Source organism: Somniosus microcephalus, chromosome 31 (assembly GCF_052327205.1).
Source record: "Somniosus microcephalus isolate GS21.2 chromosome 31, FLI_Smic_1.0, whole genome shotgun sequence".
Taxonomy (NCBI): Eukaryota; Metazoa; Chordata; class Chondrichthyes; order Squaliformes; family Somniosidae; genus Somniosus; species Somniosus microcephalus.
In genome coordinates this window covers 21,019,278-21,163,456 of record NC_141017.1, presented here as the reverse complement: position 1 = coordinate 21,163,456, position 144,179 = coordinate 21,019,278, and the positions used below count along the sequence as shown (strand labels likewise).

Sequence of the window (144,179 nt, the reverse complement as noted above, 5' to 3'; positions counted from 1 at the left end):
GGATGAGATCAAATGGGCTAAAGGGGCTTCTTCAGCCAAAGCTTCATCATGTCCTATGCCATACTCTCAGACAGTGTTGTAGGCAAGAGTTCTAGAAACATAGAAGATAGGAGCAGGAGTAGGCCATTCGGCCTCTCGAGCCTGTTCCGCCATTTCTTCTTCTTAGGCAGTCCCTCGGAACCGAGGATGACTTGCTTCCACATTAAGAATGAGTTCTCAGGTGACTGATGAGTTCAATGCGGGACCTACAGTCTCTGTCACAGGTGGGGCAGACGGTGGTTGAAGGGGTGGGTGGGTGGGGTGCTTGGGTTGACATGTGCTCCTTGCGCTTCCTGCGCTTGGCTTCTGCTTGCTCCCGGCGAAGAGACTCGAGGTGTTCGGCGCCTTCCCGGATGCTTCTCCTCCACTTTGTGCGGTCTTGGGCCAGGGATTCCCAGGTGTCGACGGGGATGTTACACTTTTTCAAGGAGGCTTTGAGGGTGTCCTTGAAGCATTTTCTCTGCCCACCTGGGGCTCTCTTGCCATGCCGGAGCTCTGAGTAGAGCGCTTGTTTTGGGAGTCTCGTATCGGGCATACGGACAATGTGACCCATCCATCGGAGCTGATTGAGCATGGTCAAAGCTTCGATGCTGGGGATGTTGGCCTGAGCAAGAACACTAACGTTGGTGCGCCTATCCTGCCAATGGATTTGCAGGATCTTGCGGAGGCAGCGTTGGTGGTACCTCTCCAGTGCTTTGTGATGCCTGCTGTACATGGTCCATGTCTCTGAGGCATACAGCAGGGCGGGTATCACTGCTGCTCTGTAGACCATGAGCTTAGTGCTGTGTTTGAGGTCCTGGTCTTCAAACACTCTCTTCCTCAGGCAACCGAAGGCTGCACTGGCACACTGAAGGCAGTGTTGGACTTCGTCGTCGACATCTGCCCTTGTTGACAGTAGGCTCCCGAGGTATGGAAAGTGGTCCACGTTACTTTCCGCCATTTAATGAGATCATGGCTGATCAGCCAAATTCAGTACCCTGTCCCTGCTTTCTCCCCATATCCCTTGATCCCTTTAGCTTTAAGAAATATATCTAACTCCTTCTTGAATATATTTAATGAGTTCTGTTATCTGAATGTGCAGACTTCCTCTTCTTTACATCTTACATCTCAGTGTAGATTTTCATCTTCACTAAACTCAATGGAACAGAAATCAGCCTGGTTTCCTAAAGGGTGTATGGTCCATCCCACCAGATTACTGTCCAGGTGGGAAAGGTGACCCCTCTTATCTTCAGACAGTACACAAAGACCTCAGAACATTTTTATTATTGGTTATGTTCACAATGTTTTCCTCTTCTGAAGGTGCCGACTCTTATTGGGGATGAAATTCCACGGGCTCTGGTCACCCCCCTGGTGCCTTGGCCAAGTGTCTGAGAGCCTGGACTGTGAGTGTTGGCAGGCTATCCGAGGGGGGCATCACTACTAAGCCTGATCCTCTCCTCCTCCCGATATCCTCAGATTTGCAATTCTCAAAGGAGTCACTGGAGAGCTGATTTTTTTCACCCCTGCCTAGCCCAGCGGCACTGAGGCCAATGAACTCACCCAAGCTGGATTTATAGAGGATATTGTCATACACCCTTCACCTCTAATACACGTTTGGGGACTAGGAAACACTGAAAGGTCTGGCTGATACTCTTTATTAAATCGAGTCGATGAGATAATAAATCGCGACCCCCTTACATGCAGTGTATATGAGAAACAGGCACTGATTGCACTCACATGCCAGGGACTCCTCAGAAGTTCACAAGCCCGTCATCTTGAATGCTTACGCTAGCTTCAGCAAGACTAGATTGAAGTTACGCATGAAACTCCAACATGTTGTATCTTTCATAGGTTTAATGATATAGGACAAACGTGGGTACAATATGACATCACGTTCCGTGTGTATGCTGTTGATATGCGAGCTCATTTAGCAGTGAGGGTAGCTGCTACCATTTGTTGCATAGACCCATTAACGTTGTTTATTATACTTTGGACACCCGTGCTCGTTATTACCATTCGAAGTCTCGTATAGCCATTGCAGAATGAGTACTAATGTGTCGATATTATATTTTAAAAGCTTACTGTGGCAATTCTACCTGGTACACCTATACTTACATCATCTGACCCAGCAAAGACCAGGGGTTAAGCCAAGAGCCTCCCTCGTTTGAGATTAATGACAATTATCTTGAAAATGCTTTGGTTTAAAAACATTTTTCTTTTGTTTTCATTGTTGCGATATACTAGGAAACAATCAATTTTAATTAAATAATTTTTAACATGTTACCAGGGATGAGGGACTTCAGTTATGCGGAGAACTGGAGAAACTGGAATTGTTCTCCTTTAGAGCAGAGAAGGTTAAGGGGAGATTTAATGGAGGTGTTGAAAATTATGAAGGGTTTTGATAGAGTAGATAGGGAGAAACTGTCTCCAGTGGTGGGTGGGTCAGTAACCAGAGGACCCAGATTTAAGGTAATTGGCAAAAGAACCAGAGGGGAAATGAGAAGAATTTTTTTTACGCAGCGGAGTTGTTGTGATCTGGAATGCGCTGCCTGAAAGGGCGGTGGAAGCAGATTCAATAGTAACTTTCAAAAGGGAGTTGGATAAATACTTAAAAAGGAAAAATTTGCAGGGCGAAAGAACAGGGGAGTGGGACTAATTGGAGAGTTCTTTCAAAGAGCCGGCACAGACACGATGGGCCAAATGGCCTCCTTCTGTGCTGTCTGATTCTTTGATTCTGTAATTATATGTGTAATATATTTCTAGAATAAGCAGTGAACAACATAGGCCCTGAAATTAGAAAACATCTCAATTTTAAAATTCTCATCCTTGTTTTCAAATCCTTCCATGTCCTCGTGCCTCCCTATCTCGGAAACCTCCTCCAGCACTTCAACCCTCCGAGATCCCTGCGCTCCTCCAATTCTGGCCTCTTGTGCATCCCTGATTTTCATCGTTCCACCACTGGTGGCCATGCCTTCAGCTGCCTGGGCCCTAAACTCTGGAATCCTTCCCTGAACCTCTCCGCCTCGCTTTCCTCCTTTAAGACGCTCCTTAAAACCTACCACTTTGACCAAGCTTTTGGTCACCTGCCCGAATATCTCCTTCTGTGGCGCAGTGTCAAATTTTGTTTGATAATCGCTCCTGTGAAGCACCTTGGGACGTTTTACTACCTGTTTGTGGGAGCTTGTTGTGCGCAAATTGGCTGCCGCGTTTCCCACATTACAACAGTAACTCCACTTCAGAAAAGTACTCCATTGGCTGTAAAGTGCTTTGAGACTTCTGGTGGTCATGAAAGGCACTATATAAATGCAAGTCTTTCTTTCTTAAAGGCGCTATATAAGTGCAAGTTATTGTTTTAGTGTCCGAATGCTGAGTGAAGGCCTCCATTAGACTAGTCAGGAGAAGGCTTTCACACAAACATGTTAAGTGCTTCACGAACTACTGTCCCATGTAGTAGGATGGAGTAGTTTCAAAGCCACACATACGTCCGACAAACTTGCCTGAATAAATACCTGCTGTGATGCATTCAGAAGGTGGGGGAAACAGCATTCGATGATGGACTGGTCCTTCAAGAGGTCAGACAGACATTTTAAATACGGACCTGCGAAAGGGACGATGGCAAATTAGAAGCGTGTGCACCTCGACCGTGACAAAATATTTACAACAATATTAAAAAGCGTTTGTGTGAGCTATAAATGATTATATAATGAAATATCAAAATAATATGTGGGTTTTTATGCTACAATATCTTGAGGTACAGAGGCTGAAGTTTTATGATTTGACATTCCTCGATTTCAGCCCAGGAACTTGTTGCTGCCCCGCCCCCAGCCCCCCTCCCCTGCTGAGATCTGGGAGTTTCCTGGTTTGCACGGCTCGGCCCGTCCCTGCCTAAACTAGCTGGGCTGTTGAGGAACTTCCCTCCCTGTCCCGGTTCATGCTTCCTAAAATATGAAGGGAATTGACAACAGTGATCCTGTGGCAAAGGTTTCAAATAGCAAACGGTAGAAGCTAAGAACAAGGAAGTTAGGGTTCAGGGGCCTAGAAATTTGAGCGCGCCCAACTTTGGGAGCAAAGGGGGACCTGTGGAGGGTGGGGGGGTGGGGTAGCGCCGGTGATCGGGGGGGGTGGGGGGGTGGGTGCGGGGGGCAGCAGGCAGAGGGAGCAGTGACCGTAGAGGTCCATGTTTCGTGACTCTGGGCTCGAGAGGATCACTCCGACTCCTCCTGATCCAATGTAAGCAATGTTCCCTGTAAGTTATTTTTCGGGTGTGCGGCCATCTTCACAATTTTGCACATGTGTGAACTTTAACATTGCAAAAAAATCGGTCCCGGGCTGCGCGGCCACCCAACTTATAGGGAACGTTGCCAGCAAGAATCTTTTAAACACTGTTATGCTGAACCTTTATAAAGCGCTGGTTAGGCCACAACTGCAGTATTGCCTCCAGTTCTGGTCACCACACTTTAGGAAGGATGTGAAGGCCCTTGAGGGGGTGCAGAGGAGATTTACCAGAATGGTTCCGGGGATGGAGGATCTTAGCTACAAGGACAGGTTGGAGAAGCTGGATTTGTTTTCATTAGAGCAAAGGAGGTTGAGGGGTGATTTGATAGAGGTGTACAAGATTATGATGGGTTTGGATAGGCTAGACGGGGAAAGGCTGTTCCCACTAGTTGATGGTACAAGGACTAGGGGACACAGATTTAAGGTTTTGGGCAAGAGATATAGGGGGGGCGTGAGGAAAAACATTTTTACGCAGCGAATGGTGATGACCTGAAATTCGCTGCCGACAGAAGTGGTGGAAGTGGAGACACTCAATGTTTTCAAGGGGAGACTGGAGAGGCACTTGAGGGAAATAAACTTGCAGGGCTACGGGGAGAGAGCGGGGGAATGGGACTGACTGGCTTGCTCCACAGAGAGCCGGCACGGACATGATGGGCTGAATGGCCTCCTTCTGTGCCGTTATGACTCTATGACTTTGTTGCGGCCTGCAGTGGTCCCTTTAAGGACAGCCTGTTAGGCTGCATGCAGACCTGGTTTTCCTGAGTGCAGCCGACTCCGGCTGCCACAGGGGAAAATGATTTTGCAGTGGGGGGCCTCAAACAGGCATTCGGCCTCTTATTTGCATATGCAAAGGACCCAACGCCTGTTACAGGTGTGAGCACCGCACGCTGACTTTTTGACCTTTACCAATATGGCGGACGGCTTTCCTCCAGCTCGTAATGAGCAAGCGCTTCCTGCCCGTCATTTTGGGGGCTTGTAACACCCGAAAATCGAGTGATACTCGGATGAATTTCCAGGCCAGGAACTGAAATCACAAGAGCTTTTTCACCCAAAGAAATTGAGGAATAAGTTACCAGGAAATGACATTGAAGAGGACAGTAGAAATATGCTTGAGACCATTGGGTGTTTTTTTTGGGGAGAGGAGGAGTTGAGGATATAATGAGAAGGTGGATTGATCGATGAAAATGGATGGTTCTGGTGACCAATTCCTGCCTTGTGAAATTTCTTCTAATCTAATCTCATGCAAATTGGCGTTAATCCTGGTTACATTTTCCATCAAGTAATATTGAATGATGTGAATCATTGGATTTTCTTACTCGGAGTACAAATGAAGCTCCCATTTAGGTTGTGGCAAACAGTGTGAGGACCGCAGGGGGCTTGGCGACACTCATCAATATCTGCAATAGAAAAAAGAATACCATTACTACACGGACTGGATTATGTTGCAGGTCTCAGAGTACAGTATGTTATAGTTAATTCTTCCATGGCCACTGAGGAGGTAGAAGTGGTCAAGACACTGTAATCGTCGCCAAGCTTATTCGTTGCATAGAATTGATCAGACTTTTACAACACAGAAACAACAACTACAGCTTGCATTTATATAGCGCCTTTAACATAGTAAAACCTCCCAAGGCGCTTCACAGGAGCGATTATCAAACAAAAGTTGACATCGAGCCACATAAGGAGCTATTAGTGCAGAGGACCAAAAGCTTGGTCAAAGAGGTAGGTTTGATGGAACGTCTTAAAGGAGGAGAGGGAGGTAGCGAAGTGGAGAGGTTTATGGAGGGAATTCTAGAGCTTAGCCCTGGGCAATCAGGGATGCTCAAGTGGCCAGAACTGGCGGAGCACAGACATCTCAGAGGGTTGTAGGGCTGGAGGAGATTACAGAGCTAGGGAGGGGGGCGAGGCCGTGGAGGGATTTGAACACAAGGATGGGAATTTTAAAATCGAGGCATTGCTGGACTGGAAGCCAATGTAGATCAGTGAGCAGAGGGGGGGGGGGTGATGGGTGAACGGGACTTGGTGCGAGTTAGGGCACGGGCTACAGTTTGATGAGTCCTTGTGTTCAGGACTCATCAAACCTTTCAACTTTGCAGAAATCACCTAGCTGTTGGTTCGGAGGATCCAACAGCCAGTCTGTGAAATCTACAATGAAGATGTCGGGACTCCGGATCCACAGCGGCTGAAGGCTGTCGGCAGAAACAAAGGTAAGTGAACCTTTTATAACACTTAACATTCACCTTACATACTTACCACTCCACACTTGCACCCATCACTCACCTCTACATCGCACTTTCAGACCCCTCCGATCCCCGCAGACCGCCTTCTCATCTCCTACACCCTGGCGGGGTTCTCCGAGGTCAGGAAGCCTGCACTTCGGAGCTAAAAATAGGGATAATCCTATTTTCTACCTGTTAACAGGCAGTTAATAGGCTTTAATCCCTTTCCCACCTCGAGGAGATGGGACAAGGGGCAGGATGGCTTCCTGCCTCCTGGCAAGAAGACATGGAGGCGGGTTGGTGGCGGGTTTGCCAGCCGCCCCCAAATCCTACAACTTTACCGGCAGTCCCGCCTCCATACCCGCCTCCTCGGGGCTGAGAAAATCCAGCCCATATACACTCGCTCATAGGAACAGGAGGAGGCCATTCAGCCCCTCGAGCCATTCAATTAGATCCTGGCTGATCTGTATCTTATCCACCGTGTTCCATATCCCTTAATACCCTTGACTAACAAAAATCTCTCAAACTCAGTTTTGTAATTTTCAATTGACCCCCAGCCTCAACAGCTTTTGTGGGCAGAGAGTTCCAGATTTCCACCACCCTTTGTGTGAAGAAGTGCTTCCTGACATCACCCCTGAACGGCCTGGCTCTAATTTTAAGGTTCTGCCCCCCTTGTTCTGGACTCCCCCCCCCACCAGAGGAAATAGTTTCTCTCGATCTACCCTATTGAATCCTTTAATCATCTTAAACACCTCAATGAGATCAGCCCTTAATCTTCTATACTCGAGGGAATACAAGCCTAGTCTGTACAACCTGTCCTCATAATTTAACCCTTTTAGCCCCGGTATCACTCTGGTGAATTTGCACTGCACCCCCTCCAAAAGCTTCCCACTGACAAAATCCAGCCCTGTGTGTGGATGTCAGATCAGGTCAGATTGGGGCTTTTATGCCGTGGCTTCCACCGCTGAGTATCCTTTTGCTCCTTGCCATCCAGGCTCACACAAAGAACAGAAAAAGAACTTGAATTTACATGATGTCTTTCACTCCCTCAGGATGTCCCATAGCCCGGCACCGCTGGTTAAGCACTTTGTGAAATGCAGCCACTGCTTTTATACTGCAGCCAATTTGCGCACAGCAAAGTCCCTCAAGCAGCAATGAGCTAAATGACCAGATCATCATCAGCCGAGGGATAAATATTGATCAGGACGCCAGGGAGCGCTCCACTGCTCTTCCTCGGAATAGTGCCGCGGGATCTTTCTATGCCCACCTGAGAGGGCAGACAGGGCCTCGGTCTAAAGTCTCAGCTGAAAGACGGCACCTTCGACACTGCAGCGCTGAAGTGCCCGCCAAGCTTACACGATCAAAGTCTTCTGGGATGCGGTTTAGAACTGGGACTCAAGAGCAGCCGCAGTGAGTGCTACTAAAATGAACCCCTTGTGTGAGGTAGCTGAGGGTCTCTCAGACCCCCAGAGCCTGCGCAAGAGAAGTGAAGGAAACTGGAGCAGGATCCGACTACAATTCCTTACCTTTACATCCAGCCCCGTAACCAGTAAAATTAGCCTTGCCAGATTTCCGAGCAAATCCATTGTTGCACAGGCAGTAGAACCCTCCCATTGCATTGTGACAGCTCGCGTCATTGCCACATACTGTTGGGGTGGTGACACACTCGTCATAATCTGTAACAGAATATAGGAATGCATCAACACAGGTTCGGCTTTCCAAGCTCAGTTGCTTGAAGGACATCAGCGCTGGGCATAAGAATATAAGAAGTAGAACCAGGAGTAGGCCTTTCGGCCCCTTGAGCCTGCTCCGCCATTCAATAAGATCAGGGCTGATCTTCTACCTCAACTCCACTTTCCTGCACTATCCCCATATCCCTTGATTCCCCAAGAGTCCAAAAACCTATCGATCTCTGTCGGAGGGCGGTGCTCTACCCGGCAAGTGGCAGAAGGCCCTTGTGGGCCATGTGGAGGAAGGTAGCCCAGCAGGTCTCGGGCAGCACTGTGATCCCCAGGACCTACACACAGTGCAGGAAGAAATTTAACCACCTCACTCGGGTGGTCAGGGTGAGTCAATGCTTCAACAAATGCTGCATACCACCATCTGAACCATGGTTTACACACACTGCCCAAAGCACCACACCCCCAGCACTCACCCACCAACAATCTCTACCTACCAAAACTCACACCCACATCTCTCACCTTGCACACACTGACAGCTATTCAACTATGACAGGCACATCACCCAAACACATTGCTCCACACTCACTCACACACTTTCCTTTCTCTTGCAGGCCAAGGTGGCTCACAAAGGAGGGAGCACGAGTGCACAGACGGGGGACAAGCCGACACCCAACCACTGTCTGCGCTGGAGAATCGAGTGCTGGAGATTATTGGGCGCCAGGCGGTGGGCGTCGTGGCCACCGGTGACATTGACCCCCTTGGGGACAACAACGGTATGTTCATCCCTACTCCTTCTCACATCTCACTTCCCCCTCACCCCACAAGCATTTAGCACTTTCCAGCTAATTATTCTGTATGCATTAATTTCTCCTTCCTGCCCCCTCCCCTCACCTTAACCCAAATCTTGTGCCTTTATACTTTCAGGTAATAGGCAAGCACCTGAGCAGCCTGTCCCTGAGGGCACTGTAGAGAGCGATGCGGGAGAAGAGGAGGAGGAAGAACACACCGCGTCACTGCATGTCTCACCCGCAGGCACCAGCTCAGATACTGGCACTACGCGTTCTTTAGAGGCTAGTATAGTAGCAGGATCTGCACAGGGTGAGGCTCCGGGGATGAGTGGGCTGCAGCAATGGAAAGGGTAGCTTGGGGATTAGCAACCCCGGAGGGCGAGTTCTGCTGCGCAGGACTCAGATGAGGAGGCCTTTAGAAGAAGGGTGATGGGCATGCATACGGAGATGATAGGTGCAATGGCAAGGGTGCCCGAGAGCCTCTCGGCAATGATAAGGAGCGTGGAGGAGTTCGCCTCCAACATTGCACAGAGCTCTGCGCACACCATGGAGCCCATCATTTCCAATCTGCAAAGGCTGGTGGACTCCCAGAGAGACTGTGGCGACCCAGACCTGATGCCACGTGTGATGGGCGATCTGGCAGCTTCCATTGCAGCACAGGTGGAAGTGACGCAACATCTTAGTGCTGTCATGCATTCTATACTTGGTGGCATCCAATCTCAGACTGCTCTCATGCAGTCTCAGCTTGATGCCATGCAAGCTCTGACAGCTGCCATCGTGGCTGGGTCTACCACCATCGACCGGGGCTTTCACGGTGTCGCAGCAGGCCAGCAATCTGTGCTCCAGCAGAGTGCTGGAGATGTTGAGGTGCTGCCCCGGGGGAGTGGCAGTGGGTCAGTGGAGCAGGAAGCTGCTGTCCTCTCTCAGTATGACAGCATTCCTGCTCCCACCACTGCCACTCCGCCATTGCCCTTGTCACTGCCTGTCATCCAGCCAGCCCAGGCCACTGCCGCCCATGCTGAGGTGGTGCAGTCTACAGCCGGGCCTTCGAGACCCAGAGCTGGTCGAGGGTGTCCTGCAAGGCCATCTGAAGTCTCCCGTACGGACACTCAGCAGCCTTCCACCCGCCGTGCTGCAGCCATTGGGCCAACACTTCATAGGAGCACTAGAGTAGGCAAAAGCACCGTAATGAGAGGCACTAGGGATTGCACAAGGGTGAATAGTTAATATTGTTGTTGTAAAGATGTATTCACTGATTTTTGATAAATGTATTAATTCACTTACCATTCTTTTGTGGTGCATCGCATTTTGCGGTGTGAAACAGCCTGTGAGAGCGATGGAATGATGGGGATGTGGTGAGCAAAGGGGATGTGGTCCTTAAGTCATCCTGGTGTGAGGCTGGAGGTCTGGTTGGAGGAGGTGGCAGAGGTATGTGACTACCTCCTTGGTGAAGTGGAGCCATCTAATACATTGCTCCTCACTTCATTGAAGGTAGAAGTGCTTTTGGAATCCTCTCGGAGGGTAATGCCCCCTGGTGAGAGCCCTGATGTCCCTCCTCATCTCTCTGCGCACACGTTTCCATCATTCTCGCTGCCTACGCTCCCTCCGTCGTAGCTCCTGGAGGGCGAGGTGGCCAGTACAGCCCCCATTAGTGTTACCAACTGTAGCAGTTTGGTAGCTACTTTTTAGTTGCTGCAACGCTCCTGATACAAAGTAATCTTGAAAGTACTGAATGAAACTGTTGGACTATGTGAAACTGACAAGAAACCATTGAAACTGCACTAAGCTGACAGCTGAGTCATTACAGATGATCCCTTTAAATAGCATCCATGGAGCCGGCTTCCTGGTGCTTCACACCAGCTCTCCCTGTCGCTGTTTACTCCAGGCGCTAAGGTAGGTGGCGGCAATCAATTTTGCAGATTGGGCAGTCAGTGAGTGTTACTGACGTCATGATCCACCTGGCATTGAGGCTCCCAGCGATAACTGTTGCCGGCGGCGCTGTGGGGGGGGGGGCGGGTGGGATTTGGCATGCGGCGCTGGATTCGCCTCGCCCCGGCGATAATGCGTTAGCACCATCTGCTACCGCTAACGGGAGGCGCTAAGGTACCGAAATGTTCCCCCTTTATGTTCTAACCGAGGACAAATCAGTCAGGGTTTCCCACTCCTCAATGCCGCTAGAAAGCTCATGCGTGGACATTGGGTGATGACAGGATTGTGTTTGGATGTCCCTCACACAGTCGAATAGCAGGCTGATGGTCACTGACTAGGCTCAAACATAAAGATCGGGAGAGGGGTGGGGGATAATATACAGGAGGGCTGCTGGTAATGTTGGAACTGAAAAAAGTCAGTGAGGAAGAGCGTCGAACGTGTATGTTTACCTTGACAGGAGGACTCTGCAATACCAGCAAACTGTTGATCTCCAGACACTGAGTAAAATCCAGTCTTACAGGTACAGAAGAAGCTCCCAGGAGCACTATAACAGACCGCATTGGGCCCGCAGGGTTTATTTAGACACTCATCCACATCTGCAACAGACAGAAACAATCATCAGTACATCCTGCGGCCATGCCTGTAGACACTTCCAGCGCCTCCTGTGGATAAGAGGGTAAACGCATCACTCCGTGGGGCATGAAGCAACGCAGTGTGTCCTGTCTACAGGATACTCACCAAGGCTTGTTCGACAGCACCACCCAAACCCGTGACCCCCACCAGCTAGAAGGTCAAGGGCAGCAGGCATGTGAGAACACCATCACCTCCACGTTGTACACACCACCCCAACTTGGACATACATCGACGATAGCAAAATACTGCGGATGCTGGAAATCCGAAATAACAACAGAAAATGCTGGAAAAGCTCAGCAGGCCAGGCAACATCCGTGGAGAGAGAAATAGAGTCAACGTTTCGGGTCGAAACCCTTCATCAGGACTGAAAAAACACAGGAAATGAAACAGATTAAAAGGCCTGTTTGGGGGCTGGGAAATGGGGATGAAAGGACAAAAGAGAAGTGAAGAGACATTAAGAGGTATTCAAAACGAGACGAGGTGGTGATAGGACTAGTAAAGAGACAAAAGACAGCTCTAGATGAGGTGTGAAATGCACTGGCAGAATGGGAGACAGCTACATCAGCTGTTCCTTCATCGTCGCTGGGTCAAAATCCTTTAACTCGCTGCCGAACAGCACTGTGGGAGCACTTTCACCACACGGACTGCAGAGGTTCAAGAAGCAGGTCTACCACCACCTTCTTAAGGGCAACTAGGGATGGGTAATAAATGCCGGCCTTGTTAGCCATGCCCACATCCCAAGAATGAATAAATAAAAAGATCTGGAAAGTGCCAGGTTTTATCCCTGCTCTCAGCTGAGGTCGGTAAAGGGATGGGACAGAATAGATAGAAACAGACTGTTTCCAATGATTGAGGGATCTAGAATGAGTGGGGCATAGATACAAGATTATATTTAGGATCAAAACATTTTTTACACAGGGGGTTGTGAGGCAGTGGAATGCACTACTGGAGTTAGTGATAGAAACAGAGAGCGTGTCAATATTTAAGAATAGGTGGATTAAAGAAAGGGGAGCAAAGAAATATGGGAACAGGACAGGCAGATGAGATCAGCACCACGGCTTACATGGAGGGTCAGCACTAACACGGACTGGTTGGGCTGAACGGCCTGTGCCCTGTTGTAATTATTATGGGAAAATCATAGATATTTATCATGGATGGATGGGCAAACAAAGGGATGAACAGCTTAATAGCTGAATCAGTTGATGGGTGAATGGAAAGATAAACAGGTGGGTGGATGGATCAGTGGATGGATGGGCAGGTAGATGAATGGATCAGTGGATGGGTGGGCAGGTAGATGAATGGATCAGTGGATGGGTGGGCAGGTAGATGAATGGATTAGTGGATGGATGGGCAGGTAGATGAATGGATCAGTGGATGGATGGACAGGTAGATGAATGGATCAGTGGATGGATGGGCAGGTAGATGAATGGATCAGTGGATGGATGGACAGGTAGATGAATGGATCAGTGGATGGATGGACAGGTAGATGAATGGATCAGTGGATGGATGGGCAGGTAGATGAATGGATCAGTGGATGGATGGACAGGTAGATGAATGGATCAGTGGATGGATGGACAGGTAGATGAATGGATCAGTGGATGGATGGGCAGGTAGATGAATGGATCAAGGATAGATGGGCAGGTAGATGAATGGATCAGTGGATAGATGGACAGGTAGATGAATGGATCAAGGATAGATGGACAGGTAGATGAATGGATCAGTGGATAGATGGACAGGTAGATGAATGGATCAGTGGATGGATGGACAGATAGATGAATGGATCAGTGGATGGATGGGCAGGTAGATGAATGGATCAGTGGATGGATGGGCAGGTAGATGAATGGATCAGTAGATGGATGGGCAGGTAGATGAATGGATCAAGGATAGATGGACAGGTAGATGAATGGATCAGTGGATGGATGGGCAGGTAGATGAATGGATCAAGGATAGATGGGCAGGTAGATGAATGGATGACACCATTTCTTCAATCCAGGTTCTGGGTTGTCCAGTTATTCGGCTTAATGAACGTGATCAAAACCCTCACTCTATTTACAAGTAGCTTCTTGAAAAGACGGTGCTAAGTAGTTTATTGTAATATTTGCACAAACTCTGACCATTTTCTTGCAGGTATTCAAGTTCTTACACTGTTTAAACTGTAAAATCTACAAACATTCTTTTAAAAAATATTTTAAACTTACCAGCACATGTTGTACCTGGAGAGCATTCGTGGCCCCAGGTACTGGAGAAATAAATCACTGGGGTGGAAGAATGAGATAAAACAGTCACATTAAATGTTGCAATATTAAACGAATTCACTGATAATGTTAGCAGATGAATACAGTGTATCAGCATTGCTCCCCCTGGTGAATAGCAGGCATTATTAGGACTAGATCGCACAAAGAAAACAGTTGCCCCTGATTGATACTCAGTCTGATAGATGCTAATACTTGGCTGGGGCATGGCTTCATGGATACCTGGGGCTGGATTTTACCAGCCCTGAGGAGGCGGGTCTGGAGGCAGGACTGCTGGGGAAAATAAAATGGTAGCGGATTCCGAACCCGCCTCCAACCAATCTTCCCGGGAGTCGGGTCCCCAATTTGCTCTGGGACCCGACTCCTAGTGGCAGGAAGAGGATTATAGCCACTTAACTGCCTGTTAACAGGTAGTTAACAGGCAGTTAAGAGGCTTTTCCCCCATTTTGAGACTTCTGCTGCGGACTTCCTGACACCGGGGAACTCCGCCAGGGTAAGTGAGGTGTGATGTGGGTCTGTTGTATTGTTTGTGTATAGATGACAGCTGCAGAAGTGGTGTGAAGGATGCAATGGGACACTGGTGAGTATCAGAGGTAAGGAAATGTTGGGAAAGTCATTTTTAATGTGTTTAGAGTTTTCTGTAGGTGACAAGCTTTGAAGTGTTTGTGTGACCGCACCTCATTGGGAAAAGTGACAGATCGCTTCTGTACCCTCACCTGCAGCTACCATCTGTTTTATCCTAAGGAGAGAGTAATTGGAGAGCCTGGGTGCAAGGGCTCACCTTTGTACAGTGATTGTCGGTGTTTGACAGCACCTCAATGCTGTCAAACACTGACAGATCATCTGTCAAAAATAAAAGGTTCATGTCACTTTAAGAAAGCTGGCAGATGAAACCTGACATCATCTGACACCGGCTTTCCCTTAATTGGCCGGCAAGCCCACAGGGCGGGCTTAACAAAGCCAATCAGGGGAAAATAGCGTCTGTGCATTGGATGTCGCTGGGGGCGGGACTAAAACCCGGAAGGCAGCAGTCCTGCCCCCAACTCGTCTCGGTTGGTAAAATCCAGCCCCTGGTGTTAGCCATGGCTCACTTGGTAGCGACATCTCGCCTCTGAGTCAGAAGGTCGTGAGTTCAAATCCCACTCCAGAGACTTGACCAGATAATCTAGGCTAACACTCCAGTGCAGTGCTGAGGGAGCGCTGCACTGTCAGAGGTGCCGTCTTTTGGATGAGACGTTAAACCGAGGCCCCGTCTGCTCTATCAGGTGGACATAAAAGATCCAATAGCACTATTTTGAAGAAGAGCAGGGGAGTCCTCCCCGGTGTCCGGCACAATATTTATCCCTCAATCAACATCATTAAAAAAAAAACAGATTATCAGGTCATTATCATGTTTTCTGTTTGTGGGAGCTTGCTGTGCGCAAGTTATCTGCCGCATTTCTTACAGTACAACAGTGACCCCACTTCAAAAGTACTTCATTGGCTGTAAAGTGCTTTGGGACGTCCTGAGGTCATGAAAGGCGCGATATAAATCCAAGCCTTTCTTTCTTTTGGCGTCCGCTGGCACCTCACCCAGGCGACCGTTCTTCATGGGGGAGCCTCGGCAGTGATTGTGAACAGTCTATTGAACCATGGGGGGAAGCATGCCTATCAAGCCCAATCCCACTATTTCCCCAATGTCCACATAATAGGCACATTCCAGCAAGGGGGTTGGGGTGGGGGCACTCGATAGGGTTCAGAAGTGGGAAATGCGGCTGATTTTCCAGGCGTAATGAGGTCAACTCTAGCAATATTATTGCCGCTGTCAATACGGACCAGGGACTGGACCTGGGGCCGTCCAGCCTAGTCATCCCGAGCACTGCACAAGGCAGTGCATTCACCTACAAAGTATATCTGGGATTTAACTTGCGGACCTTACTCGTTCTAGTCTAAAAGTCTGCAGTCATGTTACAAAATATTCGCAGCACAGTAACTGGCCGTTCGGCCCAACTGGCCCATGTCGGTGTTTATGCTCCACACGAGTCTCCTCCCACCCTATCAACATATGTTACTCATCCGACTATGTATTCTGCATATTATGTTATGTTTTAGATATTATTACAACAGTCCCAGGAGAGGAGAAACACCGGACTTCCGGATATTTATAAAGGAAGTTAAGAGCAGCTGCACACACTATCAGCGAACTTTGTGGCTTCTTATTAATGCTCTGACCCTGTGACCGTACTACTTATACACAAACTTTGGGAAGGGCTGAACTAGGAGTCAACTTTGACCCCACAATTCACCTCCATGCCGACATGGACACAGTGCGCATGTGAGACACTCGGGTGAGGAGAACCTTTTTCACCCAGAGGGTGGTGGGGGTCTGGGACTCACTGCCTGAAAGGGTGGTAGTGGCAGAAACCCTCACCACATTTAAAAAGTACTTGGATATGCACTTGAAGTGCCGTAACCTGCAGGGCTACGGACCAAGTGCTGGAAAGTGGGATTAGGGTGGATAGCTCTTGGTCAGCTGGCACGGACAAGATGGGTCGAATGGCCTCCTTCTGTATTGTAAATTTCTATGATTCTATGATTCATCCACAGACACATAAACAGACACACACACAGATAGACAGACACACACACACACAGACACACACACAGACAGACAGACACACAGACACACACACACACAGACACACATTCACACAGACAGACACACACCTACAGTGGCCACGAGTTTAACTCTAATTAATACGAGGGTAGTCATTTATCCACTCTGATCCTTCCTGCCCTGTCCTGAGATCTCTGCGCTCCTCCAATTCCGGCCTCTTGCGCATCCCCGATATTCATTGCCCCACCATTGGTGGTTGTGCCTTCAGCTGCCATGGCCCCAAGCTCTGGAATTCCCTCCCTAAACCTCTCCGCCTCTCTCCTCCTCCTTTAAGATGCTCCTTAAAACCTACCTCTTTGACCAAGCCTTAGGTCACCTGTCCTAATATCTCCTTATGAGGCTCGGCATCACATTTTGTATGATAATCGCTCCTGTGAAGCGCCTTGGGATGTTTTACTATGTTAAAGGCGCAATGCGTAGTAAAACGTCCCAAGGCGCTATATGAATACAAGTTGTTGCTGATGTTGACCGTGAGTTTCTTTAAAGATTGGGCCTCCTTCCCACTGATCGCCTTGCCTTGTCCACCCCACCCCCCCCACTCCCACTGCCTGCTGGGAGACCGTTCCCATTGTTCCCGCGGCTGCGCTCTCCTGACGCCGAATTCCCCCTCCCGCCCGCCGGCGAGGCAGCAGATCTGATCGGGTGTTGGGCGGGTCAGCGAGAAGCTTTACGGTAACGAGGCCCGACCATTAAGATCTGGCCAGGCCATCCACATCCCCGGGTTCACCGCCCGCTTCAGGGGCCTCGCTCGCACTGTACCCGCCCCACTTTAAAATCGGAGCCACAGACACACTTATAAAGAGATCCCACTGGAGTATTCATGCATTTGTGTATGACTGAAACAACTGAGAGGCGGAAGGTGAAGATATAACAAGTGGTTGACGATGATCTATTTGGAGCATTTTAATTTCCAGAAAGTATAAACACCAGTATCGACCAGTTGGGCTGAAAGGCCTGTTTCTGTGTTGTAAATTCTATGTAAATTCATGCAGTCAGCTTAGACGCAATGGCCCAGAAATTCGGGTCTCCACGGGTGAGTATGCATGGGGTACTCACCCATAAGCCCAATGGAAGTGCCGGTTTCGTGCATGCATTGCGCATGCGTGGGAAGCCGGCACTTCCGTTCCCCTGAAAGAAGGGGTTGACAGGTGGAACGCGTGCACTGGAGAGGCAGCGCGTGCGCATCGAACTTACGTTTTTTTTCCAGGTTTTTCCGGGAGGGTAAGTCTCCAGCAGTTACACTTTTAAAAAGCAGGCGCAAGGCCTGCTTTTAACAAGGTAAGTGGTGAATTAATTAAAATTAAAACATTTTTTCCACAGGTTTATTATTTTTAAATACTTTAAAGAAAGGTAAGTTTATTTTTAGCCCCGTTAGAAAATGTAATTAATTTTTTCAAAAATTTAAATTATTGTTTAAAATAGTTATTTCATGTAATTTATAGATATTTTAAAAATGTGATGTTTTAAAAAAAATGTATTTGAAGTTTTCGTGATGTTTTGGGGCTTATAGTATTTATAGGTTTGACAGCTCTTCCTGTCAAACTTATGAATGAAGCATTCCCTGCTCCCATTGGCTCTCCATGGCCCACGTGATCCCAGGGGATGCATCGAACTAACTGCGCCCCTGGGATACGCAAGCACTGCGCGCCGGCAGTTGGAGCAGGCCCAGGATCGGAATCCCACGCGGGCCCACAGCTCAACGGCCGGCGCGCTAGGTAAGTGCAGGTCGGTGGCTTGCACCCGCGGGAAGCCCCCGACCCGAATTTCTGGGCCATTAGCACTAACCTCTCTTCACTTACTGCCATCCACCTGCTTTCACAAAGAACCAGGGAGAATTTCCCCATCAAGTACCTTGTTTATTTCCTGGAGAACACGCCCAACTCTGAACCACCTCTCTCTCCGCTGCACCCATTCTTGTCTAACTCTCTATTTCACCGGTCTCTTTTGAACTTTGCTCTCTTGTTCCTCCCAAGGTGCACGTACACCACCAGGTTCTGTTCCCTGCACCTCCCCCCCCCCCCACCCCCAACCACACTGCGTTCTAGCGACACCCATCGCCTCATCTTCTGCTTTATCTGATTGTTTCTCACGACTTCAGGCTGTGAAAGTTCACCTGCAAATCTAAAGGCTTTTAAAGCCTGTGTTTACCACTTGCATTTATGTAGCGCCTTTAACGTGGTAACACATCCCAAGGCTCTTCACAGGAGCGATTATCAAACTAAATTTGACAACCGAGCCCCATAGGGAGATATTAGGGCAGGTGGCCAGAAGCTTTTCAAAGAGGCAGGTTTTTAAGGAGCGTCTTAAAGGAGGAGAGAGAGGCGGAGAGGTTTAGGGAGGGAATTCCAGAGCTTAGGGCCCAGGCAGCTGAAGGCACGGCCGCCGATGGCGGGGGCGAAGGAAATCGGGGATGTGCAAGAGGCCAGAACTGGGGGAGCGCAGAGATCGCGGAGGGTCGTAGGGCTGGAGGAGGTTACAGGGATAGGGAGGGTGTTTAGTATCACCTACTCACCACTTCCTGATTTACCTCATCATCCCGCATATTCCTTTCAACCCCGGTGATGTCCAACACTGTAGCGGGGTAATTCCGCACTCTCGGCAGAGGATCCGGACTGAGCGTGGCTCGGTGATAAGGCTACGAAAGAGTAGCCTCAGGTGTCGCGAATGCATTGTGCCATGACCCCTAATAAGCCTTGGCTCCTCACTTATATTTCTCAATTAGCAAAAAAAAAATTCAAATTTCGAGAGCTGCAGAGAAAACACCACCGGTTTCTTTCCCAGCCACATCCGTCACCCAAATCACATCACATTGCAAAAAGACAAAGGACATCTTTGAAAGCACATCTACTTGCATCCTGAATACAGTCCAACAGTCAAACGCATGTATTGGTTGTTAACTTACTGAGAATCGCCAAGCGACAGCTGTTTTTCATCTCTCCGAAGCTCTTTTCTCCGCCAGTATGGCTTGCCGAGTCACTGAGGACTGCAGCTATTAGCAAAGAATTGCATAAGTATTTTCATAACACTGTTGTAGGTATTAAGCCACACCGAAGACAAAACGAGCCCAGCCTTACTATTCTAAACCTATTATGCTTTTTACGGTGCCCGCCACTGTTAGCCTGATTATTCCCCCCAAAAAGCCTGAAAAAATAAATTACCCTTATGTAAAAACCTCCAGAATATGTTACAATAGTAAAAATCTAAAGGCTAAAGGATAAGTGAACATTAAATAACTTTAAACTTTCCTTTAGCAATTCCATGCGTGACTTATTCAGCAAATGATCTTAAATCTTGCTTTAAGACTATCACTTTAAAGGAGTAACTATAGACAATTCACTCTCTAACTTGTGCACTTAATACTTTTGTTGAAGTTACAATAGGATGTGACCCACCTCTGCACGTGTTTGTGGTTAACTTAATCCTTGGCTCCGAGGTCAAGCCGAACAAACGTTTATGACCATGCTGAAACCTGTCCCGGCTATCCCACATTGACCGCCTGCCTCCGTTCAACAAGGAAAGACCGGCACTTGTTTAAAGCGTTATCTGTCTCCCCAAAATGCTTCACATCCAACGAGAGGCTTTGAAGTGCAGTCACGGGCATGACGTGGATGAATGGGAGGTCTGCGCGTCTTGTTGTTTACTGAGCTTCGGTAACTTGTTTAACCACATCCATTCTCAACACTTAACCATCCGGCTGCCTCGCCAAATCGACGGTTTACCACACCGGCAAAATTTGGTCGCGCCCATGCTAGAAGTGGAGAGGTCCTGAGGCAAGACACCACCGCCCCCTCCTCTTTGTTAGAGTCTTAGAGGGAGAAATTTGGTATCGCCCCATTTGGGGCGCAATTATCGGCCGGGTGCAAAGGTTAGCGCCTGGTGCTAATTATCGCCTCCGACAGCAAACTTGGCTTTTATTGCCCCTGGAGGTGAATGGAGCGCTAAATCAGGCGTTACACAACTGTCTTAAGGCGCTAAGGCCGAGGAGCGAGGCGTTACCTCAGAGGGCGGGCGCAGCGCAGGTGCTGTCAGTTAGCGATTGAACACAGACACACTGGCAGTTCTTAAAGGGGAGGGTCGGTCTTGCTCTGCAGCCACACCCTGCTCAGTGGAGCCTTGAATCTCGGCCTGGGCAGACCTGTGGCTAAATCTAGCAGCCAGACACTATGGAGAGGGCCAGGGAGCGAGCACAGTGCTTCTGCGAGCGGGCTTTGGAGGCTCTGGTTCGCGGTGTGGAGCGCAGAAGATCCATTCTGTACCCAGAGAGTGGCAGGAGGCCTTTGCCAAGCGAGTACAGGAAAGTGTGGAGGGAGGTGGCTCAGAGAGTGTCCTCAAGCAGCATGGTACCTAGGACCCATGTGCAATGTCGGAAAAAGTTCAACGACCTCACTCATGTCGTCAGGGTGAGTGTCTTTTTTTCAAAACCTCTCCATCCCTCCATCTCCACCTCACTTTATGGCCAGAGGGTCTTGAAAGCCCCAATGCCCAACACTCATCCAACACCTATGGCCCTTTCATGAAACGCACACGCACATTCCACACTTTGCATACAGTAAGGGCTATTCAACCATGGGAGGCATTTCAGGCAAGATCATGGCTGCATACAGTAAGGGCTATTCAACCATGGGAGGCATTTCAGGCAAGATCATGGCTGAATATTTACTCAGACGCAGTCCTTTTTCTTGCAGGCCAAGCTGTCTCATAATAGGAGACAGCAGCAACGGACCGGTGGAGGGCGGCCTCACCTTCAAGCCCTCAGCGATCTTGAGCAGCGCATCCACAGGATTGTGGCAAGCCGGGTGATTGGTCCTGTCGCCATTGGAGATGCCGACCCCGTTCTGGACAGCAATGGTAAGGTAAGACCTTCTTGTCCTCTCCCCTTCCACTTGTTCCTCACAACAGCAGCCTTTGACACTTTCAATCTAAATCATTAAATCGCTGCACTCATGCCTCCCTTGCTGCCACCCTGTCCTCATGCTAAAGCCACTCTTGTACCTCCCTGCTTTCAGATGGTGATTCACCAGGTGAGGAGACGGGCCCTCAAGCTGCCAGTGAGAGTGAAGCTGAAGGCGAGGAGGAAGAGGAAGCCGGACCATCAGCGCACCCTCTATCGAGGCAGCCCATGCCCATACTGGGGACACACCTTCCCTGGAGGGGAGCAGGGGGGAAGGGTCTGATGAGGGTGAAGCTCCAGGACCCAGCGGGCTGCAGCAACACGAGGGGGTTAGGGAAGCTTGGGGGCCTTCTCCCCGGACGGAGAGTCTGGCCTCGAGTCCTGCTGCACTGGACGCAGACGAGGAGCGGGTCCTCGCTGAAATGAGCGCCCAGGCAGAGCAAAGGCACACTGAGCTCATGGCTGCAGTGGCAAGGATGCCCGAGTCCATTGAATCACTGGCAAGGAGTGTTGAGCACTTCGTTGTAGCACAGGTGGCTGCCACGCTAATGCTAAGTGCTGCAATGCAGTCAGTGGCTGGTCTCATGCAGGCGCAGATTGAGGCCACGTGAGCACTGACTGCTGCCACCCTCGCTGGATCAGGCAGATTTCCCCGGGGCTCTCACTGCCCTGTGTATTAGCGCCCTGTGTATTAGCGCCCTGTGTATTTCGAGCCCAGTGCATTTCGAGCCCAGTGCATCTCGAGCCCAGTGCATCTCGAGCCCAGTGCATCTCGAGCCCAGTGCCTCTCGAGCCCAGTGCCTCTCGAGCCCTGTGCCTCTCGAGCCCAGTGCATCTCGAGCCCTGTGCCTCTCGAGCCCAGTGCATCCCGAGCCCAGTGCCTCTCGAGCCCAGTGCCTCTCGAGCCCAGTGCCTCTCGAGCCCTGTGCCTCTCGAGCCCTGTGCCTCTCGAGCCCTGTGCCTCTCGAGCCCTGTGCCTCTCAAGCCCTGTGCCTCTCGAGCCCTGTGTTTTTCGAGCCCTGTGTTTTTCGAGCCCTGTGTTTTTCGAGCCCTGTGTTTTTCGAGCCCTGTGTTGGGAACATCAGGAGCTGTTCCTAGCGGGGGGGGGTCCTGTGAGGGTGCCAGTCAGTTCCTTCTGTAGCCCCTAGATGGCACCTTCACTTGTTTGGATCTAGCCCTTTGTTAATTGCTCCTAGCCTCCTGTGTTAATTCTTAACGGCCTGTTAGCTGTTCATGGGTTTCACCTGGTTTTCTTGGTATATAAGTTCTGTGGTTGCTTCTCTCCTTGCTCAGTCCTAACCGGGGATCCGGGGACTAGCCTTCGCTCTGTGGCTCCTGGCTTTGACTAGCTGGTTGCCATGGTTCTCTCGAGCTCTGTATTTAAGATGTAACTAAGTCTGTGTTCTTGTTGTTCTTAGTCTTGATAAGGTGCTGGGCTGGACTAGCGTGTTGCCATGCTGGCGCTTGTCTTGAGCTTTGTATTGATAAGCCTGTTACCCCTGCGGCAGCCCCTCGTGATAGCTTGTCTCGAGTCTCGTCTCGGCAAGCTGGTTGCACTTGTGGTAAGCTTATCCCAGCTCAGTATGGACAAGTAGGTTGCCTCATGGAAGCTGTCCTGAGTTCCTATTCTTGACTAGCCGTTTTGCAACTTGTCTCGAGTTCTATGTATATTGTTCTTGTCTCGAGTTCTATGTAAGCTGTGGTGTTCCTGTCTCGAGTTCTTACGTATGCTGTTGTGTGTTCCTTGTATGAATCTAGTTATGTGTGAATCTAGTTAAGTAATGAATAAAGTACTGTTCCTTAGGATTGTATACCTGCCTCTAGCCTGGTTTCTGCACTTGGGTCCAGAACCTACCTTGCCCGGAGAGCACGGCCCCGTATCTACACGGCCCCGTGGCTCCCCAACCCTGACAGGAATTGGATACAGGATCAGCCCTGACCATCATGAATTGACGAGACTACGAGCGGCTATTCTCACACATACCCTTGAAAGAGACATCCATTGTCTTGAAGACGTATACGGGGCAAAAAGTATACCCCAGAGGGAAAATAAGGGTGCCTGTCGAATACAACGGCAAGGAAATACAGAAATTGTATCTGTACATACTGCAAGATGGTGGACCACCGTTATTGGGACGTGAATGGATCAGAAAGATAAGTTTAGACTGGCACTCCATTCAGGCACTGACGGTGGCTGGTAAAAAGGATGACGACGTCACACCTTGATGATTGTCAAAAATCTTAGCTAACGCCAAAGAGGTATTTCAACAAGAACTGGGAACTCTTAAAGGCGTAACCGCCTCGATAAAAATAGAAGAGAATGCAATTCCCAAGTTTTTCAAAGCAAGACCGGTACCATATGCAATTCGCCCAGCCGTCGAGGCAGAGCTGGAGAATCTGGAGAATGCAGGTGTGTTATCTAAGGTAGACTGGAGCGAGTGGGCGACACCCATCGTTCCTGTCATGAAGAAAACGTTAAACAATAAGTCTGAGGAGCCAAGGAAGGTTCGCATCTGTGGGGACTTCAAGGTGATGGTGAACCCAGTCCTTCACACAGTACAATATCCTCTCCCGGGGAGAGATGATATTTTCACCTCACTATCTGGAGGGAAGCGTTTTACAAAAATTGACCTAGCACAAGCATATTTGCAGATGGAGGTTGAAGAATCCTCTAGGAAGTATCTCACGATAAACACTCACAAAGGTCTTTACCAGTATAATCGACTGGTATTCGGAGTAGCATCAGCTCCGGCGATATGGCAAAGAGCGATGGAACAAGTCCTGCAAGGGATTCCGGGGACTCAGTGTTACTTGGACGACATCCTAGTGACAGGTGAAGATGACAGTGAACACCTTGCCAACCTAGAGCAGATGCTCACTAGACTAAGAGAACATGGGCTACGAGCCAATCGCCCCAAGTGCGAGTTTTTTAAGAAACGTGATTGATGAAGATGGGTTACATAAGTCCCCTGACAAAATTGAAGTGGTAGTTAAGGCTCCAGCGCCTGAAAATGTGTCGCAACTGAGGTCATTCCTTGGATTGATGAATTACTACCACAAGTTTTTGCCAAATTTGTCCACAATTCTGCACCCACTGAACGCCCTACTACAAACTGAAGTAGCATGGAAATGGGGCGATGAATGTAAGCGGGCCTTTCAGAAGAGTAAAGACCTAATCACTTCAAGAGAAGTATTGGCTCACTACAACCCATCACTACCGATAAGACTGGTGTGTGATGCATCTCCGTACGGCATTGGAGCGGTACTGTCACATAAATTCCTTGATGGTTCAGAGAGGCCGATAGCTTTTGCGTCACGCTCGTTAACTTCAGCCGAGCGTAACTACGCCCAGATTGACAGAGAGGCCCTCAGCCTGGTGTGGGGGGTGAAGAAGTTCAATCACTACCTGCACGGTCAGAAATTTACTCTACTAACTGATCATCAACCTTTTGTCTCCATTTTCAACCCTCAGAAGGGCGTTCCGATAATGACAGCACAACGGCTACAGAGGTGGTCCCTTTTCCTAGGGGCACACCAATATGACATCAAGTACAAAGGAACTAAACAGCATGGGAATGCTGATGGATTGTCGTGCCTACCGTTGCCGATGGTGGAAGAAGCACCTGCAGTGGATCCAGTGGAGATATTCCACTCGGCCATAGTCGAATGTCTCCCTGTGACGAATGCAAACATAGAAAAGGAAACACGAAATGACCCGACACTCTCCTGGGTCTATGATTTAACGGTGAAGGGATGGCCAGCACATGGCGAACCACTGTTGCCAGCATTCTCGCCGAGAAGAGAACAGCTGTCAGTGTGCCGAGGAAACTTGATGTGTGGATCCAGAGTAGTAATTCCACCCAAATTGAAGGATAGATTGCTCCATGAGCTTCATGAGGGTCATCTGGGAGGGGTAAAAATGAAGAACTTAGCCAGAGCGTTTGTGTGGTGGCCGGGAATCGATAGAGAAATCGAAGAGATGACCAAGAGCTGTACAGGATGCCAGGAGGTCCAAAACGCCCCACCACAAGCCCCTCTACATCCATGGGAGTGGCCTTCATCTCCATGGCAAAGGGTGCACATTGATTTTGCTGGTCCATTTATGGACTTGATGTTTTTAATTGCGGTGGATGCACATTCAAAGTGGCCAGAGGTAATAAAAATGTCCTCAACCACCACAGAAAAAACTATCACAGTCTTACGAACCATATTTGCCAGAAATGGGCTGCCTGAACAGATTTGCTCTGACAAAAGACCACAGTTTGTGTCTGAAGAGTTCCGAAGGTTCTTAAAGAACAATGGTGTTAAGCATTACACATCCGCCCCATATCATCCAGCCACCAATGGATTGGCTGAGAGGTTCGTTCAAACATTCAAGAAGGCTATCAAGGCAATGTGTAATGAAGACATACCCCTACAACACAAGGTGGATAACTTCTTGTTTGCCTACTGGAATGCGACACATGCGGTTACCAACCAAACTCCAGCCATGATGTTCTTCAATCGAAGACTACGATGCCGCTTGGATTTGGTTAAGCCAAACATCAGAAGAGATGTGGAGAACAGACAGTTTCAGAATATGAATGAAAGGCCGACCAGGAGTTTTAACTGGTCAACCAGTTTTGGCCCGGGACTACCGCACAGAGAAATGGCAACCAGGAATGATCTGTACACGGCAAGGACCTCTAATGTATACCGTGGACGTTGGAGAGAGCATTGTAAGACGCCTTGCTGACCAGATTCTAGAGTCACTGGAAAACATCAATTCCACACCACGATCCGATACACCTGGTGATTAAACCAAAGTACCAATTGCATCTACCTCAGAATCGGTGATATTGGAAGCAGACGAACCAAACAACGACGTTGATCCCGAATCAACTTTGCCAGAAGAACCTGATACCCCAAAGAGGCGTTACCCAGACAGAATCAGGAAGCCTCCTCAAAGACTGAACTTACAATTGCTTAACTTCAGCTAATGTATCTAGCAACTGTAATTGTAAATATGTTATTTAATTATTAATCGAATGTTATGTACTGTTTAGCTAAAAGGGGAGGAATTGTACTGTATGTACTTTGCAGAAGGAACTATATTCTGCAGCCCCTGTATACTGCAGTACCAGTAGTGACCACCCCTGTATATAAGCCTGTGTAGTAACTTTTGCATAGTAGTTCCAGTTTGTCTCCACTCAGTAAAGACCTGTTATAACCAATTCCTGCAGTCCGTGTCTCAATTACACACGGACATAGTACCTTCCACTTTGTGCATCCCTCCTGCCTTGGTGCTGCTGATGATCATCCTCCTCATCTTCCTCCTCCTCCTCCTCCTCCTCCTCCGCTGGTGCTCCAATGTCTGCTGGCATTGGCTGGGTCCTGAGGATTGCCAGGTTATGCAGCATGCAGCACACAATAACGAAGTGGGAGACTCACTCAGGCGCGTACTGCAGGGCTCCTCCAGAATGGTCCAGACAGCGGAACCGTTGCTTGAGCATGCCGATTGTGTGCTCAACGAAGTTCCTGGTAGCTTGATGGCTATCGTATCGTAGCTCAGCAGTGGTGCTGGGCGAATGGAGCGGTGTCATCAGCCAGGTGCACAGAGAATATCCCTTGTCCCCGAGAAGCCAACCTCCTGGGTGATGCAGTGCCTGGAAAAGGTCTGCTACAGAAGTCTGGCGCAGGATGAAGGCATCGTGGCTGCTGCCTGGAAAGTGGGCATTGACAGCAAGTATCAGCTGTCTGTGGTCACAGACCAACTGGACGTTTAAGGAATGGAAGCCCTTCTGGTTGCGGAAATCCTTGCCATTCTCTTGCGGCACCCGCAAAGCCACATGCGTGCAGTCAATTGCGCCCTGCACCATGGGGAAGCCCGCTATCCTAGCAAAGCCCATTGCGCGTTCTTGCTGCTTGTCCGTGGTCATGGGGAAAGAGATGTACTCTCGTCTCCTTTTAAAGAGGGCATTTGTTACCTGACGGATGCAGCAATGCACCACGAACTGGGAGATATTGGCGATGTCCCCAGTAGCTGATTGAAATGAGCTGGTGGCATAAAAGTTGAGAGCCACTGTTATCTTCACTGCCACCGACAGAGACATCCTGCAGTTGAGGCTGCAGATCTGGCTGAAGCAGGTGGCACAGCTCAGTGACCACCTCCTTGCTGAATTGCAAACACTGCTCCTCAGACATATTAATGTAGGAGAACTGTTGGCGAAAAACCCTGGGAGGGTAAGGTCTCCTGTACCGAGGCCTGTTAACCCTCCTCCGTCTGGCCATGATTGCCACTCTCTCTCTGCGTCTCTGTGCCCTCCGAATGTGATGGAGAAGGATGACGTTCCCATTCATTGCAGCCCCCATAGTATCTGGCCAATCAAAGTTATGAAGGTCAAAAAACAAAGTACCTGCAAAGTTATGGTCAGAAGCCAAAACTACCTCAGACAGCGTTGACTCGATGCAGAAGTCCCTCCTTCTCTCTTTTGTCTCTCTGCAAATCTCTCTCTCTCTCTCAGAACGAGTGGTGCAAAAATGGCTACCACACAAAAGCCAGGAAGAGGCCCCCTTTAAATAGTGCCCCCCCCCAGCCCCACAGCGACTGGGAAGCGTTCCAGTCAACCTGTCGTTGGTAGCGCCAGGCGGAAAGGAGGGGGGCGCCACTGAATTTCTGGTCCGGGGCGCCCCAAGGGCGTTGCACTCTCGAATGAAGTCAAGATCTGCGTGCGCAGGAGATCGGGCGGTATTGTTTAGCGCCGCCGCAAAATGTCCGGTCAATTTCGCGAGAGGCGCAGATATCGCCGCGCCCGGGCGCTAGTTGCTTTGCACCCCACTTAGCGCCCTCTTAAGGCGCTAACGGGTGGCGCTACCAACTGAATTTTTCCCCCATAGAGTCATAGAGTTATACAGCACAGAAAGAGGCCCTTCGGCCCATCGTGTCAGCCCCGGCCATCAAGTTTATTCTAATCCCATTTTCCAGCACTTGGTCTGTAGCCTGGTATGCTATGGCATTTCAAGTGCTCATCTAAATGCTTCTTGAATGTTGTGAGGGTTCCTGCCTCTACCACCCTTTCAGGCAGTGAGTTCCAGATTCCAACCACCCTCTGGGTGAAAAAGTTTTTCCTCAAATCCCCTCTAAACCTCCTGCCCCTTACCTCGAAACTATGCCCCCTGGTTATTGACCCCTCTACTAAGGGGAAAAGTTCCTTTCTATCTACCCTATCTATGCCCCTCATAATTTTGTACACCTCAATCAGGTCCCACCTCAGACTTCTCTGCTCTAAGGAAAACTACCCCAGCCTGTCCAGTCTCTCTTCATAGCTGAAGGTGGATGTTAAAGATCCCATGGCACTATTTCGGAGAAGAGCAGGGGGAGTTCTCCCCGGTGTCCTAGCCAATATTTATCCCTCAATCAGCGTCACTAAAACAGATTATTTGGTCATTATCACATTGCTGTTTGTGGGATCCTGCTGTGTGCAAAATAGCTACCACGTTTCCTATATTACAACAGTGACTACACTTCAAAATTACTTCACTAGCCTGCTCCGTCCTTCAATCACATCATGGCTGATCTTCTACCTCAACTCCATTTACCCGCCTTAGCTCCACTTCACGTGATATCTAACAAAATGCTAGCAAACTCCGTCTTGAAAGCTCCAATTGAACCCCACCATCCACAACCTATGGGGGAGAGAGTTACAGATTTCTACTATCCTTAACCAGTGAGATTAAAGGATTGAGAAAGAGGTTGATTTAGAGTGGGTGAGCTCAATGTCAAATCAGGTACAGAAAGAGAAACAGAGGAAAAGAACAATTGGATTAAGAGAGAGACAAGAGACGGAAAGGAAAAGTAAGAACTTTTTTTTTTAACTTAATCATTTTTAAAATCTCCTAAAACAATTCACAACTTGACAGAATGAGACTCCACACTTATAATTGTTCACTTTCTGGGCAAGAGAGGTTGATTGGCAGTCATTAACAATTATTACATCATAAAAGGGTAATGAAAGACTTGCATTTCTATATAGCGCCTTTCACAACCACTGGACATCTCAAAGTGTTTACAGCCAATGAAGTCACTGTTGTAATGTGGGAAATATGGCAGCCAATTTGCACACAGCAAGCTCCCACAAACTGCAATGTGATAATGACCAGATAATCTGTTATTGTTATGTTGGTTGAGGGATAAATATTGGCCAGGACACTGGGGGTAACTTCCCTGCTCTTCTTCGAAATAGTGGCATGGGATCTTTTACGTCCACCTGAGAGAGCAGATGGGGTCTCAGTTTAACGTCTCATCCGAAAGACGGCACCTCCAACAGTGCAGCACTCCACTGGATTGTCAGCCTAGCTTCATGTGCTCATGTCCCTGGAGTGGGACTTGAACCTACAACCTTCTGACTCAGAGGCGAGTGTGCTACCAACTGAGCCACAGCTGACACTTACGGTATTAATTATTAGACTTAACTTTCAGTGACGAGTTTAATGGGCAAGTGCAGCAACTTCTTGAAAATCACGGCGCGGTTGTTGGCGAGCTGTCGTTTTCGCAAAGCTAACTTTCTCCAGATTCGCAATCGGTCAGTACTTATCCAGCCCTATGACCCCTCGCTTTTGACAAATCATCCAGCAATTGGTGTCAATTCACGGGGTAGCTCTTCCTCGCCACAAGTTGTTGGCCGATTTGTACATTAATAACAGCTGGAGTCATTCACACGCCATTATTTATTTCAGCAAATTCGGCTCCTCTACCCCCTCATTCTTGACTCCCCGTCTGAGGAAATAGTTTCTCTCTATCTACCCTTTGTTGTAACTCTGCGGACCAGGAGGAATGGAAGATTGCCAACGGGCAAGGGGGCAGAAGTATCCCTTTGATGCTGAACTTTTAAAAATTCATTCCTGGGATCTAGGCGTCGCTGGCGAGGCCAGCATTTATTGCCCATCCCTAATTGAACCGCTGTTCTTTGTAGCGGTTTGGTACAACTGAGTGGTTTGCTAGGCCATTTCAGAGGGCAGTTAAGAGTCAACCACATTGCTGTGGGTCTAGGAGTCACATATAGGCCAGACCGGGTAAGGACAGCAGACTTCCTTCTCTGAAGGACATTAGTGAATCAGATGGGTTTTTACAACAATCCAATAGTTGGAGTATCCTTAGACTGTGACCCCTGGTTGGAATAAACGGGTCTTTTTCCGAGTGGCAGGCAGTGACTAGTGGGATACCGCAGGGATTGGTGCTAGGACTCCAGCTATTCACAATATATATTAATGATCTAGGCAAGGGAACTAGATGTAATATCTCCAAGTTTGCAGATGACACAAAGCTGGGTGCGAGTGTGTGCTGTGAGGAGGATGCTGAGAAACTCCAGGATGATTTGGACAGGTTTGGTGATTGGGCAGAAGCATGGTAGATGCAATATAACATGGATAAATGCGAGGTTATCCACTTTGGTGTCAAAAACAGGAAGGCAGATTATTATCTGAATGGCAATAGATTGGGAGAAATGGAAGTGCAACGAGACCTGTGTGTCCTTGTGCACCAGTCGCTGAAGGTAAGCATGCAGGTGCAGCAGGCGGTTAAGAAGGCAAATGATATGTTGGCCTTCGTAGCGAGAGGGTTTGAGTACAGGAACAAGGATGTCTTGCTGCAGTTGTACAGGGCCTTGGTGAGACCACATCTTGAGTATTGTGTGCAGTTTTGGTCGCCTTATCTGAGGAAGGATGTTCTTGCCATGGAAGGAGTTCAGCGAAGATTCACCAGGCTGATACCTGGGATGGCAGGAATGATGTATGAGGAGAGATTGGGTTGATTGGGCTTATGCTTGCTGGAGTTTAGAAGAATGAGAGGGGATCTCATTGAAACTTATAAAATTCTGACAGGACTGGGCAGACTAGATGCAGGAAGGATGTTCCCGATGGTCGGGGAGTCCACAGCCAGGGGTCACAGTCTAAGGATAAGGGGTAAGTCATTTAGGACAGAGATGAGGAGGAATTTCTTCACCCAGAGAGTGGTGAACCTGTGGAATTCTCTACCACAGAAGGCAGTAGAGGCCAATTCATTAAATATATTCAAGAAGGAGTTGGTTATATTTCTTAAGGCTAAAGGGATCAAGGGATATGGGGAGAAAGTAGGGACAGGGTACTGAGTTTGGATGATCAGCCATGATCGCATTGAATGGCAGAGCAGGCTCGAGGGGCCGAATGGCCTACTCCTACTCCTATCTTCTATGTTTCTATGTTTCTATGATAGTTTCATGATTACTATTACTGATACTAGCTTTTTAAGTCCAGATTTATTTAATTAACTGAATTTAAATTCCCCAGATGCCATGGGTGGGATTCTGACCTCACGTCTCTTGGCCATTAGTCCAGGCCAATGGATTACTAATACAAAAGCAAAATACTGCAGATGCTGGAAATCTGAAATAAAAACAGAAAAGGCTGGAAATACTCAGCAGGTCAGGCAGCAGCTGTGGAGAAAGAAACAGAGTTAATGTTTCAGATCGATGACCCTTCGTCAGAACTGGAAAAAGCTGGAGATGGAACAGGTTTTTAAGCAAGTGTAGGGGCAGGGAAAGGGGGGAGGGGAGGAAAGAACAATAGGGAAGGTCTGTGATAGGGTGGAAGGCAGGAGAGATTAAATGACAAAAGGGATGATGGTGCGAGGCAAAAGGAGATGGTAATGGGACAAGTTAAGAAACATAAGATGGCTGTAGATGAAGTGTAAATGGCACTGGCAGAATGAAAGACAGCTGCCATGTAGGAGAGAGAAAAAATAAATAAATAGAAAAAAAAGGATAGGGGCAGAGGTTATGGTCTGAAATTTGCAGAATTCGCAAAATTGAACATTGTCCTATAAGGGTCTATTGGCAGAAAAGGCCTTAACTTTTAAAGACTGTTATAAAAGATGCCCAGAAAAAGGGACACACAAAATGGCCACCAGACCCTGTGACCAGCTTTTGGGACACTTTAAAATGGTTCCTGCAGTTCCCCAGACAGCTTTTGTGGATTCAGCCCACAGTAGGTTCTGGAAGGCAGTTTCAGGGAAAACAAAACCAGACAGAGCCCCATACATATAGATTGGATGCAGATCCGATCAGATCAGCCTGTAGACAAAGGCCATCTACATGTTTACCCAGACAAAGGGAAACAGTTTCATATTCATAGGGGGAACATCAAGAACTGTTTAAAACATCAGAAGGACATTAAAAACATTACCAGGTCATTCCAGACCAGAGATGGTGGTTACCGGCCATCCAGAAGGTAATTCTTACACAAAGACTACCCCGCTGTGATACAAGCCCGCCAAGAATTAAACAAAGACTAAGATTGATTTGGCGGGAGATAAGGGCCTCTTTGAGAAGTATAACTGGAGTCCCGGGGTAGCCATCAGTAGCTTTTGCAGCTTTTTGGAACGTAGCGGGAGGATAGCGTAGCATGGCACAGCTTGGCTTAGCTAGCTTGCCTTTTCAAGAGCCATGGAGGAACGTCGATCCGGAGACCAGTCAAGAAGGTGATTTGAGTCTGCGTCCAGCCCCGGGGTAACCATCGGGAGATCATCGACAAACCCCGGGCCGTTGACGAGACAAAGGACAGTAGCCCTCCAGAAGAAACCTACATGAAAATGGTAAAACAGCTGGGCTCTGCGGAGAAACCTATATGACAATGGTCAAACAGTTGGTCTCCATCCACGTTGACGTCCAGGCCTGCTAGCATCCAGCCTGTCTGTGACCTTCACCTTGAGGAAGAAGAGGGAGTGCCGCAGCCCGCAGCGTTGACCACGTGGAGACAGGACGCCTGAGAGGATCAAAATGCAGACCTTTCAAAATCTTATACTCTCAAATTGGATTGGTGAGCATGTTTCTGGCCCCTCATAATCTGATCTAGCTAGGTTTAGGGGGTGGGCATTTTGGGTATAATTAATTGTGAGTTGTTGTCCCTCGATGTTCCGTGTGTTTCCCCATTTCGAGATGACTTTTGTAAAGTATAACATGCCTGTATATATGTTGGTTAGTACTGTATTATGATTTGTTTTTCCCTCCCATGTACCTTATTGGCTTACATTCAATTTGTTCCTTTATGCAATAAAATTTCATTTCGTTTTCATTAAATCTGATCTATAGAGTATTCTCTACATTGTAGTTCCTGCCTCAAAGTCCAGTGTATAGAACCTAAGGGGCGAGTGGGTCGAACCACTCAAGGTTTTTACTGTGCAAGAGAGAGAGGCCTCTAGAGAGAGAAAACCTCTGCGATCTAAAACCCCTTACAAATTGTTGAACTCTATATTGAGTCCAGAAGGCTGTAAAGTGCCTAGTCGAAAGATGAGGTGCTGTTCCTCGAGCTTACGTTGAGTTTCATTGGAACAGTGTAAGAGGCCGAGGACGGAGAGGTCAGAGTGGGAGTGGAGCGGAGAATGGATTACTAGCCCAGTAACATAATCACTATGCTACCGTACCCGGTTGCCAGTATCAATACTGCCAGAGACACAGGAAAGAAGTTGTCTCATCTTTGGATTGCACATTTTCTTCCTTCCTCTTTTTTTTATCTTAGTTTCAAAATGTCGTTAGAAGTTTGACGATTCAGATAAACATTTACATGGGTGATAATCAAACCCCTTTACACATTAGTACGATAGCAAAATACTGCAGATGCTGGAAATCCAAAATAACAACAGAAAATGCTGGAAAAACTCCGCAGGCCAGGCAACATCCGTGGAGAGAAAATAGAGTCAACGTTTCGAGTCAAAACCCTTTGTCAAGACTAAAGAAGCACAGGAAATGAAATAGATTAAGAGGCCAGGCTGGGAGAGAACAAAAGAGAAGGAGAGACATTAAGAGGTATTCAAAACGAGACGAGATGGTGATAGGACTAGTGGAGACAAAAGACGGCTCTAGATTAGGTGTGAAATGCTCTGTCTCCTTTTCTGCCAGCGCATTTCACACCTAATCTAGAGCCGTCTTTTGTCTCCACTAGTCCTATCACCATCTCATCTCGTTTTGAATACCTCTTAATGTCTCTTCTCTTTTGTTCTCTCCCAGCCTGGCCTCCTAATCTATTTCATTTCCTGTGCTTTAGTCTTGATGAAGGGTTTTGACCCGAAACATTGACTCTATTTTCTCTCCACGGATGTTGCCTGGCCTGTGGAGTTTTTCCAGCATTTTCTGTTGTTATTTTCCTTTACACATTAGATTGGCAATAATAGTCCACCTTCAAGTGCAGAGGCCACTCAAGATTGGCTTGACTTACTATCCCCAGTGTAAGGCTTTCTCCATATTCGCAATACGTCTGCACTTATAGGACAGTACACGCTCGGGAAATGCTGAGGTTGTGAGTTCGTGCCTCAGTAAATCCTTTCAGACCAGCCATGATCTAATTGAGTGGCGGAATAGGCTCGAGAGGCTGAATGGCCGCCTCCTGTTCCTATATATCAATACAATAGGAAGTCAACAAAATGCTACTGCCTGTGATTACTGCCTGTGTCAGCTGTGGCTCAGTGGGCAGCACTCTCTAGGTGGGAGGTGCTAGGAGTGAGCCAGGTGTGACTGGTTGCCTAATTGCAGCTGGGTGTTGGAGGGAGTTTTGGAAAAAGTTGGTGGAGGGTTTTGGGGTGTGGCTTGCAGGTTTTGGGGCCTTTTTGGCCCACAAAGAACAGCCAGATGGCTGCTGAGGGATCCGGAGTGCCGGGCCCCTCGGAGGACAATGTTCTCGAGAGGAATTTGATGCGGGAAGAAACTATGGTGGGTAGGGGAACAAAAAGGCCCAAAGATTTGGGCCGGGACCTCAGAAGGTTCGGTAAAGAAAATACTGTCGTAGTACAATGTGAAGACAGGAAGATTCGAGCCTGGGATATAATCCAGGCGGTTCAGGAGGACTGTGGTGAAGGAAGCTGTTTTGCATGCCGTCCGAAACCAAGTGTGGGATTTGAGGTGACGGTGAGTGGCTGTGAGGAGGTCGAGAGACTGCTGCTCAGTCTGAAAGTTGGGGAGAAATTTTTGGAGGTGACCCTGCTGTATTCTGAGGAGGTGGTGGTTTCATTTTTGAACTTGCCTGTGTACATCGAGGACGAAGTGCTGAGCAAGAAATTGGAGTCGTGGGATATTAAAATCTGTTCCGAAATCAAAAGGAGGTACTATCCGGGAACAAGGGTGGCAGACGGAACCCGGTATGTCAAGGTGCGATTCCCGGAGGGGGTAAGGTCTTTGCCTTATAGTATGGAGGGAGTACAATACTTTCGGGTGCTGCACGACAATCAAGTAAAAGTATGTTACTATTGTTTGGGACATGATCATCTCGTGAGACATTGCCCTGATTTGTATTGCTACAATTGTGGTGAGTCGGGACATATCGCGCGGAGCTGCAAGGCAGCGAGCTGTGGGGTGTGTCGTAAAGGCCCCGCCCTGTAAGGGGTTTTCCTCGAGAGGTTTCCCTGAGGTTTCTCTCTCTCGAGGCCTCTCTCTCTTGCACAGTAAAACTTTGAGTGGTTCGACCCACTCGCCCCTTAGATTCTATAATCTGGACTTAGGTGCAGGAACTGCAATGCAGAGAAGACTCTTGTAGACCAAGTTTGATGAATAAAAATGAAATTTTATTGCAAATGGAAAAATATCAAAACAAATGCAACAAAGACAAGAGTACGGTACATGGGAGGGAAAAACAAAAATCATAACGACATTATACTAACTAAGGCAAATATAGGCATCTTATACTCTACAAAGATCATCATGAAATAAAGAAACACATGGAACATCGAGGGACAACAACTCATGTTAATTGTACCCTTAAATCCACCCCCTTATTAAACCTAACTAGGTCTGATTGTGAAGGGCCAGAAACATGCTCACCAATCCCACTAGGAAGTGCAAGGTTTTGAAAACGAGGCTGCTGGGGCTGCAACGACTGTCCGATTTTAAACTGTCCTTTTTCTCCGCTCTCTTTGTGACTGTCCGAGCTTGTTGATTCAAGCTTCCTCCAACGTCTTCTCCCAAGCTGTGTCTTCCTCCTCAAGCTGCGTTCCGGGGTGCTGCGTCCTGGTCCTGTGTCTCAACTCGTCCAAGCTGTCCCTGGGGTCGTTGCCCCTGTCGAGTCGTGTCCCACTGCCGTGTCCTCCAAGCTGCTTGTTCAGCTTGCCTCGAGTGTCGCTTCCAACCCGGTGCTTCTGCTTGTCTCAACTGCTGAAAAGTCTCTTCAGTTATACCTTTCTTCCTGAGGCTTCACTTCCCCCCCAAAATCAGGTGAGTCTTTGTTTTAACTTTTGGTGGGCTTTGAGCACAGCGGGGCAGTTATTATATTTTAAATCATTTTAAGCGGCTGGTAACAGGCCCATCTCTGGTTTGAAATGGCTCTCATTGTTTTTAATTTCGTGCTAATCCTGTTACCGAGCCCTTGGTGTTGTCCTCATGAATAAGTTATTGTCTCTTTCATCTGGGTCAACATTTAGATGGCCTCTGTCTCCAGCCAGATCTTGAGTGGATCTGCATCTAATCCATATGCATGCCTGTGGGTCTGGCTTTGTCCTCTCAGAAAGAGCTTCCAGAACTTGTTATGGGTTCAATCCACATAGTTGTCTGAGGTTGTGCAGGAACCATTTTAAAGTGCCCCAATAAGCTGGTCACATGATACGGTGGCCATTTTGTATGCCCCTTTTTCTGGGCTTCTTTTAAAACAGTCTTTAAAATCATGGCCTCTTCTGCCCATTGATCCTTATTAATATGAAATCCAATTTTGCGAATCCTACAGCCCGCTGTGAGTGTGTGGCGGAAGGGAGCGAAATGAGCGATGAGATGGGAGAAGGAGCAGGGGAGGAGCATGGAACGGCCGGAGATGCGGTGCAGTCGGAGGGCACAGCCGGTAAAATGGAGGGAAAAGGAGCACAGGAGGAGGCAGAGGTTGGCGGAGCGGAGATGGAGTTGGAATTGGCGGAAAACACGGCGAGTGCTATGGAGGGGAACAAAGACAACAGCGGGCAGCAAGGGTCGAGTGCAGACTCGAGCCTTTGTGCAGTTCGGCTCCCCCTGGGGAGTCTGGTGTCGGCGGGGGGAGTGGAGGCGGGAGTGGGGTGTGTGGTGGATGTGAGTGCTCCGGGGAAAGGAGCGGAGTTGGATATTTTGGTGGGCGGGAGGGGGCAGGGCGGGGAGAGAGTGCAGGAGGCAGAGGCCTTAAAGGGACAGCAGAATGGGATCGGCGAGATGGAGACGTTAGAAGAGAGCAATCTAGGTGAGCCATTGTCCCATGGAGTGAGGGAACAAGGTGCAAGGGTCAGAAGTAGAGATGTGGTCGAAGGGGGCGGCACAGTGGGAGAAACTGCGATAGCAGGAAGACTCTCTATGGGAGATGAAGTATCTGACGGGGAGCAGGATTATGTATCTGACGGGGAGCAGGCTCAAGGGGTTGCAGAAGAGCTTGAGTGTGAGGAATTAGAGGGGGACACAGACATGGAAGTCGGGGATGGGGTGGCATCTTGTGGAAAGGGAAAGGTTAGTGAGGGGCAGAAGGAGGGAGAAAGGGCAGCCCCTGGGCCCAAAGGTAAGGCAAAAAAGAGGCTGAAACAGCAGGGAAGGGTTAAACAGGAGGGGAAAAAGAGCCGGAGGCTGCAGGAAAAAGCAACAGCTGGGCGAAAAGTTGAGAAGGAGCATGAGAGGAGGGAAGAGCCAGAGATTAAATGATGGGGAGATTATTGTGCATACTTCCCTTCTTTGGAGCCATGATTACATTGGTCTCGATCAATGTGAACGGTCTGAGGGGTGAGAAGAAATTGCAGCAGTTGTTGCAGGGTTTTAAAGGCACGGACTTGTTGTGTCTGCAAGAAACCTTTTGGGATGAGGATATTCTGGAAAGAGTTCAGAAGGTTTGGAAGGGAGAGGTGTTTGCAAGTTGTGCGAACAACAACCGTAGAGGGGCGGCTGTTTTGGTGAGTCCGTCCATAGAAGAGAATGTTGCCTTGGTGGACAAGGACACTGAGGGAAGATTTTTACGGCTAAGGGTAAAATTGGAAGGTTTTAACTGTGATCTTTTTAATATCTATGCACCGAACGACCATGGGAAGCGTCGCGAGTTTTTTCGGGGGTTATTCACTAAAGTGGCAGAGGTGGAAAATCCTTGTATTGTGGGGGATTTTAATGTATTTTTATCTTGGATGGACATTTCAGCCCAGATGACTTTTAAAGAGGATAACTCCAGAGGGATGATTACAAAAATGATGGCAAATTTAAATTTGAGAGACTTATGGAGGGACCGGAACCCCATAAAAAGGGAATTCTCCAGAGCAGGTTGGGTGGGTGGTGTTTTAAAACAGAGCCGAATAGATTTTGTGCTAATGCGGGAAGGGTTAAGTTCGGAGGTGATGGAGATTTTTTATAAAAAAGTATTTTTTAGTGATCACTCGGCTTTGGTTCTTAGAATTAGGAACAGCAGAGTTAAGATCGGTTCAGGGGTGTGGATTTTAAACAATCAATACCTGAAGGAAAGTACTTATAAAGAAGGGATTTTAAATATAATAAGGAATGCTCAGAGGGAACTTTTGTTCTTGAAAGAAAGAAGAGTTTGGTGGGACAATTTTAAATACGAGGTTAAAAAATTTTCGGTGCGTTATGGGAAAAAGAGGGCGGCAGCTAACCGGTATCGAGAAGAGAATTTAAACAAAAAGTTTATGGATGTCTGTAAAGCAGTGGATGGAGGGGATAAGGGAGCTGAGACTAAGTTACGGGTGCTAAAGGAAAAATGGGAATTACTGCAAGCGGAAAAATGCAAGGGGGCCATTCTCCGTGCAAAGGCTAGAGATGCATTGGAGGGCGAAAGATGCACTAGATATTTTCTAGAGCAAGAGAAGCGGTGACAGAGATTATCGTTAATTGAGGAATTGAAGGTGGGGGAGAGGACTATTCATGAAAGTGGGGAGATTTTGGAGGCAGCTAGCAGCTTTTATCAAGAGCTATATACAAAAGAAGACATTTCCAATTTGGAGATGGAGAGGGTTACTGCTTTTATTGAAAAGGGTTTGAAGGAGGATGAGAGAGGCATGTGTGATAAAGAAGTAGGATTAGCAGAAATAAAAGTAGCAATAAGTGGAATGAAGGGGGGGAAAAGCCCAGGGTCCGATGGACTAAGTGCAGAATTTTATAAGGAATTTTTTGAGATTTTAAGTCCATTGCTCTTAGGAGTTTTTAAGGAAATTGAAATTGAGGGAAGCCTGGCCCCATCTATGAGGAGAGGTATCATAAGCTTAGCTTATAAAAATAAAGGGGATAGACGGGATCTGAAGAATTGGAGGCCCATCACACTATTAAATGTGGATTATAAGATCTTGGCGAGGGTTATGGCAAACCGTTTGAAGGAGGTGTTACCGGAGATAGTTTGGCCCTCTCAGTCCTATGGAGTCATAGGCCGGGACATCGCAGACTCTGTGGTCTCAATCCGAGATGCGATAGAACTCATGGGAGGGAGGCTTATGTATTAAAGATAGATCAAGAGAAAGCCTTTGATAGGGTCTCTCATGAGTTTTTATTGAAGGTTTTGGAAGCATTTGGTTTCAAGGAAAATTTCATTCAGTGGATAAGGATTTTTTATTCAAACATATTTAGCTGTGTTAAATGTAATGGTTTTTTATCCAAGTATTTTCCGATACAGAGATCGGTGAGGCAGGGTTGTCCCCTGTCCCCACTGCTGTACACATTGGTAGCAGAACCATTAGGTTACATGATGCGAAAGAAACAAGGAGCAGGTGGGATTGTGGTATCCAGTTCCGGGCTGGTTTCGGTGATACACCAATATGCAGATGACACAACCTTAACATTGAGAAATGGGGAGTCAGTGAGAAAAGCTATGGAGGTAGTGGAGGAATATTGTAGAGCTTCAGGTGCCAGAGTGAATTATAGTAAGTCCCAATGCCTGGTTGCAGGGAGGGGAAGGGGTAATGGTTGGGCGAATGTCCCTTTAAGGTGGTGGAGGTTGTGGAAGTGCTGGGGGTGCATATGGGGTGCAAGAAAGACAGGGAAGAAGTGGATCGATTAAATTGGGAACCGAAGGTTATGAAAATTAAAAAGATTTTGGGAAGATGGGAAAGAAGGTGGTTGAAAGTGCAAGGAAGAGCGACAGTGGTGTCTGCTCTCCTGCTGTCTAAGCTATGGTACTTATTGACGGTGGAGGATATTCCTGAGTGGGCAGAAAAGTCCATCCGAGAGGCTTGTGTGAGGTTTTTATGGGAAGGGAAACCAGCCTTGGTGGCCTACAATACCATAATTGGACGGAGAAATCAGGGAGGACTCAACTTCCCAGATATTGATTTGGAGAAAAAATCCTTTAGAATCAAATGGGTGAAGAGATTTCTTCAGAAGTCAAATTCAAGTTTTTGGAAGAGTTGTTTTGAGCATTTTTTAAAACAAAGTGGGATAGGAGGGCAGGGGATATTGTATATGGAATACAATAATATGTTTTTGAAATCGATTAAGCTCCTCCCTAGATTTTATAAGGGGGTTGTAGAGACTTGGGCTCAATTTTTAAAAAGTGTGCGGTTTATGCCCAAGGAGGCTGAGGAATTTTTAGAGCAGCCTTTATTTTTGAACAGGTGGGTCAACATCGAAGGAGAGGTTTTATTTAATCAGGCTTTTATAAAAGCTGGGATTATATCGGTGAAAGATGTATTATACGAGGTGATTCCAGGTTGGTTGCCGGAAGCGATAGTGAGGGACATGGTGTGGGAGGAGGATCAAGAGGTAGAAGGAAAAACAATAGGAATCATGTATGAGAAGATTGTGAGGGCAATGCCACAGGATTGGATGGAAGAAATAAATGTGGAAATCTCCAAAGGAAGTAAAATGCGTCCTCCTTTTCCAAGCTTCGTACTGGAGAAAGGAGGAGAGTTAGTCCAATTTGACAACTGTAATACTCGAGATTTCTATGAGGTATTTAGAGAATGGAGATTCAAGACACCTGCTGGTCAGGAGTTTTGGCAGAGTATATACCCACTGCTGGACTTTAACAGGATTTGGAAGGGAGTGTGGGCGAATTTTAAATGCCCAGAATGGATTGAGCTGGATTTCAAATTGGCTCACAACCGGATTTTTACCATGACGGTCTTGTGCAAGATTGGACGTGTGGAGGCGACAACTTGCCCAATGTGTGGGACACAGGATGAGACTCTGTCCCATTTACTGGTGTTATGTCCGCAGTTAAATGACTTTAAGTACTATGTTCGACAGTTGTGTGAAGCTTTTTTGCTGGGGGGGGACCGAACGGCAAGAAGGGGAAACCTGTGGGACTCAATTTTGAGATGGGGATTGCTGGAGAGTCTGCCAGAGTCGAGCGGAGCGGCCATTAATTTAATGTTCAGTTTGGCTAGATTAGTGATTGTGCAAAGAAGGAATGCTCTGTTTTTTAAGGGGCGGAGAATCAATCTAAAAGAGTATTTTAAATATAAGCTAAAAGACCATTATAAGGCTCTGTGGATGTTTTATTCAGAAAGGAATTTAAGGGCAGTATTTTACAACCAATTTTTAAAGCACAATCGATTAATATATGTTGCAGGTGACAAATTAAACTTCAGGTTTTGATGTTGAAATGTGGTGGCGGAATGGCTGTGTAGGGTGGTGGAATTGATTTGTATCATACGATGTAATGATCACGATGTTGTAAATGTTCTTAATGTTCAGTAAAGTATATTAATAAAAAAAAAATTAAAAAGTAGATAGCACCCTCGCCTTTGAGTCAGAAGGTTGTGGGTTCAAGTCCCACTCCAGGAACTTGAGAAAGTGCTGAGGGAGTGCTGCATTGTCAGAGTGTACCGTCTTTTGGATGAGATGTTAAACCGAGGCCCCGTCTGCTCTCTCAGGTGGATGTAAAAGATCCCATGGCACAATTTGAAGAAAAGCAGGGCAGTTATCCCTGGTGTCTTGGCCAATATTTATTCCTCAACCAACATAACCAAAACAGATTATCTGGTCATTATCACATTGCTGCGTGTGGGAGCTTGCTGAGCGCAAATTGGCTGCTGCGTTTCCGACATTATAACAGTGACTCCACTTCAAAAAGTACTTCATTGGCTGTAAAACGCTTTGAGACGTCCGGTGGTCGTGAAAGGCGCTATATAAATGCAAGTCTTTCTTTCTTGGTAAATAGGCACGAGCAGGACTATTGACTGTGAAGTGATAGGCTGGATTTTAACCCAAGGCGCCGAGCAGTTGCTGGCCTAAATTTCAGGGCTTGTGCAGTATAGCTCCCGGACCTTATTTAAATGCCGCTGGTCCGCTTTCCGCCCAAAATGGGCATGAAGGGGGCACTGATCGGCTGCCCGCGAGCGAAGTGGCGAGCAGGGGATCTCGGGATGAAAGGGGTGGGGAGGCAGGGTCGGGGGGCGAAGTCCGCAGCAGGCAAGGCCTCCCCGCTTAGGCCTCGGTAAAATTTACATTGGCGTCCTATCGACATTTGAGGACCCTGATTTACATACGTTTATGAGCCCCCTGCCCGCTTTAGGTGCGCATCTCATCTGCCCGCAAACCCTGTAGGTTAAAATCGTAAGTGGCCGGGATCTGAGCAGGAAAGTATCCTGCTGGTTTATAAGTGCCCACCCACTTGGTTTCAGCCAGATGGTTTGGGTTAAAGACCGCTGTCGATCCATTTCCTCTTCACAGCTCGAGAGCTGTCCCACAAAACCACTAATATAAGAAGAAAAACGAAAGGAAACCTGAGCAGGAAATCGAGGCTGAAACTCCAGTTGGAGATCTCTGCGGATAAACACAATGCATCGGCGTGATCTTCCTCTGCTGTTTTAATGGAGGCTGAATCATGGGCTCAAGCCCCATCCCAGAGACTTGAGCACAGAAATCCAGGCCGACGCTTTCGCACGAGACGTTAAACCGAGGCCCCGTCTGCTCTCTCAGGTGGACGTAAAAGATCCCATGGAACTATTGTAGGAATTAATGGGGTTATAAACTGGGTGGGTTATAGTCTCTGGCCAGTCAAAAGTATCTGAGCTGCTCTAGAGCCCTGTGCGGTTTCTAATTGCTCCCCTTTCCTGGTTCTGACTGCCGGACTTATTCAGCAGTGATGTAGGCAAAACCAGACTCGTGGTTGGGTGCAAAACAGACCAGTATTTATTGAAATAAAAGAAATAAATTGAAAATAATCAATACAGCACACCTATGCTAAATACAGCACTTTTAATTAACACAGTACACTTTTGTCTACTACAGCACTCTTTTGCTTAGTACAACACTCTTTTACTTAAATACAGCACTTTTACTTGGTAGGGAGGAGAAAACGGACACAACGAGGGAAAATTGACTAAAATTACAATTTTAACAAAATTCCCCTTAATTCCCACCCCTAATACCTATCTAAGTTGCCTTGTGATGGGCCAGAAAATCGATGCTCACCAGAGAACGCCTGCTCCGTGCCCTTGCGGTCTTAGATTCTTCACCGCCCCGAAGTAGAGATACCCCAGTATTTAAAAGCAACTGCTGGTATTCCACTCCTTGGGTGGGCTGTCGAGTTGCTCTTCCTTGCAGGCAGAGCACGGAGGCGAGGCGGCAGAGAGAGAGAGAATGGCTTCCTGAGAAGCTGTCTTTATACCCCATTTGGGAGCCGAAATCTTCGCGCCCAAATCCGGATGTATCTGGGCTATACAAAAGGGAATCGATCTGTCCCCATTCATTGTCATGGGTTTTTGAATGTATCCCCATTCATTGACTGGTTTGAATAAAGCTGTCTCAGTTTGAAAAAAAATGTCTGTTCCCTTAAGTGCTGAGTAAACAGCCCTTGAATGTTAGTGTAAACATCCAATTGTCCTGCGGTCACGCCCAACCGCAATTGAGTGACATTCTCAAGTACTTAATCTCTTGAGTCAACATTGTAGCTTTGTTCGTGTAAACAGAGTTCTTTGATTGACTGTTTGAATACCTCATTACTTCAGAGGCTGGGTTTTTAAAAAAATCCTTTGTCAGCCATCTTTGATTTTCCTTTCCACATGCACACAGGCTGTGTTGTGTCTTTTGCCACAAGGCCGGACAGTCATCTTTGATTTTCCTTTTTCACATACACACAGGCTGTGTTGTATCTTTTGCCATGGGGCCGGACAGCCATCTTTGATTTTCCTTTTTCACATACACACAGGCTGCCCCCTTTTCTTCCGCCACGAGGCCTGACGGCCATTTTGATGCCCTGGATTTTTAAAGGTATATTCTACCCAGGTTTTCTTTGATGAAAAATATAATCTTCGGGGCTGTAGAGATTTTGGAAATTCTTGCGAAACCCTACAGTCCCCCATCGGATACTAAAACTTGCTTGTAGTATCCTGTCCAAAGGTGAGCAATAATTTCTGATCCCCCACAAACAACCTTCCCTTATACTTATCTAGATCTATCTTTGATCCCCCAACACCTCCATCTCCCCTACCCAGAGAGAATCACAGTACACGGTAGGCATCTATCAACAGAAAAACAAGATTAGTTAAATAATAAACGGAGGGGTCCAATGCCCCTGCACCACTTGTATTCACAATAATTCAAGCATGGAGGGGGTCCAATGCCCCTGCACCACTTGTATTCACAATAATTCAAGCATGGAGGGGTCCAATGCCCCTGCACCACTTGTATTCACAATAATTCAAGCATGGAGGGGTCCAATGCCCCTGCAGCACTTGTGACATAGTTTTAACACGATACAACATCTTCAATGGGATTACCACCAAGCCAAAACATATCTGTTAAAAATACAAATGGAAGAAAATGAGCTTCCCCTTTTTTTTTATTAAGATGCAATTGCCTGACACTTTATTAAATGGCACCATCCTTCAGCCATAAATATTTTTCAAACTTTCACAATCTACAAACGCAACAATTCATAGGCATATGCAAATTTTCCAAGTAACTCCAAACAAGTAGTACAATCTCACAGTTAGGAACTAAATTCACACATTATTTCCTTTGGAGTTGGGACCGGTACATAATACAAGATATAAAATAATTAACCAGCTTTTTGTAAACTCTTAATCTTAATCAAACTTCGAATAACAGTTTAAATGCTGTGGGCATCTGCCTCTTGCAGACCCCTCCCTTTGTGGGCTAGGGGTGCTTCCTTTCCCGAGCATCCAAAAACACGATGGTCCTCTGTACCTTCTGGAACTCTGAAAAAGACTTTAAAAAGAAAACATCTAGCCAGGTCGCCTGGCTCGGGGGAGTGTGATCAGGTCCTGCGACCTCGACTCACATAGACACTCTGGAACGGTACCATATTTAAACTTATACACTAATAATTACCACTACCGAATTGCAATATAAAATTAAAATTAACACGTTCTAACCTTAATCCTTTATACACATTACTTGAACAAGGCTATATACAAGCGCCGCCCATCTCCGGGCAGCCAGCCTAATCCCTGTTTGGACTGCCGCAGGCTGCTCCCTGCGGCGTGGCTGGACTGATTCCAACTTCAAGTCCCTCGCAGCTTATGGCTGCTGGTTGGGGACTTCTGCCTTTTGGCTTCTCCCTGACTCGGGAGTCTGCCCTATTCCACTGGAAAGCTGGTGGCCATACTTTCTTGGGCTGGGGTAACCGAAGAGACCTCCTAGGGAGTGTCGCTGGTGGGGCTACCCCGGTGAGCAGACCCTTAGCTCGGGTCACACTCCTTGCTGGCTGTGGACCTCCTCCTTTGGGTCCCTCCCTTCCCAAACCTGGGCTGGGGACAGGCAATCCCTTGCTACCGGCTACCAGTGGCGGAGAGCCTTCCCCTTCAGGTCTACATCCTGGTTCAGGCTCCTCCCCGGAGTCCCACAAGAGAGGGGGAATCGCTCAGGCCAAGTGCTGGGGAACTTCTCCTCTCACGCACCCGACTGCACCTGCGTGTGCAGTCTGTGTGCGTGTACGCGCTGCAGGCTGAGGATTTCTATTCTCAGGTGCAATCCCAGCTGCCTGTTTCCCTGCCCCCGGCTCAAACAACCTGCATTGTTTAATGTAACTGGCAGCCTGCTAGTAATCCTGTTCTAAATCCTTTTCCCTCACCAGGGCGGCCTTAAAGGCGGAATCTTGGGCTTGGACCTGCTTTTGGTCCGGGGCCAAAACTATCCCCTGTGTACCTCCCTTGTCCTGGATTACTGCTACCGGACCTGCTCTACAGGGTTCCCAGAACTCTCCTTTCCTGTTCCCCTGCTTGAACCACTTACACTGGTCATAAATGGCTCCTCCCCTAACTCAAGCCACAGCGCCTGCCTGTGCAGCCTGTGAGCTTGTACCCGCTGCGGGCTGAGGATTTCTGACCTGAGGTTCACTCCCAGCTGCCTGTTTCCCTGCGGGTCCCATTAAGCTAAATGGGACCTTGTTAGACTGGGGTGAATTGGTCAGGTCTTCCGAGTGGACCACCGTGCTGGAGGCTCCAGTGTCCACCGAATATCTCCCCTGCACCGTCTTCACCCCCATCTTAACATAGGGCCTGCTCCCCTCAGCATTTTCGTGGGGACACAGGTCAACAGGTTGCGCTGGCTCTAGTCATTGCTGGGAGTGGGATGGGGCAGACGGGGTTAAAGCACTGGTGGTGGCTGCTACTCTCCCATGGCCAGTCAGAAGAGACCGTACTGCCTCCAATAGTGACTCGACCGAGGCGGGGGGAATTCCTGTCTCTACCTTTTGGACTGGGGCTGTGGGATTCTTTCCCTTGTCCTTCCAAGGATTTTTACAGTCTTTTCTCCAGTGACCGTCTTTCCCGCACCCATAACCATTTAACCTAGGCTGGGAGGGACGGTTCCCCTCCTGGTGCCACTCTTTCTTACTCTGGCTCCCAGGTATAACCTCATGGACCCTTCCCTTGGGTTGGGGCGTCTCGATACACCTTAGGTTTCTAAAGGCTACTGTGAGCCGGCGGATCACCACTTCTTCAGTGGTCTGGGGGTTTCGGGGGTCAAACCAAGCCGCGACCTGGGCTTGGATCTGGGGTAGGCTGTTTGTCATGAGACAACGGAGCCAGTGAGTCAATTGGACTGGGTTCAGTGCTGCCCACCCTGGCATTCCCGGGCATGCGCTCCGGTAGACTGGCCACAGCCTGTCTGTGAACGCCTGCGGGGACTCCCCTGGGAGCTGCACCGTTCTTTCTACCCGGGCGAACGGAGTACCATCATTGAGTCCCATGGCCTCCAATATCTCATTCTTCAGACCCTCATAATCCCTCTGCCCCCTTTTGCACTTGCCAGATAGGGCCTGGAGGAGATCACCTGCCAGGGAAAACAGCAGCATTTTTGCTTGCTCTGCGTCATCGCAGTCATTTGCACAAGGTGCCTGCTCTATCTCCCTGAAGTGTAGAGAGGGGTCTCCCTTTTTAGTGAGCTTGGGGATGTGGCTAACCATGTCCCTGAGCTGGTGGGTGCCATACGGCACCACAAACTGATTCTGGATGGCCCCTGGGTCATCTTCATCAATGGGCGGACCGTACCTCCGTTGTCGGAGGGGGTACACTGGTCCTGGTCCCGGCCTATCTAGCGGGGCCTGCTGTGCTCCCTCTACCACCTCATTCTCCACCCCCCATTGCTGCCAGAGCTCCTGAAAGCTCGGAGCTGTGGGTGGCGGTCGTGGGACCTCTGATTCTCTGACCAGCCTTTTCCTGGGTGATGCCTGTGGGACGGTTTTATTTGGGTTGCTGGTAAAATCCAACTGACCTGCTTTCGGGCTGATCAGCCATATCATCCCCCTTGCCCTCTTTAAAGCCATATAAGAACATAAGAACATAAGAAGTAGGAGCAGGAGTAGGCCATACGGCCCCTCAGGCCTGCTCCGCCATTCAATAGGATCATGGCTGATCCGAATCTAGACTCACGTCCACTTCCCTGCCCTCTCCCCGTAACCCCTAATTCCCTTATCTGCTAGGAAACTGTCTATCTCCGTTTTAAATTTATTTAATGTTGCAGCTTCCACAGCTCTCTGGGGTAGCAAATTCCATAGAATTACTACCCTCTGAGTGAAGAAGTTTCTCCTCATCTCAGTTTTGAAAGGGCAGCCTCTTATTCTTAGATTATGCCCCTAGTTCTAGTCTCACCCATCAGTGGAAACATCCTCACCGCATCCACCCGATCAAGCCCCCTCACAATCTTATATGTTTCGATAAGATCGCCTCTCATTCTTCTGAATTCCAATGAGTAGAGGCCCAACCTACTCAACCTTTCCTCATAAGTCAGCCCCCTCATCTCCAGAATCAACCGAGTGAACCTTCTGTGAACCGCCTCGAGAGCAAGTATATCTTTTCTTAAATATGGAAACCAAAACTGCACGCAGTATTCCAGGTGTGGCCTCACCAATACCCTGTATAACTGCAGCAAGACTTCCTTGTTTTTATACTCCATCCCCCTTGCTATAAAAGCCAAGATTCCATTGGCCTTCCTGATCACCTGCTGCACCTGCATACTAACTTTTTGTGTTTCATGCACCAGGACCCCCAGATCCCTTTGTACTGTAGCACTTTGCAGTTTCTCTCCATTTAGATAATAACTTGCTCTGTGATTTTTTCTGCCAAAGTGCATAACCTCATACTTTCCAATATTATATTGCATCTGCCAAATCTCTGCCCACTCACTTAGCCTGTCTATGTCCTTTTGCAGGTTTTTTATGTCCTCCTCACTCACTGCTTTCCCTCCCATCTTTGTATCGTCGGTAAACTTGGATATGTTGCACTCGGTCCCTTCCTCCAAATCGTTAATATAGATTGTAAAGAGTTGGGGTCCCAGCACTGACCCCTGCGGAACACCACTAGTCACTGATTGCCAGCCCGAGAACGAACCATTTATCCCAACTCTTTGTTTTCTGTTAGATAGCCAATCTTCCACCCATGCCAGTATATTACCCCCAATCCTGTGATTTTTTATCTTGATCAGTAATCTTTTGTGTGAAACCTTGTCAAATGCCTTTTGGAAGTCCAAATACACTACATCCACTGGTTCCCCTTTATCCACCCTGTATGTTACGTCCTCAAAGAATTCGAGCAAATTTGTCAAACATGACTTACCCTTCATAAAACTGTGCTGACTCTGTCCTATTAAATTATGTTTATCCAAATGCTCTGTTACTGTTTCCTTAATAATGGACTCCAACATTTTGCCAACCACAGATGTTAGGCTAACTGGTCTATAGTTTCCAGCTTTTTGTTTACTTCCCTTCTTAAATAAGGGTGTTACATTAGCAGTTTTCCAATCTGTCAGGACCTTTCCCGAGTCCAGGGAGTTTTGGAAAATAATCACCAATGCATCCACAATCCCTACCGCCACTTCTCTCAAGACCCTAAAATGTAGGCCATCAGGTCCGGGGGATTTATCCGCCTTAAGTCCCATTATTTTACCGAGTACTATCTCCTTAGTGATTTTACTCATGTTTAGCTCCTCCCCCCCCCCCCATTGCCCCCTGTTTGTCCAGTGTTGGGATATTTTTAGTGTCCTCTACTGTAAAGACTGATACAAAATATTTGTTCAGCGTCTTTGCCATCTCCATGTTCCCCACCACTAGTTTCCCGGTCTCATCCTCTAAGGGACCAACGTTCACTTAGCCACCCTTTTTCTTTTTATATAGCTGTAGAAACTCTTGCTGTCTGTTTTTATATTTTTTGCTAGTTTACTTTCATAATCTATCTTCCCTTTCTTAATTAATCTTTTAGTTATTGTTTGCTGGCTTTTAAATACTTCCCTATCTTCTATCCTCCCACTAGATTTGGCTACTTTATATGCCCTTGTTTTCAGTCAGATACTATCCTTTATTACTTTACTAAGCCACGGATGGCTGTGTTTTCTTTTACTCCCCTTTTTCCTCAGTGGAATATATTTATCTTGAAAGATGTGAAATATCTCCTTGAATGTAGACCACTGCTCTTGTACCGACTTACACTTTAATCTGTTTTCCCAGTCCACTTTAGTCAATTCTACTCTCATACCTTCATAGTCTCCTTTATTTAAGCTCAGTACGCTGGTTTGAGATCCAACTCTCTCACCCTCAAACTGAATTTGGAATTCAACCATATTATGGTCACTCATTCCAAGGGGATCCTTTACTAGGACAATTTTTATTAATCCTGTCTCATTACACAGGACCAGATCTAAGATTGCCTGCCCCCTGGTTGGTTCAGTTACATACTGCTCAAGGAACCCATCCCTAATACACTCTATGACCTCTTCCTCAAGGCTGCCATGCCCAATTTGATTATTCCAGTCAATATGAAAGTTAAAATCCCCCATGATTATAGCTGTTCCCTTATTACAAGCCCCAACTATTTCCTGATTTATACTCCGACCAACAGAGTTGCAACTGTTAGGAGGCCTATAGACTACACCCACGAGTGACTTTTTCCCCTTATTATTCCTTATCTCCACCCAAACTGTTTCACTATCCTGATCCTTTGACCCAATATCATTTCTGACTATTGCAGTGATTCCATCCTTGATTAACATAGCAACCCCACCTCCCCTTCCTTCCTGTCTGTCCTTCCTAATTGTCAAATACCCTTGTATGTTTAGTTCCCAGTCATGATCATCTTGCAGCCATGTTTCCGTAATGGCCACCAGATCATACCCATGTTTAGTTATTTGTACCATCAACTCGTCTATTTTGTTACGAATGCTGCGTGCATTCAGATAAAGAACTTTCAAATATGTTTTCTGACAATTTATTCCTGCTTTTACCCCTTTTACTACTTTACCTTTATAATTATACATTCTGTCCCTTCCTGACACGCTCTGGTTTTTAATTCCCCCACTGCTACCTTGCTCTATTGCCTTCTCCGCTGTCATTTTTATTTTTCGCTCTCTTAAAACCTCCCCCTGACTAATTAGTTTAAAGCCCTCTCTACAGCCCTAGTTATTCGATTCGCCAGGATTCTAGTCCCAGCACTGGCCAAGTGAAGTCTGTCCCAATGGAACAGCTCTCTCCTGTCCCAATACTGATGCCAGTGTCCCAAGAAGCAAAACCCATTTCTCCCACACCAGTCTTTGAGCCACGCATTTAACTCTCTAATTTTATTTACCCTAGCCAAATTTGCATGTGGCTCAGGTAGTAATCCAGAGATTATTACCCTTGTGGTTCTGCTTTTTAATTTGGCCCCTAGCTACTCAAACTCCCTCAGCAGAACCTCTTTCTTTGTCCTATCTATGTCGTTGGTACCAACATGGACCATGACAACTGGATCCTCCCCCTCCCACTCCAAGTTTCTCTCCAGCACAGAAGAGATGTCATTAACCCTGGCACCGGGCAGGCAACACAGCCTCCGGGACTCTCGCTCTTGGCTGCAAAGAACCCTATCTATCCCCCTAATGATACTATCCCCTACCACTACAACATTTCTTTTAACTCCCCCCACTTGAATGGCCCCCCGCTCCACGGTGCTGTGGCCAGGTTGCTCATCCTCCCCACAGTCCCCGTTCCCATCCTCACAGGGAGTAAAAGCCTCAAACCTGTTGGACAAGAGCAAGGGCTACGGCTCCTCCAACACTACCTCCTGGATCCCTGTACCTGCCTCACATCTACTCACACCATCCTGTCCCTGGCCACGGACTACATCTGAATTAATTAATCTAATGGGTGTGACTACCTCCTGAAACACAGAGTCCAGTTAACTCTCCCCCTGCCTGATGTATCTCAGTGTTTGAAGCTCGGACTCCAGCTCATCAACACGGAGCCGGAATTCCTCGAGCAGCCAACACTTACTGCAAATGTGATCACCGTGAGCATCAATGGTGTCCACCAGCTCCCACATAATGCAGCAGCAACACATCACCTGCTCTCCCATTCTATGTAATTAATTAAATTTATTAATATTATTTTTAAACCAATCACTTACCTGCTTTCAAGCTTTCTATCTCTGCCTTACAGGGACCATGGTCTGCTTCCTCAAACCCTTGCTCGCAAGCCAGCTTATATGCTGCCTTTACCTCCCTAACCATTTCCTCCTGCTCTTTTATTTCTTGTATAAGGCGGGCGTTCTCCTCCCGCACGCTCATCTCATTGCTCTTGGCCTCTGCAACTAGGCACTTCAGGTACTCTGACTCGTGCCTCGTGCGGCTTTTGCCCTCACTAAACTGGTCCACCAGGTGCTCTATCTTGGCCTGGTATTCTTCAACCTCCCTTTCCCTATCCCAACTCTCTGCTCTAGATTCCCGAAGCCTGTGGGTAACTTCCCCAAGCCTGCGAGCACCTAACTACAAACAGACCAGTGGGATAAAAAGAAACCCAATAACTGCAGCTCTCTCCAGACCCAAACCACCGTCTGCTACATCGCATACCATTGCCGATGGTCCTGCCGTGGTCGCCATTTTGTAGGAATTAATGGAGTTATAAACTGGGTGGGTTATATTCTCTGGCCAGTCAGAAGTATCTGAGCTGCTCCAGAACCCCGTGCAGTTTCGAATCGCTCCCCTTTCCTGGTTCTGACCGCCGGACTTATTCAGCAGCGATGTAGACAAAACCAGACTCGTGGTTGGGTGCAAAACAGACCAGTATTTATTGAAATAAAAGAAATAAATTGAAAATAATCAATACAGCACACCTATGCTAAATACAGCACTTTTACTTAACACAGTACACTTTTGTCTACTACTGCACTCTTTTGCTTACTACAACACTCTTTTACTTAAATACAGCACTTTTACTTGGTAGGGGAGGAGAAAACGGACACAACGAGGGAAAATTGACTAAAATTACAATTTTAACAAAATTCCCCTTAATTCCCACCCCTAATACCTATCTAAGTTGCCTTGTGATGGGCCAGAAAATCTATGCTCACCAGAGAACGCCTGCTCCGTGCCCTTGTGTTCTTAGATTCTTCACTGCCCCGAAGTAGAGATACCCCAGTATTTAAAAGTAACTGCTGGTATTCCACTCCTTGGGTGGGCTGTCGAGTTGTTCTTCCTTGCAGGCAGAGCACGGAGGTGAGGCAGCAGAGAGAGAGAGAATGGCTTCCTGAGAAGCTGTCTTTATACCCCATTTGGGAGCCGAAATCTTCGCGCCCAAATCTGGATGTATCTGGGCTATACAAAAGGGAATTGATCTGTCCCCATTCATTGTGATGGGTTTTTGAATGTATCCCCATTCATTGACTGGTTTGAATAAAGCTGTCCCAGTTTGAAAAAACATGTCTGTTTCCTTAAGTGCTGAGTAAACAGCCCTTGGATGTTAGTGTAAACATCCAATTGTCCTGCGGTCACGCCCAACCGCAATTGAGTGACATTCTCAAGTACTTAATCTCTTGAGTCAACATTGTAGCTTTGTTCGTGTAAACAGAGTTCTTTGATTGGCAGTTTGAATACCTCATTACTTCAGAGGCTGGGTTTTTAAAAAAATCCTTTGTCAGCCATCTTTGATTTTCCTTTTTCACATACACACAGGCTGCCCCCTTTTCTTCCACCACGAGGTCTGACGGCCATTTTGATGCCCTGGATTTTTAAAGGTATATTCTACCCAGGTTTTCTTTGATCAAAAATATAATCTTCGGGGCTGTAGAGATTTTGGAAATTCTTGCGAAACCCTACACTATTTGGAAGGAGAGCAGGGGAGTTCTCCCCGGTATCCTGGCCAATATTTATCCCTCACTCAACATCACTAACAACAGATTATCTGGCCATTATCACATTGCTGTTTGTGGGAGCTTGCTGTGTGCAAATTGGCTGCTGCATTTCCCACATTACAACAGTGACTGCACTTCAAAGGTACTTCATTGGCTGTAAAGTGCTTTGGGACATCCTGAGGTTGGGAAAGACACCATATAAATGCAAGTCCTTCATTTTGTATCACAATCTGTTTCGAATGTTCCATTTACAGTACATTGCTGTCGTGTTTCAGAAGTTTTGATCATTTTACCACAGGAAGGTTAAGGGGAGGGTTGGGCGGGGGAGGGGGGTCGGTGGTGGGGAAGTTACATTTAAGGGTTGTGTTTCAAAGAAAAGTGTAGTCACCCAAGTTTGAAAAAAATGTACCGAGACAGAAAGTGGCTCGAATGCTAACGAGTTGGGCTTTGAAGTTGTTTCCTGATAGAGGTCATTAACCAGGGGGCATAGATCTAAAGTAATTGGTGGAAGGATTAGAGGGGAGCTGAGGAGAACTTTTTTCACCCAGAGAGTGGTGGGGGTCTGGAACTCACTGCCTGAAAGGGTGGTAGAGGCAGAAACCCTCATCGTATTTAAAAAGTACCTGGGTCAATATAAGATAGTCACCAAGAAGTCCAATAGGGAATTCAGCAGAAACTACTTTACCCAGTGAGTGGTGGGAATGTGGAACTCGCTACCACAGGGAGTGGTTGAGGCGAATAGTATGGATGCATTTAAGGGGAGGCTGGACAAGCATATGAGGGAGAAGAGAATAGAGGGTTATGCTAAATGAGGAAAGACGGGAGGAGGCTCGAGTGGAGCATAAACACCGGCATGGACTGGTTGGGCCGAATGGCCTGTTTCTGTGCCATATATCCTATGTATTTAATCCTATATATGGATATGCGCTTGAAGTGCTGTAACCTACAAGGCTATGGACTAAGGACTGGAAAGTGGGATTAGGGTGGATAGCTCTTTTTCGGCCGGCACAGACACGATGGGCCGAATGGCCTCCTTCTGTGCTGTGAATTTCTATGATTCTATAAGCAATGAATAAGCTTGTCTCAGTAATCAATGAACACCTCACACTAACTGTGCTGAGAGGACCATGATATGAGGCATTTAACAGGGGTTGTCAGGTACAGGCTTTCATCCACTTTTGAACATAAAGGATAAGGAAAGGCAACACATTGGCAATCAGGTGCTGAAGCCGAAAGCTTCAAGGGTAAGTTTAATCCAAGTTCAGAAGTTTAGCAATTGCGGAGAATGGTTCGGAGTTATTGGGGGTAATTCTGATTTCGGACAGAGTCTCTCAGAGGCAGATCAACAGCATTTACTTCTCTCCTCCATCCAGTCTCATGCTTGAAGGGCCATATGGCTTACTCCTGCTCTTAATTCTTCCTCTTTCTCTCTTAGTTGTATGACAGAGAACTGTCAGAAACATTACTGTAGCAATACGAAGCTTTATTCAACACAGTCTTAGGTACAAATTTACACTTCTGCTTTGAAGTATTGTTACAAGTTCAGGTCTGCTGCAGACTTGGCTTCAGTGCCATTAAGCGCTGCCGTTAACGATAAAAGCATCTTATGTATCTCAGTATAACCTGGGTGTACTGAGATTGGAGTCTTATTGTGGGAAAAACTCTGCAAAGTAGAAGCAGGGATTAGGTGCCCACCAACTATCTTAAACATTCATTCCCTCCACCTCCAGCGCACCGTGCCCTAGCCCTGAACTCACATCTTTCTCCAGTTTCTCTCCGAACTCCCCTCATGACCTCGCCTCGCTCATCTTGTCCATGAGACCCGCTTCCTGCTCCCTCAACCCTATTCCCACCAAACCGCTGACCACCCAACTTCCTTTTCTGGCTCCCATGTTAGCTGACATTGTTAGCGGTTCTCTCTCCTCGGGTACTGTCCCCCTCTCCCTCAAATCTGCCTTCATCACACCCTCCTCAAAAAAAACAACCCTTTACCCCTCCACGATCTCTGAATTGTCAGACTGCTTGTCCGACATCCCTCTCCCTAACATCTGTCTGAGGCTGAACCACACTGCTCGCAACCTTGGTGTCATATTTGACCCTGAAATGTTTTCAAATCCCTCCATGGCCTCGCCCCTCCCTATCTCTGTAATCTCCTCCAGCCCCTCAAACCCCCGAAATATCTGCACTCCTCTAATTCTGCCCTCTTTAGCATCCCTGATTATAATCGCTCAACCATTGGTGGCCGTGCCTTCAGCTGTCTAGGCCCTAAGCTCTGGAAATACTTGCCTAAACCTCTCTGCCTCGCTACCTCTCTTTCCTCCTTTAAGACGCTCCTTAAAACCTACCTCTTTGACCAAGCTTTTGGTCACCTTTCCTTATGTGGCTCGGTGTCAAATTTTTGTCTTAAAATACTCCTGTGCAGCGCCTTGGGATGTTTTACTACGTTAAAGGAGCTATATAAACACAACTTGTTGTTGTTGTTGCGCCTGCAGTGTCTACCATCTTAAGATGCACTGTAGCAACTCGCCAAGGCTTCTTCGGCAGCACCTCCCAAACCCGCGACCTCTACCACCTAGAAGGACAAGGGCAGCAGGCGCATGGCAACACCACCACCTCCAAGTTCCCCTCCAAGTCACACACCATCCTGACTTAGAAGTATATCGCCGTCCCTTCATCGTCGCTGGGTCAAAATCTTGAACCCCCCCCTCCCTAATAGCACTGTGGGAGTACCTTCACCACACGGACTGCAACGGTTCAAGGAGGCAGCTCACCACTACCATCTCAAGGGCAATTAGGGATGGGCAATAAATGCTGGACTTGCTAGCGATGCTCATATCTCGAGCATGAATTAAAATATAATAAATGAACGCAGGAGTCAAGGTGATGTTATTCACGCATTAAAACTGTACATTTACCATAAAAGCCAAAGCTCTGATAGGTTCCTGGAAACTGATCACATCCCTGAGCTAGATGACCACCAGCAAAGATTAGTGTGCAAATTGTGTATGTACGGAGCATGGAATAGGTTACTGTATTCTATTAGCCTTGCCCCTCCCTATCTCTAACCTCCTCCAGTCCTGCAACCCTCCGAGATCCCTGCACTTCTCCAGTTCTGGCCTCTTGTGCATCCCCGATTTCCTTCACCCCGCCATTGGCGGCCGTGCCTTCAGCTGCCTAGGCCCTAAACTCTGGAATTCCCTCCGTAAACCTCTCCGCCTCTCTCTCCTTTGTTGAGATGCTCCTTAAAACCTACCTCTTTGACCAAGCTTTTGGTCACCTGCTCTAATATCTCCTTATGTGATTCAGTGCCAAATTGTGTTTGTTACCGCTCCTCTGGAGCATCTATGGGACGTTTTACTACATTAAAGGCGTTATATAAATACATGCAAGTTGTTGTTGTAACACGAAGACACATTTAGTCTTGATTTTCTGATCCTGGTAAAAATGAGGTCACTCTGTCCCAGTCCATACCTGCACAAATAGCCCAGGAGATGAGTCACGCCCTCAAGGGTGTCAGCTGTGGCTCAGTGGGTAGCACACTCACTGATATGAATCTTGTCATTCGTGTGAAAATGACTTATGTAATAATACTGGGCGACCTGCTGGTGGCGCTGTCCAGGGAGAGTATAAATACTCGGGCATGGGCCCAGCTTGTGCAGGACATTCTTTAACAGGAACTAGTGAAGGACACAACTCGATCTCCATGTTGAAAAACAGTTGATTAAAGCCTTGTTTAATACTCAGACCAAGTGCCGAGTAGTTTTCTTACGGCACTCACCTTCTTGAGTCAGAAGGTTGTGGGTTCACAGTCCCACTCCAGAGATTTGAGCAGGTAATCCATGGCTGACACCCCGGGTGCAGTGTTGAGGCAGCGCTGCAGTGTTAGAGGTGCCGTCTTTCAAATGAGACGTGAAACCAAGGCCCCGTCTGCCCTCTCAGGTGGATGTAAAAGATCCCAAGCCACAATTTGAAGAAGAGCAGCGGGAGTTCTGGACCAATATTTAACCGTCAACCAACAGATTACCAGGTCATCAGGTTTGTGGGAGCTTGCTGTGTGCAAATTGGCTGCCGTGTTTCCCACATTACAGCAATGATTACACCTCAAAAGTACTTGATTGGCTGTAAAGTGCATTCAGGGTGTCCTGAGGTCATGAAAGGAGCTATATAAGGGCAAGTCTTTCTTTTATCATTAAGGTATACAAAAGAAAAGCTTGCCTGAAGAGTTTTGGCTACAGCACACTTGGCAAGGGAGCAAAATCCGGGGAAGGAGAAGCTCTTACCCAGCGGTAGCTCACCAGAAAAGGGGAAGTTGTGGTGGTGACAGTAAGGATGACTAATTGTTCATAAGAATAGAGCAGACAAATATGGGCAGCATTGCTCACTTTGATGCTCAGGGGTTGGAGGTGCTGCTGGCAGAAGTGTATTAAAGAAGGGTGCAGATCCCCTAATGCAAGGACCACTGGCCCAGAAATTAGGGCATGCGGGAGGGGGTGGGTGGGGGCGGGGGGGGGGTGGGGTGCAGTGGCACATGGCAAAATATCCTGCATCAGAACGGTGAGGTCCGAGACGCTCCTGATATTGGGTCTTGGACCTCAATGTAATGGAGCCGGGGTTTCCGGATTGGGTGGGGGGTTGGTGGGGTGTGCTGGGAGGAAGGGAGATCGGAAGTAGTGATTGCGCTCGCTTCCTGCCCGCCATTTTGGGGGCCTTATGTGTCCATGCAGCGTCCGAAGAACCCGATGCAATTTATAGGTCAGTAACATTCTTCCCCTGCCCATGTACACTGATCACTAAAATGTAGTAGTCAGCACAAAGATACTTAAAAAGGTTAATGGAGTGTTAGCCTTTATAACTAGAGGGCTAGAATATAAAGGGGTGGAAGTGTCGCTTCAGCTGTACAAAGCCCTGGTTAGACCACATCTGGAGCGCTGTGTACAGTTCTGGACATCACACCTTAGAAAGGATATATTGGCCTTCGAAGGAGTGCAGCGCAGATTCACCAGAATGTACCCAGGGTTCTGGGTTAGATTATGAGGAGAGATTACACTCTAGGCTTGTATTCCCTAGACTATAGAAGGTTAAGAGGTGATTTGTTTGAGGTTTTTAGGATTTTGAAAAGAATTGATAGAGTAGATAGAGAGAGACTTCTTCTGTTGGTGGGGGAATCGAGGACAAGGGGACGTAAACTTAAAAATCAGAGCCAGGCCATTCAGGAGAGAAATTAGGAAACACTTCTTCGCTCAAAGGGTGGTAGAAGTGTGGAACCTTCTCCCACAAAAAGCAGCAGATGCGAGCTCAATTAATCATTTTAAATCTAAGAGCGATAGATTTTTCTAGCCAAGGGTATAACAGGGTTTGGAGACAAGGCAGGTGGATGGAGTTAAGGTACAGATCAGTTATTGAATGGCAGAACAGGCTCGAGGGGCTGAATGGCCCACTCCTGTTCCAATGTTCCCTATCTCACTGCACAACCAGGCATTGCTGTTAACACTGCTGTAATCCACAACACCCCGTTCCCAAGCCACACTGTCGTGGGTTTTGACACAGATCTTCCAGCATCATTCGTAAAAGTGTCGTCTGCTATTTTAGATTGGCACAGAAATATCCCCACAATGACCACTTCTTCCTTCTTGGTAATGTGTGGTTATCTGCAGAATCCTGCCCTACGACGCTCCACAATGACTCATTTGAGTTCCATCGCGCTCGTCTCTCCCTTGGAGACAAAAGAGTAATATTTTTATTCATTAACAATTTCAGATGAGTTAATTAATTAAACACAGTTTTAAGATAATTGGCAAAAGTATCGGGGGTGGGGAGATGAGGACAAACGTTGTTACGCAGCGAGTTGTTGTGATCTGGAATGCACCACCTGAAAGGGCGGTGGAAGCAGATTCAATAGTAACTTTCAAAAGGGAATTGGATAATTACTTGAAGGGGAAAATTTTGCAGGGCTCTGGGGGAAAGAGCAGGGGAGTGGGACTAATTGGAGAGCTCGTTCAAAGAGCCGGCACAGGCACGAAGGGCCGAATGGCCTCCTTCTATAAGATCCTAGGATACGCAACTCTATCATTATGGCAACGCTCACGTACCTGGAGCAGGGAAGTGCAATAAAGCTTTGAAGAGAAAAATAAACTTTAAGTGAGGATTCACGTGGATTACATGGCAGCAGAAGTAGGCCACTCGGCCCATTGAGTTTGCTCCAGCACTTGTCGTGGTAGTTCTATCTTATTAATCTTAATTATTTTATCTCTATCTTATTAAACCCAATTGCCTTGCTTACTTGGTATATACTGTATCTGGTTTGAGACCAGTACCTATTTAGAAGGACTTAGGGCTGGCAGACCAGAGCTATTTGAGATTTAACCGAGGCGCCTCTGCCTTCTCAGGTGGTTGCAGGAGATCCCATGGCACTGTTCAAAGAGGCCGGGTTCCTTTTCGTGTCCTGGCCAACATTCATCAGTCAACCAACACCGCCAAAAAAGAGATTAACCGGTCGTTTATCTCATTGCTGTTCACACTGGAACTCCCTCCCTAAACCTCTCCGCCTCTCTCTCCTCCTTTAAGACGCTCCTTAAAACCAGGGGGCATATATTTAAAGTAATTGGTCAGAGGTGTAGAGGGGATTTGAGGGGAAGTTTCTTCACCCAGAGGGCGGTGGGGGTCTGAAACTCACTGCCTGAAAGGGTGGTAGAGGCAGAAATCCTCACCACATTTAAAAAGTGCTTTGATATGCACTTGAAATGCCGTAACCTACAGGGCCACGGACCAAGAGCTGGAAAGTGGGACTAGGCTTGATGGGGGAAATATTCGGTTGGTTAGCGCCTCCCGTTAGCGCCTCTGGGGGGCGCTAACGGGGCGCAAGGAGCTTAGCGCCCAAGCGCGGCAACTTTAGCGCCGCTCGCGAAATTGACCAGTCATTTGGCGGCGACGCCAAACACTACCGCCACGATCTCCTGCGCCCTCGGATCATGTAGCGTGCAACGCCCCGGTAGCGCCCTGGACCGGATACTGAGTCGCGCCCCCTGCCTTAGCGCCTGCCGCTAGGAACGACAGGTAGAGGGGAACGTTTTCAAGTCGGGAAGGGGCTGGGGGAGCGCTATTTAAAGGCGGGCAGCTCCTGCCTTTTCTTGTCGGCAAAATTTTTGGTTTTAACGATGTCCTAAGGAGTTTTGGCCCTCAGCACAACTTTTGAGGTTCCTAAGCGCCGAGCTCTTTCCCTGGGCCTATCCATTAGTGCTTCCAACACAATTGCTTTTGAGGTCTCTCCAGGCCGAGATTCAAGGCTGCAATGAGCGGGGAGTGGCTGGCCAGCAAGATGGCCCCTCCCCTTTAAGAACTGGGTGGCGCCAGTCTGTCTGGCTTCCATGGTAACGGGCATCGCCTGAGCTTCGGTAGCGTTCTGAGGTAGCGCCTCGCTCCCTGATGTTTGCACCTTAAGAGAGGTGTGTAGCGCCTGATTTAGCGCTCAAATCACCTCCAGGGGCGATAGAGGCGAATTTTGCAGTCGGAGGTGATAATTAGCGCCGGGCGCTAAACTTTGTGCCCCGCCGATATTAGCACCCCAAAATGGGCGATACCGAATTTTTCCCTCGATAGTTCTTGGTTGGCCGGCGCGGACATGATGGGCCGAAATGGCCTCCTTCCGTGCTGTAATATTCTATGATTCTATGATTCTCTTGGGCCAAGCTTTTGGTCACCTGTCCTAAAAACTCCTTATGGGGCTTGGGTGTCAAATTGTGTCTGGAGCGCCTTGGGATGTTTTACTGCGTCGAAGGCGCGCTATAAATGCGAGTCGTTGTTGCGGGATCTTGCTGTGTGCCAACTGGATGCTGCATTTGCCTACAATGCAACAAGAAGTGCCCTTTAAAAGTAATTCATTGGCTGTAGAGTGCTTTGAGATGTCCTGAGGATGTGCACGATGGTGTAAAATGCAAGTTCTTCCACACCCTGCCGTCAGCTCAGTGCTGCACTGCGTGGAAGTAAGGGGAGTGGAGACCCGTGAAGATGTGCTTGCTCGCCGAGTCTCCATGTTACACAGTGGGGCCCAGCGTGCCGAGAGACAGGCGCTCAACGCCGAAAGAAAGAGTTGGCCCTCAACGAGGCAGGAACTATAAAACCAAGAAAAAGCTCCGTAGGGTTCGATTCAGGCATCTTCACTGCTGAATCATACTACAATTTGTGGCACTGTGTAATGAGAACTGATTCACAGCCGTGCCACGATAACCAGTCCGATTAGTTATACTTTATATAAGTGTCAGCTGTGGCTCAGTCGTCTCTGAGTCAGAAGGTTGTGGGTTCAAGTCCCACCCCAGGGACTTGAGCACAAAAATCCAGGCTGACAATCCAGTGCAGTGCTGAGGGAGTGCTGCACTGTCGGAGGAGACGTTAAACCGAGGCCCCGTCTGCTCTCTCAGGTGGACATAAAAGATTCGAAGAAGAGCAGGGGAGTTATCCCCAGTGTCCTGGGCCAATATTTATCCCTCAATCAGCATAACAAAAGCAGATGATCTGGGTCATTATCACATTGCTGTTTGTGGGAGATTGCTGTGCGCAAATTGGCTGCTGCGTTTCCCACACTACAACAGTGACTGCACTCCAAAACGTACTTCATTGGCTGTTAAGCGCTTTGAGATGTCTGGTGGTCATAAAAGGCGCTATATAAATGCAAGACTTTCTATATCAACATAATCAATGCTTCTTGCCTCTCCGCCTTGATTAAAGTCAAGTTCGCATCAAGTCAAACGTTGCTTTCATATTGTCGTCGCTGTACAGACACTTCTCACACAATGGAACCCACCTGCTTAAACTCAATCTACATTTCAAAACTTATTGACATTAAGGAATAACTTGCATTTATAAAGCACTTTATCCCATTGCTCAAAAACATCCAAAGGTCCATTGCGTAAAACAATCTGCTTTTTCTAAGCGCAGTCATTTGTTGTTAAGCTGCAAACGTGGCAGTTATTCTGTATGTACATGAATGCCCCACAAAACATCAGTGACATGAAGGACGAATTAAAGTGTCTCTTGAGGGAAAAATGCTACGCATAGCAACTCCGAACGTTCCTTCAATATCACGGGGGTCCTGTAATGTCCACCTGAACATCTGGAACAGGCAGGTAGGTCCATGAAACATTCGGAACAGGTGTATGCCATTCAACCCCTCGAGTCTGCTCCGCCATTCGATTACATCTTGACCAATCTGCACCTCAACTCTATTTACCTGCCTCTGCTCCATGTCTCTTGATTTCCTTACCTAACAAAGCTCTACCTATCACAGTCTTGAGAGCTCCAAATTTCTACTATCCTTTGTGTGAAAAAGTGCTTCCTTATTTCGCTCCTAAATGGCCGAGCTCTAATTTTAAGGTGTTGTATCCTTGTTCTTCAGTCCACCACCAGAAGAAATAGCTTCTCCTTGATTTAACATCTCATCTGTAGGGTTTCATCTCTGACTGATAATACAGTGTTCCCTGAGTACAGAAGAACATAAGAACATAGGGATTAGGAGCAGGAGTAGGGCATACATCCCCACGAGCCTGCTCCGCCATTCAATAAGATCATGGCCGATCTTCAATCTCAACTCCACTTTCCCGCCCGATCTCCATATCCCTTGATTCCCCCAGAGTCCAAAAATCTATCGATCTCAGCCTTGAATATACTCAATGATTCGGCATCCTTTGGGGTAGAGAATTCCAAAGATTTACAACCCTCTGAGTGAAGAAATCCCTCCTCGTCTCAGTTTGAAATGGCCGACCCCTTATCCCGAGACTGTGCCCCCCTAGTTCTAGACTCTCCAGCCAGGGGAAACAACCTCTCAGCATCTACCCTGTCAATCCCCCTCGGAATCTTGTATGTTTCAATGAGATCACCTCTCATTCTTCTAAACTCCAGAGAGTATCAGCCCAACCTACTCAATCTCTCTACACCAGAGCATCAGTCCTGGAATATGCGGTCAAGTCCTACAGCAGGAATGCAACCACAACTTTCTGAGCATTACCGACTGAGCCAAAGTCTGATTTTATGAATATATACTGAGGAACTCTGTTCCAGCTCCTACATTAACACGGAAGCAACAAGATGGAAAGATTTGCATTTATATGGCGCCTTTCATGACCTTAGGACGTCCCAAAGCGCTTTACAGCCAATGAAGCGCTTTTGAAGTGTAGTCACTGTTGTAATGTAGGAAACACGGTAGCCAATTTGAGCACAGCAAGCTCCCACAAACAGCAATGAGATAATGACCAGATCATTTACTTTTTTTTCCGTGATGTTGGTTGAGGGATAAATATTGACCAGGCTATCAGGGAGAACTCCCCTGCTCTTCTTTGAAATAGTGCCGTGGGATCTTTGATGTCCATCTGAGCCGTAATGCCTCATCCAATAGACGGCACCTCAGACAGTGCAGCACTCCCTCAGTACTGGCACTGGGAGTGTCAGCCGCGATATTGTGCTCGAGTCTCTGGAGTGGGACGTGAACCCACAACCTTCTGACTCAGGGGCGAGAAAGTGCTCCTCGGGTGGGGCGGGGATCAGTTCCAATTAATCTAAACTCACCAATATCGATGCCGGCGTGCTCGTGCTTGCTGATTCAGTCCATAAACCTGGCTTCTTTATTCTGCCAAAGCATTTGCGGTACTCTTTCCTCACCTTTGCACAGGACCAATGGTAGGGAAAAAAAAGGGGAAAATTAAAAATCCAAGGTAACTGTCTTTTAATTTCAGCTAAAAAATAATTCCCACACCTCACCGTGTAGGTTTAGAACAGAAACGAGGACTTTACAATATCATTACCTTGGAATTTAACACACAGAGGATGATGAAGATGAAGGTGCCCTGGAAACTGTTGAAGATGGTGAATAAATAGGCCATGACAATGGTTTCTTCCCCAAAGTGGAACAAGCCAAAAATCCAGGTACAGCCCAGGACAAACACCTGCGCCATGGCTTTAAACGCCAGCATCCTGTACAAAAAAAAATATTTTTGTGTAACTACTATTTCAAGGCGGTAATTCTTCATTCCCGACTTGTCTGCACCTTCTTTTCCTACCAAATCTCTCCTCTCCTTTGAGTCATTCTTCTTACTGATCTTTGTCCAAGTGGCAACCCTTCGCGAACTACAGATCATTTCACCATTGGGCTAAGATCTCACCAGGAAATTAGTTCAGAGAAAATTATTTAACAATATGGAACTCTTCCATCTTTCCTCCAATCCACAGGCTCTGCATACACACGTCCCTAGTCACAACTTGTTGGCCTATCTCATGCTCTATTACTGCTCTGTCCAACCCTATTGGTGCCCTGCACAATGGACACTGGCCTTCACCCAAGTTCCTCAACAATCAGTTTTTTTATAAATGTCTACAAGTTAAGGGCTGGATTTTCTCAGCCCCGAGGAGGCGGGACCGCCGGTGATGTTGCAGAATTTGGGGGTGGGTGACAAAACCGCCTCCGTGCCCGCCTCCGTGCCCGCTTGCCAGAAGGCGGGAAGCCGTCCCGCCCCGGGTTCCGTCTCCTCGAAGCGGGAAATGGACTAAAGCCTATTGACTGCCTGTTAACAGGTAGTTAACAGGCAGAAAATAGGATTATCCCCATTTTTCATTGCGATGTGTGGGCTTCCTGACCTCGGAGAACCCCGCCAGGGTGTAGGAGCCGAGTAGGAGGTCTGCGGGGGTCAGAGGGGCCTGAAAGTGCGATGTAGAGGTGAGTGATGGGTGCAAGTGTGGAGTGGTAAATATGTAAGGTGAGTGTAAAGTGTTAGAAAAGATTCACTTACCTTTGTTTCTGCCGATTGCCTTCAGCCGCTGTGGAGCCGGAGTCCCGACATCTCCATTGTAGATATCACAGACTGGCTGTTGGATCCTCCAAACCAACAGCCAGGTGATTTCTACAAAGTAGAAAGGTTTGATGAGTCCTGAACACAAGGTCTCATCAAACTACACAGAATGTCAGTGTTTGACAGCTTCACAGAGCTGTCAAACGATGACATTTCTTCTTTCAAAAGTTCTTGACAGATGGTACGTCAGACGTTGATGTGCTCTGTCACTGACTTCCCCCTAATTGGCCTGTTGAGCCCTCTGGGTGGGCTGAACAAGGTCAATCAGGGGGAAATCCCACTGGTTGGCCAGAAACTGATGGAGGCGGGATTAAAAGCTGGCAAGCAGCAGTCCCGCCTCCAAAAGCTTCCCATTGAAAAAATCCAGCCCGAAGAGTCTAATTTGGAATTGTATGTTGTTTACCATTTGTGACTTGAAGTACATATATGAATAGGTCGAGAGATGAAGGGGGAGAAATTCACCTCAAGGCTGGCCATTTTGCACCTGAAAAATGGGCTGCCTGGAGTTAAACATTGGGGAGTAACTAATGGCATGTTCAAGTGGGCCTGTGTGGGTCGCTCATCCAGATGACAGCACCTCCGACAGTGTGGCATTCCCTCAGTACTACACTGGGGAGCGTCAACCAAGATTTGGTGCTCAAGTCTCTGGGGTGGGATTTGAACCCACAACCCTTCTGACTCAGCGGCGATGAGAGTTCTACCACGACTGATACTACACACACACGTGACTCCAGTATCACACTATGCGGTTGACTCTTACTGCCTTCTAACAGGCCGCGATTGCTACAAAGTTCAATAACAAGAAGAGAATCGGAAGCACCATCACCACGTGGAATGCAGCAATTCAAGGAGAAGACCTTCCGCCTTAACGGGGCAACTAGAGAAGGGCAGTAAATGCCGGCCTTGCCAGCGTCGCCCGAATTCAGAGAAGAATAAAAAAACTTTTCAGAGGGTTAGATGTTTCTCCAAGAGAGTCAACCCGAGAAACTTGTGTTCTTCTGGTGAAAAGTGCGTAGACACGGACGTTGAGTTCGGACATAATTAATGCTCGGGCAGTTTAGAAACAAAAATCATTCTCGGGATGTGGGCGTCACTGGCAAGGCTCAGCATTTATTGCCCATCCCTAATTGCCCTTGAAAAGGTGGTGGTGAGCCGCCTTCTTGAACCACTGCAGTCCGTGTGCTGAAGGTACTCCCACAGTACTGTTAAGGAGGGAGTTCCAGAATTTTGACCCTGGCTTATTAGTTGACCTGGATATTGATTGAACATTATGCTGATGACGACTGTCCAAGCCTATATTGGGGTAAAGTCACAAGTAAGGAGTGTGATGGAATACTCTCCACTTGCCTGGATGAGTGCAGCTCCAACAACACTCAAGAAGCTCGACACCATCCAGGACAAAGCAGCCCGCTTGATTGGCACCCCATCCACCACCTTAAACATTCACTCCCTCCACCACCGGCGTACCGTGGCTGCAGTGTGTACCATCTACAAGATACACTGCAGCAACTCACCAAGGCTTCTTCAACAGCACCTCCCAAACCCGAGACCTCTTCCGCCTAGAAGGGCAAGGGCAGCAGGCGCATGGGAACACCACCACCTCCAAGTTCCCCTCCAAGTCCCACACCATCCTGACTTGGAAATATATCGCCGATCCTTCATCGTCGCTGGGTCAAAATCCTGGAACTCCCTCCCTAACAGCACTGTGAGAGCACCTTCACCACACGGACTGCAGCTGTTCAAGAAGGCGGCTCACCACCACCTTCTTGAGGGGCAGTTAGGGATGGGCAATAAATGCTGGCCTTGCCAGCGATGCCCACATCCCAGGAACGAATAAAAAAAAAGTACCATATGGCAAATGGCACCAACTGAGCCATCCCCAGCTAGGTGCCAGCGCCTACGGGGAGGGGAAGAAATTGCTGGAGAAAATAAAATGCAGGAGAAACTCCGTTATAATAAACGTTATGAGACTATTTTTCTAACTGACCTTTTGTCTTTAATCTTCGACACTTCAGAGTTAAGGCCGGAGAGCTGCTTCCGCAGTATCCAGAGTATGGAAATCAGGAGGACTGTGTTGACCTGTCAATTTGCCAGCAATTTTAATCAGAATAAAGAACAGTATTTAGCCACAGCCGCAAGTATTGTACTCTTTGCGCTAGATTGGGATCTGCAGTTGGCAAGGGAAAGATCTGAGAAGGATGCACTCCTAGGGTTCGGACCTGGTTTACCGTTGGACACAGCAAGCGCTTCAGCTTTTACTTGACGTGGGCAAGCTTTTCGTCACAAGGAGTGAGGTCCATCTGCACACGTGCTAATGGCTTCAGAGTAAAGTTATTAAAAAGCTCAAGGGTGCAAGAATACACCGTTCACGGTAAACTCGACTGAACCTGAAGTGACCAAATTTAATGTACCGACCGGCTTTGAGGGCAAGAGACTTCTTGGCGAAACAAATGATGTAAAATAAATGATGTGCTGACGGTAAGCATGCAGGTGCAGCAGGCGGTTAAGGAGGCAAATGGTATGTTGGCCTTCGTAGCGAGAGGGTTTGAGTACAGGAGCAAGGATGTCTTGCTGCAATTGTACAAGGCTTTGGTGAGACCGCACCTTGAGTATTGTGTGCAGTTTTGGTTGCCTTATCTGAGGAAGAATGTTCTTGCCATGGAAGGAGTGCAGTGAAGATTCACCAGGCTGATACCTGGGATGGCAAGAATGACGTATGAGGAGAGATTGTGTCGATTGGGCTTATACTCACTGGAGTTTAGAAGATTGAGAGGGGATCTCATCGAAACCTATAAAATTCTGTCAGGCCTGGACAGACTAGATGCAGGAAGGATGTTTCCGATAGCCGGGGAGTCCAGAACCAGGGGTCACAGTCTAAGGATAAAGGGTAAGCCATTTAGGACTGAGATGAGGAGGAATTTGTTCACCCAGAGAGTGGTGAACCTGTGGAATTCTCTACCACAGAGGGCGGTGGAGGCCAGTTCATTAAATATATTCAAGAAGGAGTTAGATATATTTCTTAAGGCTAAAGGGACCAAGGGATATGGGGAGACGGCAGGGACCGGGTACTGAATTTGGATGATCAGCCATGATCTCATTGAATGGCGGAGCAGGCTCGAGGGGCCAAATGGCCTACTCCTGCTCCTATCTTCTATGTTTCTATGTTTCTATGTGCTTGCAAGCTGGGTTTTTTTTCTCCAAAAGATAAGACCTTGAAGTTCTGTGAGGACAAGGAGTCAACCCTCCGGTGCAAAAACAAGGACATCTTCAACTCGTGAAGTCACTGGCCTTGGTTGGCCAAGCGTCAAAATTGTTAGGAAAGTGAGAGGGGGAAAACAAACGCTATTCACACAGTTCGGGACATGAATGCTGTGGGCGAGTTGCCAGGTTTTAGATGCTGTTTCAAGACACTCGGGGGCTGCAGTCGAGGGCAACTTGGTCAGTTGCCAGTTAAAGTCATACATCTAGTATGACGGTCATCCAAAACTCGGCTGCCCGTGTCCTAACTCGCACCAAGTCCCGTTCACCCATCACCCCTGTGCTCGCTGACCTACATTGGCTCCCAGCTAAGCAACGCCTCGATTTCAAAATTCTCATCCTTGTTTTCAAATCCCTCCATGGCCTCGCCCCCTCCCTATCTCTGTAATCTCCTTCAGCCCCACAACCCCCCCCGCCCCCCACCCCGAGATATCTGCGTTCCTCTAATTCTGCCCTCTTGAGCATCCCTGATTATAATCGCTCCACCTTTGGTGGCCGTGCCTTCTGTTGCCTGGGCCCTAAGCTCTGGAATTCCCTGCCTAAACCTCTCCGCCTCGCTACCTCTCTTTCTTCCTTTAAGACGCTCCTTAAAACCTACCTCTTTGACCAAGCTTTTGGTCACCTGCCCTAATTTATCCTAAGTTGTTGTTGTTGTTGTAGTCACCCCCGAGCCGACCTCTCACTGGTGTTGGCACGTATGTAATTGCTTATGATCACTTGAACTTAAAGTAAATGATTAGATCCATGCACGCTTACTTGTAATAAGTAAAGGAGAGAGTACGGGTTGTCACGTAGTATTTTGTGCGCTTACTTGTAACCTCTCGTTGATTTTTAAGTACAGAAGAGTTTACCCTGAAATCATTGTCTCGAGTTGTCTGTTCCATGGGTCTGAACTCTAGGAACTGTCAGACAGAAGTTCAAAACAACCCGAACATCTTACAAGGGTATCTAAATATTCGTGCGAGAGACGTGAACTAATGAAAGAGTAGTTACCAGAATGATGAAGCAAACAGGTCCCACGAAACTCCATATAAATCCTCTCTCTAACTGCAGCCAGCAGCTGTGAAGGAAGAAAAAAGTTACACTCAGATACCAGCCAACACTTCTATCCCATTAGTCCATCTACTATTCTATTGATTAGTCAATAAAATATCGCCCCGATCTTATCTGTGAGGCGTGTTCGGAAGTGGGGGTGAGGGTGGATGGGAAACCTGGAAGTACGGGCTTTCCGAGCTTTTAATTTTTTTCTGTAGGATTCCCGCCCATCAGCCAGCCTGATTGACAGGCTGATTGACAGGCTGGCTGCCCGTCAAGCGGGGAAAGCCTGTGGCACTAGGCCGCAGCCGAGCTGAGAGCAGGTAGGTCAAGTGGGGGAGAGGTGAGAGAGATCACGGTTGGTCGTGGTGGGGGAGGAGATGCTCCCCCCCTCCGCCAGCCGCTGCTGCTTTTCATTCGTGATCTGTGCATCGCCTCCGACTCTGTCTAACAACCCAGGGTGGATATCTCTGAGCTAGTGTTTGTAAGGGATTGAGTGAGCGCTGGTTAGTGGTGTGCAGTCTGCTGGGGCCAGCATACTATGGAGCCTGTGCGTTCTTCCTCAAGCACAGCTAGAGAAGAACAACAGGAAGAGAGGTTACGATGGTTTCCTGATCAGAGGCACGTGCAATTTGAAGCAGAAGGAAGGACACGAGGGCTTCACTTTGCTGACAGTTATTGTGGGGCACAATAGGGTGAGAGGAAGATCATTGGCAGGAGGGCCAAGAACCAGAGGACACAGATTTAAGGTGATTGACAAAAGAACCAAAGACGACGTGAGAAAAATCTTTTTTACTCAGCGAGTGGTTAGGATCTGGAATGCACTGCCTGAAAGGGTGGTGGAGGCAGATTCAATTGTGGCTTTCAAAAAGGGAATTGGATAAGTACCTGAAGGAAAGAAATTTGCAGGGCTACGGGGAATGGACGGGGGAGTGGGACTAGCTGAAGTGCTCTTACAGAGAGCCGGCATGGGCTCGATGGGCCGAATGGCCTTCTTCCGTGCTATAACCATTCCATGATTCTATGATTCTAGTTCATGAACCTTCAGCTGCCACTCGAGGTCCTTCTTCCCCGATTCTGGCCTCCCTCGCCGAGGTTTCGAGTGCTTCTTCCTCACAGTGGGTGAGAGGTCAGAGGCCTGAGGGGCCCGCCACCACTCATCACAGCTCTTTGGCTCTGCTGCTATGGGCTGTCCTCTCATAGAATCATACAACACAGAAGGAGGCCATTCGGCCCATCGTGCCTGTGCCGGCTCTTTGAAAGAGCTCTCCAATTAGTCCCACTCCCCCTTGCTCTTTCCCCATAGCCCTGCAAATTTTTCCTTTTCAAAATATATCCAATTCCCTTTTGAAAGTTACTATTGAATCTGCTTCCACCGCTCTTTTAGGCAGTGAGTTTCAGATCATCATAACTCGCTGCTGAATTTTTTTTCCTCATGTCGTCTCTGGTTCTTTTTCCAATTACCTTAAATTTGTGTCCTCTGGTTACCGACGCTCCTGCCAGTGGAAACAGTTTCTCCTTATTTACTCTATCAAAAACGCTCATGATTTTGAACACCTCTATCAAGTCTCCTTAACCTTCTCTGCTCGAAGGAGAGCAACCCCAGCGTCTCTAGTCTCTCATGTAACGGAAGCCTTTCATCTCCTTCAAGATGAATGCAAGAAGTGAGAACTAGCTTTCGTTACCGTGACAGCAGTGCAAACATGCAGCCCATAATGAGTGTGATGAAAGATACATGCAATGAGCAATTACAACAACAACAACTACTTGTATTTATATAGCATCTTTAGCGTAGTAAAACATCCCAAGGCGCTACACAGGAGTATTTTAAGACAAAAGATTTGACACCGAGCCACGTAAGGATAAATTAGGGCAGGTGACCAAAAGCTTGGTCAAAGAGGTCGGTTTTAAGGAGCGTCTTAAAGGAGGAAAGAGAGGTAGAGAGGCGGAGAGGTTTAGCCAGGGAATTCCAGAGCTTAGGGCCCAGGCAACAGAAGGCACGGCCACCAATGGTGGAGCGATTATAATCAGGGATGCTCAAGAGGGCAGAATTAGAGGAGCGCAGATATCTCGGGGGGTTGTGGGGCTGGAGGAGATTACAGAGATAGGGAGGGGCGAGGCCATGGAGGGATTTGAAAACAAGGATGAGAATTTTGAAATCGAGGTGCTGCTTAACCGGGAGCCAATGTAGGTCAGCGAGCACAGGGGTGATGGGTGAACTGGACTTAGTGCGAGTTAGGACACGGGCAGCCGAGTTTTGGATGACCTCAAGTTTACGTAGGGTAGAACGTGGGAGGCCAGCCAGGAGTGCGTTGGAATAGTCAAGTCTAGAGGTAACAAAGATATGGAGTTCTGACGAAAGGTCATCGATCTGAAACGTTAACTCTGTTTCTCTCTCCACGGATGCTGCCCTAGCCTGCTGAGTTTTTCCAGCGTTTTCTGTTGTTATTTCGGATTGCCAGCATCCGCAGTATTTTGCTATCAAATGGCTGAGGGTCTCAGCAGTGGATGAGCTGAGGTAAGGGCGGAGACAGGTGATGTTACGGAGGTGGAAATAGGCGGTCTTTGTTATGCTGCTCATTTCAGGGTCAAATATGACACCAAGGTTGCGAACAGTGTGGTTCAGCCTCAGACAAATTTTAGGGAGAGGGATGGAGTCAGTGGCTAGGGAACGGAGTTTGTGGTGAGGACCAAATGTACATTTCATGTGATGCTTTATAGGAACAGGAGTAGGCCATTCAGCCCCTCGAGCCTGTTCCTCCATTCAATTAGATCGTGGCTGATCTGTTCCTCAACTTCATTTAGTCAGCTTAGCTCCATATCACTTGATACCTGTAATGTATTATCACATGGTTTGTCACATGGTTTAGTATGAGCGTGGTTTAGTATGAGCATGCTCAGTCCGCTCTGGCCTAGTAAAGCAAGCAGATGAGCTAGCAACTCATCGTGTTTCTGTCCTTCATTTGTTCTACACAGATATAATATATATTGGCGATGAGAATGGGATCCCAAAGCCATTTTTAGGGATCATGGAAGGACATAATATTCAACATTCGAGTTTAAGGTGAATTTGTGGCACCTACACTGAATTTTCACGATGTTTTACTGTTAATGCTCATACAGAATCATCTGTGCTTCGCCTTCACGTGTATGTACACACAGCAACAGCGGCGTTGATTCTCACAGGTACACAGGTAGCGTGCTGAGTAACTGTTTGACGGGATCGGGACAATCATGGCCGCGCATACGGGATTCAGCGGAAGCCTCGGCCTGTATGACCGAGCTCGCAAACCATTCAGTTCTTACATTGAGCGGATGGAGATGCTTTTTAAGGCCAATAACATTATTGAGACGGAAGGTGCAGATGAGAATGTTCAAGCTCAAAATAAAGTAACTCGTGAACGGAAGAAAGCAATTTTTCTAACAGAGATCGGGCCAGATGTCTATGGAACTTTGGCAAACCTACTCGCGCCAGGGAAAGCGAAGGATGCGCCGTTTGAAGACATTGTCGAGAAATTCGAGGACCATTTTGCCCCAAAGCCGTTAGAAATAGCAGCGAGCTATAACAGCGAGCTATAACAAAAGCAAAATACTGCGGATGCTGGAAATCTGAAATACAAACAGAAAATGCTGGAAATACTCAGGAGCTCAGGCAGCATCTGTGGAGAGAGAAACAGAGTTAACGTTTCAGGTCGATGACCCTTCGTCAGAACTGGAAAAGGTTGGAGGTGTAACAGGTTTTTAAGCAGGTGCGGGGGCAGGGAAAGGGGGGGGCGGAGGAAAGAACAAAAGGGAAGGTCTGTGATAGGATGGAAGGCAGGAGAGATTAAGAGACAAAAGGGATGATGGTGCAAGGCAAAAGGAGATGGTAATGGGACAAGTTAAGAAACAAAAGATGGCTCTAGATAAAGAGATGTGGCTGTGAAAGCAAGTTTTGGTAGATACCTGATCAAACACGAGAAGGGAAACAGAAAGCAATGAAGATGAACAAGGTAAAAGAGACAAACGGAAATCCCGTCGGAGAGAAGAGCTATAAGTTTGGTACCAGAAACCAAAAACAAAGTGAAACCATCAGTGAGTACATTGTAGCTCTTAAGAACCTGTCTTTGCTTTGTAACTTCGGCGCACTTGTGGATCGTGCGTTGTGAGATAAGTTTGTGTGTGGACTGGTGGATGAGCGCACACAGTCCAAGTTACTGAACACTCCGAACCTAACTTTTGACGTAGCATGCAAAATTGCCCTATCTATGGAGATGGCATCTAAGAATGCTAGAGAGCTCCATTTAACTCAAGTGACTCGTGCAGCTGAGGTCTACAGTCATAAAGTCAACGCCGAACCTAAAGCTGTGAGACTGGATCAAAAACATGTTGTTGAGAGCAGTTCAGTGAATTGTTACCATTGCGATGGAAATCACTCACCACAGTCCTGCCAATACAGAAATGCGAAGTGTTTTCACTGCCAGAAGCAAGGCCATATTTCAACAGCTTGCAGAGCTAGATCTAAAACAGGAAGTAAGAACCATTCTAGTGGCAATGCAAAGTAGTGACAACAAAAGGGAGGAGTTCACAATATTGAAGTGAATACACCTGATGTTGAAGAACTAGGCATCTGCAGTATCTATGCCACTATTCTGACAGGGCTGGACAGACTGGATGAAGGGAGGATGTTTCCCCTGGCTGGGGGGTCTAGAATGAGGGGTCACAGTCTCAGGATATGGGGTAGGACATTTAGGACTGAGATGAGGAGAAGTGTCTTCACTCAGAGGGTGGTGAACCTGTGGAATTCTCTACCACAGACACAAAAGGCATCAAGGAGTATGGGGAGAGAGCGGGAATATGGTACTGAGATAGAGGATCAGCCATGATCATGTTGAATGGCGGAGCAGGCTCGAAGGGCTGAATGTCCTACTCCTGCTCCTATTTTTCTATGTTTCTATGTTTCTAGCGACAATGCTAGCAGTCGTGAGAAAGACTTCTGTACAAAACTTTTGATCAACGAGCAATATGTGTATCGACACGGCAGCGGACTGCTCTATAAGGAGTAAGGACACATATGAGAGTAAGTTTAATCAAATACCACTTACAAAGAGTACCGTAGAGTTAAAAACCTACTCCAGAGAAATCCTGGAGACACGTGGACAAATGGAATGTACAGTTCAACACAATGACCAGTCAGTAAAGCAGCCTATTATTGTAGCGAGCTACAACAACAGGCCAACCCTCATGGGCAAAGACTGGTTGAGAAAGTTAAAACTAGACTGGAAAAACATCTTCAGTGTAGATGCTTCAAAGAAGCAACTCGACACAATGCTGAACAAGTACGAAAGCATGTTCACAAACAGTTATGAGGGCATCACTGGGTATGACGCGCATATCTGCATCAAGTCCAATGCGAAGCCTGTCTATTGTAAGGCAAGACATTGAAAAGTCAGGTGGAGGAAGAGCTAGAGAAACTGAGAGAAAACGGAGTGCTTGTAAAAACTGACAAAAGTGAATGGGCTACCCCGATTGTGGTAGTGCCCAAAGCAGACAAAACTGTACGCTTGTGTGGTGACTACAAAGTTACTATCAACCAAGCAGTTGACGATGAACAGTACCCGTTACCTACATTGCAAGATTTGTATGCAGCACTCTCTGGGTCAAAGGTTATCTCCAAGCTTGACCTGTCGCACGCTTACGCACAGCTGAGTGTTGACAGAGAGTCAACAGTATCTCATGGTCAACACACACAAGGGACTGTACTCATACGCGAAGCTGCCGTATGGTGTAAAATCCTCCCCAAAAATCTTCCAAGCTACGATGGATAAGATTTTGCAAGGAGTTCCAAATTGCTTATGCAATCAAGACGATGTGCTGATCGCAACAAGCAGCAAGGAAGAAAATCTAGAAGCGTTAGATTTAGTGCTTCAAAGGTTGAATGCCCACAATGTCAAATTGAAAAGGAGTAAATGTGCTTTTGTGCAGCCTGAGGTTGTGTACCTTGGTCTGAAAGTTGATGCAAATGGCTTACAACCAGTGAAGGAAAAGGTTGATGCTGTCATGAATGCTCCAAAACCACAGAAAGTGTCTGAGTTAAGATCTTTCCTTGGAATGGCCCAGTACTACGCACGTTTCTTACCTGAGTTAGTGAGCATCTTAGCTCCATTGCACGAGCTCCTCAAGAAAGATGTCCAGTAGAATTGGACAAAAGCGCAACAAGAAGCTTATGACACTTGTAAGAGAATCTCTCTAGCAATGCTCGACTTGTGCACTGCAACACAGAGCATGAGCTTAAGTTAGCGTGTGATGCTTCCAGCTACGGTGTGTGAGCTGTCATAAGCCACGTAATGGATGACAGCCAAGAGAAACCAATCGCGTTCGCACCGTGAACCTTCACAAAGAGCGAAAGAAACTACGCGCAAATTGAAAAGGAAGCACTCGCCATTGTGTTTGGAATCAAGAAATTCCAACAGTTTCTGATTGGCAGAAAGTTTACCCTGATAACCGATCACAAACCGCTCCTAGCAATATTGGGGCCCAAATCTGCCATCCCTGCAATGGCCACATCCAGAATGCAACGCTGGACAGTGTTGTTGTCACAATATGATTATACGATTGAATATCGCACTTCAAAGCAAAACACAATCGCAGATGCCTTGTCCAGGTTGTCTCATGAGGACTCGTGTGTTGGGAGTGAAGGCGAGATTTTCATGCTAGGTGCAGTTGACAAAAACTTTCCAGTGAATGCAACTGAGATTGCAGATGAGACTCAAAAGGACTCAGTACTGAAAAGAGTGTATGACTAGGGACAGGGTCACTGGCACGGCTTGGAAGCTCAGCAGAGCCAGGCCTGGTTAGTACCTGGAGGGGTGACCATCAGGGAAGACCAGGTGCAGAAGGTCACGGAAGGAGCCCCGAGGAGGGGTGGTTGGTGAGAAGGTCACGGAAAGAGCCCCAGGAGGGGTGGCTGGTGAGCAGGTTGCAAGATCACATTTCGTTGTTCATGTACTTGTACAATGACAAAGTTGAATTATTATTATTGAATGGATGGACTGATCAGCGTCTGGACACAGAGTTGAAACCATTCCATAACCGTTGTACTGAATTGTCTTGTGAGCAAGGTTGTATCAAGTGGGAAAACTGAGTGGTGTTACCCACTTCTTTGAGAGCTAGAATTCTGGCCGAACTTCATACTGAACATCCAGGGATCGTCAGTATGAAATCAATTGCAAGAAGCTTTGTTTACTGGTCTGGATTGGACAGTGACCTGAACCACTTGACCATGAACTCATACATGAGTCTGACTCAGTTCAGACTTCAGTAACTGAAGTGCCAGGTTCACACAAGTCTGAGATAGTAACAGGATCATCTTTGAGTTCAGAACCAGAACAAAACAGCCCGGAAATTGGTTCAACACCAAAACCTTCTGTAAGGAGATCAGGAATGCTCCGCAAACCTGTCATTAAACTGGATTTGTAGTTCATTAAAAAAAAAGCCAGGAGTTTTTGTTATGAGGTACATGTAATGCTGGGGAAAATGGGACCATAGTTTTGTTGTATTTGAGAGGGGAATACCTACATTTTTTTTTAAAGGGGAAAGCAGTGTAATGTATTATCACATGGTTTGTCACATGGTTTAGTATGAACATGCTCAGTTCGCTCTGGCCTAGTAAACAAGCCCATGGAACAGCTACTCATCCTGTCTCTGTCCTTCATTTGTTCCACCCACATATGTTACAACACCCTTACCTAACAAAAATCTATCGATCTCAGAAAATTTCAACTCACTCCCCAGCATCCACAGCCTTTTGGGGGAGAGAGCTCCTGATTTCCACCACCCTTTGTGTGAAGAAGTGCTTCCTGACATCACCCCTGAACAGCCTAGCTCTAATTTTAAGGTTGCGGCCCCTTGTTCTGGACTCTCCCCCCGACCAGAGGAAGTGGTTTCCCTGTAAGCGCATCCTTTATTATTTGAAATACCTCAAATTAGATCACTCCACAACCCTTTGAGATTAAGGCCAACATTCTATTAGCCTTAATACAAAAAGAAAATACTGCAGATGCTGGAAATCTGAAATAAAAACAGAAAATGCTGGAGATACTCAGCAGGTCAGGCAGCATCTGTGGAGAGAGAAACAGAGTTAACGTTTCAGGTCGATGACCTTTCCTCAGTTCTAACGAAGGGTCATCGACCTGAAACGTTAACTCTGTTTCTCTCTTCACAGATGCTGCCTGACCTGCTGAGTATCTCCAGCATTTTCTGTTTTTATTCCATTAGCCTTTTTGGTTACTTTCCTGTACCTGTCCACTGGCTTTTAGCGATTTGTATAAATGGAGACCCAAATCTCTTTGTAGGCTTCTTTGAAGGCTTTAAAACTTTATTTAACATGCTTAATTCTTTTTCTTTCAATTGAAAGTATTTTAAAATTATATTATTTTTTAAAGAATTATATTTTCTAATGTTAAGGTTGTGGACTGGTCATGAGAAGTTAGTGGGCTCTCGCTTTTGCCTCCCGTTTCCCAGCTTTGAGGTTCAAGATGCCCGTCTCAGGGATGGCAGGCTGCACAGGCACCATGGGCCCCCTCCAGCCCCCTACCGGCTGTTCACAAACCTTCCTGTCTGCAGAGGCGGTGGGGGGGCGGTGGGGGTGCTATTTCACCGTGACCCTCAGCAATGCTTCCTCTGAGAACACTTGCTTTCCTCCAATCCTGGCCTCTTGCACATCCCTGATGACCAACGCCCCCAGCTATTGGCAGCTGTACCTTCAGCTGCCTGGGCCCGGAGCTCTGGAACTCCCTCCCTCAACCTCTCCGCCACTCTCTCCTCCTTTAAGAGGCTCCTTAAAACCTACCTGTTTGGTCATCTGCCCTAATACAGGAAACTCTCATTTAAACGGCACCTAAATATCCGGAATTCTCTATTAGCCGGCAAAATTCATAGTCCGAAAACAACACCTCAATAACCGGCAATGTTGCCGAGTCCGAGTCTCCCGCGGTGGCCGAGTTAGTCAGTGGGGGTAGTTCTCCAAACTGCCACTACTCGGCTTCTTGGCGCTGTCAGAAGTCGGAACACCTCAATACCCCTGTAACAGGAGTCTGACTCTCCCGCGCTGCCGGGAGTCTCTTTAAAACAACATTCTGCAGGTGAGTACCCAATTATACTGCACGTTTCTTGATTTTTTAATTTTTGTTTGTTAAAAATAGCCTCGGTCGATAACCCTCTCCATCATCCAGAATTTTTAATCAACCGGCAACATCCCGGTCCCATCGGTGCCGGATACCAAAGAGTTTCCTGTATCTCCTTATGTGGCTGGGTGTCAAATTTGGTTTGATAAACGCTCCTGTGAAGTGCCTTGGGATGTTTTACTACGTTAAAGGCGCTGTATAAATGTGCGTTGTTGTTGGTATACCTCAGAAGAGCGAAACAGGCCCAGTTTCAAATAAGATTACTAAAGAGTTTGATAAGCTTCGGCAAGGAGAAGTTCTTAATCGAATTCTAAGGGGAAAAGCGATATGGTTGATTGCAAAAGTGCAGCGAGTGAACAGCAGATCTTGCAATGCGCGGAGACCCGTGGTTCTGGTTATACGACCTACAGCACGAGTTGAGCAAGCCCAACTGGCCCACAGGAAGCTAACCACAGCCACAACAGCAGCGCGCAAGAGCTGGGCCACTAGTCAACCAACGGCTGGGCCAGTGCCATAACTGGAAGCTGTGATGAAACAAGCTACCATCCAACAGCACAAGCAACAAAGCCACTCACCTAATAACAGGGTGTGGCAGAGTAATGCGAAAACCACATTATGGTGTGAACTATCAGCAACCGTGTTGGAACTGTGCATAAATGAAATAGATGAGGTGGACGTCATAGTTCTTGCAGTTGGGTGTTTGAAGTTTGTTTTCTTTTGAAGAGGGAGTTGTATCATTACTGGTGTAACTTTGCAAACAAGTGCTCTACTCAGAGCTCCGACATGGCAGGAGAGCCCCAGGCGGGCAGAGGAAACGCTTCAAGGACATCCTCAAAGCCTCCTTGAAAAAGTGCAACATCCCCACCGACACCTGGGAATCCCTGGCCCAAGATCGCACAAAGGGGAGGAGAAGCATCCGGGAAGGCGCCGAACACCTCGAGTCTCTTCGCCGGGAGCAAGCGGAAGCCAAGCGCAAACAGCGGAAGGAGCGCACGTCAACCCAAGCACCCCACTCACCCGCCCCTTCAACCACCGCCTGCCCCACCTGTGACAGAGACTGTAGGTCCCGCATTGGACTCATCAGTCACCTGAGAACTCATTTTTAATGTGGAAGCAAGTCGTCCTCGGATCCGAGGGACTGCCTAAGAAGTAGAAGCAGGATTGGCCAATAATTATTTCTCAACCAACATCACTTGAAAAAACCCCAGATTATCTGGCCATTATCACATTGCTGTTTGTGTGCAAATTGGCTGCTGCATTTTCCACATTACAACAGTGACTACACTCAGACGGCCTTATCTTGAAAGGTCAGTCTTTCTATATATCCTCCCATTTGCTGAGAGCAATGTCAAGGGATGACTGCTAACGTCACAAATTCCCATATAGCCAATCATAGAAACATAGAAGATAGGAGCAGGAGTAGGCCATTCGGCCCCTCGAGCCTGTTCCGCCATTTAATGAGATCATGGCTGATCATCCAAACTCAGTACCCTGTCCCTGCTTTCTCCCCAGATCCCTTGATCCCTTTAGCCTCAAGAAATATATCTAACTCCTTCTTGAATATATTTAATGAATTGGCCTCAACTGCCCTGTGTGGCAGAGAATTCCACAGGTTCACCACTCTCTGGGTGAAGAAATTCCTCCTCATCTCAGTCCCAAATGACTTACCCCTTATCCTTAGACTGTGACCCCTGGTTCTGGACTCCCCCGCCATCGGGAACATCCTTCCTGCATCTAGTCTGTCTAGTCCTGTTAGAATTTTATAAGTTTCAATGAGATCCCCTCTCATTCTTCTAAACTCTAGTGAATATAAGCCCAATCGACCCAATCTCTCCTCATACGTCATTCCTGCCATCCCAGGTATCAGTCTGGTGAATCTTCGCTGCACTCCCTCCATGGCAAGAACATCCCTCTTGGGACCGAACGCGTGACTCGAGGCTGTAAGGCTGGGCTACTCACTGTCCCGACGCTCCGAAACCACTGGGGTTGATGGCTGCAGAGATTCCCACCACAACAGCGGGCACCACGTAACCAAGCGCGCACAGGTGCACACTTCTGATGACGGTTGCTCGAGAGCCTTTCACTTTCCCGAGGTCTCTCACGATGAGGTAAAGGTGCAGTCCTTCCAAAAACATCCAGGCAAATGCCACCAGAAAGAAGTAGTGTAAAAGTCCCGCTATCACCGCACACACAACCTGAAAGAAAGAAACGTCATTCCAAACGTCAACTGGTTTCTGGTCAACTGGAACACCTCCATTCAGTCCGTAAGGGTGACCCCGAGCTTCCGGTGGCCTGTCACTTTAATTCTCCGCCCCACTCCCACTCTGACCTCACTGTCCGCGGCCTCTTACACTGTTCCAATGAAGCTCGATGTAAGCTCGAGGAACAGCACCTCATCTTTCATTAGGCACTTTATAGCCTTCTGGACTCAACATAGAGTTCAACTATTTCAGACCATAACCCCTGCCCCTATCCTTTTTTTCCATTTATTTTATTTATTTATTATTTTTTTCTCTCTCCCACATGGCAGCTGTCTTTCATTCTGCCAGTGTCATTTACACTTTATCTAGAGCCGTCTTTTGTTCTTAACTGGTCCCACTATCATCTCCTTTTGCCTTGCACCATCTCTTAATCCCTCTTAATGTCTCTTAATCTCTCCTGCCTTCCATTTATCACAAACCTTCCCTTTTGTTCTTTCCTCCCCTCCCCCCCTTTCCCAGCCCCTGCACTTGCTTAAAAACCTGTCCCATCTCCAGCTTTTTCCAGTTCTGACGAAGGGTCATCGACCTGAAACGTTAACTCTGTTTCTCTCTCCACAGATGCTGCCTGACCTGCTGAGTATTTCCAGCATTTTCTGTTCTTATGTCAACTGGTTTCTGTTGTCTTGAATGATTCCATCTCTGTAGTGTTTCCATTAAACTGTAACAACAACAACAACTACTTGTATTTATATAGCGCCTTTAACGTAGTAAAATGTCCCAAGGCACTGCACAGGAGCGTTATAAGACAAAAAATTTGACACCGAGCCTCATAAAGGAGATATTAGGGCAGGTGACCAAGAGCTTGGTCAAAGAGGTAGGTTTTAAGGAGCATCTTAAAGGAGGAAAGAGAGGTAGCGAGGCGGAGAGGTTTAGGGAGGGAATTTCAGAGCTTGGCCTAGGCAGCTGAAGGCCCGGCCACCAATGGTGGAGCGATTATAATCAGGGATGCTCAAGAGGGCAGAATTAGAGGAGCGCAGATATCTCGGGGGTTGTGCGGCTGGAGGAGATTACAGAGATAGGGAGGGGCGAGGCCATGGAGGGATTTGAAAACAAGGATGAGAATTTTGAAATCGAGGCATTGCTTAACCGGGAGCCAATGTAGGTCAGCGAGCACAGGGGAGATGGGTGAACGGGACTCGGTGCGAGTTAGGACACGGGCAGCCGAGTTTTGGATGAGCTCAAGTTTACGTAGGGTGGAACATGGGAGGCCGGCCAGGAGTGCGTTGGAATGGTCAAGTCTAGAGGTAAGAAAGGTGTGGATGAGGGTTTCAGCAGCAAACGAGGTAACAAAAATGAAAAGACTGCAAAGCTTAAAAACATTGAGGATAACCATTGGCAATTGTAAAATGGGTGATATCAGAACTGAGAGGTTTTACCCATCAGGAAAGATTGTAAGGCTGGGGTTCTCTTCTCTAGAAAGGAGAAAGCTGAGGGGTGACCTGATAGAGGTCTTTAAGATTATGAAAGGGAGTGATAGGGTAGATGTAGAGAAGATGTTTCCACTCATTGGGGAATCCGAAACTAACGGCCATAAGATCGTCACTAATAAACCCAGTAGGAAATTCAGGAGAAACTTCTTTGCTCACAGAGTGGTTAGAACGTGGAACTCGCTACCACAGGGTGTAGTTGAGGTGAATAGCAAAGGTGCATTTAAGGGGAAGCTAGATAAACCCATGAGGGAGAAAGGAATAGAAGGATATGTTGATGGGGTTAGATGAAGAGCGGTGGGAGGAGGTTAGTACGAAGCATGGACCATTTGGGCCGAATGGCCTGTTTCTGTGCTGTTCTGTGCAATTATACACCACTTCCAATGCTCCCTTCCCTTGGCTTTAATGGAAAGCAAAATCGGCCGTTGTGTACAATGAGCGGCCAATTCAATATCACCCATCACCCAAATTTAAAATGACCCCCGTTAGCTCTGAAACCCTCTATGTACTGCTCGTTTCCCAGTCTCCACCCCGTCACACTGCCCAGGATTTACAGGGATTCCCTCAATGGATGAACCTGGGCCCCGATATAAGAGCAGGCCCCGCCTTGGCCTGTTTATGGGAGCGGGTGTGGGTGTTTGTGGCCCCCTCCTGCCTCATTTACCTCAGAGTTACAACAAAGGGGGACCTACTTCCAGGAAACTCGGCACTGGGTCCCCTCAGATTAGGGGATCCGAGGAGTCCAACGTGAATATGGCCCTAAATAAATTTTATTTGAACTCTTCAGGGACCCAGACAACAACAGCCAATGGACTCCAGACCAGCAACCAAGCCTGCAGGCCTGACTCCCCCCGACTTCTGGTGCAAGGAAGAACTATTATTGAAGATGAAAAAGGTCAGAGCCAGTTTTCTGTGAGGATATGAGCAATGAGCTGAACTCGACAGGGTGCCAGGCTTCTTATTGTTACCACCGTTTTGAAAAAGATAAAAACAATTGAAAAATATTTAAATCGGAAAGAAAGACTTGCATTTATATAGCGCCTTTCATGGCCTCAAAACCTCCCAAAGTGCTTCACAACCAATGAAGTACTTTTTGAAGTGTGGTCACTGTTGTAATGTAGCAAACGCGGCAGCCAATTTGTGCACAGCAAGCTCCCACAAACAGCAATGTGATAAGGACCAGATAATTGGTTTTAGCGATGTTGGTTGAGAGATAAATACTGGCCAGGAGTCCTCCACTGCTCTTCTTCAAATTAATGCCATGGGTTTTATTAAGTCCACCTAAGGGGGCAGAGGGGGTCGTATTTTAACGTCTCATCTGACTGACGGCACGGCACCTCTGACAGTGCAGCGCTCCCTCAGTATTGCACTGGGAGTGTCCGTCTGGATTATGCGCCCAAGTCTCTGGAGTGGAACGTGAATCCACGACCTTCTGACTCACAGGCGAGAGAGTACTACCAGGGCCTGCCATGCAACGAGCTTGGCCTACCAAATTTAAAAGGAGCCTTAAAAGGAGACAGAGGGAAAGAGGCAGAGAGGCTTAGGGAAGGAAGGTAGATACATTTCTTAAGGCTAAAGGGATCAAGGGATATGGGGAGAAGGCAGGGACAGGGTACTGAGTTTGGATGATCAGCCATGATCTCATTGAATGGCGGAGCAGGCTCGAGGGACCGAATGGCCTACTCCTGCTCCTATCTTCTATGTTTCTATGTTTCCAGAGCTTAGGACCTGGACAGGTGAAGGCACGGCTGCCAATGGTGGAGCGATACCTTAAAGACAAAATGACAGGGTAGATGCAGAGAGGATGTTTCCCCTCGTGAGGGAATCTAGAACTAGGGGGCATCATTTCAGAATAAGGGGAAACCCTTTTAAATCGGAAATGAGGAGGAACTTCTTCTCTCAGAGGGTCGTGAATCTTTGGAATTCTCTTCCCCAGAGAGCTGTGGAGGCTGGGTCATGTTAAATCCGTGAATCATGAGGTATGGTGCTCTTCAATAAATAGACAGAGACTGCAGATGAACAATCAACAGGTGTTTACTGGATGAGGGTATTCTAAAAACTAACAGTACAGAGCCCTCCTCAGGGTTTATATGCAGGTGTGGTCACTGCTGGTACTACAGTATACAGGAGCTGTAAAAGTAGTTCTCCTCTTAAAGGTACATACACTACAATTCCTCCCCTTTTAGATTAACAGTACCATAACATTCATTTTAACAGTTAACACTTTTAACATGCACAGTAGCTGAAATAGTCCATTTATAAATTCAGTCTTTGGGGCGGCTTCCTGATCCTTTCTGGATAGTGCCTTTCCTGAGTGTCTTGCTCTTGGTGCGGAGGCGATTCTGGGCCGCTGTCGTCGGTTTGTTCATCAGCTTCCGATGCTACCGTTTCTGGGGTAGATGCTACCGGTATGTCGGGTTCATCACCAGGTACGCGAGACATGGGGTTGATTCGTTCCTGTGGCGCTAGGATCTGGTCGACATGGCATCTCACAATGTTCTCCCCCACATCCACTGTGTACATTAGTGGCCCCTGCCTTGTGCATATCGTTCCTGGTTGCCATTTCTCTGTTCGGTAGTCGCGGGCCAAGACTGGTTGTCCTACATTGAAGCTCCTTGTCGGCTTCTCATTGATGTGCTGGAATTGCTTATTCTCAACATTTCTTTGTACATTTGGTCTGAGCAAATCCAGACGAGATCTCAACCTTCGGTTAAAGAACATCATGGCCGGGGTCTGGTTGGTAACTGCATGTGTCACATTTCTGTAGGCTAACAGGAAATTGTCCACCTTATGCTGCAGTGGAATGTCATCATCGCACATGGCACTTACTGCCTTTTTAAAGGTTTGTACAAACCTCTCAGCCAATCCATTTGTTGCTGGATGATACGGGGCGGATGTGTAATGCCTTACCCCATTCCTTCTCATGAATTTCCGAAACTCTTCGGACACAAACTGTGGTCCGTTATCAGAGCAAATCTGCTCTGGCAAGCCGTTCCTGGCAAATATGGTCCGTAGGACTGCAATCGTTTTCTCTGCAGTGGTGGAGGACATTTTGATCACCTCAGGCCATCTCGAGTGCGCATCCACTGCTATTAAGAACATTGAGTCCATGAATGGACCAGCAAAATCAATATGCACCCGTTGCCATGGAGAGGAGGGCCACTCCCATGGGTGTAGAGGGGCATGTGGTGGTGCATTTTGGAACTTCTGGCATCCTAAGCAGCTCTTAGTTAGGTCTTCGATTTGTTGATCGATTCCTGGCCACCACACATAAGCCCTAGCAAGGCTTTTCATTTTTACCCCTCCCAGATGGCCTTCGTGAAGCTCATTTAGCACTCTCTCCCTTAACTTGGGTGGAATTACCACTCGGGATCCACACATCAATGTCCCCTGGCATACTGACAGCTGTTCTCTTCTGGATGAGAATGCTGGCAACAGTGAGTCGCCATGTGTTGGCCATCCCTTCACCGTCAAATCATACACCCGAGACAGTGTCGGGTCATTTCAGGTCTCCTTCTCTATATCCACGTTAGTTACTGGCAAGCGTTCAATTATAGTCGAATAAAATATTTCGACAGGGTCCACTGCTGGTACTTCCTCCGCAGTAGGCAGTGGCAGGCGTGATAGCCCATCAGCATTTCCATGCTGTTTCGTGCCCTTATACTCTATTTCATATTGGTTCGCCCCTAGAAAAAGGGACCATCTTTGTAGCCGTTGCGCAGTCATCACCGGAACGCCCTTCTTTGGATTAAAGATGGAAACAAGTGGTTGGTGTTCAGTCAGCAAGGTGAACTTCTGCCCATGCAGATAGTGGTTGAACTTTTTCACTCCCCACACTAGGCTGAGGGCCTCCCTCTCAATCTGGGCGTAGTTGCACTCGGCTGAGGTTAGTGACCGAGATGCAAAGACTACTGGCCTCTCCAAACCGTCCGGGAATTTGTGCGACAGCACCGCTCCAATACCATAGGGTGATGCATCACACACCAACCGAATTGGTAGTGCTGGGTTGAAATGAGCCAACACTTCTTTTGACACGATCAATTCTTTGCACTTCTGGAAAGCTCGTTTACATTCGTCATTCCACTTCCATGGCACCCCCGTTTGTAGTAGGCTGTTCAGTGGGTGTAACACTGTAGACAAATTCGGCAAGAACTTATGGTAGTAGTTCACCAGCCCGAGGAACGACCTCAGTTGTGACACATTTTCCGGTGCTGGAGCCTTGACTACTGCCTCAATCTTTTCAGGGGACTTATGTAACCCTTCTTCATCAATAACGTGGCCACAATACGAGATCTGCTTCTGGAAAAACTCGCATTTGTGGCGATTAGCTCGGAGCCCATATTCCTTCAATCTAGTGAGCACCTGCTCCAGGTTGGCGAGGTGATCACTGTCATTTTTGCCCGTGACCAGGATGTCGTCCAAATAACACTGGGTCCCTGGAATCCCTTGCAGGACTCGATCCATTGCCCTTTGCCAAATAGCCGGAGCTGATGCTACCCCAAACACCAGCCGGTTGTATTGGTAGAGACCTTTGTGAGTGTTGATCGTGAGGTATTGTTTCGAGGCTTCTTCTACCTCCATTTGCAGGTACGCCTGGGCCAGATCAATCTTAGTGAAGCGTTTTCCTCCAGATAGCGAAGCGAAAATATCTTCAATCCGCGGAAGCGGAAATTGTACAGTGTGAAGGACCGGGTTCACTGTCACCTTAAAGTCCCCACAGATGCGAACCTTCTTTGGTTCCCCAAGCGTATTACTCAACGACCTCTTCATTACAGGAACGATGGGTGTAGCCCACTCGCTCCAGTCCACTTTGGACAGTACTCCTGAACGTTCCAAACCTTCCAGCTCTGCTTCGACGGCTGGGCGGATCGCATAAGGCACCAGTCTGGCCTTAAAAAACTTTGGGCTTGCATTTTCCTCTATTTTGATCATCGCTGTTATGCCTTTTAGTGTTCCGAGTCCCTCTTGCAACACTTCCTGTGCGTCAGTTAGCATTTTTGACAGTCGTCCAGGTGTGACGTCATCATCCTTTTTGGCATCTACCGTCAGTGCTTGTATGGAATGCCAATCTAACTGTATCTTCCGGATCCATTCACGTCCTAGCAGTGGTGGTCCTCCATCTGGCAATACATATATGTCCATTTTTGGTGTTTCCTTGCCGTTATATATCACGTTCACCCTTATTTTTCCTTTGGGGTAGACTTTTTGCCCCGTGTACGTCTTCAAGACAATCTCTGTATCTCTCAAGGGTATATGTGAGAATAGCCGCTTGTAGTCCCTTCGGTTTATGACTGTTAGGGCTGATCCTGTGTCCAATTCCATTTTCACTTGGACTCCGTCTATCTTGAGCGTGACCCAGATAGTTTGGTGATCCTCCATTTTGATTACATTATGTAGTTTCAGCCAACCCAGCTCCTTGCTTCCGGAGTCTGTATCACTTTTCTGTTCGTCTGAACTACTCTCCGTCACCTTATGTACCTTTTTGTACTTCTCCTGTGGAGATTTCTTGCTGCTGGTTTTCTTCCCCGACCTGCAGACTCTTGCTATGTGTCCTGCTTTTCCACACTGTCTGCACACTTGGTCCTTGAACCAACAATCCTTCTGGTCATGCGTTGTTCTGCCGCAGTGATAACACTTCACTGCTCCATATGACATTTCATTGGTACCATATTCTTGCGGTCTCCGTTGTATCTCTGCAGCTACCCGTGCGGCTGCTTCGTGTGATACTGCCATGCTGAAAGCCTTGTCCAGCGTAAGATCCTTTTCTGATAGAAGCCGTTTCTGGGTTCCTTCACTTTGAAGCCCACACACAAACTTGTCCCTTAACGTATCTGCTAGTCCCGTTCCAAACTGGCAGTGTTTCGATAGCTTGCGCAGTTCCTTTAAATACTCAGCATTACATTCGTCTTTATGCTGGTTCCTGTTATGAAACTTAAATCTTTCTGCTATCAGCAGCGGTGTGGGGTTTAAGTGGTCCTGTAGGATTGCCACTATGCTTTCAAAGTCCTTATCCACTGGCTTCTCTGGGGTTATTAAGTTTCGCAGTAAGCCATACGTTTTTGCACTCATGGAATTCAACAATACCAGTGCTTTCCTGGCATCTGGCACTTCATTCGCCTTGCAGTACACTTCAATGCATTCTACATATGTCGCCCAATCTTCGACTTCATTGTCGAACGCTGTGACACTGCCACTCTTCGGCATCCCTGGGTGTGGTTAGACTGGCTAAAAATGGCGTCTCCCGCGCTCTCCCTTCTTCTCTGCTGGCTCAAAATGGCGTCTCCTGCGCTTCCTTTTCTTCCCGCGCTCTCCCTTCTTCTCCGCTGCGGCCCCAAAAATGGCGTCTCCCGCGCTCTCCCTTCTTCTCTGCTGCAGCTCAAATGGCGTCTCCCACGCTTCCTTTCTTCCCCGCGGACGCTGCTCAGCCCTTGAGCACTGGCTGCGCTCTGCGCGTTTTCCTGCACGCCTCTCTCGTTGACGCCGCTCGGTCCTGAACCCCAGCTGGGCTTTACCCTCTCTCTCTTTTTGCTTTCCGTCGACGCCGCTCGGTCTTCAACCCCCGGCTGCGCCCCGTGCGCTTTACCCTCCCTCTTACCCCGTCGACGCTGCTCGGCCTTTTTTGTGCCGTCGGTCGGCTCCCGCCGCCGCTGTCCGGGAAGGGTCTGCGCCGTATCTGTTGCCAGCCTGTTGCGCTGGATCGTCGTGACTGGAGAACCAAGCCCAGCTCTCCACAGCCTCCTCTGCGATGTTCAAGTCTTCTTTGGATGGTCGACGCCCGTATTTCTGGACTCGGTCTTCTTCAGAGTTGCAGGTAGGTTTGAATCCACTCGTTGTCGCCACTGTTAAATCCGTGAATCATGAGGTATGGTGCTCTTCAATAAATAGACAGAGACTGCAGATGAACAATCAACAGGTGTTTACTGGATGAGGGTATTCTAAAAACTAACAGTACAGAGCCCTCCTCAGGGTTTATATACAGGTGTGGTCACTGTCGGTACTACAGTATACAGGAGCTGTAAAAGTAGTTCTCCTCTTAAAGGTACATACACTACAGGTCATTGAATATATTTAAGGTGGGGATAGACAGATTTTTAACGATAAGGGAGTCAAGGGTTATGGGGAGCGGGCAGGGAAGTGGAGTTGATGCCAAGATCAGATCAGCCATGATCTTATTGAATGGCGGAGCAGGCTCGAGGGGCCAAATGACCGACTCCTGCTCCTACGTCTTATGTTCCTATGTTCTATCTGCCTCAACCCCTTGACTATGGATAGAAAGTAACACCGATATCGATGCAACTCTCTCCTCAGAAGAAAATAAGCCTTTAAATAAGAGCCCCATAACAAGTGTGAAGCTACTCGACTTTAAAGCCTTGCGGTTATGGACAGTCACAGTCAAGATCATCGATAGTTCAAATTGTTGTGCGGTTTTTGTACTTCTCTTTGTTATTCGAGAAGTGAGATTATTATTCCGACTGCTAATGGCAGCTTTTTCCACTATGAGTTCTTGCTGTGGCGCTGGTTCACAGTTTTGTCAGTTAGTGGCTATGGTGTTTGTTTCTGTTATGTTCTGTTATTACACGGTTGTGGTTTGCTCACAGAGCATCTAAACAGACAATCAGATCTCCGCTCAGTGCAGGACCTGCTACGCGCTTGGTGTTGCAATTGCCCTTGCCTTTTCTCCCCATGTCTGCATACTGACGTCTTTTTCTATTTAGCCCCCGATTTTAATGCAGGCAGCGAGCGTGGAGTTGGGGAGGCGAGCTCCAAGCTCACCCCAGCTCACTCCACGTGAGGCCCAGTTCATTTTAACTCCTGGGCCTCAGTTAAATACACCAGGCCCAACAGTGTCAGCTGTGGCTCAGTGGGTTGCACACTTGCCTACTGAGTCAGAAGGTTGTGGGTTCAAGTCCCACTCCAGGGACTTGAGCATCTAAAGCTAGGCTGACACTCCCAGTGCCAGTACTGAGGGAGTGCTGCACTGTCGGAGGTGCCGTCTTTCAGATGAGATGTTAAACCGAAGCCCCGTCTGCCCTCTCAGCTGGACGTAAAAGATTCCATGGCACTATTTCGAAGAAGAGCAGGGGAATTCTCCCTGGAGTCCTGGGCCAATATTTATCCTGCAACCAACATAACAAAAACAGACTATCTGGTCATTATCACATTACTGTGGGAGCTTGCTGTGTGCAAATTGGCTGCTGCGTTTCCCACATTACAACAATGACTCCACTTCAAAAAGTACTTCATTGGCTGTAAAGCGCTTTGAGACGTCCGGTGGTCATGAAAGGTGCTATAGAAATGCAAGTCTTTCTTTCTTTCCTGCCGGAACCCGGCATCAATGGTGAGAGGCCGGGGGGGTGGGAGGCGGCTAAGTCTGGCTGGAGGCCGCAGCCGGGGACCTGCAGGAACAGTCCCCCTGCAGGCAGGTATGTGGATCGGAGTCGGCCGACAGGGGCCATGATTGGGGGAGGCCCAAGGTTTAATTGTGGGGCCTGGTGGAGCAATCCTCTTCCGCCTGGCCCACAAGAAAGCTTAGAACAATGTCACGTGTTTGACCTTCTCAGCTCTATCTTGGGCCTTCTCCCCATGGTGTCGGCCCCAGGTCGACTTCACGATATGAAATTAAAATTGCGTTGGGGCCTGATTGACATCGATGAGTTCCTCGCCTGTCACTATTTTAACCCTCTGCATGTCCAGTTCTCGCCGGGCGTGGGGGATTTCAAATCGGGGCTTAAGCTTTTTAAGTCTTTTGGTAGCTTTATTGTTCTGTTTCGTTATTCTTGCTGCCTTGAAATTCTTTGCAATTAGATCCTTCCAAGCAACATCTGGCGACCTTGGCCACATTTGCCACTTGTGTAAAGGAGGTCAGTGATGCTCTCTGTAAGTGGTCCATGTGCTTCATTACCTTCTCACTGGGACCAGGTAAACCTTAAACTATCTAATTCCATAGGCATGCATGGTTCCCACAGGTGCAAAGGCCAATACACACGGCACTCAAAGTCTCACATGAGAACCCCCTCAATTTCATGACCAGGAAAGGATTTCCCTCAATTAATCTGCAGCTCGTGTGCGATGTCAATCCTGCTCGCTACCGCCCAATATCTAGGAAGCTGTCTCAATTTTCCCTGCCATCAAACTACTCCAAAAAGTTACAAGCATTGACAGAAATGAGCTCGGAACTTTATGTGCACAACCACATCGACCAAAAGGTGCCAGCAAATCCATCCACCCATCGGACGAGCAGCTTGACAAGACAGAAGCAGTGGAGGGATCGAGGAGAGAGGTGGTGGTGAGGTAGAGCTGGGGGCCATCAGCATACATGTGGAACCTGGTGTTGCGCTTTTTTTGGCTTGACTTGTCTCTCTGTGTATCATCCAGCTAAACTATCAATAGCTGACCGACTATTCATGATGGTTAACGGATGGTTCAGAGGCGGAGTGGGCTCTAATTGGAATTCCTCACCTTGTTACCTGTCCGAGAAATTCCAGTTACGAACAGGAGCTGTGCCAGGAAGAGGCTCAGGCACAGGTTCAGGTGGATTGTGCGAGTCTCACGCTGGATGGAACAGTAGAAGGCGAACGTGACGATGGAGATTCCAAGGCAGACGAGCGATAAACTGACTCCGATGAGAGTGATTATGTGAAGGGCTAACTCAGCCTGCAACAAACAGCAGCAAACATTCATTTGACAAGCACCAGGAGGGCATGCACAATATGCAGCAACCTAGAAATTCCACTCCATTTTCGCTGCCGATTTAACACTGTAGGAATTTCAAGGCCAAGATGCCAAATGCATAAACGTTCCATGTTAGGAGATCACAAGAATCTTGTTTAGCTGGAGGAAATTGCAGCTCATCTAAGACTGGATGTCGGGGAAGGAGTCTGACAACTTATAGGCTGTGGAGGGATCGAGAGAGGCGGTGGTGAAGTAGAGCTGGGTGTCATCAGCGTTCATGTGGAAACTGGTTCCGCGTCTTTGGATGATGTCACCAAGGGGCATATGTCAATCACGGTAGAGGGTAGATTGTTAGGAGACTCCAGAGGCAATGGTGAAGGGAGTGGAATGAGAAACCATTGCTCGAGATGCTCTGGCTATAATTGGATGGGTAAGAGTGGAATCAAGTCAGGGCCACAGAGCTGGACAATGGAGGAGACCCGTTGGAAGAGGATGGTGCGGTCAACTGTGTCCAAGGTTGCAGAAAGGTCGAGGGGGCCGCAGTCACAAAATGTCTTTGCTTAGGGCCATTTTGGCTTTGAGACAGGGAAAACTTGTTGGAGAGATTCAAACCGGGCGTTGGGGGAAAGATGGACACAGAGGTGAGAGGACAGGGAGATTGGAGATGAGATGGTAGTTTGAATGGCAGAGAGGTCAAGGGTAGGTTTTTGGAAGTGGGGGGCGTGTTGACGACGGTTTTGAAAGGGCGGGAGATAGTATCTGAGGTGAAGGAACCATTTACAATGCCATATAGCACGGTGCGGGATGGTGGTAGGAAGGGAAGCTAACAATAATTCTTTTCAAATCTTCAGATCCATGTAATTCAAATAGGACAAGCCAGTGAGTACGAAATACAAGACAAAGTTGCCTGGGATTTCATAGGCTACTCGTGACCAACAGGTCAAGTTTGGAGACTCCCATTTTAGAAAGTATTTATGATTTGGGGTAAACCTTTGCCCCTTCTCTCCAACTCTGAAATGGAATAGATTCCAATTGAAGCAACATCACAAAGTGTTAGCAGCCAGATGCATCATTTTTCAAGCAATTTTAACTAAAACATCACTTGGCGAATTAAAGAAACTAAAAATAGATACTCAACAACAGCAACTTGCATTTATATAGTGCCTTTTACATAGTAAATCATCCCAAGGCACAGGAGCATAATGACACCGAGCCACATAAGGAGATATCAGGACAGGTGATCAAAAGCTTGGTCAATGAGGTAGGTTTTAAGCAGCGTCTTAAAGGAGGAGAGAGAGGTGGAGAGGTTTAGGAAGGATATTCCAAAGTTGAGGGCCTAGTCGGCTGAAGGCACGGCCGCCAATGGTGGGGATGCACAGGAGGCCAGAATTGGAGAGCTCTCGGGGGAGTTGTGAGGCTGGAGGAGATTACAGAGATCGGGAGGGGCGAGGCCCTGGAGGAACGGCGATGATATGAGCTCACTAGACTTCTAACAGTGATATTTCATATCAAGTTTGTGCAGGGGCTTTAACAAAACGGTCGTTACCTGCATTTCAAAAGGGGCCATTAGAACCGCGAAGCTAGCCAGGTGCAAACATCCACACGTTGTGTGGCTCCCGCTGGAAACGATCACCTTGCAGCCCTTGGGAGACCAGAAGCTTCTCTCCTTAGCATTTTCCCAATAGACACACAGCGCAATTTTGTTCGAATTTCTTTCCTGTGTCCAAGAAACAAACAGTTACTACTTTGATTATTCTAATACCAGGCATTACAATCGCGTCACAATTAGAAACAGGGGCTTTGACCTTTTGCACATCCAGTACAATTATTTAGAAAGATAATGAAAAGACATGGGGGTAAAAATTCGGTATCGCCCCATTTGGGGCGCCATTATCGGCCGTGCGCAAAGTTTAGCGCCTGGCACTAATTATCGCCTCCGACAGCAAACTTGGCTTTTATTGCCCCCGGAGGTGATTGGAGCGCTAAATCAGGCGCTTCACACCTGTCTTAAGGCGCAAAGGCCGAGGAGCGAGGCGCTACCTCAGAGCAAGGAAGGGCAAATCAAAATAAACCTGCAAAGTGCTGCTCAGTACTCAAAACTCTTTCACACAGCGTTGAATCTCTCCAGAAGTCTCTCTCTCTCTCTCAGACTGCGTGGTGCAAAAATGTCACCGACTAAAAAAAGGCAGGAAGCAGTCGCCTTTAAATAGCGCTCCCCCAGTCCCTTTCTGACAGCATAACGCTCCCCTCAACCTGTCGTTGCTAGCGGCAGGCGGTAAGGCAGGGGCGCCACTCAATATCTGGTCCGGGGCGCTAACGGGGCCTTGCGCACTCGACTGACGTCACAATCTGCCGGCGCAGGAGATCGTGGCTGTAGTGTATGTACCTTTAAGGGGAGAACTACTTTTTACAGCTCCTGTATACTGTAGTACCGGCAGTGACCACACCTGTATATAACCCTGAGTAGGGATCTGTACAGTTAGTTTTAGAGTAACCCTCATCCAGTAAACACCTGTTGATTGTTCTCTGCAGTCTCTTGTCTAGTTATTGAAGGACACACAACATCAAGATACACGGATTTAACATTGGCGATGAGCAGATTCGAACCTACCTGCAACTCTGCAGAAGGCCGAGTCCAGAAGCACGGGCGTCGACCATCCAACGGAGACTCCAGCGAAACGGGCTGGCAACAGGTACGGCGCAGACCCTTCCCGCACAGCGGTGGCTAGAGCCGACCTACGGCACAGGAAAAAGGCCGAGCAGCGTGAGAGAGGGTAGAGCGCACAGGGCGCAGCTGGTGTTCAGGACTGAGCGGCGTCGACGGGAAAAGAGCGAGGGTAGAGCGCACAGGGCGCAGCCGCTGTTCAGGACCGAGCGGCGTCGACGCGAGAAGAGAGAGGGTAGCGCGCACAGGGCGCAGCCGCTGTTCAGGACCGAGCGGCGTCAACGAGAGAGAGAGGCGCACAGGAAAACGCGCAGAGCACAGCCGGTGTTCAGGGGGTGAGCAGCTGTAGCGGAGAAGAAAGGAAAGCGCGGGAGATGCCATTTTGAGCCGCAGCGGAGAAGAAGGGAGAGCGCGGGAGACGCCATTTTGAGCCGCAGCGGAGAAGAAGGGAGAGCGCGGGAGACGCCATTTTGAGCCAGTCTAACCACACTCAGGGATGCCGAAGAGTGGCAGTGTCACAGCGTTCGACAATGAAGTCGAAGATTGGACGACATATGTCGAATGCATAGAAGTGTACTGCAAGGCGAATGAAGTGCCAGATGACAGGAAAGCACTGGTATTGTTGAATTCAATGGGTGCAAAAACGTATGGCTTACTGCGAAACCTAGTAACCCCAGAGAAGCCAGTGGAAAAGGATTTTGAAAACATAGTGTCAATCCTACAGGACCACTTAGAACCCACACCGCTGCTGATAGCGGAAAGATTTAAGTTTCACAAAAGGAACCAGCATAAAGATGGAAGTAATGCTGAGTTTTTAACGGAACTGCGCAAGCTATCGAAACACTGCCAGTTTGGAACGGGACTAGCAGATACTTTAAGGGACAAGTTTGTGTGTGGGCTTCAAAGTGAAGGAACCCAGAAACGACTTCTATCAGAAAAGGATCTTACGCTGGACAAGGCTTTCAGCATGGCAGTATCACACGAAGCAGCAGCACGGGCGCGGCAGAGATACAACGGAGACCGCAAGAATATGGCACAAATGAAATGTCATACGGAACAGTGAAGTGCTATCGCTGCGGCAGAACAACACACGACCATAAGGATTGCTGGTTCAAGGACCAAGTGTGCAGACAGTGTGGAAAAGTAGGACACATAGCAAGAGTCTGCAGGTCGGAAAAGAAAACCAGCAGCAAGAAATCCCCACAGGAGAAGTACAAGAAGGTACATAAGGTGACGGAGAGTAGTTCAGACGAACAGAAGAGTGATACAGAATCCGGAAGCAAGGAGCTAGGTTGTCTGAAACTACATAATGTAATCAAAATTGAGGATCACCAAACTATCTGGGTCACGCTCAAGATAGCCGGAGTCCAAGTGAAAATGGAATTGGACACAGGATCAGCCCTAACAGTCATAAACTGAAGGGACTACAAGCGGCTATTCTCACATATACCCTTGAGAGATACGGAGATTGTCTTGAAGACGTACACGGGGCAAAAAGTCTACCCCAAAGGAAAAATAAGGGTGAACGTTATATATAACGGCAAGGAAACACCAAAAATGGACCTATATGTATTGCCAGATGGAGGACCACCACTACTAGGACGTGAATGGATCTGGAAGATACAGCTAGATTGGCATTCCATACAAGCACTGACTGTAGATGCCAAAAAGGATGACGACGTCACACCTGGACGACTGTCAAAAATGCTAACTGACGCACAAGAAGTGTTCCAGGAGGGACTCGGAACACTAAAAGGCATAACAGCGACAATCAAAATAGAGGAAAATGCAAGCCCAAAGTTTTTTAAGGCCAGACCGGTACCTTATACGATCCGCCCAGCCGTCGAAGCAGAGCTGGACGGTTTGGAACGTTCAGGAGTACTGTCCATAGTGGACTGGAGCGAGTGGGCTACACCCATCGTTCCTGTAATGAAGAGGTCGTAGAGTAATACGCCTGGGGAACCAAAGAAGGTTCGCATCTGTGGGGACTTTAAGGTGACAGTGAACCCAGTCCTTCACACTGTACAATATCCGCTTCCGCGGATTGAAGATATTTTCGCCTCGCTATCTGGAGGGAAACGCTTCACTAAGATTGATCTAGCCCAGGCATACCTGCAAATGGAGGTAGAAGAAGCCTCGAAACAGTACCTCACGATCAACACTCATAAAGGTCTCTACCAATACAACCGGCTGGTGTTCAGGGTAGCATCAGCTCCGGCTATTTGGCAAAGGGCAATGGATCAAGTCCTGCAAGGGATTCTAGGGACCCAGTGTTATTTGGACGACATCCTGGTCACGGGCGAAAATTACAGTGATCACCTCGCCAACCTGGAGCAGGTGCTCACTAGATTGAAGGAATATGGGCTCTGAGCTAATCACCACAAATGCGAGTTTTTCCAGAAGCAGATCTCGTATTGTGGCCACGTTATTGATGAAGAGGGGTTACATAAGTCCCCTGAAAAGATTGAGGCAGTAGTCAAGGCTCCAGCACCGGAAAATGTGTCACAACTAAGGTCGTTCCTCGGGCTGGTGAACTACTACCATAAGTTCTTGCCGAATTTGTCTACAGTATTACACCCACTGAACACCCTACTGCTAATGGGGGTACCATGGAAGTGGAATGACGAATGTAAACGAGCTTTCCAGAAGTGCAAAGAATTGATCACATCAAAAGAGGTGTTGGCTCATTTCAACCCAGCACTACCAATTCGGTTGGCATGTGATGCATCACCCTATGGTATTGGAGCGGTGCTGTCGCACAAATTCCCGGACGGCTGGGAGAGGCCAGTAGCCTTTGCGTCTCGGTCACTAACCTCAGCCGAGCGTAACTACGCCCAGATTGACAGGGAAGCCCTCAGCCTAGTGTGGGGAGTGAAAAAGTTCAACCACTATCTGCACGGGCAGAAGTTCACCTTGCTGACTGACCACCAACCACTTGTCTCCATCTTTAATCCAAAGAAGGGCGTTCCGGTGATGACTGCGCAATGGCTACAAAGATGGTCCCTTTTTCTAGGGGCGAACCAATATGAAATAGAGTATAAGGGCACGAAACAGCATGGAAACGCTGATGGGCTATCACGCCTGCCACTGCCTACTGCGGAGGAAGCACCAGCAGTGGACCCTGTCGAAATATTTTATTCAACTATAATTGAACGATTGCCAGTAACTAATGCTGATATAGAGAAGGAGACCCGAAATGACCCGGCACTGTCTCGGGTATATGACTTGACGGTGAAGGGATGGCCAGCACATGGCGACTCACTGTTGCCAGCATTCTCATCCAGAAGAGAACAGCTGTCAGTATGCCAGGGGACCTTGATGTGTGGATCCCGAGTGGTAATTCCACCCAAGTTAAGGGAGAGAGTGCTCAATGAGCTTCACGAAGGCCAGCTGGGAGGGGTGAAAATGAAAAGCCTTGCTAGGGCTTATGTGGCCGGGGATCGATCAGCAAATCGAGGACCTGACAAAGAGCTGCTCAGGATGCCAGAAGGTCCAAAATGCACCACCACATGCCCCTCTACACCCATGGGAGTGGCCCTCATCTCCATGGCAACGGGTGCATATTGATTTTGCTGGTCCATTCATGGACTCAATGTTTTTAATAGCGGTGGATGTGCACTCGAAATGGCCTGAGGTGATCAAAATGTCCTCCACCACCACGGAGAAAACTATTGCAGTCCTACGGACCATATTTGCCAGGAACGGCTTGCCAGAGCAGATTTGCTCTGATAACGGACCACAGTTTGTGTCCGAAGAGTTTCGAAGATTTATGAAAAGGAATGGGGTAAGTCATTACACATCCGCCCCGTATCATCCAGCCACAAATGGATTGGCTGAGAGGTTCGTACAAACCTTTAAAAAAGCAGTAAGGGCCATGTGCGATGACGACATTCCACTGCAGCATAAGGTGGACAATTTCCTGTTAGCCTACAGAAATGCGACACATGCAGTCACCAACCAGACCTCGGCCATGATGTTCTTTAACCGAAGGTTGAGATCTCGTCTGGATTTGCTCAGACCAAATGTATGAAGAGATGTTGAGAATAAGCAATTCCAACACATCAATGAGAAGCCGACAAGGAGCTTCAATGTAGGGCAACCAGTCTTGGCCCGCGACTACTGAACAGAGAAATGGCAACCAGGAACGATATGCACACGGCAGGGGCCAGTAATGTACACAGTGGATGTTGGGGAGAACATTGTGAGACGCCATGTTGACCAGATCCTAGAGTCACAGGAACGAGTCAACCCCATGTCTCGCGTACCTGGTGATGAACCCGACATACAGGTAGCATCAACCCCAGAAACAGTAGCATCGGAAGCTGATGAACCAACCGACGACAGGGGGCCAGAGTCGCCTCCGCACCAAGAGCAAGACATTCAGGAAAGGCGCTATCCAGAAAGGATCAGGAAGCCTCCCCAAAGACTGAATTTATTAATAGACTATTTTCAGTTAATGTTGCATGTTAAAAGTGTTAATTGTAATTAGTTGATATTTAATTGTTAAATGAATGTATGGTACTGTTAATCTAAAAGGGGAGGAATTGTAGTGTATGTACCTTTAAGGGGAGAACTACTTTTTACAGCTCCTGTATACTGTAGTACCGGCAGTGACCACACCTGTATATAACCCTGAGTAGGGATCTGTACAGTTAGTTTTACAGTAACCCTCATCCAGTAAACACCTGTTGATTGTTCTCTGCAGTCTCTTGTCTAGTTATTGAAGGACACACAACATCAAGATACACAGATTTAACAGTGGCGGTAGTGTTTAGCGCCACCGCAAAATGTCTAGTTAATTTCATGAGCGGCGCAAACATCGCCGCGCCCAGGTGCTAGTTGCTTCGCGCCCCATTAGTGCCCTCTTAAGGCACTAACGGGAGGCGCAAACAACTGAATTTTTCCCCCATGGTTTTATATGAATATAATATTTTTTGAAATTTTAATAAAGTGTCATTTATTTATTTAAAAAGCATCAGAGTTGGGATTTTCTTCCCACCTTTTCCTCATTCTCGTCTCAAGAGTTGACTCAGTTCCATGGACTACATTGCCTCCCAGAGGTGGCTCTTCTTCACAGGTGACCTAGACAATGGGGTTGCCTGGCTATTCCACCCTGGGGGACATCACAGCTGATCCTGTCCTCATGCACTGTCCACACACAGCAGGAATAGTGATCGGGAGCCGCATTCCAGCCCAGAGGCACTGAGGCAAATGATAGCAACACAACTGCAACGCCCCTCCCTCTCCCAGCTACGATCAGCTTATGGTGAAGCCTTATGGAATGGGTGTTCTTACTCATGAGAATTCCCTCAAGATAATAGGGTCCAAAGGCATTTATTGGCTGTCATCTGGATTAAGGCTACAATGATAACCATTAATAATAATTACACATATGCGTATGTGTTGGATGTGGCTCAGTGGGTAGCGCACTCTAGGTGGGAGGGGCTAGGAGTGAGCCAGGTGTGACTGGTTGCCTAATTGCAGCTGGGTGTTGGAGGAAGTTTTGTAAAATGTTGGTGGAGGGTTTTGGGGTGTTGTTTTCAGATTTTAGGGCCTTTTTGGCCCACAAAAAACAGCCAGATGGCAGCTGAGGGGTCCGGAGTGCCGGGCCCCTCAGAGGACAATATTCCCGAGAGGAATTTTATTAGGGAAGAAACTGTGGTGGGAAGGGGGAAAAAAAGGCCCAAAGATTTGGGCCGGGACCTCAGGAGGTTTGGTAAAGAAAATACAGTGGTGGTGCAATGTGAAGATAAAAAGATTCGAGCCTGGGATATAATCCAGGCAGTTCATGAGGACTGTGGTGAGGGAAGCTGTTTTGCCTGCCGACCAAAACCAAATGTGGGATTTGAGGTGACGGTCAGTGGCCGTGAGGAGGTGGAAAAACTGCTGCTCAGCCTGAAAGTTGGGGAGAAATTTTTGGAGGTGACTGCTATATTCAGAGGAGGTGGTGGTTTCATTTTTGAACTTGTCTGTGTACATCGAGGACGAATTGCTGAGCAAAAAGTTGGAGTCGTGGGACATTAAAATCTGTTCCGAAATAAAGAGGAGGTACTATCCGGGAACACTGGTAGCAGACGGAACCCGATATGTAAAGGTGCAGTTCCCAGAGGGGGTGAGGTCTTTGCCTTACAGTATGACGTTCGAGACACTGGAAGGAGTGCAGTACTTTCGTGTGCTGCACGATAACCAAGTAAAGGTGTGTTACTATTGTCTGGGACATGACCATCTCGTAAGAAACTGTCCTGATTTGTATTGTTACAATTGTGGTGAGTCGGGACATATCGCGCGGAGCTGCAAGGCGGAGAGCTGTGGGGTGTGTCATAAAGGCCCCACCCGCTGTGAGTGTGTGGCAGAAGGGAGCGAAATGAGTGATGAGGAGATGGGAGAAGGAGCAGGAGAGGAGTGTGGAACGGCCGGAGGTACGGTGCAGTCGGAGGACACAGCCGGTAAAATGAAGGAAAAAGGTGCACAGGAAGAGGCAGAGGTTTGCGGAGCGGAGATCGAGATGGAGATGGCGGAAAACACGGTGAGTGCTATGGAAGGGAACAAAGACAGCAGCGGGCAGCAAGGGTCGAGTGCAGACTCGAGCCTTAGTGCAGTTCGGCTCCCCCTGGGGAGTCTGGTGTCTGTGGGGGGAGAGGAGGCAGGAGCGGGGTGTGTGGTGGAAGTGAGTGCTCTGGGGAAAGGCGGGGAGTCGGATATTTTGGTGAGCGGGAGGGGGCAGGGCGGGGAGAGGGTGCAAGAGGCAGGAGCCTTAAAGGGACAGCAGAATGGGATCGGCGAGATAGAGACGTCAGAAGGGAACAATTTAGGTGCGCCATTGTCCCATGGAGTGAGGGAACAAGGTGCAAGGGTCAGAAGTAGAGACGTGGTCGAAAGGGGCGGCACAGTGGGAGAAACTGCGATAGCAGGAAGACTCTCAATGGGAGATGAAGTATCTGACGGGGAGCAGGATTATGTATCTGACGGGGAGCAGGCACAGGGGGTTGCAGAAGAGCTTGAGTGTGAGGAATTAGAGAGGGACAAAGACATGGAAGTTGGGGATGGGGTGGCATCTTGTGGAAAGGGAAAGGTTAGTGAGGGGCAGAAGGAGGGAGAAAGGGCAGCTCCTGGGTCCAAACTTAAGGCAAGGAAGAGGCTGAAACAGCAGGGAGGGGTCAAACAGGAGGGGGAAAAGAGCCGGAGGCTGCAGGAAAAAGCAACAGCTGCCCGAAAAGTTGAGAAGGAGCATGAGAGGAGGGAAGAGCCTGAGATTAAATGATGGGGAGATTATTGGGAGATTATTTGGAGCCATGATTACATTGGTCTCGATCAATGTGAACGGACTGAGGGGTGAGAAGAAATTGCAGCAGTTGTTGCAGGGTTTTAAAGGAACGGACTTGTTGTGTCTGCAAGAAACCTTTTTGGGATGAGGATATTCTAGAAAGAGTTCAGAAGGTTTGGAAGGGAGAGGTGTTTGCAAGTTGTGCAAACAATAACCGTAGAGGGGTTGCTGTTTTGGTGAGTCCGTCCATAGAAGAGAATGTTGCCTTGGTGGACAAGGACACTGAGGGGAGATTTTTACGGCTAAGGGTAAAATTGGAGGGATTTAATTGTGATCTTTTTAATATCTATGCACCGAACGACCATTGCAAGCGTCGCGAGTTTTTTCGGGGGTTATTCACTGAAGTGGCAGAGGTGGAAAATCCTTGTATAGTGGGGGATTTTAATGTATTTTTATCTTGGATGGACATTTCAGCCCAGATGACCTTTAAAGAGGATAACTCCAGAGGGATGGTTATAAAAATGATGGCAAATTTAAATTTGAGAGACTTATGGAGGGACCGGAACCCCATTAAAAGGGAGTGCCCAGAGCAGGTTGGGTGGGTGATGTTTTAAAACAGAGCCGAATAGATTTTGTGTTAATGCGGGAAGGGTTAAGTTTGGAGGTGATGGAGATTTATTATATAAAAGTATTTTTTAGTGATCACTCGGCTTTGGTTCTTAGAATTAGGAACAGCAGAGTTAAGATTGGTTCAGGGGTATGGATTTTAAACAATCAATACCTGAAGGAAAGTGCTTATAAAGAAGGGATTATAAAAATAATAAAGGATGCTCGGAAGGAACTTTTGTTCTTGAAAGAAGAGTTTGGTGGGACAATTTCAAATATGAGATAAAAGTTTTTTCAGTACGTTATGGGAAAAAGAGGGCGGCAGCTAACCGGCATCGAGAAGAGAATATAAACCAAAGGTTTACGGATGCCTGTAAAGCAGTTGACGGAGGGGATAAGGGAGCTGAGACTAAGTTCCGGGTGCTAAAGGAAGAGTGGGAATTATTGCAAGCTGAAAAATGCAAGGGGGCCATTTTCCGTGCAAAGGCTAGAGATGCATTGGAGGGCGAAAGATGCACTAGATATTTTCTAGAGCAAGAGAAGCTGCGACAGAGATTATCGTTAATTGAGGAGTTGAAGGTTGGGGAGAAGATCATTCATGAAAGCGAGGAGATTTTGGAGGCGGCTTGCAGCTTTTATCAAGAGCTATATACAAAAGAAGACATTTCCAATTTGGAGATGGAGAAGGTGACTGCTTTTATTGAAAAGGGTTTAAAGGAGGATGAGAGAAGCATGTGTGATAAAGAAGTAGGATTAGCGGAAATAAAAACAGCAATAAGTGGAATGAAGGCGGGGAAAAGCCCAGCGTCCGATGGACTAAGTGCAGAATTTTATAAGGAATTTTTCGAGATTTTAAGTCCATTGCTCTTAGGAGTTTTTAAGGAAATTAAAATTGAGGGAAGCCTGGCCCCATCTATGAGGAGAGGTATCATAAGCTTAGCTTATAAAAATAAAGGGGATAGACGGGATCTGAAGAATTGGAGGCCCATCACACTATTAAATGTGGATTATAAGATCTTGGCGAGGGTTATGGCAAATCGTTTGAAGGAGGTGTTACCGGAGATAGTTTGGCCCTCTCAGTCCTATGGAGTCATAGGCCGGGACATCGCAGACTCTGTGGTCTCAATCCGAGATGCGATAGAACTCATGGAAGAGAGTGGGAGGGAGGCTTATGTATTAAAGATAGATCAAGAGAAAGCCTTTGATAGGGTCTCTCATGAGTTTTTATTGAAGGTTTTGGAAGCATTTGGTTTCAAGGAAAATTTCATTCAGTGGATAAGGATTTTTTATTCAAACATATTTAGCTGTGTTAAATGTAATGGTTTTTTATCTAAGTATTTTCCGATACAGAGATCAGTGAGACAGGGTTGTCCCTTGTCCCCACTGCTGTACACATTGGTAGCAGAACCATTAGGTTACATGATGTGAAAGAAACAAGGTGTAGTTGGGATTGTGGTCCCCAGTTCTGGGCTGGTGTCGGTGATACACCAATATGCAGATGACACAACCTTAACATTGAGAAATGGGGAGTCAGTGAGGAAAGCTATGGGGGTAGTGGAGGAATATTATAGAGCTTCAGGTGCCAGAGTGAATTATAGTAAGTCCCAATGCCTGGTTGCAGGGAGGGGTAGGGGGGAATGGTTGGGGGTATGTCCCTTTAAGGTGGTGGAGGTTTTGGAAGTTCTGGGGGTGCATATGGGGTGCAAGAAAGACAGGGAAGAAGTGGATCAATTAAATTGGGAACCGAAGGTTATGAAAATTAAAAAGATTTTGGGAAGATGGGAAAGAAGGTGGTTGAAAGTGCAAGGAAGAGCGACAGTGGTGTCTGCTCTCCTGCTATCTAAGCTATGGTACTTATTGACGGTGGAGGATATTCCTGAGTGGGCAGAAAAGCCCATCCGAGAGGCTTGTGTGAGGTTTTTATGGGAAGGGCAACCAGCCTTGGTGGCTTACAATACCATCATTGGACGGAGAAATCAGGGAGGACTCAATTTCCCAGATATTGATTTGAAGAAAAAATCCTTTAGAATCAAATTGGTGAAGAGATTTCTTCAGAAATCAAATTCAAGTTTTTGGAAGAGTTGTTTTGAGCATTTTTTAAAACAAAGTGGGATAGGAGGGCAGGGGATATTGTATATGGAATACAATAATATGTTTTTGAAATCGATTAACCTTCTCCCTAGGTTTTATAAGGGGGTTGTAGAGACTTGGGCTCAATTTTTAAAAAGTGTGCAGTTTACGCCCAAGGGGGCTGAGGAATTTTTAGAACAGCCCTTATTTTTGAATAGGTGGGTCAACATCGAAGGAGAGGTTTTATTTAATCAAGCTTTTATAAAAGCTGGGATTATATCGGTGAAAGATGTATTATACAAGGTGATTCCAGGTTGGTTGCCAGAAGCGATAGTGAGGGACATGGTGTGGGAGGAGGATCAGGAGGTAGAAGGAAAAGCAATAGGAATCATGTATGAGAAGATTGTGAGGGCAATGCCACAGGATTGGATGGAAGAAATAAATGCGGAAATCTCCAAAGGAAGTAAAATGCGTCCTGCTTTTCCAAGCTTCGTACTGGAGAAAGGGGGAGAGTTAGTCCAATTTGACATCTGTAATACTCGAGATTTCTATGAGGTATTCAGAGAATGGAGATTGAAGACACCTGCTGGTCAGGAGTTTTGGCAGAGTATATACCCACAGCTGGACTTCAACAGGATTTGGAAGGGAGTGTGGGCGAATTTTAAATGCCCAGAATGGATTGAACTGGATTTCAAATTGGCTCATAACCGGATTTTTACCATAACGGTCTTGTGCAAGATTGGACGAGTGGAGGCGACAACTTGCCCAATGTGTGGGACACAGGATGAGACTCTGTCCCATTTACTGGTGTTATGTCCGCAGTTAAATGACTTTAAGTACTATGTTTGACAGTTGTGTTCCTGTTCCTGGGACTAGGGACAGGGTCACTGGCAAGGCTTGTGAAACTAAGCAGAGCCAGGCCTGGTTAGTACCTGGAGGGGGGAAGATCAGGTGCAGAAGGTCATGGAAGGAGCCCCGAGGAGGGGCGGTTGGTGAGAAGGTCACGGAAGGAGCCCCGGGAGGGGCGGCTGGTGAGCAGGCCCGGGCGTTGGGCTGAAGATTGTCAGACAGGAGGAATGGTGGAAATGGAATGGCAGCACGCACAGATGCAGCAGCTTTGCTTCTCCCAGGACGGTGCTATTTACGTTTAATGTTAATGTTATTTGTACTGGACTCATAGGAGCTTGCAAGATTACATTTCGTTGTTCATGTACTTGTGCATTGTACAATGACAATAAAGTTGAATTATTAATTATTATTATTGTGTGAAGCTTTTTTGCTGGGTGGGGACCGAACAGCGAGAATGGGAATCCCGTGGGACTCAATTTTGAGATGGGGATTGCAGGAGAGTCTGCCAGAGTCTAGCGGAGCGGCAATTAATTTAATGTTCAGTTTGGCTAGATTCGTGATTGTGCAAAGAAAGAATGCTCTGTTTTTTAAGGGGAGGAGAATCAATCTAAAAGAGTATTTTAAATATAAGCTAAAAGACCATTATAAGGCTCTGTGGATATTTTATTCAGAAAGGAATTTAAGGACAGTATTTTACAACCAATTTTTAAAGTACAATCGATTAATATATGTTACAGGTGATAAATTAAACTTTAGGTTTTGATGTTAAAATGTGGTGGCGGAATGGCTGTGCAGGGCAGTGGAATTGATTTGTATGATACAATGTAATGATCACGATGTTGTAAATGTTCTTAATGTTCAATAAAGTATATTAAAAAAAAAAAGAAAAAAAAAGTGGGTAGCACCCTTGCCTCTGAATCAGAAGGTTGTGGGTTCAAGTCCCACTCCAGAGACTTAAGCACAAAAATCTAGGCTGACACTCCAATGCAGTACTGAAGGAGCACCACACTGTCGGAGGTGCTGTCGTTCAGGTGAGATGTTAAACCGAGGCCCCTCTCAGGTGGATGGAAAAGATCCTATGGCACAATTTCAAAGAAGAGCAGAGAATTTATCCCTGGTGTCTTGGCCACTATTTATTCCTCAATCAACATCACTAAAACAGATTATCAGGTTATTATCACAATCTGTTTGCCGAGTACAAATTGGCTGCCGCATTTCCTACATTACACCAGTGACTACACTTCAAAAAGTACTTCATTGACTGTAAAGCGCTTTGGGACGTCTGGTGGTTGTGAAAGGCGCTATTGTTATGTCCCCTATGAGACTTTTAGTATTGTGTTTTGTCTCCCCCTAGTGGTTTTACGACTTACCTCCTTATTGTTGATTTATGTCATGTGACATGATGAGAAAGTGAAAGTAAAACACAACCACGAGGGAGCCCAGAATTCATGGCTGGTGATGTATACAGTATCTAATGCCATCCTTCTCAGTTTCCCCCTTTGACTGGCATTGTCTGTAAGTAGCCTTTTATCAGATGTCTTTATGTTTGATCTATGTCACCATTTCTTGATATTTGTGGCCAGATGAGTTAAAATATTGCACTTTGTGGAGTCTCCATGTGGCTGGCTATTAGTCTTTCTCCTGGCATTCATGTGTTAGACCTTTGATTGTTGTATCAGATTTACCTCAAATTGTAATAGAACCGTTGAGTTATAGTGGTAACGTTTCGTTCTACTATCCTAGGTTTATTTTGTGTATTCAGATCGTGATTGTAATACCAATCGGCCTTATTTGATGTTGTAATTTCTTGCTCTATTTGTAGTTTCACCCTGTGTCATTAAACTGGATTAAAAGTAACAACGCCTCCTGTTTTGGTGATGAGGGTTTAGCTGTCTGTCGAATCATAGTCGTGAGGAGGACAGAACAGCTATAGAAATGCAGCCGTGTCCTCTGGTTCTCGACCCTTGTGCCAATGGGAACAGTTTATCTCTGTCTAGACCCCTCATGATTTTGAACACCTCTACCAAATCTCCTCTCAACCTCCTCTGGGCTAAGGAGAACAACCCCAGCTTCTCCAGTCTATCCAAGTAACTGAAGTCCCTCATCCCTGGAACCATTCTTGTAAATCTTTTCTGCACCCTCTCTAAGGCCTTCACATCCTTCCTAAAGTGCGGTGCCCAGAACTGGACACAATACTCCAGTTGAGACCAAACCAGTGTTTTATAAAGGTTCATCAAAACTTCCTTGCTTTTGTACTCTATGCTTCTATTTATGAAGCCCAGGATCCTGTAAGCTTTTTTAACCACTTTCTCAACCTGCCCTGCCACCTTCAATGATTTGTGCACATATACCCCCAGGTCTCTCTGTTAATGCACCCCCTTTAGAATTGTATCCTTTAGTTTATATTGCCTCTCCTCGTTCGTCCTACCAAATGTATCACTTCGAAATTTTCAGTGTTAAATTTCATCTGCCATGTGTCCGCCCATTCCACCAGCCTGTCTATGTCCTCTTTAAGTCTATCACTCTCCTCCTCACTGTTCACTATACTTCCAAGTTTTGTGTCATCTGCAAATTTTGAAATTGTGCCATGTACACCCAAGTCCAAGTCATTAATATACATCTAGAAAAGGGCAAGTATATATACTTGAAAGGGAAAAAACATCAGGGTTACGGGGAAAGAGCAGGGGGAATGGAACTAATTGGAGGGCTCTTTCAAAGAGCTGGCACAGGCACGATGGGCCGAATGGCCTCTTTTTAAAAATTTGTTTATGGGATGTGGGCGTCACTGGCAAGGCCGGCATTTATTGCCCATCCCTAATTGCCTCTGAGAAGGTGGTGGTGAGCCACCTTCTTGAACCGCTGCAGTCCGTGTGGTGATGGTACTCCCACAGTGCTGTTAGGTAGGGAGTTCCAGGATTTTGACCCAGTGACGATGAAAGATCGGCGATATACTTCTAAGTCAGGATGGTGTGTAACTTGGAGGAGAACTTGGAGGTGGTGGTGTTCCCATGCGCCTGCTGCCCTTGTCCTTCTAGGTGGGAGAGGCCGTGGATTTGGGAGGTGCTGCCGAAGAAGCCTTGGCGAGTTACTGCAGTGCATCTTGTAGATGGTACACACTGCAGCCACGGTGCGCCGGTGGTGGAGGGAGTGAATGTTTAAGGTGGTGGATGGGGTGCCAATCAAGCAGGCTGCTTTGTCCTGGATGGTGTCGAGCTTCTTGAGTGTTGTTGGAGCTGCACTCATCCAGGCAAGTGGAGAGTATTCCATCACACTCCTTACTTGTGCCTTGTAGATGGTGGAAAGGCTTTGGGGAGCCAGGAGGTGAGACACTCGCCACAGAATACCTAACCTCTGACCTGCTCTTGTCGCCACAGTATTTATGTGGCTGGTCCAGTTAAGGTTCTGTGCTGCATCATTCTATGATTCTATGTCCGTGTCTTTGCTTGAAACTGAAATGGACATTTCCAGCTTTCTAACAGAAACTTAACAGGAAAAAGCTAAAAGTTAATATCAAGAATGAAATCTTTCCTTATAGAGGGTCAGTGCTGGAACCGTCTGGTCTGCTTTGGCTCCGTCTCACACACTGGGCAGTGCATTTACCCCCATGAGTCACGGATGGACGGTGGGGGGGTGCCGAAGTACGAATCATTCACAAATAACCTCTCAAAGATCTGACAAAATGGCGCCGCGGACCAACCTCCTGGTGCCTCAGGGTGAAGTTGACGGGCTCACTCAACTCGGTTCCGCGCCCATCTCCCACCGTGATCGTCACCACGTCGGAGTTCAGCCGATAATTCCCACCTATTTTTTTCCGGTTCCCAATTTCTTCGTCGACAAAATCCCCGTCCAAAATGGATTCCAGGTTACCGTAGGCGATAAAGCCAACAGCGGCGATGCCTGGTGGGAAGAAATGATGGTAAGCGTCAGAACCACGTTAAGCACCCGTTCCTACGCTAAGCACCTGATCCAACAGGGCAACAAGAGCAAAATGCTGCAGACGCGGGCGATTTGAAGCACTCAGCAGGTCAGGCAGCATCTGTGGAGAGAGAAACAGAGTTACCGGCTCCAATATTTACGGGGAGGGAGCGGGGGAAGAGGAGTTCTCTCGACCCCTCCACGGTGTCTAAATTGTCAGACTGCTTGCCCGACATCCAGTTCTGGATGAGCAGAAATGTTCTCCAATTGAATATCAGGAAGACCGAAGCCATTGTCTTCGGTCCCCGCCACAAACTCCGTTCCCGAGCCATTGACTCCATCCCTCTCCCTAACATCTGTCTGAGGCTGAACCAGACTGTTTGCAACCTTGGTGTCATATTTGACCCTGAAATGAGCTTCCGACCACATGTCCGCGGCATAACTAAGACCGCCTATTTCCACCTCTGTAACATCACCCGTCTCCGCCCTTGCCTCAGCTCATCCGCTACTGAAACCCTCATCCATGCCTTTGTTACCTCTAGACTTGACTATTCCAACGCACTCCTGGCTGGCCTCCCACATTCCACCCTACGTAAACTTGAGGTCATCCAAAACTCAGCTGTCCACGTCCTAACTCACACCAAGTCCCGTTCGCCCATCTCCCCTGTGCTCGCTGACCTACATTGGCTCCCGGTTAAGCAGCGCCTCGATTTCAAAATTCTCATCCTTGTTTTCAAACCCCTCCATGGCCTCACCCCTCCCTATCTCTGTAATCTCCTCCAGCCCCACACCCCACCCCTGAGATATCTGTGTTCCTCTAATTCTGCCCTCTTGAGGATCCCTGATTTATAATCGCTCAACCTTTAGTGGTCATGCCATCTGTTGCCTGGGCCCTAAGCTCTGGACTTCCCTCCCTAAACCTCTCCGTCTCTCTACTTTTCTCTCTTCCTTTAAGACGCTCCTTAAAACCAACCTCTTTGACCAAGCTTTTGGTCACCTGCCCTAATTTATTCTTAATAACAACAGAAAATGCTGGAAAAACTCAGCAGGTCAGGCAACATCCGTGGAGAGAAATTTGAGTCCTTATGTAGATCGGTTTCAAATTTGTTGTCTTAAAACACTCCTGTGCAGCGCCTTGGGACGTTTTACTACGTTAAAGGTGCTATATAAATACAAGGTGTTGTTGTTGAGTTTTGGATGGGAAACCCGGAAGTACGGGCTTCCCTGGACATCCTGCTGAAATTAACCGCAGGACGCCTTTTAAATTTTTTCACCAGGTTTCCTGCCTGTCGAACGGAAAAGCCTATGGACAAGGCCGCAGACGGGGAGGGAAGGAGAGAGGGGTCGTGTTGTGGGGGGATCGCGGCGAGGGGAGAGCCTGTGGATTGGGGGAGATCGGCGAAGCCGGAGATCGCGGGGGGTGCGGGGGGGGGGAGAGAGGGGCGGTTGGGAGGTAGAGGTCGGCTGATTGCTGGGGTGTACAGAGGTTAGCTTGTTGGGCCTGTAGGAAACAGTCCTGCTCCCCCCTGGCCCACAAGCAGTGCTGTAAAGGCACTTAGCTCATGGATTCGGCCCTTCTCGCCTCCTTTTACCTGCCGGGTTTCCAGAGGCCTGGGAAACTAGGCCGAAATGGGTAAAAAAAAAAATCCTGTTAAAATGTTAAATGCTTTTCCTGATCAACTCCCCTCCTAGAGCTGATTGGCCACCCGGCCCCCCAAACCTCCACCATTAGAACTGGAAGTGAGCAGGTTGGGGTCGAGTTTGACATTTTTCAAATTTTAACTTCTTACCCAATCCAAACCTATCCCTTCTTGGGGAGTTGAAATTACCCCAACGTTTCAGCTCGACGACCTTTCACCAGAACTGGAAGTTTGAGATTTAACAGGTTTTAAGCAAGTGCAGAGTCAGAGAAAAAGGGCGGGCAGGGGGTTGGGGGGGTGGGCGGTGAGGGGTAGAACAAAATGGAAAGTCTGTGATAGGGTGGAGCGCAGGAGAGAGTTAGTGGAGCAAACTACAGGCAACAAATCGCTTTTCTAAGTTTGCATCAAAGGACCAGGGCTCGCTCAGAATGGACTGAACTCTTACAGCCTCACCTGGCACAGGCGGGTACCATTTACTGCCCTATATTCTTCCAATCTCCTGCAATTGCTTACACAAACAGATCTGCTACCTTAGAGGCCACGATGGGAGCGAGGGAGAGGGAGAGACAGAGGGAGAGAAAGAAAAGAAAAGGGAGAGAGACAGAAAGAGACCTACCTCTTTGACCAAGCGTTTGGTCACTTGTCCTAATGTCTCCTTCTTTGGCTGAGTGTCAATTTCTTTCTGTCTGATAACGCTCCTGTGAAGCGCCTTGGGAAGTAAGGAATGTGATGGAATACTCTCCACTTGCCTGGATGAGTGCAGCTCCAACAACACTCAAGAAGCTCGACACCATCCAGGACAAAGCAGCCCGCTTGATCGGCACCTCATCCACCACCTTAAACATTCACTCCCTCCACCACCGGCGTACCGTGGCTGCAGTGTGTACCATCTACAAGATGCACTGCAGCAACTCGCCAAGGCTTCTTCGGCAGCACCTCTCAAACTCGCGACCACTACCACCTAGAAGGACAAGGGCAGCAGGCGCATGGGAACACCACCACCTCCAAGTTCCCCCCCAAGTCACACACCATCCTGACTTAGAAATATGTCGCCAATCCTTCATCGTCGCTGGGTCAAAATCCTGGAACTCCCTCCCTAACAGCACTGTGGGAGTACCTTCACCACACGGACTGCAGCGGTTCAAGAAGGCGGCTCACCACCACCTTCTCAAGGGCAATTAGGGATGGACAATAAATGCTGGCGTTGCCAGCGACGCCCACATCCCATAAATGAATAGAATAAAGGTGCTATATAAATGCAAGTTGTTGTTATAAAAATAGCCAGTGTTACCTGAATGGCTTGCTCCAGTGACTGTTCTCCAGTAAAGCTCCAGTTTATTGCCTCTTACATTTAACGTTACGTTTTCATTCTCTGAAATGTTTCCACGATGAACCCGTACTTCAAGATCTGAGAACGTCAACAGAAATGTGGTTTGTCCGTTAAAGGTAATCTTGGACGTTTAAACTTACGTTAAGGTGCATGAAATCTAACTTCCATTTATAGCACAACTCACGTAAGCCTCGCATTGGTATAGTGCACTTCTCGGCCTCAGGACATCCCAAAGCATTTTCCAGCCAATGAAGTACTTTTGAAGGGCAGTCACTGTTGTAATGTAGGAAATGGGGCAGCCAATTTGCGCACAGCAAGATCCCACAAACAACAGCAATGAGGTAAATGACCAGATAATTAGGTTTAGTGATGTTGATTGAGGGAACAATATTGGCCAGTACACCGGGGAGAACTCCTCTGCTTTTCTTCAAATAGTGCCATTGGATCCACCTGAGTGGGCAGACAGGGCCTACGGTTTAACATCTCATCCGAAAGACGGCACCTCCGACAGTGTAGCACTCCCTCAGTACTGCACTGGGAGTGTCAGCCTAGATGTTATGCTCAAGTCCCTGGAGCAGGAACTTGAACCCACAACCTCCTGACTCAGAAGGATAAGAGTGCTACCAACTGAGCCAAGGCTGACATCTATCAATGTAGGAATGAAGTCAAGAGTGCTGAAAATGCTTGGATTATTTAGTTCCATAACTAAATGATTAAAGATAGAGAAACCCTTGCATTTGTATAACATCAATGGACCGACCCTACATTCTGAGTGGAGAACTGCTCTTGAAGTCAGGGAATTGATGCTACAATGTTTTAGCCCACTCCTCAGCATTCGCTCCAATTGAGTATCACTCTCCATTGGGAGAATATGATCAACTAATTTAACCTGTTATCACATTATTAAAAATCTGAAAGACTCAATTACTTTTTGATGAGCACAGACTGTTGTTGGGGCTGTTTTCTCTAGAAAAGAGAAGGCTGATGGCTAACCTGAACGGTCTTATGAAAGGGTTTGATAGGATAGGTGCAGAGAGGAAGGCCGCGATTTTGCAAATGGAGGCGGCTTGGGAGCGAGTCAGCTGGTTTCCGGGTTCCAGTCTTGCCCCCAACTGTATCCGGCCAACGGACGGGATTTTACATCAATTGGCCTTGTTAAGTCCTCTTAATTCCTTCAATTAAGAGGAAGCCAGTCAGATGACATAATTTGATGACGTGTCATCTGCCGGTTTTCTTAAAGAGACCACGCACAATTTTTCTTTGACTGCTCATTTCTCAGTGTTTGACAGCATTGAGGTGCTGCAAACACTGACAATGACTGTTCACAGGTGAGCTCTTGCACCCAGGCTCTCCAGTGACTCCCTCCTTAGGCTAGAACAGACAGCAGCTGCAGGTGAGGTTACAGAAGTGATCTGTCACTGGTGAGAGAGGTTCTCCCAATGAGGTAAGACTAGACAGCCAATTCAAAACTTGTTACCCACAGAAAAGAGTAAATACATTAAAAATGATTTTCCCAACATTTTCTTACCTCTGAAACTCACCAGTGCACCATTGGATCCTTCACACCACTTCTGCAGCTGTCATTAATGCAGAAACATTACAGCAGACTCACAACACGCCGCACTTACCTGGCGTGGTGTCCAGACATTGGGAAACCTGAGGCAGAAGCGGCAAAATTGAAAAAGAGCCTGTTAACAAGCATCAAGTACCTGTTAACAGGCAGGTAAGTGGCTAGAATCCTCTTCACGCCGCTAGGTGTCGGGTCCATGCGCAAATTGAGGACCCAACACTTGGGAAGATTGATTGGAGGCGGGTTGACAGCGGGTTTCCTGCCCGTTGTCAATCTTTCCCATTTTGACAGTGGTCCCACCTCCAATCCCACACTCTGAGGACTGGCAAAATTCCGGCTGATGTTTCCACTTGTGGGGGAGATCAAAATGGGGGCCATAAATATAAGATAGTCACTAATAAATCTAATAAGTAACTCCCTCCCTAACAGCACTGTGAGAGTACCTTCACCTCATGGATTGCAGCGGTTCAAGAAGGTGGCTCACCACCACCTTCTCCAGGGCAATTAGGGATGGGCAATAAATGCTGGCCTTGCCAGCGACGCCCACATCCCGTGAATGAATAAAAACGAAGGAATTGAGGAGAAACCTCTTTACCCAGAGTGTGGTGAGAATGTAGAATTCGCTACCACAGGGAGTGGTTGAGGTGAAGAGTGTCATGAATCTCATCATTCATGAAGAAATAACTCATGAAGTAACACTGGGCGGCCAGCTGGTGGCGCCGTCCAAGGAGTATAAATACTCGGGCGTGGGCCCAGCTGGCTCAGGATGTTTCTGTAACCAGGAACTAGTGATGTAACTAGAATCTCATGGTTGTGAAACAGTTGATTAAAGCCTTGTTTTATACACAAACCAAGCACTTAGTAGTCTTTTTACATCAAAGAGCATTTAAGGGGAAGCTAGATAAGTACATGAGGGAGAAAGGAATCGAAGGATATGTTGATAGGGTGAGATGAAGAGGGGTGGGAGGAGGCTGGTGTGGAGCATAAACACCGGCATGGGCTGAATGGCCTGTTTCTGTGCTGTATGCTTTTATGTAACACAGCAGCCATTTTCTGCACCAGCAATCACATCAATGACAATTTGATCGGGTTTTGGGTGCTGTTGGTTGAGGGATGAATATGGGCCAGAACATGGTGAGAGAGCTCCCTGCTCTTCTACGAATAGTGCCATGGCATCTTTTGCATCGACCAGAAGAAGCGGACCCCCCTGGGAGGGGGAGGTGCGGGGGGGGGAGCGGTTTCAAGTTTAACGTCGCACCTGAAGAATGAAGAAAAGCTTCTGGTGGCATTGCTTCAGGAGGCAAACACCACCGTGATTGGTTGGTATAACTATCTACCGCCCCTTCACGCAAAGTCTGGTGTAAGTGTGGAACACCCTCCCACGAGAAGCAGCAGGTGGTAGCTCAATTAGTAATTCTAAACCGGACGTCGCTCGATTTTTGCTAGACTAGGGCATGAAAGGATATGGAGCCAAGGCCGGCGGATGGAGTTGAGATACAGATCAGCCACGATCTCGTTGGATGGTGGAACGGACTCGAAAGAAAGACTTGCATTTATATAGCGCCTTTCACGACCACCAGACGTCTCGAAGCGCTTTACAGCCAATGAAGTACTTTTTGAAGTGTAGTCACTGTTGTAATTGTGGGAAACGCGGCCGCCAATTTGCGCACAGCAAGCTCCCACAAACAGCAATGTGATAATGACCAGGTAATCTGTTTTTGTTATGTTGGTTGAGGGATAAATATTGGCCGGGACGCCAGGGATAATTCCCCTGCTTTCCTTCGAGATAGTGCCGTGGGATCTTTTACCTCCACCTGAGAGAGCAGACTGGGCCTCGGTTTAACATCTCATCTGAAAGATGGCACCTCTGACAGTGCGGCACTCCCTCAGCACTGCACTGGGAGTGTCAGCCTAGCTTTATGTGCTCAAGTCCCTGGAGTGGGGACTTGAACCCACAATCCTTCTGACTCAGAGGCGAGTGTGTGCTACCCACTGAGCCACAGCTGACACAGCTGAATGGCCCGTTCCTATGTCAGGCTCATTTTGGAGATAACCGGCATTGCACAGCGCGCAGAATGCTGCTGACTGATGTACGGGTTAAAATTCGATTGGAAATTACCCAGACTCCCTGCTGATGCTGTCAACCTCCCGTCAGGTGCACGTAAAGCAGCCGCCATCGTTGAACTGGCCACGGTCTGGAGCAGCTTCGCGGCTGCATTGTGTTTGGTGTCTGGCTCCAAACTCCCCCACTCCGAGTTGTTGACAATACTCTCCGTGAGATTAACAATTCCCTGTGGACGAGAACACATTCAATATGTCAGGTACTAAATGCCCATTAATTAGTGGAAACTATTGCCAGTTGGAGCATCATTGTCTCTGACTGGTTACTTGCGGTAACGCTGTGTGTGTGAGCACCTCCTCTGGTCGCTGTGACAGAACACACACTCTCCCAGAGACAAATAGGGGAAGCACTTCAGAGCTTTATTTTTGGAAGCTGGTGGTCATTTTTCCCCGCAGTTCACATGTTCTGCTTGTCGCTAATACAAAGAAAAACCACGAGGGATCTGCATCTGTTCAAACAGGAAATCTGTTGCCACTGATTGAATCCAACTTCCTAAATGTTTGAGCGACATCTGTACAAATACTGCTGCCAGTCAGTTGTGCCTTGCTGCCCTGTTTTACCCAATTGGTTGGAGACACTTAGTAAGACCATGTGAATGAATTTTCCCTGTTTGCCCCCGTGATATCATGGATAAAGCGTGCTATTCTCAGTCATGTGGGGGGCAATTTTAACATAAGAAACAGGAGCAGGAGTCGGCCATTTGGCCCCTCGAGCCTGCTCCGCCATTCAATAAGATCATGGCTGATCTGTTCTTGGCCTCAACTCCACTTTCCCGCCCACTCCCCATAACCCTTGACTCCCCTGTAGCTCAAATATCTGCCTATCTCCGCCTTGATTATATTCAATGGGGGAAAAATTCAGCTGTTTGCGCCTCCCGCTAGCGCCTTAAGAGGGCTCTAATGTGGAGCAAAGCAACTAGCGCCCGGGCGCGGCGATGTTTGCGCCGCTCACGAAATTAACGAGACATTTTGCGGCGGCGCTAAACACTACCGCCATGATCTCCTGCGCCGGCAGATCGTGATGTCAGTCGAGCCCCGGTAGCGCCCCGGACCGGATATTGAGTGGCGCCCACTGTCTTACCGCCTGCCGCTAGCAACGACAGGTTGAGGGGAGCGTTTTGCAGTCGGGAAGGGACTGGGGGAGCGCTATTTAAAGGCGACCGCTTCCCGCCTTTTTTTGTTGGTGACATTTTTGCACCACGCATTCTGAGAGAGAGAGAGAGAGACTTCTGGAGCTCTTTCCCTGGGTCTCTCCATTGTTCTTTCCAGCAGATTTGATGTACAGGTCTCTCCAGGCCGAGATTCAAGGCTGCAATGAGCAGGATGTGGATGGAGAGCAAAATCAACCCTCCCCTTTAAGATAAAAACAGAAAATGCTGGAGGAACTCAGCAGGTCAAGCAGCATCTGTGAAGAGAGAAACAGAGTTAACGTTTCAGGTTGATGACCTTTCGTCAGAACTCCCCTTTAAGAACTGGCCGGCTCCAGTGTGTCTGTGTTCCATTGCTGACTGACATCACATGAGCTTCGCCAGCACTCTGAGGTAGCGCCTCGCTCCTCAGCCTTTGCGCCTTAAGACAGGTGTGAAGCGCCTGATTTAGCGCTCCAATCACCTCCAGGGGCGATAAAAGCCAAGCTTGCCGTCGGAGGCGATAATTAGCGACAGGCGCTAAACTTTGCGCACGGCCAATAATGGCGCCCCAAATGGGGCGATACTGAATTTTTCCCCCAATGACCCAGCCTCCAAAGCTCTCTGGGGTAGAGAATTCGAAAGATTCATGACCCTGTGAGAGTAGAAATTCCTCCTCATCTCTGTTTAAAATGGGCGACCCCTTATCCTGAAACTATGTCCCCGAGTTCTAGATTCCCCCATGAGGGGAAACATCCTCTCTGCATCTACCCTGTCAAGCCCCCTCAGAATCTTATGTTTCAATAAGATCACCTCTCATTCTTCTAAACTCCAATGAGTATAGGCCCAACCTGTTCAACCTTTCCTCATAAGACAACCCCCTTCATCTCCGGAATCAACCTCGTGAACCTTCTCTGAACTGCCTCCAATGCAAGTATATCCTTCCTTAAATAAGGAGACCAAAACTGCACGCACTACTCCAGGTGTGGTATCACCAGCGCCCTCTACAGTTGTAGCTGGGAAACTTTACAGCCAATTAAATACTTTTGGAGTGTAGTCACTGGTTTAACATAGGGAAAAGTGGCAGCCAATGTGCGCACAGCAAGCTCCCACAAACAGCAATGAGGTAAATGACCAAATCATCTTTTTTGGCGATGTCGGTTAAGGGATAAAAGTTTGGCCAGAACACTGCTACTCTTAGACGCTTGTATACTGTGTTAGCTGTGGCTCAGTGGGTAGCACACTCGTCTCTGCGTCAGAAGGTTGAAAGGTTCAAGTCCCACTCCAGGGACTGGAAGCACATAAAACTAGGCTGGCACTCCAGTGCGGTGCTAAGGGAGCGCCGGACTGTCGGATGAAATTAGATGTTAAACCGAGGCCCCGTCTGATCTCTCAGGTGGGTGTAAAAGATCCCACGGCACCATTTCGAAGAAGAGCAGGGGAGTTATCTGCGGTGTCCTGGCCAATATTTATACCTCAACCAACATCACTAAAACAGATGATCTGGTCATTATCACATTGCTGTTTGTGGGAGCTTGCTGTGCGCAAATTGGCTGCTGTGTTTCCCACATTACAACAATGACTCCAGTTCAAGAAGTACTTCATTGGCTATAAAGCGCTTTGAGACGTCCGGTAGTCGTGAAAGGCGCTATAGAAATGAAAACCTTCCTTTCAACCTGAGGGGACAGATGGTGCCTCGGTTTAATATCTCACTCTGAAAGACAGTACAGCACTCCCTCAGTATTGCGCGAGAAGTGTCAGCCTGGAGTTTGTACGCAAAGTCTTTGGAGTGGGAATTTGAACCCGCAACTTTCTGACTGAGGAGGCCAGAGTGCTACCCACTGATCCACAGCTAACACCCAAGAGCATCAATTCTGCTTTACCAGCAATGTCCAAGACTAGCAGGAACTGTCAGGCAGCTGCCAGTGTAGAGGATGAGAGGGGAGCTGGAAGGCTGAACGTTTAATAACTTACCGTCACAGTTAAACGTTTTTGCAGCAGTTGAAAGGTGAAGTTACTCAGGCTTTTCAAAACGTTGAAGTCTATTAACATTTTTCCTGAAGCTGAAATAAGAAGTAATTGGATTTGTACATTTGCCAATATTCACTTTGAAAACAAGCCAGTTATAAATAACATTCCAATCCAGGATTAAAAGGAAAAACTTGCATTTATATAGCACCTTTCATGACTCTGAGACATCCAAAAGTGTTTCACAGTCAATGAAGTACTTTTGAAGTTCGGTCACCGTTGTGACTGTCCCATTTCCCACATTACAAGGTCCCACAAACAGGAATGAGATAATGACCAGGTTTGTTTTAGTGATGTTGATTGATGGATAAATATTGGCCCGTACACCAGGGAGAACTCCCCCTGCTCTTCTTCCAAATAGCACCATGGGATCTTTTAAATTCACCTGAAAGAGCAGACGGGGCCTCGGTTTAATGTCTCATCTGAAAGATGGCACCTCCGACAGTGCGGCACTCTCTCAGCACTGCACTGGAGTGTCAGCCTAGATTTTAGTGCCCAAGTCTCTGGAGTGGGACCTAAACCCACAACCCTCTGACGGAGAGGTGAGGGAGTGCACACTTCGATACTTGGTTTGTGCTGAGTTAGAAGAGCGGTGGTTTTGTCGCCACAATCGAACCGATTGGTCTTTATGTTAGGAGGAATTCGCACTCTTAATACCTGGTCTAGAAATTGGAAGCTTTAGCGGCGGCCGTTAAGGCCGGTTTTGAAGGAAAAATGGTGTCTGCCTCATGGCCGCCATATTAGATAGTCGACAGCGCTGTCGTTGCCTGCGCTCGCTGCGAATATTTTAATGACCAGGAGCGTGACATCAATCGGCGTGCATGGCTGAATTGACGCACGCTCAGCGATTTTGGCTGTCGCCGCTCCTCTTACCACCCTCTCCAAAGCACGCCCGTGCGTGCCGTCATTGAGGTGTTTAAAAATGTTAAAAGGATTCTCTAGGATAGACACGGAGAAACTATTTCCTCTGGTGGAGGAATCAAGAACAAGGGGACATCATCTTAAAAATCAGAGCTAGGCCATTCAGGAAGGGAAATCAGGAAGCACTTTTTCGCACACCGGGTAGTAGAATTCTGGAATTCTCTGGCTTAAATGGCTATGAATGCTGGTAGACAATTGGCGCTTTCAGGACTGAGGTTGATAGATTTTTGTTAGGTAAGGGTATCAAGGGATATGGAGCAAAGGCCGGTAACTGGAGTTGAGGTGCAGATCAGCCATGATCTAATTGAATGGTGAATTGGTGCTGCGCCCCCTCCATCTCCAAACCCAACATCACTAGGTGGGAAAGCCAAGCATTACTTTATTAATTTTCTAGTATTGCACTCACAGTCCTAGTTACATGCCGCTTCCTTAAATTTGCATTACTCGTTTCTCTCAAAGTTTAAGAACCTCGATAGGCCTTGGCCCAGGACCTAGTATTCTCAATAATCAGCAACCCTACCTTCGCATCCTGCCGCATCAGTAAAGTAAGTTCCTCCTGAAGTTGAGACATATCCTTCCTTACAAGTGCAGTAGAAACCTCCTTTCATTGGATGATATAGTGCATGAGGACCGCATGCTGAATCCAAATCTTCATCATCTGCAATAGAAGACGAAATCAGCAAAATACAGATCCATATTCTCCAGCGCTGGGGCCGCACATACTGAACTCTTGTATTTTATTAAGTGTTTGCTTCTCATATGCTGTACATTTAAAGGGTTAATATTCACACTACTGGTGTGAAGCTTAGTGATGTTAGTTGAGGGACAAATATTGGCTAGGACACAAGGGAGAACTCCCCTGCTCTTCTTCCAAATAGTGCCACGGGATCTTTTATGTCTACCTGAGGGGGCAGTCGGGGCCTCGGTTTAACGTCTCATCAGAAAGACGGCACCTCCGACAGTGCGGTGCTCCCTCAGCACTGCACTGGGAGTGTCAGCCTGGATTCTGGGCTCAAGTCTCCGGAGTGGACTTGAATCCCACAACTTTCCTGGGACAGAGGTGAGGGTGCTGAGCCATGGCTGACACACTGGGGGTGATTTTCATTCAGAAGTCGGGAAGGAGGCAGGACGACAACTTTCGAGGCCATCGAGATGTGGCCAATCCACGCGATTTTAACTTGATTGACATTGTTGAGCCCGCCCAGCGGGCTCAGCAGGCCAATTAAGGGCCACCCAACAACAGGTGACATCACAGACTGAAATTTCATCTGTCAAGAGATTTTGACAGATGAAATATCAGTGTTTCACAGCTGTTTGAAGCTGTCAAGCACTGACAGTCTTACTTCTAACCTGAGTCCTTCTACACAGACTCAGTTAGAAATCTCACTGGCACAGAAAGCTGCAGGCTGTCACTTTTGACAGTTCGCAGCCGTTCTGCTTTCTGTGCCGGTTAGATGATGGACTCCCGAAACCTAGAGGAAGGAAGGCTGAAAAGGTAAGTACAGGTAATTTAAACTTCTTTACACACTTTAGATACACCAAACACACTTACCTTTGCACTCATGCACCCATCACTCACCTGAACACCGACATCTCCACCCCTCCAAGTCCTTCAACCTGACGGCCCGACTCCTCTAACCTGGCATGGTTTGGAGCCATCGGGAATCCCACACTTCAAGCTTTAAAATAGGGATTAGGCTAAAAACTGCCTGTTAACTACCTGTTAACAGGCAGTTAATTGGCACTAATCCCTTCCCACCTCGGGTAGGCGGGTCCCATTGCGGGGCGGGTACCCGCCTCCTTTGAAACTTACATGGAGGCGGGTTGGGGGCGGGATGGTGTCGGGACCCCTGAATTTGGGACTTTAACCCCCCGCACGCCTCGAATCCCGACACCACGAGAAAATTGACCCCACTGGGTCTACGCTGAGTTAGAAGAGCGGTGGTTCTGTCACCACAATCGCACCGATTGGTCTTTATGTTCAGAGGAATTCCCACTCTTAACCCCTCACCATTCGCTCCGACCGAAAAGTGCGACTGTTCGGTTGTGGGCAGGTTTGGGCTCAGCTGCACTGGGCTGGTGATCTACTCACTCACCATGAAGACCACCACTCACTTTAAGGATAACCATGCCAGATGATAGCTAAGACCCCTCAGACCCCTATTTAAACACCTCGGAGAGGGGAGAAGACTTGGCCGAACAAGGAAGGAAAATAAATAAGCACAAGTCCCGCCCCCGCCCCTACTCATTGGCCGACTCAGCCGTGTCAATATTCGCTCTGAATGCAGGAAAGGAATCATAATTATGAGCCAGTTAACATTTTCAACAGACAAATAAACTAGCTAAACCTTCCAAGCAATTGAACCAAAAGGCTTCAGAATACTTGACTTTAACGATCTGTTGAATATTCTTCATAATTAAATAAGATTATGGAACAGACATTGACAGATTCATCAGTGAAGTTGAGGAACAGTTGTCTAACCCAGAGAAGTGTCACCAGAACCAGATGCAGAACCGTCACCAGAAAACGTCAAAGGCCGATCGATGTCAAAAAAATCGTAAGAATGGCCATTTTCCTCGAAATATTCTGCGATAAAAGTGAAAAGAATGTGGATTAATATGAGACAAGGAAAGAAACAATCACAAACAAGAAGGAAAAGGGACAGCAGTGACAGAGAACAGGATGTCGTAAAGAAGGGTCGCGTATCTGTAAACATTACCTGTATTTTCTCTTTACACGCATGTTGATTTGCCTTACATTATTTATTTATCTAATACTCTCATTTGGTATATAACTCATTCACCATTTCCCATCCCATGGGATCTTTTACGTCCACCTGAGAGAGCAGACGGGGCCTCGGTTCAACGTCTCATCTGAAAGACGGCACCTCCGACAGTGCGGCACTCCCTCAGCACTGCACTGGAGTGTCAGACTAGATGTTAGTGCCCAAGTCTCTGGAGTGGGACCTAAACCCCAGAGGCGAGAGTGCTGCCCACTGAGCCATGGCTTACACTTCGATGCTTGGCCTGTGCAGAGTTAGAAGAGCGATGGTTTTGTCACCACAATGGAACCGATTGGTCTTTATGCTAGGAGGAATTCGCACTCTTAATCACTGGTCTAGAAATCGGAACCTTTAGCGGCGGCCGTTAAGGCTGGTTTTGAAGGAAAAATGGAGTCCGCCTCATGGCCGCCATATTGGGTAGTCAACAGCGCTGTTGTTGCCTGCGCTCGCTGCGAATATTTTAATGACCAGGAGCATGACGTCAATCGGCGTGCAAGGCCAAATTGACGCACGCTCAGCGATTTTGCCCATCGCCGCTCCTCTTACCGCCCTCTCCAAAGCACGCCCGTGCGTGCCGTCATTGACAGCGCGTAGAGCCAGGAGACAGCGGCAGGGATCTATAGATCTCCGCCAAAGTCTTGCAATAACTCTGCAGAGTAACTTCAGTCCAGTGAGATAGCTCTTGGAGATTGCTGCAGAAACACATCAGCAGATTGACTGCCTGTTCTATACATGTTAGATGCCAGCGCTCAACCTGAGCAGGCCAGTGAGTTCTGGCATGTAATCTGTACAGACCAGCATATGGATACCAACAGTCTGGGGACTGGTGCTGAATCTGAAGGCTTGCAGTTGTGTCAGTAAACTGGAAATGAAATGATATTTGGGCTGCACTGAATATGCAAATATTTCCTCTGAATCATAGAATCATAGAAATTTACAGCACGGAAGGAGGCCATTCGGCCCATCTTGTCCATGCCGGCCAACAAAGAGCTCTCCACCCTAATCCCACTTTCCAGCTCTTGGTCCGTAGCCCTGTAGGTTACGGCACTTCAAGTGCATATCCAAGTACTTTTTAAATGTGATGAGGGTTTCTGCCTCTACCACCCTTTCAGGCAGTGAGTTCCAGACCCCCCACCACCCTCTGGGTGAAAACATTTCTCCTCAAATCCCCTCTAAACCTCTGACCAATTACTTTAAATCTATGCCCCCTGGTTATTGATCCCTCTGCTAAGGGAAATAGGTCCTTCCTATCCACTCTATCTAGGCCCCTCAAAATTTTATACACCTCAATTAGGTCTCCCCTCAGCCTCCTCTGTCCCAAAGAAAACAACCCCTAATTGGAGACCTATCCAATCTTTCCTTTTTTGTGGGCAGCCGTTAACCTTGGCCCACGGTGGCGCCGCCCGCTTTCGGGCACCATCGAATTTCTAGGCCCCGATCTATTGGCTCCTACGGAGAAATGTGAATGTTTGGTGAGGGCAGGTTTGGCCTCGGCTGTACTTGGCCGGTGTCCTACTCACTCACCATGAAGACCATTGCTCACCTTAAAAATAACCGTGCGGGAAGATAACCAGGGCCCCTCAGACCCCCTTACTTAAACAGCTCGGAGAGGGGAGAAGACCTGACCGAACAAGGAAGGAAAATAAATAAGCACAAGTCCCGCCCCTGCCTCCTACTCATTGGCCGCCACAGCGACACTCCGAATGAAGAAAAGGAATCACAATTATGAGACAGTTAACATTTTCAACAGACAATTAAACTAGTTAAACCTTGCTACTCTCTTCCTTTTTACATACTTTCAGAAGCTCTTACAATCTGTTTTTATACTTCTTGCTAGTTTACTCTCATTCTATTTTCTCCCTTTTTATCAATTTTTTTGGTCATCCTTTGCTGGTTTCTAAAGCTCTCCCAATTCTCAGGCTTACTACTCATCTTTGCAATATTATAAACCTCTTATTTTAATCTAATACTATCCTGAACTTCTTTAGTTAGCCATGGGTGGATCACTTTTCCTGTGGATTTTTTCATTCTCAATAGAATGTATATTCTTTGAGAATTTTTGAATTAAAAAAAAATGTTTGCCACTGCTTATCTACTGTCATAGCTTTTAATCTAATTTCCCAATCTACCTTCGCCAACTCACCCCTCATACCTATGTAATTGACTTTATTTAGGTTTAAGGCTCTAGTTTCAGATTCAAGTATTTCACTCACAAGCGCAATGTGAAATTCTATCATATTATGATCACTCTTCCCCGAGGATCCTTTACTATAAGATTACTAATTAACCTGTCTCATGACACAATACTAGATTATTTGATAAATAACTCATTCTCAGATTCCTACCCCAGAATTATCACAAAACACATTGCGCAGTGAGCACATTAGAACAAATTATTAGTAACAGATACAATTCATTGCAGTTAAGAAGTGAGCTGTTACCCCAAACAATTTACAGTGTTTAGCTTGGCTCAGTTGAGTCTGAATGTCTGTGGGTCAAAGCCCCAGTCCAGGACTCAAGCACGTAATCCAGGCTAATATTTTGGTGCAGTACTGAGGGAGAGCTGCAGTGTTGGAGGTGCCGTCTGTTATAAATCTCATCATCAAGAAGAAACAACTCATGAAATAACACTGGATGGTCAGCTGGTGGCACCGTCCAAGGAGTATAAATACTCGGGCGTGGGCCCAGCTTTCCCAGGGACATTTTGTAAGACAGGAACTAGTGAAGTACAACTAGAGCTCCATGTTTTGAAACAAGTTGATTAAAGCCTTGCTTTATACTCGAACCAAGTGCGTAGTGAGTTTTATTACGTCACCGTCTTTCCAATGAGATGATGAAAGGTGGATACAGAAGATCTCACGGCAGTAATTCAATTAGAGTAGAGGAGTTCACCTGACCAACTCCACCATAAACATTATCTGGTCATTCGTTTGGCGATTGTAGGACAACCTGGCTGCCACATTTAAAAGATGGAAAGACTTCAGGACATCCCAAAACACTTTACAGCCAATGAAGTACTTTTGAAGTGCAGTCACTGTTGTAATGTAGGAAACACGGCAGCCAATTTGCGCACAGCAAGCTCCCACAATCAGCAAAGTGATACTGACTTGGCCCCTGTCTAATTACACCTGTCCTTCAAATAACTTTTCATTCAAAATGCCACCTCTGGGTTATCACTTGTTTCTATAGTAGTTTGTTGATCTCAAATCTTCATATCAATCAGATTGTGAAAAAAAAATGTTGTGTTCTGTTCTACCGGGGCTTAGAGGGTTAAATTATGAAGACAGGTTGCATAAATTTGGCTTGTATTCATTCCCTTGAGTTTAGAAGATTGAGGGGCGATCTGAACGAGGTGTTTAAAAATGTTAAAAGGATTCTCTAGGATAGACACGGAGAAACTATTTCCTCTGGTGGAGGAATCAAGAACAAGGGGACATCATCTTAAAAATCAGAGCTAGGCCATTCAGGAAGGGAAATCAGGAAGCACTTTTTCGCACACCGGGTAGTAGAATTCTGGAATTCTCTGGCTTAAATGGCTATGAATGCTGGTAGACAATTGGCGCTTTCAGGACTGAGGTTGATAGATTTTTGTTAGGTAAGGGTATCAAGGGATATGGAGCAAAGGCCGGTAACTGGAGTTGAGGTGCAGATCAGCCATGATCTAATTGAATGGTGAATTGGTGCTGCGCCCCCTCCATCTCCAAACCCAACATCACTAGGTGGGAAAGCCAAGCATTACTTTATTAATTTTCTAGTATTGCACTCACAGTCCTAGTTACATGCCGCTTCCTTAAATTTGCATTACTCGTTTCTCTCAAAGTTTAAGAACCTCGATAGGCCTTGGCCCAGGACCTAGTATTCTCAATAATCAGCAACCCTACCTTCGCATCCTGCCGCATCAGTAAAGTAAGTTCCTCCTGAAGTTGAGACATATCCTTCCTTACAAGTGCAGTAGAAACCTCCTTTCATTGGATGATATAGTGCATGAGGACCGCATGCTGAATCCAAATCTTCATCATCTGCAATAGAAGACGAAATCAGCAAAATACAGATCCATATTCTCCAGCGCTGGGGCCGCACATACTGAACTCTTGTATTTTATTAAGTGTTTGCTTCTCATATGCTGTACATTTAAAGGGTTAATATTCACACTACTGGTGTGAAGCTTAGTGATGTTAGTTGAGGGACAAATATTGGCTAGGACACAAGGGAGAACTCCCCTGCTCTTCTTCCAAATAGTGCCACGGGATCTTTTATGTCTACCTGAGGGGGCAGTCGGGGCCTCGGTTTAACGTCTCATCAGAAAGACGGCACCTCCGACAGTGCGGTGCTCCCTCAGCACTGCACTGGGAGTGTCAGCCTGGATTCTGGGCTCAAGTCTCCGGAGTGGACTTGAATCCCACAACTTTCCTGGGACAGAGGTGAGGGTGCTGAGCCATGGCTGACACACTGGGGGTGATTTTCATTCAGAAGTCGGGAAGGAGGCAGGACGACAACTTTCGAGGCCATCGAGATGTGGCCAATCCACGCGATTTTAACTTGATTGACATTGTTGAGCCCGCCCAGCGGGCTCAGCAGGCCAATTAAGGGCCACCCAACAACAGGTGACATCACAGACTGAAATTTCATCTGTCAAGAGATTTTGACAGATGAAATATCAGTGTTTCACAGCTGTTTGAAGCTGTCAAGCACTGACAGTCTTACTTCTAACCTGAGTCCTTCTACACAGACTCAGTTAGAAATCTCACTGGCACAGAAAGCTGCAGGCTGTCACTTTTGACAGTTCGCAGCCGTTCTGCTTTCTGTGCCGGTTAGATGATGGACTCCCGAAACCTAGAGGAAGGAAGGCTGAAAAGGTAAGTACAGGTAATTTAAACTTCTTTACACACTTTAGATACACCAAACACACTTACCTTTGCACTCATGCACCCATCACTCACCTGAACACCGACATCTCCACCCCTCCAAGTCCTTCAACCTGACGGCCCGACTCCTCTAACCTGGCATGGTTTGGAGCCATCGGGAATCCCACACTTCAAGCTTTAAAATAGGGATTAGGCTAAAAACTGCCTGTTAACTACCTGTTAACAGGCAGTTAATTGGCACTAATCCCTTCCCACCTCGGGTAGGCGGGTCCCATTGCGGGGCGGGTACCCGCCTCCTTTGAAACTTACATGGAGGCGGGTTGGGGGCGGGATGGTGTCGGGACCCCTGAATTTGGGACTTTAACCCCCCGCACGCCTCGAATCCCGACACCACGAGAAAATTGACCCCACTGGGTCTACGCTGAGTTAGAAGAGCGGTGGTTCTGTCACCACAATCGCACCGATTGGTCTTTATGTTCAGAGGAATTCCCACTCTTAACCCCTCACCATTCGCTCCGACCGAAAAGTGCGACTGTTCGGTTGTGGGCAGGTTTGGGCTCAGCTGCACTGGGCTGGTGATCTACTCACTCACCATGAAGACCACCACTCACTTTAAGGATAACCATGCCAGATGATAGCTAAGACCCCTCAGACCCCTATTTAAACACCTCGGAGAGGGGAGAAGACTTGGCCGAACAAGGAAGGAAAATAAATAAGCACAAGTCCCGCCCCCGCCCCTACTCATTGGCCGACTCAGCCGTGTCAATATTCGCTCTGAATGCAGGAAAGGAATCATAATTATGAGCCAGTTAACATTTTCGACAGACAAATAAACTAGCTAAACCTTCCAAGCAATTGAACCAAAAGGCTTCAGAATACTTGACTTTAACGATCTGTTGAATATTCTTCATAATTAAATAAGATTATGGAACAGACATTGACAGATTCATCAGTGAAGTTGAGGAACAGTTGTCTAACCCAGAGAAGTGTCACCAGAACCAGATGCAGAACCGTCACCAGAAAACGTCAAAGGCCGATCGATGTCAAAAAAATCGTAAGAATGGCCATTTTCCTCGAAATATTCTGCGATAAAAGTGAAAAGAATGTGGATTAATATGAGACAAGGAAAGAAACAATCACAAACAAGAAGGAAAAGGGACAGCAGTGACAGAGAACAGGATGTCGTAAAGAAGGGTCGCGTATCTGTAAACATTACCTGTATTTTCTCTTTACACGCATGTTGATTTGCCTTACATTATTTATTTATCTAATACTCTCATTTGGTATATAACTCATTCACCATTTCCCATCCCATGGGATCTTTTACGTCCACCTGAGAGAGCAGACGGGGCCTCGGTTCAACGTCTCATCTGAAAGACGGCACCTCCGACAGTGCGGCACTCCCTCAGCACTGCACTGGAGTGTCAGACTAGATGTTAGTGCCCAAGTCTCTGGAGTGGGACCTAAACCCCAGAGGCGAGAGTGCTGCCCACTGAGCCATGGCTTACACTTCGATGCTTGGCCTGTGCAGAGTTAGAAGAGCGATGGTTTTGTCACCACAATGGAACCGATTGGTCTTTATGCTAGGAGGAATTCGCACTCTTAATCACTGGTCTAGAAATCGGAACCTTTAGCGGCGGCCGTTAAGGCTGGTTTTGAAGGAAAAATGGAGTCCGCCTCATGGCCGCCATATTGGGTAGTCAACAGCGCTGTTGTTGCCTGCGCTCGCTGCGAATATTTTAATGACCAGGAGCATGACGTCAATCGGCGTGCAAGGCCAAATTGACGCACGCTCAGCGATTTTGCCCATCGCCGCTCCTCTTACCGCCCTCTCCAAAGCACGCCCGTGCGTGCCGTCATTGACAGCGCGTAGAGCCAGGAGACAGCGGCAGGGATCTATAGATCTCCGCCAAAGTCTTGCAATAACTCTGCAGAGTAACTTCAGTCCAGTGAGATAGCTCTTGGAGATTGCTGCAGAAACACATCAGCAGATTGACTGCCTGTTCTATACATGTTAGATGCCAGCGCTCAACCTGAGCAGGCCAGTGAGTTCTGGCATGTAATCTGTACAGACCAGCATATGGATACCAACAGTCTGGGGGACTGGTGCTGAATCTGAAGGCTTGCAGTTGTGTCAGTAAACTGGAAATGAAATGATATTTGGGCTGCACTGAATATGCAAATATTTCCTCTGAATCATAGAATCATAGAAATTTACAGCACAGAAGGAGGCCATTCGGCCCATCTTGTCCGTGCCGGCTGACCAAGAGCTATCCACCCTAATCCCACTTTCCAGCTCTTGGTACGTAGCCCTGTAGGTTACGGCACTTCAAGTGTATATCCAAGTACTTTTTAAATGTGATGAGGGTTTCTGCCTCTACCACCCTTTCAGGCAGTGAGTTCCAGACCCCCACCACCCTCTGGGTGAAAACATTTCTCCTCAACTCCCCACTAAACCTCTGACCAATTACTTTAAATCTATGCCCCCTGGTTATCATACCCTCTGCTAAGGGAAATAGGTCCTTCCTATCTACTCTATCTAGGCCCCTCATAATTTTATACACCTCAATTAGGTCTCCCCTCAGCCTCCTCTGTCCCAAAGAAAACAACCCCAGCCTACCCAATCTTTCCTCATAGCTAAAAATCCCCAGCCCAGGCAACATTCTCGTAAATCTCCTCTGCACCCCCTCTAGTGCAATCACATCCTTCCTGTAATGTGGTGACCAGAACTGCACGCAGTATTCTAGCTGTGGCCTAACTAGTGTTTTATACAGTTCAAGCATAACCTCCCTGTTCTTATATTCTATGTCTCGGCTAATAAAGGCAAGTATCCCGTGTGCTTTCTTAACCACCTTATCTACCTGCCCTGCTACCTTCAGGGATCTGTGGACATGCACTCCAAGGTCCCTCTGATCTTCTGCACTTCTGCACGACACAAAGCTGGGTGGGCGTGTGTGCTGTGAGGAGGATGCCGAGAAACTCCAGTATGATATGGACAGGTTGGATGATTGGGCAGAAGCATGGCAGATGCAATATAACGTGGATAAATGCGAGGTTATCCACTTTGGTGTCAAAAACAAGAAGGCAGATTATTATCTGAATGGCAATAGATTGGAAGAAGTGGAAGTGCAACAAGACCTGGGTGTCCTTGTGCACCAGTCGCTGAAGGTAAGCATGCAGGTGCAGCAGGCGGTTAAGAAGGCAAATGGTATGTTGGCCTTCGTAGCGAGAGGGTTTGAGTACAGGAAGAAGGATGTCTTGCTGCAGTTTTACAGGGCCTTGGTGAGACCGCATCTTGAGTATTGTGTGCAGTTTTGGTCGCCTTATCTGAGGAAGGATGTTCTTGCCATGGAAGGAGTTCAGCGAAGATTCACCAGGCTGATACCTGGGATGGCAGGAATGACGTATGAGGAGAGATTGGGTCGATTGGGCTTGTACTCGCTGGAGTTTAGAAGAATGAGAGGGGATCTCATTGAAACTTATAAAATTCTAACAGGACTAGACAGACTAGATGCAGGAAGGATGTTCCCGATGGTCGGGGAGTCCAGAACCAGGGGTGACAGTCTAAGGATAATGGGTAAGCCATTTAGGACAGAAATGAGGAGGAATTTCTTCACCCAGAGAGTGGTGAACCTGTGGAATTCTCTTCCACAGAAGGCAGTAGAGGCTAATTCATTAAATATATTCAAGAAGGAGTTGGATATATTTCTTAAGGCTGAAGGGATCAAGGGGTATGGGGAGAAAGCAGGGACCGGGTACTGAATTTGGATGATCAGCCATAATCTCATTGAATGGCGGAGCAGTCTCGAGGGGCCGAATGGCCTACTCCTGCTCCTATCTTCTATGTTTCTATGTTTCTATCATCTGCAATAGAAGACGATATCAGCAAAATACAGATCCATATTCTCCAGTGCTGGGGCCGCACATACTGAACTATTGTATTTTATTAAGTGTTTGCTTCTCATATGCTGTACATTTAAAGGGTTAATTTTCACACTACTGGTGTGAAGCTTAGTGATGTTAGTTGAGGGACAAATATTGGCTAGGACACAAGGGAGAACTCCCCTGCTCTTCTTCCAAATAGTGCCACGGGATCTTTTATGTCTACCTGAGGGGGCAGTCGGGGCCTCGGTTTAACGTCTCATCAGAAAGACGGCACCTGTGACAGTGCGGCACTCCCTCAGCACTGCACTGGGAGTGAGTGTCAGCCTAGATTTTGTGCTCAAGTCTCCGGAGTGGGACTTGAACCCCACTACCTTCCTGACACAGAGGTGAGGGTGCTGAGCCATGGCTGACACACTGGGTCTACGCTGAGTTAGAAGAGCGGTGGTTCCGTCACCACAATCGCACCGATTGGTCTTTATGTTCCGAGGAATTCCCACTCGTAACCCCTCACCATTCACTCCGATCGAAAAGTGCGACTGTTCGGTTGTGGGCAGGTTTGGGCTCAGCCGCACTGGGCTGGTGATCTACTCACTCACCATGAAGACCACCACTCACTTTAAGGATAACCGTGCCAGATGAGAGCTAAGGCCCCTCAGACCCCTACTTAAACACCTCGGAGAGGGGAGAAGACTTGGCCGAACAAGGAAGGAAAATAAATAAGCACAAGTCCCGCCCCCACCTCCTACTCATTGGCCGACTCAGCCGTGTCAATATTCGCTCTGAATGCAGGAAAGGAATCACAATTATGAGCCAGTTAACATTTTTGACAGACAAATAAACTAACTAAACCTTCGAAGCAATTGAACCAAAAGGCTTCAGAATACTTGACTCTAACGATCTGTTGAATAGTCTTCATAATTATATAAGATTATGGAACAGGCATTGAGAGATTCATCAATGAAGTTGAGGAACAGTCGTCTAACCCAGATAAGTGTCGCCATAACCGTCACCATCGGTTTCAATAAAATTATAAGGATGGCCATCTTCCTTGATAAATTCTGCGATTAAAGTGCAAAGAATGTGGATTAATACGAGATAAGGAAAGAAACAATCACAAACAAGAAGGAAAAGGGACAGCAGTGATGGAGAACAAGATGTCGTAAAGAAGGGTCTCGTATTTGTAAACATTACCTGTATTTTCTCTTTACAGGCATGTTGATTTGCCTTACATTATTTATTTATCTAATACGCCCATTTGGTATATAATTCATTCACCATTTCCCATTCCAGAACGATCACAAAATACATTGCGCAGTGAGCATATTAGATTAGATGTAATTATTAATAACAGATACAGTTCATTGCAGCTAATAAATGAGTTGTTACCCCAAACAATTTACAGTGTTTAGCTTGGCTCAGTTGAGTCTGAATGTTTGTGGGTCAAAGCCCCAGTCCAGGACTCAAGCACATAATCCAGGCTGACACTTTGGGCTGGATTTTCTCAACCCCGAGGAGGCGGGTATGGAGACGGGACCCACCCCCAACCTGCCTCCGTGCCCTCTTGCCAGGAGGCGGGTAGCTGTCCTGCCCTGTGTCCTGTCCCCTTGGAGGCGGGAAGGGATTAAAGCCTATTAATTGCCTGTTAACAGTTAGTTAACAGGCAGAAAATAGGATTACCCCATTTTTCGTCCTGAAGTGCGGGCTTCCCGACCTGGGGGAACCCCACCGGGGTGTAGGAGGCGAGTAGGAGGTCTGCGGGGGTCAGAGGGGTCTGAAAGTGAGATGACATTTCTTCTTTCAAAAGTTCTTGTCAGGCGTTGACGTGTTTTGTCACTGACTTCCCCCTAATTGGCCTGCTGAGCCCGCCGGGCGGGCTTAACAACGTCAATCAGGGGAAAATCCCGCTGGTTGGCCAGGAGCTGATGGAGGCGGGACTGAAACCCGACAAGTAGGAGTCCCGCCTCCAAAAGCTCCCCATTCAGAAAATCCAGCCCTTTGGTGCAGTACTGAGGGAGAGCTGCAGTGTTGGAGGTGCCGTCTTTCCAATGAGATGATGAAAGGTGGATACAGAAGATCTCACGGCGCTAATTCAATTAGAGTAGAGGAGTTCACTCGACCAACTCCACCATAAACATTATCTGGTCGTTCATTTGCCGATTGTAGGACAACCTGGCTGCCATATTTAAAAGATGGAAAGACTTCAGGATGTCCCAAAGCGCTTTACAGCCAATGAAGTACATTTGAAGTGTAGTCACTGTTGTAACGTAGGAAACGCAGCAGCCAATTTGCGCACAGCAAGCTCCCACAATCAGCAAAGTGATAATAACCAGATCATTGGTTTTACTGATGTGGATTCGAGGGATAAATATTGACCAGGACACTGGGGATAACTCCCCTGCCGTGGGATCTTTTAGGTCCACCTGAGAGGGCAGACGGGGCCTTGGTTTAACGTCTCATCTGAAAGACGGCACCTCTGATATTGTGGCACTCCCTCAGTACTACACTGGAGTGTCAGGCTAGATTTTGGGCTCAGGTCTATGGAGTGTGACTTGAACCCCTAACCTTCTGCCCCAGGAGCAAGAGTGCTACCATTGAGCCATGGCTGACAGCATAACATACAAATGCTTAAGGTATTCACATTAAGTTCCTTTGTCCACCATTTTGCCTCCTTTTATGGGTTACCACGTCCATTAAAATGGCCGTGAATTCTCACAGAATGTGTTAACCATTAAGCATTTGCTAACTACTATCCCACCGCATAATTTCAAAGCCTGTAGGGTAGGAGAACTACAGATATTTAAACTCTTTTCCTTTAGTCATGATGTAAAGCGATAATAAGTGAATGTAGTCTGAGTTTCTCAGAGTTTTCTCACTGGAGGCTCATGGAATAGGTGGGTCAGTGGCAGCTTGGATAAGGAATTGGCTTAAGGATAGAAAACAGTGAGTTGTGGTAAATGGCTGTTTTTCACACTGGAGGATGGTAGACAGTGGTGTCCCCCAAGGGTCAGTGCTGGGGCCACTGCTTTTTTTGATATATATAAATGACCTGGACATTGGAATACAGAGTAGAATTTCTAAATTTGCCGATGACACCAAACTTGGGGTTGTGGCAAACAGTGAGGATGATACCAATCGACTGCAACAGGACATAGAAAGACTAGCAGACTGGGCAGATGGAAATTAATACAGAGAAGTGTGAGGTGATGCATTTTGGCAGAAGGAACAGGGAGAGGCAATGTACACTTAATGGCACAGTCATAAAGAGTGTGCAGGGACAGAGGGGCCTGGGAGTTAATGTGCATAGGTCCCTGAAGGTGGCGGAACATGTTGAGAGAGTGGTTAACAAAGCATATGGGATCTTGGGCTTCATAATTAGAGGTATTGAGTACAAAAGTAGAGAAAAGTTATGCTGAACCTTTATAAAGCGCTGGTTAGGCCACAACTGGAGTATTGCGTCCAGTTCTGGTCACCAAACTTTAGGAAGAATGTGAAGGCCCTTGAGAGGGTGCAGAGTGTAATGATCAATAACATGTCATTCTAGAGTGGTACACTAGATGGAGCCGTAGAGCTGTATAGAGCTGTATATTTAGTTGTATGTGTTTAAGACTACACTACCCATGATGCACTAGGCTACCCACAAGGTAGTAGTCAAGATGGCTGCCTGCACACAGAAGTACACATGCTGGATCTCTACAGATGCTGTACCTAGAGAACGTGTACTGAATAAATGACTAGCTAGAAGCTAGCTGTTCATAATAAGAATGTCTAGTTATTAATGAACATAACATGGTACCAGGATTGGTGAAGATCTGCTCAAAATTGTGAAACGCGACATGGAGAATTTGAAACCACCGGAGTTTTTGAATCTCACGGGAAATGTCGATTACAATTGGCAGACTTTCAAACAACAATTCGAACTCTACATTGCTGCCATCGGGTCCGGTACGAAGCCAGACGCAAGGAAAATAACGTTGCTGCTCACAGTTGCAAGCCCACAGGCAATAGAGGTATTTAATACATTTGTATTTAATCCAGAGGAGAACAGAAACAAATTAGACGATGTGCTAAAGAAATTTGATACACATTGTTCTCCCAAAAAGAATGAAACCTATGAGAGGTATGTGTTCTGTTCAAGGACACAGCAGCAAAATTAGACTTTTGATAGCTTTGTGACTGATCTGAAACTGAAAGCACAGACATGTAATTTCTCTGAGCTGAAAGCATCCATGATTCATGACCAAATTGTGTTTGGTATTCATGATAAAAAGGTCAGGGAACGTCTGTTGAGAGAAACCGAACTGACATTGGAAAATGCTGTGAAAATATGCCAAGCCAGTGAGCGAGCTCGATAGCACGCGAAGACTTTCAGTGAAATCAATAATGATGCGATTGTAGTAAGTGCTGCTGTCGGTGCTGTGTCCTACAAAGGGAAGAAACATGGGCAGAACAGAAATGAAAAGCAATCAGAGGAAGGAATTTTTAATTGTAAATGCTGTGGTTATAAACACCAGTTAAAACAATGCCCAGCGTTTGAAAAAATGTGCACAAAATGTCATGGAAAGAATCACTTTGCCAAACAATGCTTTTCAAACATAAAAACAAAGAAAGGGCAACAAGTCAATATGATTGAGGACACTGATTTAAGTGAGACATTTTTTGTACGAATGGTGTCATATGACAATGTCAAAAATGATACAGAAAATGTGCAGCCCTCAGATATGGACAATGCTGAACATAAAATTAAAGCAGTAAAAGAGGACAAATGGATGATCCCACTGCAGGTAAATGGAGCATTAGTTACATTGAAACTAGACACTGGGGCAAAAGCAAACTCAATCAGTATGAGTGACATTAAAAACATGAAAGAAAAGCCCAAAATACAGAAAAAGTCAGTACTACTGAAGAACTATAATGGTCAGAAAGTAGATAGCTTAGGTGTATGCAGACTTAAAGTGACAGTCAAAGACAAAGTGCATCATCTCATGTTTTCTGTTGTGGCTGAAGGACTTAATTCACTATTAGGTGACAAAGCTTGTGAAGACTTAGAACTGGTCAAGAGAGTCTACCGTATAAACTGTGCCATAAGCAGACCAAATGACTCAGTGGATTCTGTAGTGAGTAATTTCCAGGATGTGTTCAAAGGATTTGGAGTTCTACCATTCACTTACAAGATCCAGCTAAAGGAGGATGCTCAACCAGTGGTACATGCTCCACAAAGAGTTCCAGCACCCCTGCGTGACCAGCTCAAGAATGAACTGGACAGAATGACCACACTAGGAGTCATCAGGAAAGTTGAAGAGCCAACAGACTGGGTTAACTCCATGGTATGTGTAAAGAAAAAGATCAATGATCTAAGAATATGCATGGATCCAAAGGACTTAAATGCAAACATAAAACGTGAACACTACCAGATTCCCAAGCGAGAAGAAATCACCAGTGAAATATCAGGTGCCAGATACTTTACAAAGCTCCATGCCTCACAAGGATTTTGGCAACTAAAACTGGATGAAGAGAGCACCAAATACTGTACCTTCAACACACCATTTGGCAGGTATTGTTTCCTCAGAATGCCTTTCGGGATAATATCTGCATCTGAAATCTTTCATAGAGTGATGGAACACATAATTGAAGGTCTGGAAGGAGTTCGGGTCTATGTTGATGACATCATCATCTGGGGCTCCACACTGAAAGAACACAATGAGAGACTGACTAAAGTGCTACAGAGCATACGCCGGAATGGACTGAAGCTCAACAAAGCCAAGTGTCAGTTTGACGTCCAAGAAGTCACTTTCCTAGGAGATTATCTGGTAAAGGAATAGAGCCAGATATGGAAAAAGTAAACGCCATACTCAACATGCCCCGACCCACTGACAAAAAAGGAGTACTACGCATCGTGGGGATGATAAACTTCTTTGGAAAGTTCATTCCTAACTTGTCAGCCAAGACAACCTGTCTGCGAGACCTGCTACATAAAACAAATGAGTTCGCATGGACAGAAAGACATGAACAAGAGTGGATGAACCTCAAAACAGTGCTGACAACCACACCTGTACTCACTTTCTTTGACCCAACAAAGAGAATCAAAGTGTCAACGGATGCATCAAGAAGAGGATGAAGATTGGAAGCCTGTTGCCTATGCCTCCAGGTCTATGACTGATACTGAGTGTCGATACGCCCAGATTGAAAAGGAATGTCTAGGCTTGGTAGTTGGATTAGAAAAGTTCCATGGCTACATATATGGACTTCCCACCTTCACAGTTGAGACAGACCACAGCCCACTGGTTGCCATCATTAAAAAAAATCTGAATGAGATGTCTCCAAGGATTCAATGACTCATGATGAAGCTGCAAAGATATGACTTTGAACTAGTCTACACACCAGGCAAATACATAGCGTTAGCAGATGCACTATCCCGAGCACCCACAATGAGTCAAGTGAGCTCTACTGAAGAAGACGTGGATGTTCATGTGAGTATGGTCACTGCTGCGCTGCCCGTGTCAGACACAAAATCAAAGCAAATAGCAGAAGAAACAGTAAAAGATACAGGGCTAGATTTTCAGTTGCTTGCGCCAGCAGTTAGCACCTTAAGAGAAGTGATTTTCGGGCGCTATGCGTGTAGCGCCCGGGCGCAGCGCAGTTTGCGCCCCGCCCCAAATTAAGTTGCCCGTTAGCGCCGGCGCAAAGTTTAGCGGCCGCCCGGATGCGCGCGCAGAAAATGACGTCACATCCTCGTGCAACGCCCTTTGGCCGCCCCGAATTCAAACTTCAGTCGGACCGCCCCATTGTGCGGCTGGCGTCCAGAGCGTTTGTAAAATGGAACGCAACACACCCTGGGGAGCGCAAATTAAAGGGCACTCCTCCTGCACTATAAAAGGCAGTCTGCATGTGTTGTGTGGAAGGATCCAGTGTGTTGTTGTGAACGGTGTATTTATGTTTCCGGCCACCACCACCACCACCACCACCACCACCACCACCACCACCACCTCCTCCTCCTCCTCCTCCTCCTCCTCCTGCTGTTTTCCCCCCCAGACTGTGCCTTTGAAAAAAACACATGCACCCTTCCCCTTTAAGAGCTCACTGGCACCAGAGTGTCTGCCGTGCGCTGCGCCCGAGCTCAGGTGTTGCGCTCTGCACCGCCGGCTTAGCGCCTAAAGATAGTAGTGGAACGCCTCTTTTAGCGCTCCACCAACCTCTTAGGGCGAAGCCACTGAATTTCCGGCAACGGGGCGCTACTTTGGGGCGGGCGCTAACTTCGGGCGGGCGCTAAGGTTAGCGCCCCAAAACTGTCTATACTGAAAATCTAGCCCACAGTGTTACAAACAGTAATAGAGAACATTCATCATGGTTGGCCAAAAGGTTCCTGTCCAAAATACTATCACATAAGGTCAGAGTTGAGTGTCGTAAGTGGACTATTACTAAAACAGAACCGAATAATCATTCCACAGGCTCTACGTCAAGACATGCTCAAAAGGATTCATGAGGGACACCTTGGAATTTAAAAATGCAAAAGGAGAGCAAGAGACACTGTTTATTGGCCTGGCATAAATAAGGACATTGAGAACATGATAGTCAAATGTGAGACATGTCAGAAACTATCCAAGAGCAGATTGATGACAATGCCGCAACTGAATCTTGTCAATCACCACCAGAACAATTTCATGTAAACACATCAGACTTACCCGTGCTGAGAAGATCCACACGTGTAGTAAAGAAGCCTGATAGACTTAATCTTTGAGTACAAAGAAAAACTATATTGAAAATGTATTGACTGTTGTGAAAATGTTTATGTTTATAGAGCACTAACAAAAGTGTTACTGATATCTTCTTTATCGTGTTTCTTGAAAGTTGATTGATAGTGATTTTGTTTAACCTCAACGAAAGGGGGATGTAATGATCAATAACATGTCATTCTAGAGTGGTATACTAGATGGCGCCATAGAGCTGTATATTTAGTTGTATGTGTTTAAGACTACACTACCCACGATGCACTAGGCTACCCACAAGGCAGTAGTCAAGATGGCTGCCTGCACACAGAAGTACACATGCTGGATCTCTACAGATGCTGTACCTAGAGAACGTGTACTGAATAAATGACTAACTAGAAGCTAGCTGTTCATAATAAGAATGTCTAATTATTAATGAACATAACACAGAGGAGATTTACCAGAATGGTTCCGGGAATGGGGGATCTTAGCTGCAAGGATAGGTTGGAGAAGCTGGATTTGTTTTCATTAGAGCAAAGGAGATTGAGGGGTGATTTGATAGAGGTGTACAAGATTATGACGGGTTTGGATAGTGCTAGACGGGGAAAGGCTGTTCCGACTAGTTGATGGTACAAGGACTAGGGGACACAGATTTAAGGTTTTGGGCAAGAGATACAGGGGGGATGTGAGGAAAAACTTTTTTACACAGCGAATGATGAGGACCTGGAACTCGCTGCTGATGGAAGTGGTGGAATCGGAGACACTCAATGTTTTCAAGGGGAGACTGGATAAGCATGAGGGAATTAAATTTGCAGTGCTACGGGGATAGAGTGGGGGAATGGGATTGACTGGATTGCTCTACAGAGAGCCTGCACAGACTAGATGGGTCAAATGGCCTCCTTCTGTGCCGTTATGACTCTATGGCTCTAGACTCGATGGATTATTTTTCGTAGTTAACCAAACCCGATGTTCCCAACTCCCAGATTGTCACTCATCAATGCATCTAGCAGGACTTACCCGTAACGGCAGCCTGACTCCAGACAAACACTGTAAAGGAACAAACACACCTGTTAACAATTGCATGGGTAAGGCAAAGGAGAACAACTCTCAGCCTGCACTGGTAACACATCAAGTCATGAGAGCAGCAATGATGCTATTTATAGTCCTCTGAAAGTGGTATGAGACCCCGGCACAGTAATACAGACACACTAATCTCATACAGCGCCGTGGTTAAACAGCTCCGGCCTGACTCTATTCTTCAGTGGTCAATAAACCGAGGCCCCGTCTGCCCTCTCAGGTGGACGCAGAAGACCCAACAACACTATTTAGAACAAGGACATAGAAACATAGAAGATAGGAGCAGGAGTAGGCCATTCGGCCCCTCGAGCCTGCTCCGCCATTCAATGAGATTATGGCTGATCATCCAAGTTCAGTACCCTGTCCCTGCTTTTTCCCCATAAAAGGGAGAGTTCTCCCTTTTATCCAGGAAAATATTTATGCCTCAACCAGCATCACTAAAACAGACTATCTGCTCATTGTTCTTTTTGGGAGCTTGCTGTGCGCAATTGTCTGCCGCGTTTCCTATATTAGAGACAGCACCACAAAAGTACTTAAACGACTCAAGGTCGTGAAAGACGTGATATAAAGGCAGGTCTTTCTTGTTATTTTCTGGGGAACTGGGTGCTAAAGTGAATTATAACCCTTTGGGACCTCAGTTGAGATCCCCTGTCTGCTTCATAGTCTGTCTGGGTGAGATTGGGCAATCCATTACTAATTTTGTGTTGGGGCCAACAGGACCGTCTTGGAGCTGTGCTGAGGCTGTCTAAAACGCAAGTCATTTGGGTTCCTTGCAGCCGGGAGAAAGAGGAACATCTTCATCAAACTCATCTAGCCTGAGGTCCCAGAGAGGCTGCAGCATAACGTTAGTGTCACAAGACTATGCGGGCAACCCCCCGCCCCCCCCACCTCCCGCTGGTCCGCATGTATCCTGCTGACTAATTGGAAAAGACAAATTACCTCAGAGATCACTGCCCCCGAGAAAACCCAACAGTCGCTAAGGCCTTCTGTTTCACTTCCCAAAAGCCAACCCGCATTGCGTTAGCATTTCGGTCTATTTTAAGCGACGACTCCATCATATGTTTGAAGAGAATCGAACTCGTAATCATGTGCATTCTGCTTCCTTCAAACCCAGTTGCTGACACCGTGCGCACAAGTACTTTTGAATTATTCAGGTCGCATTCTAAATTACACACGTTAGCGAGGGTGCGGAGGAGATTTACCTGAGGGACTTCAGTTACCTGGCGAGGCTCGAGGAGCCGGGGTTCTTCTCCTTAGAGCGGAGAGGGTAAAGGAGAGATTTAATTCAAGGTGTTCAAAATCAGGAAGAGTTTTGATGGAGTAAAAAGGAGAAGCTGTTTCCAGTGGCAGGTGGGCTGGCAATCAGAGGAAACAGATTTAAGATCATTGGCAAAAGAACCACAAGTGAGCTGAGGAGAATTTTTTTACACAGCGAGTTGTTGTGATCTGGAATGCGCTGCCTGAAAGGGCGGTGGAAGCAGATTCAATAGTAACTTTCAAAAGGGAATTGGATAAATACTTGAAAAGGAACTATTTGCAGGGCTATGGGGAAAGAGCAGGAGAGTGGGACTAATTGGAGAGCTCTTTCAAATAGCCGGCATCGGCACGATGGGCCAAATGGCCTCCTACTCTGCTGTAAGATTATATTCCTTGTCACTGCCTTAGCCATTGTACATTATATTGTTTGGAGAGTAACTTTTCTACTGCACATTCCTGCAACAGTGCCTTTCCTGTTTGACATGTCTCCGAAATTTTCATCTGTTAAAAATAATGGATGGAAACTCGGGAAAATTGGCTCGCGCCCCCTTTGGGGCGATAACTACTTTTAGTGCCCCGAAAAAGTTAGCGCCCCTGTGCCCAAAATTGAATGGTAGCGCTCCAAGCAGGAGGCGGGGTGCTACTGGAAGCGCTCCCCCTCCCTCTTGGGGCGCTCCCATTGAATATCGCGGCGCTACGTGCGCAGCGCCACACGGGCCGGCACATAGCGCTGCGGTACTGCAGGCCTCCCTCCCCTGATTAAACGGGAGGGGCCTAGCGCAGCGTGCACTCCTCAAGAGGAGCGCCGGGCTGACCGATCGCGGCCGGCACCCCCGCAGGAGGAGGCCAGAGGGGGCAGGTGCTGGCAGGCACCTGCCCTTTAATTAGCGCCGCCCCGGCCGTGAAAACGCCCCCCTGACCCTGTCAGACATAACGTCCCGCGATAGGTCAGGTGGCGCGAGCTAAGTTTGCAGCCGGGACGCAAGCTGGGCGCTGCGCACGGCGATGACGTCATTGCCAGAGGCGCAGCGCGCGGGGCGCTACCGGCTACCACTGACCGGCTAAATACCGCTGAATTTTGCGGCAGGCGTTAACGCCGCCACGCCCGGGCGCTAATTGCTTTGCGTCCCATCAGCTCTCCCTCGGGGCGCTAACGGGAGGCGTAAAGCAACCGAATTTTTTCCCCCCATATGGACTGTACCCGTCCGGTTTTTCCCATACACGTTGCCAGTCGGCACTGCTCTGTGCTGGAAAGCTGAAGTGGAAAATTTACCCCGCAACGTCATTGCAGTGCCTCAACCAAGACGATCGTCGGCATCATCTAACAGGTCCCTGTTTTCAGGATCAGCAGTATTCTGATCATCCAGCCGTGACTCAGTGGGGAGCATTGTCACCTGAGTCAGGAGGTCGCGGGTTCACAGACCCACTCCAGTCACTTGAGCACCAAATCCAGGCTGACACTCCCAGTGCAGTGCCGAGGGAGCGCTGCACTTTTAAGGGGGGCCGTCGTTCAGCTGAGATGTTAAGCTGAGGCCATGACTGCCCTCTCAGGTGAGCGCATACAATTGGAGAATGCTACAGCATGGACGGAGGCCATTCGGCCCATCGTGCCTGTACCGGCTCTTTGAAAGAGCTACCCCATTAGTTCCACTCCCCTTCTTGTTCCCCATAGCAATTTTTTTCCTTCTCAATTATATATCCATTTCCCTTTTGAAAGTTGCTATTGAATCTGCTTCCACCGCCCTTTCAGGCAGCGCATTCCAGATCACAACAACTTGCTGTGTAAAACATTTCCACCCTGGTTCCTTTGTCAATTATCCTCAATCTGTGAAAACAGTTTCTCCCTCTCTACTCTATCAAAACCCCTGATAATTTTGAAAGGTTAATGATAACCAAAGAACCCTTAAACACGATTGAAACCGGCAGGAAGGTGAGCAATGGAAGGTGTGATTGTTACGTATTATTTTAATGCAGACACAGCAATTATACAGTAGAGGACTAAGCTAATGATAATAATCATAATGCCA

General features: G+C 47.4%; 2 protein-coding genes across 2 annotated transcripts in view; both read right to left on the bottom strand.

Moving 5' to 3' along the window:
* Nucleotides 1-20,022, bottom strand: part of LOC147097617 (adhesion G protein-coupled receptor E3-like) — a 51,174-nt gene extending 31,152 nt beyond the window's left edge. Inside the window, exons 1-7 of the mRNA XM_085971419.1 lie at nt 19,845-20,022; nt 19,355-19,441; nt 13,743-13,799; nt 11,361-11,507; nt 8,039-8,188; nt 5,610-5,690; nt 3,528-3,616 (exon numbers count right to left, since the gene is read on the bottom strand). Of these exons, the coding sequence (XP_085827545.1) occupies nt 3,528-3,616; nt 5,610-5,690; nt 8,039-8,188; nt 11,361-11,507; nt 13,743-13,799; nt 19,355-19,441; nt 19,845-19,941 (708 nt within the window). The 5' untranslated portion in view covers nt 19,942-20,022. The remainder of the gene's footprint in view (nt 1-3,527; nt 3,617-5,609; nt 5,691-8,038; nt 8,189-11,360; nt 11,508-13,742; nt 13,800-19,354; nt 19,442-19,844) is intronic.
* Nucleotides 20,023-52,742: 32,720 nt separating this feature from the next.
* Nucleotides 52,743-129,623, bottom strand: LOC147097616 (adhesion G protein-coupled receptor E3-like). Its single transcript, XM_085971587.1, has 16 exons — nt 129,209-129,623; nt 127,247-127,384; nt 123,065-123,169; nt 121,103-121,240; nt 119,608-119,696; nt 116,505-116,676; nt 112,777-112,893; nt 109,628-109,827; nt 94,023-94,193; nt 92,264-92,458; nt 81,076-81,311; nt 69,911-69,977; nt 67,647-67,738; nt 64,619-64,787; nt 64,383-64,475; nt 52,743-59,541 (listed from the first exon to the last, which is right to left on the bottom strand). The coding sequence occupies exons 1-16, from the start codon at nt 129,441-129,443 to the stop codon at nt 59,512-59,514; spliced, it is 2,247 nt and encodes a 748-aa protein (XP_085827713.1). The 5' UTR covers nt 129,444-129,623; the 3' UTR covers nt 52,743-59,511.
* Between the last annotated feature and the right edge of the window lie 14,556 nt (nt 129,624-144,179).

Coding starts and splice junctions, on each gene's coding strand:
- LOC147097616 (XM_085971587.1), bottom strand. CDS start 129,443: ATGTTTACAGATACGCGACCCTTCTTTACGACATCCTGTTCTCTGTCA. Junction 116,677..119,607: donor AAAAACGTTTAACTGTGACG/GTAAGTTATTAA, acceptor TCTCGTCCACAG/GGAATTGTTAATCTCACGGA. Junction 64,476..64,618: donor TCTGTGTGTTAAATTCCAAG/GTAATGATATTG, acceptor TCCTGTGCAAAG/GTGAGGAAAGAGTACCGCAA.